The 144,179-nt window shown below is 44.4% G+C and overlaps 1 protein-coding gene across 1 annotated transcript; it reads left to right on the plus strand.

Moving 5' to 3' along the window:
• The first annotated feature begins 16,272 nt into the window (after positions 1-16,272).
• On the plus strand, positions 16,273-112,824 carry LOC309568009 (cathepsin D-like). The gene is made up of 9 exons (XM_082273574.1): positions 16,273-16,572; positions 40,054-40,198; positions 53,539-53,662; positions 72,246-72,364; positions 90,182-90,381; positions 93,404-93,526; positions 103,635-103,779; positions 110,806-110,904; positions 112,506-112,824. The coding sequence occupies exons 1-9, from the start codon at positions 16,511-16,513 to the stop codon at positions 112,665-112,667; spliced, it is 1,179 nt and encodes a 392-aa protein (XP_082129700.1). The 5' UTR covers positions 16,273-16,510; the 3' UTR covers positions 112,668-112,824.
• Positions 112,825-144,179: the final 31,355 nt, after the last annotated feature.

Below are 144,179 nucleotides of genomic sequence, written 5' to 3' on the forward strand. Positions count from 1 at the left end.
TGCACTGTAGCCCCGCCTACACAATCACCCATGAGAATAAAAATGTAAATGATTGATAAGGCGATATTTATTGGTACAGCAGTGCTAGGCTAATGACAGCTTCCAAGTTGGGTGGCTGGGTCCAGTGAACACACACACGGACGGGAATCAGACTGGACTGTCCTGTGTGTGCCTGTTCCCGTGGAGGTGGACAGGCATTCCTGCAGTTGTGGGCTTCCCCTTCATGGCTCAAGTAGCCTGACAGCAGCGCAGGGCCTACAGGCACTTGCCACCTGCTAAGTTCGGCGGCGGGATACACAGGGGAATTGGGACTAATGCTTGGCTGGGGCTGGGTCGCTGGGCAGGTGGGGCCCCCTGGCAACTGCCCAGCTTGCCCATTCGGTAAGATGGCCCTGCACACCCCCCACAGTTAGAATCACTCCCCTAGGCTCACATTTTATTCCCTTGATCACCCATAGTGTTAACCCCTTCCCTGCCAGTGTAATTATTACAGTAACACTGCATATTTTTAGCACTGATTACTGTAGTAATGTCACTGGTCCCCCCCAAAAGTGTCAAAAATGTTGCAGTCCCGCAAAAAATTGAAGATTGCCGCCATTACTAGTAAAAAAAAAAAACACAATAAAAATGACCTAAATCTTTCCTGTAGTTAGTAGACGCGATAACTTTTGCGCAAACCAATCAAAATACGCTTATTGCGATTGCAGAAAACAAATTGGCCTGAAATGTTAAAAAATTTAGATTTTTAATTTTTTTTTTTGAGAATTTCATATAGCAGAATGTGAAAAATATTGTTTTTTTTTTTAAATTGTTGCTATTTTTTTGTTTATAGCACAAAAAATAAAATAAGATCAAATACCACCAAAATAAAGCTCTATTTGTGGGGAAAAAAGGACGTAAATTTCCTTTGGGTATAGCGTCGCCTGACCGCGCAACTGTCTGTAGCGGGCATCCTCCCATTTACAATTGTTCATTAGTAGACTGTATAACATTTTGAAGGAACTCGGCTCCATCTAGTGGCCAAACTGCCACACTGCAGCTTGGTGGTTTTCATCAGAAGTTTCTAGTGGCCAAACTGCCACACTGCAGCTTGGTGATGTTCATCAGATACTACGATACCCACAATTCAGTTGGAACACCAGGGTGCATTGCTTCACCGCACAGCCTTTTGGGGGAAGCTTTATAAAGGAAGGGAGGAGCCAGGCTCTCTCTCTTGTCTCCTGACACAACAGCTAGAAGGAAGCAAGTGCTGTGGGCTGATGCTGCGGACTAGGCCTGAAGCCTGGGCCTGAAGTGACGGAGTGGAAGCATTTCATCTTCAGTAAAGGAGCCTTCCCAGAGAACCCATTGATGCTCTGCAGAGACTGGTGTTGCCCACATCTAACCACAAGCGCGGCTGGTGACAGAAATCGGAGGTGGAGAGCTCGGGAAGAAAGAGGCCGTTTGGTGAGCAGGGCACATGCCCAAATCTGTTTCTCGCTTGGAAGAAAGTAACTTTAGCCGGTGCTAACTACACTTCAGATAGTACGCAGTACACTCAGCGGCCGAGTGCACCTTCCAGGAGACTAAGCATTTAAACACAAGTACATAAGGTGTCAGGGGCCTATATATGCACCACTAAGAAGATTAATACGCCCAATTACACAGTAACATTGCGGGTGATTGTAACTTTTTTTTCTCACCCCTTTTGACTATATATCCTTACTTTTGGATTACAAATAGCTTGTGCACCAACGATTGCTAGCGAAGATTCCAAACCAAAAGGAAGGAACTGTGTATGGGATTCAAATAGGTTCTGCCTACCTGATACAAGAGACTAGATGTGTGTAAAGTATAGCCTGAATTGGGTAAAAGAAAGCCTATGAGTTATCTTTTAGTTGCATAAGTATACAAAAATAGCTATCTTAATTATATTGTTTATTATTGTGTCAATAACTTTATCTTTCTTAGTTGACTCTTGTGATGTCTTTTGAAGTCAACTTGTACTTTAACTCTCAGTAAAGCTACTTTGGTTAAGCAAAAGTCTGTGTGTTGCACCTTGTGTCACCCAGAGGGACTGCGGCTGGAGAAAGGTAACAAGTTATTATTACTTATTGGGGTGATATATCCTGAACTGTGTTCTCCTGTAGCCATTTGGTATTATAGTCCCATTTCGTGTCAGTTGTGCCTAGGGAGGGTTCGAGCCAATTTCAGGGGTTGGAAGGCAGGACGTAGACCCAATAATCTAATCAGCAGCTCCTGCGGGGGTGGTGCTACACGTGGGGGCTCGTCCGGGATATCTACGGTCCTGCAACAGTTCCCTCTCAGTGACAAAATCGCTGATCGCACAGAAATGGACCCTGCCGCTGCAGCCCGGTGGTGCAGAGAAGAAAATGTCCTTATCGGCCATGGTCTGGTGATTGGAATCAAGGGAGAGAACTGGACAGAGGAACAACTACTCTCAGTTCTGAGAACATATTCCAAGGACAGGAAACTTTGGGTGATGGACATGAGGACAGATACCACCAATCAACACACCTACGCATTGTGTGAATGGAAGAAGGGGGTCCCAGATCACTTCAAGGGCACCAGCATAAAAACTATAGATCAAGTAGAGTTATTCCTGATACACCCAGAAGGTGAAGAGGAAGACCCTATACCCACTACTACAGGGGGACTGAGCACAGAAGAAAGTGCCAAAAAGGAGGGATTCAGTGCACCACCTTTGACTACCCTTAGCTCAGAACTATGCGCTGTCCTGGGGGAAATAGTAGCCAAATGTAACAAGGATCCTCCAAACTATCTGATGGCTGGATACAGGAAGCTCAGGACTTTTTCTGGGAAGCAACCTGTACCCTCAGTGGAAGATGGATTCGAGGAGTGGCTAGATAACGCTACTCAGGCCTTGGAGGAGTGGGAGATACCAGAACAGCATAAGAAGCAGCGAATCACAGAGAGTTTGAAGGGGCCTGCATTGGAGGCCGTACGCAACCTCAAGCTAAGCAAGAAGGATTGTACTGCACAAGACTATCTGGATATTCTACAAGATGTGTTTGGCCGGACAGAAAAGGTTACTGAACTTCTTTACCAACTGGAGCACTGTTACCAGAAGGAAGGAGAAAAACTGTCTGAATTCATCGGGCGTCTGGATAGGATCATACATCAGATTCTGTTAAAAAAAGGGTTGGATCCCCGGAAGGTGGATGAGACTCGAGCACAACAGGTGCTGAGGGGAGCTCAACCTCTAGACCCTATTGCTATACTGTTGCGAACTCGCCAGGACGGTGGCATCCTGGAGTACCCTGATCTGATCAGGATGGTCCGGGAAGAAGAGGTCATGTTGGATAACAAAAGGAAGAGCCAAGAACGGGAAACAACCGCCCGAGTTAGAGTGATAAGTGCGGAAGAAGGCGACTCACAAGTTGAGCTCTTAAAGACTCAGGTGTCACAGCTAATAGAAATGGTATCCATCCTGAACAGTCAGGCATCTGCTCTATCTAATAGAAACACAGAAGAGAAGCCTGCTAAACACCCTAGTTCCAGTGTTGAACCAGAACAGAAACCTAGGAGGCCGATAACCTGTTTCAATTGTGGAGGGGTAGGGCATGTCAGAGGAGTATGTCCCAGTCCAGAGGAGGCTGCCTTCAAACACCGCAAGCCGGCGGAAAACTTCAGAGGGCTCCGGTGAAGGAGTCAACCGGGCGCCCAACAGTTTTAATGGACTCCAAGAGATCCCTTAAATTTAAGAGCCACAGTCAGGGAGTAAGGCCCTCTTTAAATGCCTCTCATTCCACGACTTGGGCCGATAAGAGGCGGGAAATCAATGCACACCAGGCCCAGGAGGAGATGAGGCCCGGTAGAAACTCAAAAAGGAAAGGAGTACGGGTGCAGGTAGCTGAGCCCGGCAGAAGGGCTACTCCAAAAGAATTTCCTGTCAAGCTAGTGGGGCCTTCCCCTGTAGTCTCAATCCAAGTGGAAGGAATTTATACAAAGGCTTTACTGGACACAGGAGCCCAGGTGACTCTCCTGTATAGGGATTTCTACGATAGACACCTCAAACATCTGCCCCTGCAGAGGCTGGAAGACCTGGAGATATGGGGTATTGGAACACAAAGTTTTCCCTATGACGGGTATTTGCCAATCAAATTAACTTTTGACCCCTCCTTGGCCGGCAAAGCTGAAACCTTCGATACTTTAGCAGTGGTATGCCCTCGCCCACCAGGGGCCAATAAGAGTTCCCTCATTATAGGGACCAACACTGACCTAGTCAGGCGATTGCTGACACAACTAGTCCAGGGACAGGATGCCCCAACTCTGAAAGTTCATCCCATGTTAAGGCAGGCCTATCAACGTCTAGGTCTGGAACAGAAGGCCCCTGCCGAAGGAGTTGGAAAGATCTGGAAGCTGGATAAAACAGAGAAGGTGTTGCAGCCGGGAGAGGTGACCTGCTTGAGGGCTTCTGTCAAGCTCACTTGGAAGCAGCCAGGCCCTTTCATGGTTCTTGAATCAGGCCCATCGGAGGCACAGAAAGGGATAGAAGTGATCCCCGAAGTGATCCCATTGAAGGCATTACAGAAAAGTCATGGGAAGGTTTTGGTGAGTGTCAGAAATACTGCTACTACTCCGGTGAAGGTGCCGGCCAGGGTGCTGTTGGGCCAGGTGAACCCGGCCACCCCAGTTGCCCCATCAGATTTGAAGAGGGAAGACGGGGGCGAAATCACCATAGAGGAGCTCTGCTCTGGAAATACGGCCCTCCCACCGGAATGGAAGAAGAGAGCCAGGGCCCAACTGATTCGATGGAAAGAAATATTCTCTAGAGATGAATTCGATGTGGGGTGTGCAAAGAGTGCCACCCATAATATCCGCCTACATGAAGATAAACCCTTTCGGGAGAGAGTCCGACGGGTTCCCTTGGGTGACTTAGAAGATCTACGGGAGCAGTTGGGGGAACTCAAGAGAACAGGGATTATTCGAGAATCCAGGAGCCCGTACGCTTCTCCAATAGTGGTAGTCCGGAAGAAAACTGGGTCCCTGAGGCTCTGTATCGACTACCGAACACTGAACAGAAGGACTATTCCAGACCAGTATACCACCCCCCGGATTGAAGACGCTTTACAAAGTTTGTCAGGGGCCAAGTGGTTCAGTGTGATGGACTTGAAGAGCGGATACTACCAGATCCCCATGAACCCTGAGGATAGGGAGAAGACAGCCTTCATCACCCCCGTGGGGTTCTTTGAGTTTAACCGCATGCCTCAAGGGTTGTCAGGAGCCCCAGCCACCTTCCAAAGACTGATGGAGAGAACTGTTGGAGATATGAACCTGATAGAGGTACTGGTATACTTGGATGATATTATTGTGTTCGGCAGAACCCTAGAAGAGCATGAAGAGAGGTTGGAAAAGGTCCTAAAGAGGTTATATGAAGAAGGCCTGAAACTTTCTCCGGAGAAGTGCCAGTTTTACCAGTCCTCGGTCCATTACCTGGGTCACATTGTGTCTGCAGAAGGAGTGTCCACCGACCCAGAGAAGCTGGATGCTGTTACTTCCTGGCCGAGGCCCACAAATGTGACTGAGCTCCGATCATTCCTGGGTTTCTGCTCCTATTACAGGAGATTTGTGGAAGGGTTTGCCAAAATTGCCCGACCCCTCAATGAATTACTCAGAACCGAAGGGGAAGATGATGTTCCAGAACTAGTCAAACCAGTGAAACCCGCCATGGGGCCTAGAAAGCCCAAGGAATCTATTCAGGATCAGTGGACCTCGAAATGTGAGGAAGCCTTCATTCAGTTGAAGAAGAGCCTGACCACTGCCCCTGTGTTGGCCTACGCAGACCCCTCAAAACCCTACGAACTACATGTCGATGCCAGCAGAGATGGGCTAGGTGGGGTGTTGTACCAGGAGCATGACGGTCACCTGCGGCCCGTTGCTTATGTGAGCAGAAGTCTGATACCTTCCGAGAGGAATTACCCCACACACAAGCTGGAATTCCTGGCCTTGAAGTGGGCTGTAGTAGACAAACTGAAAGATTACTTATATGGAGCAGAATTCATAGTCAAAACGGATAATAATCCACTTACCTACCTGCTGACCACTGCCAAACTGGACGCTACAGGACATAGGTGGTTAGCTGCTCTCTCTAGCTTTATGTTCAGTTTAAAATACCGACCAGGTGTTGGGAATAGGGATGCAGACGCCCTCTCCAGAAGGTCTCATGCCCCCAACGATCCTACTGAAGAATGGGCCCACTTGACCTCAGAGGGAGTGCGCGCCCTATGTCAGGGAACGGAATTTCGATCCAGTGGAGGAGCAAGAGCCGAAGAGATTGGGGTCTCAGCTGCTGGAGTACCCAGGTGTTATTGCAGGGTGACCCAGGTTGAAGAAGAAGGTTTGCCTAGGCTATCGAAAGGGGACTTGAGGAAGGAGCAGTTAAAAGACCCTTTGGGGAAACTTTTGCTGAAGGCCATAGAGACTCAGCGCCCTGAGCTGCTTCTAACAGACTCCCCTCGGGAAGCCCGATTGTTGCATAAAGAATGGGACCGGCTACAGATACGCCAAGGGGTGGTCTACCGAAGGGGCCCCTCTGATGATCTGGAAGAGAAGTGGCAACTGTTCCTACCAGCTAAATTCAGGGAAGGAGTCTTGGCTGCTCTCCATGACAATCATGGTCATCTGGGGCCTGAAAGGACTTTCCAACTTGTGAGAGACAGGTTTTACTGGCCCTGTATGCGGGGTGAAGTTGAAGGATACTGTCGTTCTTGTGCTCGCTGCATCCAGAGGAAAACTTTGCCACGTCAAGCAGCCCCAATGGGCCATCTGCAAAGTCAGGGGCCTATGGAACTGGTGTGCATTGATTTCCTTTGCCTGGAGCCTGACTTGAGTGGTCAAGGGAATGTCCTTGTGGTAACAGATCATTTCACCAGATACGCCCAGGCGTTTCCAACAAAAGACCAGAAAGCCACAACAGTGGCCAAAGTATTAGTGGAAAAGTTCTTTGTGCACTATGGTTTACCGCAACGCCTCCATTCAGATCAGGGAAGAGACTTTGAAAGCCGGCTGATTAAGAAGTTGCTAGACTTGTTAGGCATCCAAAAGACTAGGACTACTCCCTACCACCCACAAGGGGATGCTCAGCCTGAACGGTTTAACCGGACTCTTTTGAACATGTTGGGGACCCTGAGCTCAGAAAAGAAACAGCACTGGAGTAAACATGTAGCTGCCATCGTACATGCCTACAATAGTACTGTCAGTGATGTTACAGGATACTCCCCATACCGATTAATGTTCGGGCGGGAGGCTCGGCTGCCAGTGGACTTGGCTTTCGGCATATCACCTGATCACACCGCAGCAGCATCTCACAAGGGGTATGTGGACCGGTTGAGGAAGAGCCTAAAAACGGCCTACGAAAAAGCCCAAGTCTCATCTGATCAACGGGGGCTGAGAAATAAAAGAAACTTTGACCTGAAAGTTAGGATCCAGGATTTGCAGCCAGGGGATAAAGTGTTGTTGAGGAACTTGGGTATCCCTGGGAAACACAAGTTGGCTGACCGTTGGAAATCCCAGCCCTATGTCATCTGTAAGCAGCTGCCAAACCTTCCTGTGTATCAGATTAGGCCGGAAGGGAGAGTGGGCCCACTGAAGACTTGGCATAGGAACCACCTATTACCTCTCTCAGAAGCAGTTCGCCTATCTCCTGACCCAGTCTCACATGAAGTCCCTTCAACGTCTCAAGGGCACAGGCCAGTTACCAGATCTCAAACAGCATTTCCAGATGTGAGGGATGGAGATTCTCCAATTGAAGATCTGGAAGATGAAGAGGAGGTACCTGATTGGATGTGGTCATCTCAGTTACCAGAACCCACGACTGCGTACCTGTCTTCATCCGAACTGGTTGAAAGAGGAACCCTTCGGGCAGAAGCTCCTGAATTTGTGCCTTTCCACATGCTTACAGAAGAAGTAGCTGATGGTGAAGATCCTGAGGAGGAGGTTGCACCTTTCTCTGAAGAAGAATTAACTGCTTCTGAAACCCCAGAGTCCAATGCGTTGGGACTAGAGGAGGAAGCTCTTGAAGAATCCCCAAGAGCGGCTGGTTCCAGCACTTCTAAGATTGTGACTCCCAAAGAACAGAGGGAAAGAAGAGTCATTCACCCACCCAAAAGACTAACTTACGACCAATTGGGGAAATGCTCGGAAGAAGCTGTCCTTACTTCTAAGAGAACTCTTGATCAGCCTAGTTCTTCCACTGCAGATTTAGTGGAGGACAACCCTAGCTCACCCCCAGGCACATCTGTACAAGCCACTCAAGTGTCGGGGGTTTGTGAACAGAACCACCTTCCCTCCCCCAACAATTGGTGGGAGGTTCCGCTGTCGGCCCTGTGTTTTAATGTGCAGTTGTTGGGTTTGAACTCTGCTTCTGATAAGGGACATGGTTTACCGTTGTGCATGAGTTAATTGTTTTTTTTTCCAACGTATGTGACAGGATACATGCTGTCGTTATCTTTGGGGACCAAAGTTTCTAAAGTGGGGGGAGTGTGTAGCGGGCATCCTCCCATTTACAATTGTTCATTAGTAGACTGTATAACATTTTGAAGGAACTCGGCTCCATCTAGTGGCCAAACTGCCACACTGCAGCTTGGTGGTTTTCATCAGAAGTTTCTAGTGGCCAAACTGCCACACTGCAGCTTGGTGATGTTCATCAGATACTACGATACCCACAATTCAGTTGGAACACCAGGGTGCATTGCTTCACCGCACAGCCTTTTGGGGGAAGCTTTATAAAGGAAGGGAGGAGCCAGGCTCTCTCTCTTGTCTCCTGACACAACAGCTAGAAGGAAGCAAGTGCTGTGGGCTGATGCTGCGGACTAGGCCTGAAGCCTGGGCCTGAAGTGACGGAGTGGAAGCATTTCATCTTCAGTAAAGGAGCCTTCCCAGAGAACCCATTGATGCTCTGCAGAGACTGGTGTTGCCCACATCTAACCACAAGCGCGGCTGGTGACAGAAATCGGAGGTGGAGAGCTCGGGAAGAAAGAGGCCGTTTGGTGAGCAGGGCACATGCCCAAATCTGTTTCTCGCTTGGAAGAAAGTAACTTTAGCCGGTGCTAACTACACTTCAGATAGTACGCAGTACACTCAGCGGCCGAGTGCACCTTCCAGGAGACTAAGCATTTAAACACAAGTACATAAGGTGTCAGGGGCCTATATATGCACCACTAAGAAGATTAATACGCCCAATTACGCAGTAACATTGCGGGTGATTGTAACTTTTTTTTCTCACCCCTTTTGACTATATATCCTTACTTTTGGATTACAAATAGCTTGTGCACCAACGATTGCTAGCGAAGATTCCAAACCAAAAGGAAGGAACTGTGTATGGGATTCAAATAGGTTCTGCCTACCTGATACAAGAGACTAGATGTGTGTAAAGTATAGCCTGAATTGGGTAAAAGAAAGCCTATGAGTTATCTTTTAGTTGCATAAGTATACAAAAATAGCTATCTTAATTATATTGTTTATTATTGTGTCAATAACTTTATCTTTCTTAGTTGACTCTTGTGATGTCTTTTGAAGTCAACTTGTACTTTAACTCTCAGTAAAGCTACTTTGGTTAAGCAAAAGTCTGTGTGTTGCACCTTGTGTCACCCAGAGGGACTGCGGCTGGAGAAAGGTAACAAGTTATTATTACTTATTGGGGTGATATATCCTGAACTGTGTTCTCCTGTAGCCATTTGGTATTATAGTCCCATTTCGTGTCAGTTGTGCCTAGGGAGGGTTCGAGCCAATTTCAGGGGTTGGAAGGCAGGACGTAGACCCAATAATCTAATCAGCAGCTCCTGCGGGGGTGGTGCTACATGTCCGTTAAAGTAACGCAGTGCCGAATCGCAAAATAGGACCTGGTCATTAAGGGGGCAAATCCTTCGGGTCTTAAAGTGGTTAAACCGAAAAACAAAAATTAATGACATTGCAGCTTACAAATCTTTAGATGTGGTGGTTGCATTAGTTTTCTTTTCCTTGGCTTTTTTTCTTGTTTTTACCTGGTACTTTGGCCAGTAACATACCTTCTGTATTATTGGGACACAACTCTGGGTTGAGTACAAGAGGCACAGCGGACATCATTATTGTCAGTCTGGGGGGGGGGGGGGGGGTAGTGGTAAATGTATTAGCATATAAAGCCCGGGTTCACACTGATGTGGTGCGATGTTGCACAATTTTACATGCGATTTACAGTGCCACTGCAGTGCAATGTTGCGGTGCAATTTGTGCCAATCAGACGCGATCCTCACATGCTCTAAAACTTACAGTCGCACCGCTCCGTACTAAACTCATACAGGACCCTTTTTTTAACCACTCCAGAATCACAATGCATCTATGTGAACAGCCTTCGTAGGAAGCAATGTTTTTTTCACTTGACATGCAAATCTATGCGTTCTGGAAGGCATCATGTTAAGCACCCCTGCCAGTGTTATGTGGTGTGTCTAGTCATGTAAACTGATACATTCTGCTGGAGAGCTTGTGCTACGAAAAACAACAGGCTTTCTGGCTGGATCACCAGATAAAAATACAGTAAAACCTTGGTTTGAGAGAAACTTAGTTTAAGAGCGCTTTGCAAGACAAGCAAAATTTTCAAATAAATTTTGACTTGATATACAAGCGATGTCTTGATATACAAGTAGCCTCAAGTCACAGCTGAGTATAAAAGAGAAGAGAGGAGCCTCTAAGTGTAGCAATATGGTTAAATTTAATGAAGGTACAAAATTTAGCAACTCACATGGTTGATGATTGGAACAGGCACATCTAAGGATGCAGGCATCCAGGCTAAAGCTGTTCACATAGATCATCCTCCGCACCGTCATCTACGTCATCCCTTCCATGCTGCCCCTCGCTTTCAGATCGCTTTACTGCAAGGTGGTCTTCCCGGTCAGGATTACAGACTGGCAGCCGGCGGTGCAGAGGACGGTCTATGTGGACAGCTTTACCCCGGATGCCTGCATACTTAGATGTGCCTGTTTTATTCATCAACCTTATGAGTTGTTAAATGTTGTACCTTCATTAAATTGAACCATATTGCTACACTCAGAGGCGCCTTTCTTCTCTTTTATACTCTGTAGTTCCTGCCGGATTTTGCTTCTAATCCCCTTGTGGAAGCGGCTATTTGTGGATGGACATTTTATGGTTATATAACCTATCGCAATGCTATAATCTTTTTATATGGACTATAAACTGATTGATTTATGAATAAATGGTTGTGGAACGAATCATCTGAGTTTCCATGATTTCTTATGGGGAAATTTGCTTTGATATACGAGTGCTTTGGATTACAAGCATGTTTCCGGAACGAATTATGCTCGCAATCCAAGGTTTTACTGTACAAGAAAGAAAGCTTATGTAGCACCCTCCTAGGTAGGTGCTAGGTAAAACATATCTGTGACCCTGTTCTGCTTATCAGGAGGGTCTGATCTGTTAGTTTAGCCTGTCACTTGTTTCCAAGTGTGATTCACTGGGTCTGAGGGAGTGTCCCCATTGCAGCGAATGAGGGAGCTCATTGGACAGTGGAGGAAACCTAGCCAGTGACACACTTTGTTTCATGTCAGTTCCAGTGGGAGGGCATTCCTGCAATGCATCCTGGGATTGCACATAAATAGGAGGGGAGCATGTGACAGGGTGTCTTTGGGTGGGAAGCCAGGTCCCAGGAGGAGGTGGATGGCTGTCTCTCCTCCTGTTGCTGAGGCAGGTGGTCCAGGCAGTCGGCCTAGGGACCAGGGATTAAGCTGTGCTGCAGAGGATCCAGAGTTCTGACCAAGTGGAGCTGCTGGGCAGAATACTTCTGGAAAAACAGAGTACTCAAGCATCTGCCCATGGGTCTGCCTAAGAGAGGGGACCACTCCAGAGAGGTCAAGGAGCTAACCCGGAGTGTTACAGTAAAGGGGGTGCCAAGTTGTAAAGCCCTGAAGATTAGGGGTTAAAGGGGGCGCCAGGAAGGGCCCTGAAGTTGCTCAGCAGTGCAGTCTATTATTAACCACTTAGCAACCGCCCACCGCAGATATACTGCCCCGCGCAAGTGACCGGCGGCTACGATATCCGCCGGCCACTCACGATCTCCTGCTGGAGAGGGAGAAAGGCAGGCAGCTGATGTAAACAAAGCCGCCTGTCATTCTCCCCTGTGTAACTGCAGAGACTATACGATCCTGCTATGTAGGAGCATATGTGTCTCTGCGGTTACATCACAAGCCACGCCCCCCCCACAGTTAGAATCACGCCCCTAGGGATACATTTAACCCACTGTTTAACAATAAAGTTAACCCCTTCCCTGCCAGTGTCATTTTTACAGTAACAGTGCATATGTATAGCACTGATTACTGTAGTAATGTCACTGGTACCCCAAAAGTGTCAAAAATGTCAGTCAAGGGTCCGATCTGTCCACCGCAATGTCGCAGTCCCGCAGAACAAAAATTGCAGATCGCTGCCATTACTAGTTAAAAAAAAAAAAAATAATAATGACATAAATCTTTCCCTTAGTTAGTAAACGCAATAACTTTTGCGCAAACCAATCAAAATAGGCTTATTGCGATTTTTCTTACCAAAAATATGTAGCAGAAAACAAATTGGCCTATAACGTTAAAAAATTTAGATTTTTACATTTTTTTTGGTGGGGGGGGGGGGGGTTTCTAAAAAATGTGAAAAATATTGTTTTATTGTTTATAGCGCAAAAAGTAAAAATCGCACAGGTGATCAAATACCACCAAAAGAAAGCTCTGTTTGTGGGGAAAAAAAAGGACATCAATTTTATTTGGGTACAGCATCGCACGTGCAATTGTCCGTTAAAATCACGCAGTGCCGAATCGCAAAATAGGCCCTGGTCTTTGAGCAGCCAAATCCTCCGGGGCTTAAGTGGTTAAAGTCGGCTACCTCAGGAAAGGAGTGCCTTGGGAAGCTAATAGGACTCTTTCACAATCAAAGGTGAAATACAGTAAGCGGCCTAGCCGTGACTAGCTCAATCAGCGTTAACCAGCGTCAGTCAGCATTTTTTGTACAGTCTCTGCCTTTTTGTGCATAGTTCAGTTATTGGAGTATCCCACTCATCCCTTCTCCAAGTTACAAATAAAAACACAAAAACCAAAGAAACTGGACTGGTCCTTGTCTGAGGTAAAATCACTTGGAAACATGTCTGAATGTTCTACTGTTGCTAATGGTAACCCAGGGGAACCCTCACACAGCAGCTCCCATGGAAGTAGTGCTACACTTAAAGCGGAGTTCCACCCTCGGAAAGTTTTTTTTAATAAAAATACCCCCGGGACAGTCAGGGCTAGTGCATTCCACAATGGATAGCCTCTGAACTGTCCCAGGTCGCACTTACCTTTAACCACTTGCCGACCGCCGCACGACTATCTACGTCGGCGGTCAGCCCCTCACAGGCAAACTAACGTAGGGCTACGTTGCTTGCTTGTGAGGGTCTAGGGAGCGAGCGCGCGCCCCCGGAGGCGCGCTCCCGCTCCCGTGTGGTCACGGACCCCCCCGCGCGTGTGACCAGCGGACCCGATGTCCGCCGGCCACTTGGCGATCGGCGGGGGAGAGGGAGAATGTCAGGCAGCTTGTGTAAACAAGCCACCTGTCATTCTCCTCGCTGTAAAGACACTGATCACATGGATCTACTATGTAGATCCGTTGATCAGTTTCCTTACAGCTCAAGCCACAGCCAATCACAGTAGAAAGCACGCCCCTAGGGACACACACAGCCCCTCCCTCCCAAATAAAGTTAACCCCTTCACTACCAGTGTATTTTTACAGTAACAGTGCATATATATATAGCACTGATTACTGTAGAAATGTCACTGGTAACCCCAAAAGTGTCAAAAATGTCAGTCAAGGGTCCGATCTGTCCGCCGCAATGTCGCAGTACCGCAAAAAAAATCGCAGATCGCCGCCATTACGCGTTAAAAAAAACAACAAAAATGACAAAAATCTTTCCCTTTGTTAGTAAACGCGATAACTTTTGCGCAAACCAATCAAAATACGCTTTTTGCGATTTTTTTTACCAAACATAGGTAGCATAAAACAAATTGGCCGAAAATGTTAAAAAATTTTGATTTTTACATTTTTTTTGGGGGGAATTTCATATAAAAAATGTGAAAAATATTGCTATTTTTGCAAAATTGACGCTCTTTTTTTGTTTATAGCGCGTGATCAAAAAATCGCACAGGTGATCAAATACCACCAAAAGAAAGCTCTGTTTGTGAGAAAAAAAGGATGCCAAATTCGTTTAGGTACAGCGTCGCACGACCAATTGTCCGTTAAAGTCACGCAGTGCCGAATCGCAAAATACCCCTTGGTCGGAATGGGGGTAAAATCTTCCGGGGCTTAAGTGGATAAGAAGAAATACTTACCTTGAAAATGTCTTGTCCAGTGCTGCCATCTCAGGTGTGGGCAGCTCAAGCCAGCGCGTCCTCTTCGGCGTCCTCTTCTGTGTCCTCTTCGTCCCAGAATGCCCTGCACCGACCCCGCTCGTCATATCCGTGGCAGGCACGTCATTCCTGCACAGCTTCTGGGCTGTCCGGTGCAGGCGCATTGATTCCTGGGAGCGATGACGCTCAGCTCCCAGGAATCAATGCAAGCAGGAAGTGACGAAGCGGGCCGTGGCCGAAGAGAGAGGAACAGCAAGTAAGGTGAGTATATTTTCTTCTAAAACAAGGTAAGAAAAAAAAATGTTCGAATATTCAATTGTTTTACAGGTGACAGAGAAGAAGAAGACGGCGAAAAGTTGTATTTTAGGGTGGAACTCCACTTTAACTGCTTCCGGTCCGCGCTATAGCCTATAAACAGCTGCAGCGCGGACTCGAATTTTCGGGAGGCCGTTTTTAGAGAGCGCGCATCGGGGAAAATCTGTGTCGGCCGTGTCCCTTGGACACAGCCGATCACAGATCGTGGTGAATGGCCAATCACAGCGGCCATTCACCATGTGATCGGACCGTCCAATGAGTGATGATCTCATATGTAAACATATGAGATCATCTCTCATCGCCGGCGCTCCTTCCTCACACGGAGCCTGCAGTGTGAGGAAGGAGGGGGAGCCTCACAGCGCCGGGGACACAGAAGAAATGTAATCAGGGCACCGATCACCAGTGCCCTGATTACAAGAGGTAAAACACATACACAAATTGCCCACAGTGCCCACCTACAGTGCCCCCCCCATCAGTGCCCACAATCAGTGCCCATAGTACTGCCAGTCAGTGCCCATCAGTGCCTGCTCATCTAGGCACTGATGAGCACTGACTGGCAGCACTATGGGCACTGAGTGTGGGCACTGATGGTGCTGCCCATCAGTGCTCATCAGTGCCATCCGTCAGTTTCCATCAGTGCCATCCGCCAGTGCCCATCAGTGCCGCCTATCAGTGCCCATCAGTGCCGCCTCTCAGTGCCCAGCAGTGCCACCTCTCAGTGCCACCTCTCAGTGCCCAGCAGTGCCGCCTATCAGTGCTCATCATTGCCGCCTATCAGTGCTCATCAGTGCGGCATATTAGTACCTCCTCATAAGTGCCCATAAGTGTCACCTCATCAGTGCCCATAAGTGCCACCTCATCAGTGCCTATCAGTGCAGCCTATCAGTGCCCATCAGTGCCGCCTCATCAGCGCACATCAGTGAAGGAGAAAAATTTATTTATTTTCAAAATTTACTCGCAGAAAATAAGAAAAACTTTTTTCTTTCAAAATTTTCTGTCTTTTTTCTTTTGTTTTGTAAAAAAAAAAAAAAAACCCAGAGGTGATTACATACCACCAAAAGAAAGCTCTATTTGTGTGAAAAAAAGGATAAAAATTTTATATGGGTACAGTGTAGCATGACCGCGCAATTGTCAGTCAAAGTGTGAGAGCGCTGAAAGCTAAAAATTGGTCTGGAAAGGGAAGGGGGTTTAAGTGCACAGAAGGCAAGTGGTTAAAAAAAGAAAAGAAGACAACCATCACAATATGTAAGCTGAGATATAATAAATTAATAAATGTAATATATACTTTTATATAAATATAATAAATGCTTTTGAGTTTAATATTGCTATAAAAAAAAAAAACTTAGCAGTGCCTTTTCATACAAAATGTATTATATAACAAATAGATATATAAAAAAAAGGAAAGCACTACAAGCAGAATCTTAGTATAGCTTATCTAACAATCTCCATGTTAAACTTTGCAGTAAACATTTTGTATGACGTTCCCCTCTGTTCTAGCAATGGTTAAATAGAACTGACCCCCTTTTCCGTTTTAGCTCATTATAACTGACTGTCAGCCGCCTAATCTCATGATTAGTCATGTGTCGTGCGCTCACCAATTATCTCCTACATGCTTGGACCACAGACTAACAAGTGACAAGGCCAGTTCTGTGACACAAAGGCACGTTACAGGCTGCCTGCCCACTGGCTTGCGAAAACCACTTAGCAAACACTTATCAAAATGTAAAAGTCGACTGTGTAACCCACAGAAGAGGAAGAGTATATAGACTTCAGCTCCTGGCCCAACCTATCGTCCCGGGATCGGAACAAGAGGGAATACAAGCACAATGAAGGTTCAGATCTTCACAAGTTTTCTACTTCTGTTATTGGGGGTTAAAGCAGTGATGCGGTAAGTGATGAATACACTTATACAGTATATCCCACTGTTATGTTATGAACACAATAAGACAAATTTGCTAGCATAATTAAAAAATCACTTTTTCTAATAAGGCATTCTTTCTAAAGCTGACCACGCTAGTCAGCTTGTAGAGCAACTTTACAAGAAAATCTTGTTAACCACTTAAGCCCCGGAAGATTTTACCCCCTTCCTGACCAGGGCCTATTTTGCGATTCGGCACTGCGTGACTTTAACGGACAATTGCGCTGTCGTGCGACGCTGTACCCAAAGAAATTGACGTTCTTTTTTTTCCCACAAACAGAGCTTTCTTTTGGTGGTATTTGATCACCTGTACGATTTTTTTTTTTTTTTGATCATGCGCTATAAACAAAAAAAGAGCGACAATTTTGCAAAAATAACAATATTTTTCACATTTTTTATATGAAATTCCCCCCCATAAAAATGTAGAAATCAAAATGTTTTAACATTTTAGGCCACTTTGTTTTCTGCTACATATGTTTGGTATAAAAAAAAAAAAAATCACAAAAAGCGTATTTTGATTGGTTTGTGCAAAATTTATTGCGTTTACTAACTAAGGGAAAGATTTTTGTCATTTTTATTGTTTTTTTTTTTTAACGAGTAATGGCGGCGATCTGCGATTTTTTTTTTTTGCGGGACTGTGACATTGCGGCGGACAGATCGGATCCTTGACTGACATTTTTGACACTTTTGGGGTTACCAGTGACATTACTACAGTAATCAGTGCTATACATATGCACTGTTACTGTAAAAATGACACTGGCAGGACAGGGGTTAACTTTATTGGAGAGGGAGGGGTTAAGTGTGTCCCTAGGAGCGTGTTTCTAACTGTGATTGGATGTGGCTGTCACAGCTATCTAGGAGCGGTCCTACATAGCAGGACCGAGTGATCTGTGCTTTTACACAGGGGAGAATGACAGGCGGCTTTGTTTACATAATCCGCATGCCTTTCTCCCTCTCCACCCGACTATCGCGAGTGACCGGCGGACATTGGGTCCGCCGGTCACACGCGCGGGCTTCTTAGGGTACAAGCGGGGGCGGCTCCCAATTGGCTCCCAGGCTAGTGACATACCGGTACGTCACTTTGCCTGGGAGGGGCTGACCGCCGCCGTATATAGTCTGGCGGCGGTCGGCAAGTGGTTAAAATAGAGGGGAGGACAGGTATATAGCAGATGAGGCTCAATGTAGGAAAATGTAAAGTAATGCACTTGGGAGCTAAACTCTGCTCTATTTCTCTTTGCCAGCAGGGAGAGTAATGTATCGGGGCCATGTACATGTAGGCAAACACATGCATGTGTATTTAAACTTTGGGGTGCACACCCTAATGCAATAGGCTGCGCACACCTATGGGCGGTGTAGGTGGAAGCGGCGGTGGAGGAGGACCAGGGCCGGATTAAGAGTATCATGGGCTTGGTGCTGAGGATTTTGAAGGGCCTTAAGGGCCGTGCCTTGGCATGCACCCAGAGGAGGAAGGGTGCAGCCATGCATGCCTAATTCAACATGGGATGCTGTCTCTGAAGCCCATAAACACATCCATGCATCGGCAACTGTCCCTCCTTGTCCGGCCTTCGTGCTGTGTGGGGAGGTTCTGAGGGAGCTGCCTGGGGAAGCGAGCATAGAAGCCAGACTTCTGTGTTTACAAGTGACAGAAGAGCGGTAACAGTGAATATGGCCAACCCGGGGCCTGGATCTGCAGCTCCAATAGCCCCTACGTTAATCTGGCCCTGAGGAGGACGAGGTAGCCAACACTGCTTCTTTTCAGAAATTTTAAATGAGGGTACACCCCAAAAGAGTGAGAAAGAGCAAAAATAGAACAATGGCTGGGTAAGGTCGGTATCCATCGCTATTCTGCACAAGGTACGGAAAAGTCCCGTGGGATCCATGCCTGGTTCATTTTAATGAACGTGAGCTTGTCCACATTGTCTCTGGACAGGGGGCTGCGCTTGTCTGTGATAACGCCCCCAGCCGTGCTAAATACCCGTTCAGATAATACACTGGCTGCAGGGCACGCCAGCACCTCCAAGGCGTAAAGGGCAAGCTCAGGCCATGTGCCCAACTTGGAGACCCAGAAGTTGAAGGGGGCAGACCCCTCATTCAGTACGTCTAGGCGTGTGCACACATACTGCTCCACCATGTTCGTGAAATGCTGCCTCCTGCTAAGACGTTCCATATGAGCTGCTGGTGCTGCGGTTTGTTGTGGCGTGCTGACAAAGCTTTTCCACATTTCGGCCATGCTAACCCTGCCTTCTGAGGTGCTGGCGGTGCCCTGGTTGCGTTGGCGACCTCTTCCTCCTCCTCCTCTGCCTTATGCTTCCACTGTGGCCCCGCTGTCAGGTGGGAATGCCAGCAGCATCGCGTCTACCAGCGTGCGCTTGTACTCGCGCATCTTGCGATCGCGCTCCAGTGAGTGAATTAAGGACGGTACGTTGTCCTTGTAACGGGGATCCAGCAGCGTGGCCACCCAGTAATCAGCACAAGTTAGAATGTGGGCAACTCGGCGGCCGTTGTGGAGACACTGCAGCATGTAATCGCTCATGTGTGCCAGGCTGCCCAGAGGCAACGAAAGGCTGTCCTCTGTGTGAGGTGTATCGTCCGTGTCCTCTGTATCCCCCCAGCCACGCACCAGTGATGGCCATGAGCTGGCCTGGGTGCCACCCTGCTGTGAACATGGTTCCATCTCCTCCTCCAGCTCCTCCTCCTCATCCTCCAGAACTAAGCCCCTGCTGGGAAATTGTGTCCCTGGCGTTTGTGTGTGCAGGAACCCACCCTCGGAGCCCCTTGTGAATGACTGCCCTGAAAGCCTTGGAAATGTTACCTCTTCATCCTCCTCCTCCTCCTCCTCATCCTGTGCCACATCCTCTTCCATCATCGCCCGAATTGTTTTTTGAAGGAGGCATAGAAGTGGGATAGTTAAGCTGACAACTGCGTCGTCGGCACTGGCCATGTTGGTGGAATACTCAAAACAGCGCCACAAGGCACACAGGTCTCGCATGGAGGCCCAGTTATTGGTGGTGAAGTGGTGCTGTTCCGCAGAGCGACTCACGCGTGCGTGCTGCAGCTGATACTCCACTATGGACTATGGAGTTCCACCTTGTGGGCACGTCACATATGAGGCGGTGAGCGGGAAGGCCGAAGTTACGCTGCAGCGCTGACAGGCGAGCAGCAGCAGGGTGAGAACGCCGAAAGTGTGCGCACAGACGGCCCGCACTTTCTGAAGCAGCTCTGACATATCGGGGTAGTTTTTAAGGAACCTCTGCTCCACCAAATTCAGCACGTGCGCCAGGCAAGGGATGTGCGTCAAACCGGCTAGGCCCAGAGCTGCTATGAGATTTCGCCCGTTATCACACACCACCAGGCCGGGCTTGAGGCTCGCTGGCAGCAACCACTCATTTGTCTGCTGTTCCATGCTCCTCCACAACTCCTGCGCGGTGTGTGGTTTTTCCCCCAAACAGGCAAGTTTTAAAACTGCCTGCTGTCGTTTACCCCTGGCCGTGCTGAAGTTGGTGGTGAAGGTGTTACGCTGTCCGGATGAGGAGGCGGTAGAGGATGAGGAAGCAGAGTAGGAGGAGTTAGGAACAGGAGGCAAACTGAAGCGCCCTGCAATCCTCGGTGGTGGAAGGACATGCGCCAAATTGCTATCCGCCTCAGGCCCATCCGCCACTGCATTTACCCAGTGTGCCGTTAGGGAGATATAACGCCCCTGACCGTGCTTACTGGTCCACTTGGAAAGCGGAAAAAAAACTTGGAAAGGTGTATCTCACACGTACCAACACAGACTATCCCACAATTTAATTGATACCCAAAGGTTTTTATTGAATAGCGGAATAGAAAATATGATCAAAAAAAGTGTATGTATCTCATACGTACAGAACCACACTAGGCCCCAATTACTATTGTTTGTACCCCTAAAGGCAGGATGAGGAGTAGGAGGAGTTTGGAACAGGCAGCACCCTCAAATCTTCAGAAGTATGAGATGAACCCCAAAAACTTGGAAAGGTATATCTCACACGTACCAACACAGACTATCCTGCAATTTAATTGATACCCAAAGGTTTTTATTGAATAGCGGAATAGAAAATATGATCAAAAAAAGTGTATGTATCTCACACATACACAACCAGACTAGGCCCCAATTACTATTGTTTCTACCCCTAAAAGGCTGGATGAGGAGTAGGAGGAGTTTGGAACAGGCAGCACCCTCAAATCTTCAGAAGTATGAGATGAACCCCAAAAACTTGGAAAGGTGGATCTCACACGTACCAACACAGACTATCCCGCAATTTAACTGTTCCCCAAAGGTTTTTATTGAATAGCGGAATAGAAAATATGATCAAAAAAAGTGTATGTATCTCACACGTACAAAACCACACTAGGCCCCAATTACTATTGTTTGTACCCCTAAAAGGCTGGATGAGGAGTAGGAGGAGTTTGGAACAGGCAGCACCCTCAAATCTTCAGAAGTATGAGATGAACCCCAAAAACTTGGAAAGGTGGATCTCACACGTACCAACACAGACTATCCCGCAATTTAACTGTTCCCCAAAGGTTTTTATTGAATAGCGGAATAGAAAATATGATCAAAAAAAGTGTATGTATCTCACACGTACAAAACCACACTAGGCCCCAATTACTATTGTTTGTACCCCTAAAAGGCTGGATGAGGAGTAGGAGGAGTTTGGAACAGGCAGCACCCTCAAATCTTCAGAAGTATGAGATGAACCCCAAAAACTTGGAAAGGTGGATCTCACACGTACCAACACAGACTATCCCGCAATTTAACTGTTCCCCAAAGGTTTTTATTGAATAGCGGAATAGAAAATATGATCAAAAAAAGTGTATGTATCTCACACATACAAAACCACACTAGGCCCCAATTACTATTGTTTGTACCCCTAAAAGGCTGGATGAGGAGTAGGAGGAGTTTGGAACAGGCAGCACCCTCAAATCTTCAGAAGTTTGAGATGAACCCCAAAAACTTGGAAAGGTGGATCTCACACGTACCAACACAGACTATCCCGCAATTTAACTGTTCCCCAAAGGTTTTTATTGAATAGCGGAATAGAAAATATGATCAAAAAAAGTGTATGTATCTCACACGTACAAAACCACACTAGGCCCCAATTACTATTGTTTGTACCCCTAAAAGGCTGGATGAGGAGTAGGAGGAGTTTGGAACAGGCAGCACCCTCAAATCTTCAGAAGTATGAGATGAACCCCAAATATCATTCAGCTCTGCTGCAGGCCACAATTTAATTTTTTTTAACCCAAGGCTGTATATTGAATAGTGGAATAGAAAAAAGTGTATGATTTTTGAAATCACTCAATAATAGCACATGTGAACTGAACACAGCAGTGTATGATCAGTCAGCACAGCACAGCTGAAGGAAAAACGCTGCACACAGTGACTGATAGAAAAATACTTTTCTCCCTCCTCCGCAGTGGGCAAAAAAAATTGTGTTCACTGCACCCCACACAGAGCAAAATCGATGTGGACCACTGACACCTGCCTATCTCCAGCCTCTCCCTAAATGGATTGATAAGATCGTAGATCGGTCACTGAAAACCCCTCCCACACAGCAAAATCCATCGTAGAAAACTGACCCTAAAAATCAGCAGCAGCCTCTCCCTAAAAGGATTGATAAGATCGTAGATCGGTCACTGAAAACCCCTCCCACACAGCAAAATCGATCGTAGAAAACTGACCCTAAAAATCAGCAGCAGCCTCTCCCTAAAAGGATTGATAAGATCGTAGATCGGTCACTGAAAACCCCTCCCACACAGCAAAATCGATCGTAGAAAACTGACCCTAAAAATCAGCAGCCTCGCCCTAAAATGCCTACAACTCGCCCTGCCTAACACACTCCGACCTGTCCCTCAATTCTATCCGGACACAAATTTTTTTTTTGTCTGTCTGTCCCTAATCAGCAGCCAGCACGTATGATGTGTGCTCTGTTCCTGAACTAACACAGCAGAATGACGCAGCGGCGCTGCCTCGGACTTATAAAGACTTGGTCACATGCTTCAGATGGCCAGTCACAGCTACTAATACATTTGTAGGCATGGCTGGGATGGCTTAAGGCACACCAGTTAAACGCTTGTTGATTGGCTGTTGAAAGCCCGCCATGAAAAGCGCGCCAATGCATGCAAAACCCGGAAATAAAACGACCGAACACGGATTTTTACTTAAATATACAGTAAAGTTTTCGGGTCCGTGTTCGGGTAACAAAAAAACAATTATTCGGTACGAACACAAATAATACAGTCCGTGTTCGCTCAACCCTAGTGCTGAATCCTTGACTATTAGTCCAGAATATTCAGGACTGAGAACTGTAGAACTCCTGAGTCCTGACACTGTTGTGCTGTATAAATCACTGAATACTGCCCCCCCGCTTTGGCCAGCTTGAGGTAGAATGAAGTAGAACTCTGTATAGCTGTACTTGCAACTGACACACTGTACAGTTCAGGGTCCAACCGCAGGTGCCCCCTTTCACTTGAACTCTTCAGGGTCCACTGACTATGTACCCCCTTTCTAACTTCAGGGTCCTCAACCTAGGTACCCCCTTTCCAACTACCTGGCACTGGATCCCAAAACCTCTTCTGGAGTGGTCCGCTCTAACTTCAGGCAGACCCCCAGGGGCAATCCTCAGTACTCATGACCTGTGTAGGCTTTCCTGGGACTGGACCCCTCTCTCTCTCCGCTGGTTCTCGGCACACCGGATCCCCTCAGCTCAACTCAGCACTCTCTGGACACTCAGGCGACACCCTGAGACATCCACCTTCCTCAGACAGGAGGAGAGACAGCTGCACTCTCCTTCCTGGGACTCTGCTCCCACCACAGACACCGTGCCACGCATTTCCCCCCCAAACTTATACCCACTCCCAGAATCCTTTGCAGCACAATCTGCCTTCTGGGGTAGTTACAAGTCTGGATGTGTCCCCTGATTGGGTTTCCTCCACTGCCCTATGAGAAGCCTCTCACAGGAGCCAGTGGGGATACTTCTCCCCCTTCAGCAGGCACACCTGGAAACCATGACACCCTGACTATTAAATCACAGCCCTGCTGTTAGGCAGACAAGGCCCATTATATCATTACCTAGCACCTACCTGTAGAGTGCTACACAAGTTTGGGGGGTCAAGGATGGAAAAGGTCCTGGGGATAATAGTCTCAGCAATAGCATGCATTGCCAAGTTACAGTAAGCAAGGCTAGCAGACTAAGAACATGTACTAACCACTTAAAGACCAGCCGCCGCAGATATACTGCGGCAGGCTGGCTCTCCTGCGAAAACCGCCGTACCCGTACGGCAGCTCGCGGGAGCTGGTCTCGGGCGCACACGATCACTAGCCCTGCAGCTAATTAATGGGAACGCGGCGATCGCTGCAGGGACTGACAGAAGGCGGTGTGCCATTGTAAACACCGCTCACCTGTCACTGATTGAAACAGGGCTCCTGTGTTCCTGTTATTTCGTAACACAGGAGCCCTGTTTCCATCCCCCAAGTCTGGCCCCACACAGTTAGAATCACCCCCTAGGTACATATGTAACCCTTTGATCGCCCCTGGTGTTAACCCCTTCCCTGCCAGTGTCATTATTACAGTAACAGTGCATATTTGTAGCACTGATTACTGTAGTAATGTCACTGGTCCCCCCGCCCCCCCAAAACTGTCAAAAATGTCAGTTAGGGGTCCGATCTGTCTGCAGCAATGGAGCAGTCCTGCTAAAAATCGCAGATCGCCGCCATTACTACATAAAAAAATAATAATTTAATAAAAATGGCAAAAGTCTTTCCCGTAGTTTGTAGACGCGATAACTTTTGCGCAAACCAATCAAAAAAAGGTTATTGGGATTTTTTTTACCAAAAATATGTAGCAGAATACAAATTGGCCTAGAAGGATGAAAAAAATTGATTTTTAATTTTTTTTTGTGGCAATATTATATAGCAGAAAGTGAAAAGTATTATTATTATTTTTTTTTTCAGAAATGTCGCTCTTTTTTTGTTGATCACACAAAAAATAAAAATCACAGAGGTGATCAAATACCACCAAAATAAAGTTCTTATTTGTGGGGAAAAAAGGGACATCAATTTTATTTAGGTACATCATCGCACGACCGCGCAATTGTCCGCTAAAAAAACGCAGTGCCGAATTGTAAAAAATGGTCATTAACCGGTTGCCGACCGCCGCAAGTACATATACTGCCCCGGCCAGGCAAAGTGACGTACCGGTACGTCACTAGCCTGTCACTTGCTTGTGAGCCAATAGCGGGCGCCCGCCCCGGCTTGTTCCCTGGGAAGTCCGTGCGTGTGACCGGCGGACTCGATGTCCGCCGGTCACTCGTGATCATCCGCCGTGAAGGGAGAAAGGCAGGCGGCTGATGTAAACAAGCCGCCTGTCATTCTCCCCTGTGTAGGAATGGTGATCATACGGTTCTACTATGTAGGACCGTTGATCACTGTTCCTACACCAGTAGCCATGTCCAATCACAGTAAGAAGCACGCCCCTAGGGACACACTTAACACCTCCTTCCCCAATAAAGTTAACCCCTTCACTGCCAGTGTCAATTTGCAGTAACAGTGCATATGTATAGCACTGATTACTGCAGTAATGTCACTGGTAACCCCAAAAGTGTCATAAATGTCAGTCAAGGGTCCAATCTGTCCGCCGCAATGTCGCAGTCCCGCAAATAAAAAATCTCAGATCGCCGCCATTACGCGTTAAAAAAAACCCACCAAAAATGACAGAAATCTTTCCCTTAGTTAGTAAACGCAATAACTTTTGCGCAAGCCAATCAAAATACGCTTTTTGCTATTTTTTTTTTACCAAACATAGGTAGCAGAAAACAAATTGGCCAAAAATGTTAAAAAAATTTTGATTTTTACATTTTTTTGGGGGGGGGGGGGGATTTCATAAAAAAATTTGAAAAATATTGTTATTTTTGCAAAATTGTCGCTCTTTTTTTGTTTATAGCGCAAAAAGTCAAAAAGTTAAAATCGCACAGGTGATCAAATACCACCGAAAGAAAGCTCTGTTTGTGGGAAAAAAAGGACGTTAAATTAGTTTAGGTACAGCGTCGCACGACCGCGCAATTGTCCGTTAAAGTCACGCAGTGCCGAATCACAAAAAAGGCCCTGGTCAGGAAGGGGGTAAAATCTTCCGGGGCTTAAGTGGTTAAGGGGGCAAATGCTTCTGGTCCAGAAGTGATTAAGAAGACATGCAGCCACACAATGAAGTTGGAAAACAAATGGGCTTATTCTTGAACTGTGTAAGGGTTCTTTACTGTTAGGGCGGTGAGGATGTCCGTGGAGAGTGTGGATACGTTCAAAAAACTTTTAAATGTGTTTCTTAGCAAGCAGAATGTACAAGCACATGGAAAACAGTAGTCACACACACATTCTTGGGTTGAACTGGATGGAACGGTGTCTTTATTCAATCTTACCAGCTACGTCTAGGTCTCGCTATGTGCTATTAGGAAATACTAACAGATTCCTCCATCTGATAGGTGACTCCCCCTGGTGGACAATTCTTTTCTGATAGCAGCTGGCGGCAGCTATCAACATACCTGAGCAGTAGCTGTATCTGATTGGATGATGCTGCAGTTCGGCCGACAATTTTCCACCCTGCTCTTTTCATTTTTCAATTGAATTAGCTTTGAGGTTACATGATCGCTTGGAAAAAGTACAACATAAATGTATTTTCATTGAGATTTATTACTAATTATCTACTTCCCACCCAAGGAAATGACCGTACGTCCTTGGGTTTGAGTGGTTATACCGGGATGATGCCTGCACCTACAGGTATCATCCCAATACCATTATTTGCAGCCGGCGATTCTCTGCAAATTAGAAGTGATCTGAGTAGCTAATTAGCCACTCGATCACTTCTGCCGGTGGCGGAAGGGGGTCACACCCCCCTCAGGCCGCTGCCTCTCCCGGGCTCTCTGGTCCCATCGCGGCGGTCAGAAGTGATGCGGCCGGCAGTGATGGCTGCCTGGGACAGAGAGAGGAACTGACTTCATTCCCCTCTCTCTGTAACCATGGAAACCGGGAGTGACGAGTAGTCACCACTTCCAGTTCCACCCCTTTGTTTAATAATCATGTTCGGATCGGCTGCACGGGGAGGCCAGAGGAGAGATTTGGGGTCTAATAGACCCCAATTTACCCATAAAGAGGACCTGTCATGGCCCACTATCACAAGAGATGTTGTTCATCCCTTGTGATAGCAATAAAATTTGTACAGAAAAAAAAAAAGTGTAAAAAAAAGTTTTTTTGTATAAAATAAATAAATAATAATAAAGAAAATTTAAAGCGCCCATTGGCTCCTGCTGCTCTCACTGAATCCAATGAGAAGAGAAAGAACAGTGCCACTAATCTCAGACATAGTGGTGGACCGAGATCAGGCTTAGGTAAGTATTTCAGGGGGGCGGAAGGAAGCTCCACCCAAATGGTTTTTCCACCTAAAAAAGCTTTAGCCTTTACAACCACTTCAAGTACAGTGTTGGTAACAGACACTCAGGCCTCATTTACATGGACGTGCCAATGTGTAAGCCACACTGGATGCACAAATGTTCTGTGCAGGGGCTTGCAGGCAGCCAGTTGTAGGGCAGGAAATGTGTTACTTGCCAAATCACAAGGTGGAAATAAAAGGAAAAAATCCTAAAAAAGAAAACTAATGCAACCACCAGATTTAAGGATTGGTAAACTGCAATATTTAAAGTTTTGGGTTTTGCCTTAAAGTAGAATTCCACCTGAATACTAAAATCCCTGCATCTACAGACATCCAAGATTTAACACTGACCTATCTGGCCTTGTTATGAAGAAATTAGTATACATACCTTTTCTGAAGCCTATCCGACCCGATCCCACGCTGAGCTGTCAGCGGTGGCTTCGCTGTGTAGGTGGGTGCAGAGGACACATCCGACAACGGAAGGCCCATAGTAAGTCTATGGGTGACGTCACTTCCCATGCATTTTGCAGCCATTGTCCGCTGTGTCCTCTGCTGTAGAGCTTCCACCACTGGAAACAAGATCGGATCGGCTTCAAAAAAGGTATGTAAACCAGTGGCGGCTGGTGCTCCATGGGCCAGGGGGGGCGGCAGACGGACCACACCATACCTCCCCCCCCGGGCCACACCAGCTCGCACACCATACCACCACTCACCCTGGACTGACGTGGAGGGCAGACAGGTGGGGGCGGCTTCCCCCGGCGCTGAAGGCGGCTTCCCCTGCGTCTACTCCCTCCTCCTTGGCCAATAGCATGGCCTCTCCTTTCGACCAATCAAGAAACGGGTCTCCGGACCCGCTTCCTGATTGGCTGGGAGGAGAATTCGTGTGATAATAGTGAATATTCATTCGCTATTGTCACACAACTGGGTGGGCTCAGGGCGCAGTGCTCTGCGCCCTGAGCCTACCCTTTTTTGAAGCCTATTAGAGCCTCTGGCTCTAATCACGTGCTTCAAAAAAAAAAATTCCCCATTGGAATACATGCGTCCGGCGCCCTGCATGTAGATTAGGGGGCCGGATGCATGGATGGGGGGCGGCACCCCTGCGCCCCCAATGGACGGGCCGCCACTGATGTATACTCATTTCTTCTTTACAGGGCTAGATAGGTTAGTGTTTGATCGTAGACATCTATAGATGCAGGGATTTTAGTTTTAGGGTGGACTTACACTTTAAGCTTATAGCATCACATTCCTCTGTTTTCACAGCAACAAAATCTTGTTATCCATGTAATGATTATGAATATCAGACAAGGTGTCTCCTATTATGCAACACTTGTTTTAGAATTCTCTACAAAAGCATAACATGTTCTGCTTGTACAGGGGTGTAATACAAATAAGTAATCACCATAACAACTGAAAGTTGTGCATAGTGATGGTGACGGTGCTGTTATGATAGACATTTTGTAGTTGCTTCTAAAAAATTATTTTAGCACTCATGGCCTGCAGTTAACACCTTGGCATGTGCCTTTCTGGGAAGCTTCTTTACCACCTACATGTGTAATATGTGATTTTATCTCAACTTCCTTCCTCTGTACAGCCCAGTAGTTCATTATCAGATATATCATCCTGAAACTGACAGCTCAGGCTAGAAGAACAGAGCAATCTGGGTAGCCAGCCTGACAATAGGAAGATTACGTACTTCGCAATACTAGAATGGTATATTTCAATTATTTAGGAGTAAAGAAAAAATGAAACTAAAAACAAAATTTGGTGAAATCTCAGTTGCCTACGTGTTCATTATTTTATTCTTTTCTGTAAAAGATATACCCTATCAAGGTTTGTGTGAACAGAAGGGATCAATTTCCAGATGATCAATTCAAAAGTCAATACTATGTGGGTGGGGTCTGGATGCGCCCATGCACATGGGGTAACACCTCGCCGGAAGGTGTGCTCACCTATGCCCGGGAGCAGGCTGAGACTGCGGTCATGTGAAGAATCAAACATTAAGGCGCTCTCCCAACTCCGAGATGAGCCACTTGGGTGCAGCGATAATGTATGGAGTTCCTCCTTAAGATGTTTTCCCCCATGTCGCTAGACACTTACATAGCTCCCATCTGTCCCTGATTTTAAGGGACCGTCTCTGATTTGGAACAAAGTCCCTCTGTCCTTCTTTCCTCCTCATTTGTCTCTCATTTTGGCTTGATCCAGACCATTTTATTTTTCGCAGTGTTTTCCAGTACTAAACCTATCATCCAAATTCCACATTGCTACATTTGTATATTTCAAAAGCCAGTATAAAGGAATAGTAGTGGTTTAACTAATCATTTTTTTTGTATAATTCTCCTTTAAGGGGGCGTGGCAGAGGGTGTGTCCTATGCAAAACATACTTTTGTTAATAGGTGTCCCTCATTCCCATCTTAAAAATTTGGGAGGTATGCACTTGTACTCAGAGTTGTATAAAGTATTCGAAACCCATACTTGAGTAAAAGTACAAGTGCTCGATCAAAAAGTGACTTGAGTAGAAGAGGAAGTGCTCGATCAAAAAGTGACTTGAGTAGAAGTACTAAAGTATTCAACATTTTTTGTACTTAAGTATTGCAAGTAGTTTTTTTTTTAAATTTTGCTACTCAAGTACTGAAAGTAAAAGTACCAGTAGTTTTGAAAAAAAAATTGCTACTCAAGTACTGAAAGTAAAAGTACAAGTACTGTGTTATGTAGTTATTAAAGAAAGAAGTCAAAAGTTTGAACATCATATTGTTTTTTATTATTTCAAATGCAGCTTTTATTTATACATACAGTAGTATTTATTTCTGTATGCGCTGATAATACACATGTTTTGAGCTTCATGAAACTTGCCATCTACTGTTCTGGCAGTGGTAATTTTTATAATAGTAACGAGTAACTATGCAGCACAAAAAAAAAAATATCGGAGTAGAAGTATTGAAATCATTGAAAAAATGTAGTGAAGTAAAAGTGGAAGTTGGAGAAAAAAATTCTACTCTAGGAAAGTACAGATACCGCCTTTCGGTACTTAAGTACAGTAGTGAAGTAGTTCTACTTAGTTACTTTACATCTCTGCTTGTACTAATATATGTGTTACATTCAGAGAGACTTGCAGAGCCATTACCGACTCCACCGGTCCAGTGTACCTCTGTTGCCTCACTCCCAGTAACAGAATGGAGTCTTGCTGAGCATATAGCGGGCCATTACCTCTTCCCTTCCCATACCTAGTGATCAGGCCTTGGATCTCTGTAACGGTAGTCTGCTCCTGATGATCAAAGACAAACAGCTATAAAGGGAGGCAGAAGACAAACTCCCTCAATACTGGAGGACCCATCACCTAACCAAGTACCAAGCCAAACAACTGGTTGCTGTAGATGTTCTTCCTTGACTTGCAATGCAAATTAACTTTTTGTAGCGGTGTTACACATACCCGATAGTGTTGTTACAGACCCAGGTTCTTTAGAAATATGCCAAGACCCAACATACATCTCTTTGAATAACTTCAGACAAGGCCAAATGCAGTTGTTTTTCAGCAGAACATGTATAACATGCAATAGGATTCGTGACCTAACTACACCTATCGGAGGCTGCCCCAGGTTACCTGGACAGGTGATGTAATATTGGGAATAGCCCATTATTGGAAAGATTTGAACGTAGAATTCCATATACTTGGGGTATCCCAATGGATCGGGGTCCTAACCTGGACCACATCTCTCAGAAAGCCCTTGCATGTGTCCCATCTTCTTGTAAGTCCTGAGCCTCCAGGGATCCAGGCCTCTTCCCTTTTATATCACACGGGAGGGAGGCTGGACTCCAGGAAAAGCTCACAAACACACACAGGGATGGTGGAAAATGTAAATCCCTTCCCCCTACCTGGGCAGCCAAGCTAACTAAACATACTAAGTAGGCCACCTGCCTAAAACTATAGTTGAGTTTTGGACACCAAAAGATATTGGTAACTGGAGAAAGGGCAGTGAAGGACAACCAAACTGATAAGAGGCATGAAGGAGCTCAGCTATGAGGAAAGATTAACTAAATTGAATTTATTCTCTCTTGAGAAGAGGCAATAAGGGGGGATATAATAACCATGTATAAATACACGTGGTCCATGTAGTGAACTTGGTGTAGAGTTATTCACATTCAGGTAATTACAGAGCACAAGGGAGCACTTTTTATGTCTGGAGGAAAAGAGATTTAACGTTCACATATGGAAAGGCTAGTTTGTTTTAAAAAAAGAACTGGATGTGCTCCTAAATACACAAAATATAACTGAATTTTAACATGTATATGTAAAAACAAAAGGGGTAGTGGATTCAGGGACAATCTGCTTGCCTCCTGGGGTATCAGGAAGGATTTTTTTCCCCTTATGGAGCAAATTTGATTGCTTTATTGTTTTTTTTTTGCCTTCCTCTGGATCAACTGTGGGTATCGGAGGTTGTGTATGTAGACGTTTTCTATATTTTTTTTTAACTAGATGGAGTTCTGTCTTTTTTCAAGTTGACTATGTATGTAACTATGTAAAAGTCTATATATCCTTTATTTCTGACAGTAAAGTCACAACTAGTGGAAAGAAAGTAGCCAATGCTCTTTGGTGGCCAAAAAATCCGCCTTCATCAGAGCCCACACTTGGTTGTTAGAGTTCCAAAATGACTTTGGTATAACCTCCCGGACAGATATTTCAAGGTAACATAAGCAGGCATGCAGAGCTCAATGGCTTTGAAGTGGTTGTGGATGGTAAAATAGAGGGTTTAATCCTTTAACCAGTTCTGGACCGGAAGATTTTCCCCCTAATGACCAGGCCCTATTTTGCGATTTGGCACTGCATTACTTTAACGGACAATTGCCCAGTCATGCGATGCTGTACCCAAATAAAATCAACGTCCTTTTTTTTTCCACAAATAGAGCTTTCTTTTGGGGGTATTTGATCACCTGTGCGATTTTTTTTTTTTTGCGCTATAAACAAAAAAAGAGCGACAATTTTTTTTAAAAAAAAAACAATATTTTTCACATTCTGCTATATGACATTCTCAAAAAAAAAAAATTAAAAATCAAAATTTTTTAACATTTTAGGCCAATTTGTTTTCTGCTACATATTTTTGGTTAAAAAAATTGCAATAAGCGTATTTTGATTGGTTTGCGCAAAAGTTATTGCGTCTACTAACTACAGGAAGGATTTATGTCATTTTTATTGTTTTTTTGTTTTTTTTACTAGTAATGGCGGCGATCTGCGATTTTTAGCGGGACTGTGACATTGCGGTGGACAGATCGGACCCCCTAACTGACATTTTTGACACTTTTGGGGGTACCAGTGACATTACTACAGTAATCAGTGCTTAAAATATGCACTGTTACTGTAATAATGACTCTGGCAGGGAAGGGATTAATACTGTTGGTGATCAAGGGGTTGAATGTGACCCTAGGGGAGTGATTCTAACTGTGGGGGGGTTGGGCTTGTGAGATGATCACAGAGACATGCGATCCTATATAGCAGGATCACATAGTCTCTGTGATCATTGCAGGGAGAGACAGACGGCTGCACTTACATCAGCCGACCGCCCTTCTCTCTCAGCGGGGAGAGATGGCCAGTGTCAGGTGGCAATCGGAGCCGCCTGACACACGCGCCGACTTCCCCACTGACGATTGGGGCGGGAGTGCGCCGCCGGCGGCACACTCTTTGCATAGAAATCTGCAGCAAGAACATTCATAGAACTTGCACAGAACAGATCTTTAACTTACCTGGTGTGGTATGATCCTGGAGGTGCCTGTCATAAGTTCTACTACCACTTTTTGTCCCCAGTTACTCAGTACATTATGGTGGTGAGGCTGTGTTCACACTTGTTGCTTTGCAGGGACACGTGCAAAGTTGCGCACTTTCCCAAAACACGCAAAAACGTGCTGCTCTTTTATAGATGCACAGCGGTAATGTTAATTCCTAATGGCACCCCGCTCCTTTTGCTAATGCGCACATGCTTGCATATGCCAAAACTCATGGTACCACAGTAGTATGCGCTTTGGTGCGGCATGATTTTTAACCACTTAAAGACCAGCCGCCGCAGATAAACTGCAGCGGCCTAGCTCTCCTGTGCAAACCGACTTATGGGTACGTCGGCTCGTGGGAGCAGGTCTCTGGTGCACACGCTTGCCACCGGCGACGCAATCGCTCGCCCGCTCTCTAGCCCTGCAGCTAAGCAACGGGTCCGACAGCCGTCATGGCGATCGCTGCAGGAACTGACGGAAGGCGGTGTGCCATTGTAAACACGGCACACCACTCATCTGTCACTGATTGAAACAGGGCTCCTGTGTTCCTGTTATTTTGGAACACAGCAGCCCTGTTTCCATCCACTAAGTCTGGCCCCCACACAGTTAGAATCACCCCCTAGGTACACATTTAACCCTTTAATCGCCCCTGGTGTTAACCCCTTCCCTGCCAGTGTCATTATTACAGTAGCAGTGCATATTTTTAGCACTGATAACTGTAGTATGTCACTGGTTCTCCCAAAAGTGTAAAAAATTTCAGTTAGGGGTCCGATCTGTCCGGCGCAATGTCGCAGTCCTGCTAAAAATCACAGATCGCCGCCATTACTAGTAAAAATAAATACATTATTAAAAATTACATAAATCTTTCCCCTAGTTTGTAGACGCAAACAATCAAAATACACTTATTGGGATTTTTTTTTTCTAATTTGTCGCTTTTTTTTTGTTTATAGCCCATAATCAAAAAAATGCAGAGGTGATCAAATACCACCAAAAGAAAACCCTGTTTGTGGGAACAAAATACATACATTTTTTTTGGGTACAGCGTCGCACGACCGTGCAGTTTTCATTTAAAGTACCGCAATGCTGAATAGCAAAGAACGGCCTGGTCATTAACCACTTCAATACAGGGCACTTTCACCCCCTTCCTGCCCAGGCCAATTTTCAGCAGTCATGCAACACTGTACCTAAACAAAATTTATGTCATTTTTTTCCCACAAACAGAGCTTTCTTTTGGTGGTATTTGATCACCGCAAGGTTTTCTTTTTTGCTACACAAATAAAAAAAAGACCGAAAAGTTTAAAAATTTTGTAAATAGATATGTTTTTTCTTGCACTGATGAGGCACTGATAGGCGTGGGCGACACTGATAGATTGTAATGATGGGCACTGGTGGGTGGCACTGATAGATGGCAATCATGGGCAGCTCTGATGGGGAGGGCACTGAAAGGGTCCCTGAGCCCTGATTGCCATCCCTGGTGGCCATGGGTGGGCATCCCCGGTGGTCATGGGTGGGCATCCCTGGTGGCCATGGGTGGGCAATCCCTGGTGGCTCTAGTGGCACCCCCCAAGGGTCTGCACTGGTAATCAATGCTCTAATTACCAGCACCCCCCCCCCCTCTACTCGTGCGAAAGCCGATCAACGGCACTTCCTATTTACTATGTTACTATGTGACCAGCTATGATTGGGCACAGCTGGTCACATGGCAAAGAGCCTAAATCATTAGGCTCTTTACCAAGATCAGAGATGTGGTGAGTCACAGTGACACACCGCACCACCGATCGCTGCTCTTCGTGCCCCCCGGGCGCAGCTCGCTTTATCCTGCTGGACGTCATATGATGGCCAGTCAGGATAGTGCAACCACTTTGCCGCCGTCAATCTGCTATAGGGCGGACGGCAAGTGGTTAAGGAGGCAAATCCTTCTGGTCCAGAAGTGGTTAAAATGGTGCAGGCATTTTTGCATGTTTCTCTAGCTTTGGCCAATCCACTGAAATGAATGAGCTGCCCTAAACGCACTGCGCGGGAACGCAGCCAGCTAATAAAAAAAAAATGAAACAATTTCCCCAATAACACATTTGGAACGGATGTGAGAATCATCCCCACTGTGTCATTGTATTCTGATAGCCGGGAAACTCCCCCGCCTGCCCGTCATCAGAATACACAGATCAGCTCTGCAGCCAATAGAAAATTGACCAACTAAAGATTTCCAGTAGTCCCATTCTGAGAAGTCAATCAATAGATCAATTTTTCATGAATGAGAACTGCCATACATGAATCAAAATTTGAACAGTTTCTACTGAACCGGCTGAATTTCAGTCAATGTATGGGCAGTTTTAGAGGTTTTCTGTATTGTTGTAAAGCAACAATATGAGCTAAACATTCATCCAAAAAACACAGAGGTTTCATTGTTTCCAAGCACTGACTTCTTACTCAGCTAAATGTGGGAAAGTGTCTTTTGTTTTGTCCACTGTTCAGGAGGTGTGTGACAAATTGCTTTTTAACTTGACCAAATGAAAGTACAATAAGGACACTCAGTAACTTTCCATTTATCAGATACATTAGTTATGCATTTTTTATTATTTATAATTGCAAGCGTTTTAAAATATGCACTTTGTATGGAGAGAAGTCTGGTTCTCTTGCAAATATTTGACAAAAGACAAGAGTATGATGACCTTAATTGGCCATGTGACCCTATTTCAGTAATATAAAATAGTGAAATGGTCTGAAATTGTATATGCAACCCTTTTTTTCTGTTATTTTTATACATTCTGTGCAACGTACATCAGAAAACCCTACCTAAAACAAAGCTTTATGCCTTAGGTTTTTAAACTTTTTAAAGAGTTTTTTTACCCTAGAAACAAAAAATTTACAGACAATAAATGGAACAAGTGGCGCAAGCTGTTAGCACTACATAAAAACGGTAGTCCATATAATAGCACATCAAGGCTATGATAAAGTCTTAACCACCTTGGCGGTAATCCCGAGCGTGACTCTGGGTTGATTTTTTCTATCAGGAGCGGTAACCCCGAGTCACGCTCAGGGTGGATGTGCAGAGAGCGCAGCGGTGTCTCTTACCTTATCCTGGTGATCCAGCGATGATCTCTCATTGCTGTGACCGCCAGCCGAGAGTCCCGCCGCTCCTCCGTCCTCCGTCGGTGTGATCACTTCCTAGTTCCGTTCCCTGCAGCAGCAATGCTGCATGGGAGCGGAACTAGGGAGGGAAATTCAAAAAAAAAAAAAAAAAACGTTGCACAAAACACATAACACATTTTGTATTATATATATATATATATATACATATATATATATATACATATATATATATATATATATATATATATGCATATATATATATATATATATATATATATGCATATATATATATATATATACAGTGGGTACGGAAAGTATTCAGACCCCCTTAAATTTTTCACTCTTTGTTATAATGCAGCCATTTGCTAAAATCATTTAAGTTCATTCTTCTTCCTCATGAATGTACACATAGCACCCCATACTGACAGAAAAACACAGAATTGTTGACATTGTTGCAGATTTATTAAAAAAGAAAAACTGAGATATCACATGGTCCTAAGTATTCAGACCCTTTGCTGTGACACTCATATATTTAACTCAGGTGCTTTCCATTTCTTCTGATCATCCTTGAGATGGTTCTACACCTTCATTTGAGTCCAGCTGTGTTTGATTATACTGATTGGACTTGATTAGGAAAGCCACACACCTGTCTATATAAGACCTTCCAGATCACAATGCATGTCAGAGAATCATGAGGTCAAAGGAACTGCCTGAAGAGCTCAGAGACAGAATTGTGGCAAGGCACAGATCTGGCCAAGGTTACAAAAAGATTTCTGCTGCACTTAAGGTTCCTAAGAGCACAGTGGCCTCCATAATCCTCAAATGGAAGACGTTTGGGACGACCAGAACCCTTCCTAGAGCTGGCCGTCCGGCCAAACTGAGCTATCGGGGGAGAAGAGCCTTGGTGAGAGAGGTAAAGAAGAACCCAAAGATCACTGTGGCTGAGCTCCAGAGATGCAGTCAGGAGATGGGAGAAAGTTGTAGAAAGTCAACCATCACTGCAGCCCTCCACCAGTCGGGGCTTTATGGCAGAGTGGCCCGACGGAAGCCTCTCCTCAGTGTAAGACACATGAAAGCCCGCATGGAGTTTGCTAAAAAACAACTGAAGGACTCCAAGATGGTGAGAAATAAGATTCTCTGGTCTGATGAGACCAAAATAGAACTTTTTGGCCTTAATTCTAAGCGGTATGTGTGGAGAAAATCAGGCACTGCTCATCACCTGTCCAATACAGTCCCAACAGTGAAGCATGGTGGTGGCAGCATCATGCTGTGGGGGTGTTTTTCAGCTGCAGGGACAGGACGACTGGTTGTAATCGAGGGAAAGATGAATGCGGCCAAGTACAGGGATATCCTGGACAAAAACCTTCTCCAGAGTGCTCTGGACCTCAGACTGGGCCGAAGGTTTACCTTCCAACAAGACAATGACCCTAAGCACACAGCTAAAATAACGAAGGAGTGGCTTCACAACAACTCTGTGACTGTTCTTGAATGGCCCAGCCAGAGCCCTGACTTAAACCCAATTGAGCATCTCTGGAGAGACCTAAAAATAGCTGTCCACCAACGTTTACCATCCAACCTGACAGAACTGGAGAGGATCTGCAAGGAGGAATGGCAGAGGATCCCCAAATCCAGGTGTGAAAGACTTGTTGCATCTTTCCCTAAAAGACTCCTGGCTGTATTAGATCAAAAGGGGGCTTCTACTAAATACTGAGCAAAGGGTCTGAATACTTAGGAGTTAGGACCATGTGATATTTCAGTTTTTTCTTTTTTAATAAATCTGCAACAATGTCAACAATTCTGTGTTTTTCTGTCAGTATGGGGTGCTATGTGTACATTCATGAGGAAGAAGAATGAACTTAAATGATTTTAGCAAATGGCTGCAATATAACAAAGAGTGAAAACTTTAAGGGGGTCTGAATACTTTCCGTACCCACTGTATATATATATATATATATATATATATATATATATATATATATATATATATATATATATATATATATATATATATATATATATATATATATATATATGCATATATATATATATATATATATATATATATATATATATATATACACACCGGTATATATATGCACACACACACACATATATATATATATATATATATATATATATATATATATATATATATATATATAAAATTATATTATTGATTCAATTATAATTCATGTGTTATATATTATATATATATATATATATATATATATATATGTGTGTGTATATATATATATATATATATATATATATACACACACACATATATCTATATATAATATATAATGCATTATAATCTAATCAATAATATAATTTTATTATATATATTATATATTAAATAATAAAATAATATTATTGATTCGATTATAATTCACGCGTTAGTGTTTCAAATTTATCACATCTGGGATGTCTACTAGAGTCAGGTTTAAGTCAGTAATTACTAAGAATTGTAGGCCTATAATACATAACGCCAAATTTCCATGAAAACAATTGTACCCCTTTTGGTATGTAATTCCTGACATAATCATACCGCCAGGGAGGTTAAGGTGAGATGAGGAAATAGTCTGAATTCTCAGGGCCAGCCTGTTGGGGAGAAGAAGCAATCTCCAAACATGCAACAAACAAAAGAGAAAACAGGCGCCTCTGAGTTAAGACTGCGATTTAATATGGCAAACAAGTAATAAAAACTTACATCAAGGTAAGTATAGGCAAACAAGATGGGTCCATGTGGAGGCTGGGGCTTGGAGTCATCACTGTGGGTCTGTAATCATCTCCTCTCTTCCTCTTCCTGTCCAGCAGGAAGTGGAGGGTGTCACAGCAGTGAGATGGAGGCTTGGACAGCAGGGTGAAACCACACTGAGGTGGAGGCTTGGGCCGCACGGTGGCCGAGATGCTCGTCCACAGGATCTTCCGGCGTAATGACTGACGCGTTTCGGAGCATGCGCACTGTGGGGAAACCAGCGCGCGCTCCTTTTTCAAAGTCAGATGTAAAAGGGAAAGAGAAGGACCAATTTATGTGTTCCGGGACAATGCCCTCTGGTGGTGAAGTTATAAAATTACTATCAAAGTAAACATGACTCTACGTTATGGCTGTATGAGGATCAATGCCCTCTGTGTGATGACTCCAAGCCCCAGCCTCCACATGGACACCGGAAGGACCCATCTTGTCTGCTTATACTTACCTTGATGTACGTTTTTTTATTACTTGTTTGCCATATTAAATAGCAGTCTTAACTCAGAGGCGCCTGTTTTCTCTTTTGTTTGTTACAAAAAATTTACAGTCAGCTGCTGACATTTAATAATTGGACACTTGCCTGTCCAGGGATCCAGCACGTTCCTCACCTGAGCCAGCTCTTTAGCCGTCTTCGGTTCCAGGTGCTGACATGTTTACTTTCTGAAGCCAGCTGTGACTGCTTGCATCTTCACAGTTGGCCTCCCCTTGCGCATGTGCAAGCCGCGCTGCACTTTATGAATGGCCCCGCAGCTTTATGGGACCTCTGACATGTCCCCGAAGACTGCGGGGGGATGGGGGGGAGTGCTGAATGTTGGCTCGGATCTTTGCGGCACACTGACCGGAAGTAGGAGTCGGTACCTGTCAAAAACATGTACCCGCTCCCCCGAAAAAAAAAATGAAGCACCAAAACTTAAAGAGGAGAGGTGGAGGAGCTTTAGAGAACAGAGGCCACAAAAGAAATTATTAGCTATGGAATAAAAGCTTAAACTAAAAAGAAAACGCACGCCTTGAAAAAAAAAAAGACCAGTAAGTGTTATTTATTTGTAGCATAGACAAATCAGGTCTCTTATCCTGTCAAACAAGGCTGTGCTGCACAGTAGAATAGTATAAATCTCAGAGCTAAATGGACAGAAAGACAAATTATTTTGCAGATAGAATAACAAACTGTTTCTCAGTGTCCCACAGGACTGCCTTCCTACTAAGGGAAAAGTTGTGGGACCAAAAATGAGAGAGACGAACCCCATAGAAGAAGCTACCTGAAACAAGTTTCTCTCCTCCCCTCCTTCATTTCAGAAATAGTCCTGAATCATGCACTCAAGTATAATAAGCTCTGCCAGTAATTCTCTTCATGGAATCTGTTGACTTTAAAATTCAAGCTCATGAATTAACAATATCACTCTGAACTACTCTTCCTTTCAGGATCCCCCTAAAGAAGTTCCAGTCAATCAGACATACACTGAGTGAACACATGACCATAGATGAACTCCGAAGCAGATCATTGGAAAATGAAGTCCCAAACCAAATGCTGAAACAGGTTCCTGAAAAGCTCATCAACTACTTGGATGTGAGTAAGACTAAAAAGGCATACGACAAAATGTTATTTCATAGTATTTACTTTTTTCTTTTGCAAAGTATTAAATTATATAGCTGTTCACAGAGAATCATATCATGTCAGTCCCTGTCCCCAAGGAGCTTGACCATTTTAAATTCTTTTTACAGATACACTATGGCCTGTCTGGGTGGAAACTAGATATCTATTATAAGATTGTTGGGGGAAGCTGGAGCACCCAGAGTAAAAAAACATTCACGCACAGAGAGAACATTGAAGCTGGATTTACACTATTCCGTGTGCATGCAGTGCACTTGGTAACGCACACATGTAGGTGTTGATTGGCCCACAGAGTTTCCCTTTGTTTGTCATTAGGGATGGGCGAATGGTTTGGCCTGAGCGTGAATTCAGGCCAAACATTGGCTGTTCATCCGTTTGACAAACACCCAAATTATTGGGGTGTTTGACCATTTTGACCGCTGAATGACCACAATGCACTGCCCTGCACACAGGGCATTGGAAGCCCTGATTGGCTGAAGCAATGAAAGCTTTGCCGAATCAGGCCACAGAGCACTGTCAGAGCACATTTAACGCAGTATATTTCTGTTTGTTAGTGCACGTTTAACACAGTATACTTCTGCTCATTAGTGCACATTTAACGCAGTATATTTCAGTGTGTTAGGTGCATTTTAGCACAGTATAGTTCTATGCGTTAGTGCACGTTCAATGCAGTATGTTTCGGTGCATTACGTGCAGTATAACTGTTTTTTGTGCATTACTGCACATTTAACGCAGTATATTCCTGTGTGTTAGTTTAATTTTCATTTTTACTTTATTGTTACTTTAGTGTGAATCTAGTGATAGTTCAGTCAGTGTGAGTATAGTAAACGTTAATTTTTACTTTAGTGTGAATCTAGTTAAAGTTTAGTCAGTGTGAGTGTAGTGACCTGACCATTAATTTTTACTTTAGTGTCAGTTTGTTTTTTCAGGGCAGGTTTACTGCATTATAGTTCAGTGCGTTAGTGTACGTTTAACGCAGTATATTTCAGTGCGTTACGTGCTGTTTAATGCAGTATATTTCTGTGCGTTAGTGCACATTTAACACAGTATATTTCAGTGCATTGCTGCATGTTTAATGCAGTATATTTATGTGCGTTAGTGCACGTTTAACGCAGAAAATTACAGTGCATTACGTGCCATTTAACGCAGTATATTTCTGTATGTTACTGCACATTTAACGCAGTAATATTTCAGTGTGTTACATGCCGTTTAGTGCAGTATATTTAAGTGCGTTAGTGCACGGTTAACACAGTATATTTGAGTGCATTACATGCCGTTTAACGCAGTATATTTCTGTGCATTACTGCACGTTTAACGCAGTACATTTCTGTGCATTAGTGCACGTTTAACGCAGTATATTTTAGTGCGTTACGTGCTGTTTAGCGCAGTATATTCCAGTGCATTAGTGCACATTTAACGCAGTATATTTCAGTCCGTTATGTGCCGTTTAGCGCAGTATATTTCTCTGCGTTACTGCACATTTAATGCAGTATATTTCTATGCGTTAGTGCACGTATAATGCAGTATATTTCTATGCATTAATGCATGTTTAACGCAGTATATTTCTGTGCGTTGCTGCCTGTTTAACACAGTATATTTCTGTGCATTATTGCTGTTTAGCGCAATATATTCCAGTGCATTAGTGCACATTTAACTCAGTGTATTTCAGTCTGTTATGTGCCGTTTAGCGCAGTATATTTCTCTGCTTTAATGCATATTTAATGCAGTATATTTCTGTGCGTTAGTGCACGTATAACGCAGTATAGTTCTATGCATTAGTGCATGTTTAACGCAGTATATTTCAGTGCATTACGTGCCGTATAGCGCAGTTTATATCACTGTGTTAGTGCACGTGTAACACAGTGTATTTCAGTGGGTTACTGCATGTTTAACGCAGTATATTCCTGTGCGTTGCTGCCTGTTTAACGCAGTATATTTCTGTGCGTTACTGCACATTTAACGCAGTATATTTCTGTGAGTTAGTGCACGTTTAATGCAGTATATTTCTGTGCGTTAGTGCATGTTTATCGCAGTATATTTCTGTGCGTTAGTGCAGTTTTACTGCAGTATATTGTAGTGAGTCGTTGGAGTGTGTCTGTGTAGTGAGTACTCAGGTTAAAGTGCACCAAGCAACACATTCCATTGATTAAAGTGCATTCACAAACATATTTCTACATCTTTACTACATTTTGTTAATGCGCACCTTCCCATCATGTCTGGGAGGCCAACAAAGAGAGACAGACGTTCCCATGGCACTTTGATTATCACCAAAAGTCACAAAATTTTCATTTTTTTGCGATAGTTTATTGGATTGATATTTTTAACACAATAAGATATCATAATTCATTTAAGGTCTACTTTTATTAATACATTGGTCATAATTTACTGGTAATGACATTATACATATTAGACCTTTTCTCACATTGAATATATATTTTATCCACTGTCACAATATATATCTTACAAGCCCACACCACTACCAGCGCCCATTTTTCATTGTTTCAACTACTTAAGCCCCGGAGGATTTGGCTGCTCAAAGACCAACCCCTATTTTGCAATTCAGCACTGCATGATATTAATGACCAATTGCGCGGTCATGCGACGCTGTACCCAAATTAAATTTACGTCCTTTTTTTCCCCCACAAACAGAGCTTTCTTTTGGTGGTATTTGATCACCTGTGCGATTTTTATTTTTTGCGCTATAAACAAAAAAAGAGCGACAATTTTGAAAAAATAACAATATTTTTCACATTTTTTATATGAAATTCTCAAAAAAAAATGTAAAAATCAAAATTTGTTAATATTTTAGGCCAATTTGTTTTCTGCTACATATTTTTGGTGAAAAAAAAATGCAATAAGCATATTTTGATTGGTTTGCGCAAAAGTTATTGCGTTTACTAACTACGGAAAAGATTTATGTCATTTTTATTGTTTTTTTTTTTAACTAGTAATGGCAGTGATCTGCGATTTTTTTTTGCGGGACTGCGACATTGCGGCGGACAAATCGGACCCCTGACTGACATTTTTGACTCTTTTGGGAGTACCAGTGAACTTACTAGAGTAATCAGTGCTATAAATATGCACTGTTACTGTCAAAATGACATGGGTAGGGAAGGGGTTAACTTTATTGGTGATCAAGGGGTTAAGTGTGTCCCTAGGGGTGTGATTCTAACTGTGGGGGGGCGTGGCTTGTGATGTAACCACAGAGACATACGATCCTACATAGCAGAATCGCATACCCTCTGTACTTACATCAGGGAGAATGACAGACAGCTGTGTTTACATCAGCTGTCTATCCTTCTCCCTCTCCTGCGGGAGATCGTGAGTGGCCGGCAGACATCGGAGCCTCCGGTCACACGCGCTGGGATCTCAGTGAATGAGCGGGCTACAGGCTCCTGGGCGAGCGACGTAGATCTACGTCGCTTTGCCCAGGAGGGGCTGACTGACGCAGTAAATAGTCGTGCGGCGGTGAGCAAGTGGTTAATATGTAACAGAATATATATTGACCTAAATTTATGAAGAAATGGGATTTTTTTACATTTTTTTTTATTGGATATGTTTTATAGCAGAAAGTTAAAAAAATGGATTTTTAATTCATACTTACCTGTAAAATCAATTTCTTGAAGTACATCACGGGGCACAGAGACATAAATCATAACATATGGGTTATATAGCCACCTATAGGTGAAGGACACTGGCAACAAATCAGAATTGATGACCCCTATATAACCCCTCCACACAGGAAGTACCTCAGTTTTGTAGCAAGCAATTAAGACCCCATAGATCAGGGGAGGGAACTCTGTGTCCTGTGATGTTCTTCAAGAAATGAATTTTACAGGTAAGTATGAATTAAAAATCCATTTTTCTTTTCGTACATCACAGGACACAGAGCCATGAATCATAAAATATGGGATGTCCCAAAGCAATGCATCTGAGGGGAGGGGGGACACCAAAAAATACCGCCATCTAAACCCAAAAGAAGGATTACACCGATGCCTGCAGAACACTGCGGCCAAATGCAGATTCCTCCTGGGTGCCAACATCCACTCTGTAGAAACAAGTGAATGTATGTACCGACGACCAGGTCGAGGCCTTGCAAATCTGAGCCATAGAGGCTTGATGGCGATGTGCCGAAGAGGCTTCTACTCCTCTGATAGAATTTGCCTTTACAGGAAAAGGTGGAACCTCTCCTACTAAACCATATGCCTGGGTAATAACTTGCGAATCCAACAAGAAGTCGTAGATTTAGATGCTGCCAACCCCTTTCTTGGCCCTTCTGGCAGCACAAACAAGCTCTCGGTCTTACGAATCTGAGCGGTCTCCTTTAAGTAAAACTTAAGTGCACGCACTACATCAAGAGAATGTAATAACTTTTCCTCCTCTGAGTGAGGATATGGAAAAAAATAAGGTAGTATAATGTCCTGATTCAAATGAAGGCGGACACTACCTTGGGCAAAAAATCTGGGTGTGGACGTAAAATCACTCTATCTTGATAAAATATCAAGAATGGCTCTTTACAGAAAAGAGCTGCTAGTTCCTATACCCTTTGAGCTTAAGTTATTGCAATCAAAAAGACCAGTTTTCTGGTCAAAAGAACCAGGGGTGCCTGCCCCAGAGGATCAAAAGGCTGTTTTTGCAACACTGCCAGCACCAAATTTAAGTCCCAAGGACACAATGGTGGCTTCACAGGTGGAAGCAAACGCAGTATTCCCCAGACAAAGGTTTGAACCAACGAATGGGAAGCGATCGGTTCCTGGAAAAAAAAAACGATGAAGTTGAAATCTTCCCTTTAATCATGCTCAAAGCTAATTTCATATCCACCCCCGCTTGCAGGTAAGCTAGAATTCTCCCTATAATATATGAGCGGGGGTGCCATTTCCTGGCTTCACATCAGGCAATGTAGGATTTCCAGACCCTGTAAAAAATATTTCTAGACACCGGTTTCTTAGCATTTATCAGTGTATGAACTGCAGGGCCAGATAAGGCTTCAATAGCCAAACCTTCAAACTTAGAGACTGTACAGCAGGGTGGAATATCGGACCTTGAGAGAGCAGGTCCGGACGCAGTGGAAGAACCCAAGGCCTCGTCACTGCCAACCTCTGGATTTGTGCATAGCAAATCCTCCTCGGCTACCAGAATTACTGGTTTCCCCTCTAGCTGGATCTTGTGCAACAGACGCGGTACCGAACCTGATCCTTCAGGTCTGAGACCCTTCTTGCTGGTAAGAATATCTTTGCCTGCACTGTGTCCACAAGAAGACCCAGGCATTCCAGATGCTGGACCAGCTGTAATGCTGACTTTGCTAAGTTCAGTATCCATTCCAGACGTTCTAGAAATTGTACCGTCTTAAGGACGTTTCGGCTCAGAGCCAACGCTGATCAACCTATTAGTAATAGATCAGCCAGATATCCTATTACAGATATCCCTTGGAAACTTAGAACAGCCAATACAGGAGCTATGATCTTTGTGAACACTCTTGGACCTGTGGCTAACCTGAAGGGCAGGGCCACAAACTGAAAATTATGGTTTCCTATCGCAAAACGAAGAGACCTTTAAAGGGCCTGAAATATAGGCACATGAAGATATGCATCCTTAATGTCTATGGATGCTAGAAATTTCTTTCCCTGTAGGGAGGCTATGACTGAATGAATTGACTCCATGCGGAAAGAACGAAACTGGTTTAAAGCTTTGAGATCCAGAATAGGTCTCACATCCCTGCTTGGTTTGGGGATTATGAACCGGTTTGAGTAAAAATCCTTGAACCTTTCATTCTCTGGAACCTTGGTTATCACCCTTTGAGCTCTCAGCTGGTCCAGTGCCTGAAAGAGAGACTTTCTTTTTAGGGGATCTGTCGGTATACTTGACCCTACAAACTGAGGATGCGGGAACACCCAAAATTCCAGCTTGTATCCCTGTGAAAGAGTGTTGTGGAGACAACCCAGTTGTCATGAATTGACTCCACCCATACCCCTGAGAACTGCAGAAGCCTTCCCCCCCACCCAGGTGAGTGGGGGCGCCCCCTCACAGAGAGAGCTTAGAGGAAGACTTGGCTGATCTCTGGGCCCAGGGCTTTTTCTGACCCTGCCCTGAAGGCTTGGGTCCGGATGCAGATGGCTGAGGCCATCGCCACTGCCTGGATTTAGAAGCACTGATATTATTAGTGCTGGGGATTTTAAAGGAAGGACGCCTGCTCTTCCTCTTTACAGGGAGCAATGCACCCCCCCCCCCCCCCCAGATCTTTTGGATATACTTATCCAGATCATCACCAAAAAGGCATTCTCCCTGAAAGTGGAAGCTAGCCAATAATTTTTACATGGTAATTGTGCAGACCAGCTCTTCAACCAAAGGATTCAGTGCCTATGCACTGTCATCAGAGCAAACCGTGACATTTGCCTTATGGAGTCCATAAGAGCATCTACTGAGAAACACAAAGTGCAAGGCAGCTCTGACAGATCTTCCACAGACTCTCCTTGAGAAGGAACTCTCTTGGATCGCTTTATGCGGTCTTTCAAAGATTTACACATTCCTATGGCTGCTACTGCTGGTTGTACTGCAGAACCTGCAACCACAAAGGAGGCATTAAATAAAGACTCCAACCTTCTACCAGCTGGATCTTTAAAAACATGGGCATTATCCACAGGGCAGGTTAAACTCTTGTTAACCGAAGAAATGGCCGCATCCACAGAGGGAATTTTCCATCTCTTAATAAACGTTTCCTCCATAGGATATGACAGTGAAAACCTTTTAGGAGGAACAAAAATCCTATCAGGATGATCCCAATAATTATATACTTCTTGCTCCAAGAGCGGATGTATGGGAAATGTCCGAGGACTCTGAGGAGAGCGCAATGAGCCTAGAGAGGAAAAAGAGGCTTTAGGTGTCTCTAGGCGAGGAAACTTGTATCCAGACCAGACCATCTCAGTAAGAGACTGAATAAACAATCTCTGGGATTGAGAGGCTGATAGAGATTGCTGTGACTCTGACTCCCGGAAGTGGAACTTCAGCTTGACCTTCCATAGGGTCACCATCAGCTACATCTTCAACATCCTCTGCACAATCCTGAACGGATTTAGGGGGTGGCTCAGGAGAGGGGGATCTATCCCGTTTCTTTCCTCCATGTGGTGCTGCAATCATGTCAGCAATCTTACCCTCCTTGTCCTTAGTGACATAGGCTGTGGCAGAAGTACACAGAGTAACTACTATGCCTGACAACCGTAATGGCTCAGATTGGCTAGATGCCTCTGGCTTCTCAGGAGGAGTAGACACAGTGGAAGCATGACTAGGACCTTCCAGGCCTGACAGTGGCATCATAGTGCCTTTTCCAACGGTGCTCCCTCCAGCCTTTTTTCAGGCAGGCATTGCTTTATAGCAATACAAACTTGAGGTACTAACTTTTAAGTGTACTCAGGGCTTGTGCCAAAACGTATACAGCCTAATGCACACAGCACTGATAATGCTAAGATTACAGGACCTGTTTGTGCCAGTAGCATACGCCCACAGTGACTCATGCAACCCAGCTGCTGCTGCTCTGTGTCCTCTTCAGCCTCTGACAGTGGCTAGCGCGTTGGAAAATGTTCCTTTAAAATCACGCCTCTTTATGCTGAATAGCGCATGTGCGGCATGGTACGTGGCGTCCATGGCATGCCATTGCATTCTAACCCGCCCTCCATACAGCATACGCCTGTTATAAAAAACAAAGATTTCCGCGCGCGCGCGAACGAACCCTCTCCACAGACACGCCAGGAAGCAGGAGACGAACATGCGGACAAGGCGAAAACAGCAAACGCATAGTGTGAGAGCAGCTTAGGCTGAATCTTGTTTGCTACAGCTGATACCCCTTCAGGTGATCAACACAGGGTAAGGAACAGTGTAATAACAACATGCTTTAAACATACTTTTGCATAAACCTGCTACAATAGATGTAATTATAAGCAGAAACACACTTGGCACAAGTCTCTGTAATCTTATTAAAGGGAACAGTGCATAAAATTTTTACAATTTGCAATTTTTACCTTTTTAAGGTTTGTTTGCTGAGTAAATATTTAAAAAGGACTCACCAGTCCCGCCGCAGGAATCTGCTATAAGCAAGAATCCATTCTTCACCATCACGGCAAGCTTTGTCTTGGAGACTTTCCAAAACTGGGTTCTCTATATAGGAGGGGCCACAGCCTTGGACCAGTAGAGCACCCTGCATGGAGAGCCTTTGGTGTTTGGTATTCCAAGGGTCTGGATCCCAGGGTCCAGTGCCTAAAAAGGACAGTGTTACAGGCAAAACCTTGTATCTGCTCCCCGAGGCTCAGGTACCATCTTTTTAGTCCATTCACTGTTTTAGATGGATCTGATAGCTAACCCCTTAGATCCAGTGATCTTTGATCGAGTATGTAGCATAATCTTCTTTCTTCTTCTTTAAAACATAACAAACATGTGGAGCGACTCTCCACAGCGACCTTCACCTTTAGACACTGGCAAAAAAACTGAGATACTTCCTGTGTGGGAGGGGTTATATAGTGGGTCATCAATTCTGACTGGTCGCCAGTGTACTTCACCTTTAGGTGGCTATATAACCCATACGTTATGATTTATGGCCCTGTGTCCCGTGATGTACAAAAATAATATTGTTTTTTTTTTATTGTCTGTCTTTTTTTGTTAATAGTGCAAAAAAAAAAAAAAAAAAAGAAACCCAGAGGTAATCAAATAACACCAAAAGAAAGCTCTATTTGTGGGGAAAAATATATTATGTTTGGATACAGTGTTGCATGACCGCGCAATTGCCAGTTAAAGTAACGCAGTGCCTAATTGCAAAAAATGGCCTGGTCATGAAGGTGGGTAAATCTTTTGGAGGGCAAGTGAGTGTATATATTTGAAAATAATCAATCCTTATGTAATGACTGCCTATCTAATTTTTCTGAAGCCTTAAAATGCCAGGTCAGTACAAATACCCCTAAGATTACCCCTTTTTGGAGTGGACAGTCCAAGGTTTTTAGTAGGAGGCATGGTGTGTTTATTGAAGTTGTAATTTTTTTGTCACAGTTTTTTGGAAAATTAAGAAGTTAAATAACATTTAAAAAGCTATATCTCACACACATCATAGGCATATTTTTTTCAATTGCACCCCAAAACACATTCTGCTAATCCCCAACATAGAGGGACCCAAATTTCAAGGAGTACCTTTAGGCGTTCTAGGGGCATAAACTATACATCTAATTTCCTATCACATTTTTGGAGGCCCTAGAGCACCAAGACAGGGGAAACACCCACATAATTACCCCATTTTGAAAAGCAAGCACCCAAGGTATGTTATAAGATGTATAGTGAGTCTTTTGAAGACTTCATTTTTTTAACACAAATTTTAGGAAAATGCTGACTAAAAATGAAAATTTTTTTACACAAAGTTGTCAAGTAATAAGGTATTTCTAAAACAAATCATAAACAACAAAAAAATCACTGACCTAGATCAGTGAGTCAGTGCTCACTGTCACAACATGGATAGAAATAGCCATACTCACAGGCAATTCAAAAGTAAATAGATGTAACTTTGAAAAGGAGGAAGCACAAAGATATATAAAAAACCTCATCCATGAGCCATCAATCTTCACTGTGTAATGTCCATAAAAAGGAAGGAAAACAACAAACAACTTCTGGTTGGAAAGTCTTGAACATCCAAATAACTGGGATGCTGTTAGGACCGGCAGCTCCTAAAGAGGTAGGGAATTCCTCCAGACATGCAGGAAAAAGAGAAGAAAGCAAGGGCGCCAGCTCACAAGGGATAAGTGAACAGAAATGACTTTATTGTAGCAACTTACATGTATAAAATCCAACATCAGCCTGCGTGGTGTCCAGGAAGGATTCTCGCAGTGAAGCCAGGTGGTGTATGGTCAATTGGGGACCCCGGCGGTGGTCCTATGCTGTATAAAAGAACTGCCCGAGCCCTGGGCTGTAGCTGAGCATAGCAGAGGCTCCCTGGATGGGCAGCCTCGCTAATGCCCATGGCCGGAAGTGACGCAATAGCACACTGCCGGTTCCTCCACGTAATCCGAGAGGGGTCAAAGCGGCCAGCCATTGTACATGATTGCTACCACAGCAGTACAATGTCACCATGGTGACACTGTTCTTGCTCTGGTGAAAGTATATAGAAAATATCCACCTGCACCAGCCTTGCTTTTGGCTTGCCATATTTATACATGGGCCAGAGAGGAGGTGGTTAAAGTGTATGTGTAGCCAGAACTCTCTCATCCATTAGGGGCACAGATTAAAACTTAAGTTTCACTGTCGTCTACAAAAGAAATGGACCCTAGGCACATAGAAACTAAGGGCTAGTACATTTGAGGCTATCATCCCCCCCCCCCCTCCACCTAACTCCTCCCCGGTTACACTTAATAAATACAATCCAGTGAGAGTGCCAAACAAACGTAGAAGACACAACACATTTTAGGGCCAAATACACTCCCCCTTCATCAGGGCTTAACAATTCTGAATGTGCCTAAATGGACTGAGGTGCACAGATGCCAAATAGATCTGCATTGTGATTTACTGCTTGGAAAGTTTCATGAGGGCAGGTTATGCCAGTGCTAGTGAATGCAGCAAAGGACTTAGCCAAGGCTTCTTTAAGGTTGATGGAATACTTGTTCTTCAGCTTCTATTTTCAAGTGGATTAGACAACTTGTTGTAAAGGCCTATAAGTTGCATGATCAAGTGCTTCTTTCCCATTAAAGCCCACTCCACAAGACCAGTGTGTACCTCTTGGGGCTTTTGTCATCAGGTCTCTGTGACTCAGATTTTTAAGGCTGAGACTTGGTCTATTGTTCATACATTTTCCAAGTTTTAAAGGTCAAAGTATCTGCCTCTGCAGATAATAGTTTCGGCCAAATACTTCTGCATGTGGCTGTTTAATTCCTTATGTGGGCTGGTTCAGCTGTGTTGTTTTGGCATCCCCTCCCTCTGAACTATTTCTGGATGTCCCAACTTTGCCTAATTATCTCCAAGCTGTATCCCTCAATGGACAAGACAGTAAATAGGATTTTTAAATTCACTGTAAAATACTTTTCTCTGAGTCCATTTAGAGATCCCTTTCTGCATTTACTATGTTTCCTCTTTGGACAGCTTTAGGGGTTATAGCCTCTAGGGGGCTGCCTTTCATTTTCTATGTGCTTAGTGTTTATTTCTTCTGCATGGGGCAGTAAACACGAAATAGCCTATTTATAACCCCACTATTTTCCTCAGTAGACTCCAAAAAAGGAATTTATTGTGAGTACAAAAATCCAATTTTTTTTTTTTTTTTTTTTGTAGAGCATGGATGGGTAAAACCCTTACCAGTTTATTTTTTGCCGTCTAAGCTCAATACGCTATAATAGGAAGGCTTATTTTATAATGCTATATGGTGCCAAGCTGTACAACCAGTTGGCTTTTCTTAAAGATACTGCTAGATAACTAGATAATTGCTAGATACTGGCCAAAGTCAGAAATGTCATGTTCTGATAGCACTTTTTCATTTACTTGTAGATATTATGGTGGCAGCCCTAAGTCACAGAAATAGACAGTCGCATAGACATTGTACTAATAACTTCAATTTTCATAGTATTACCTTCACTTTCTTTTTACAGCTGTGCAGAGTATTTCAAGTGATTGTAAGGGCAAATATTATATTTTTTAAAATAATAAACTCTGGTCCGACCACATCTGGAGTATTCTGTCCAGTTCTGGTCGCCAGTCCTCAGGAGGGATGTGTTGGAGCTGGAGAGAGTCCAGAGAAGGGCAACTAAACTGATTAGGGGATTGGAGGACCTTAATTATGAAGAGCGTCTGCAATCGCTTGATTTATTCTCCCTGGAGAAGAGACGCCTGAGGGGGGACATGATAGCAACTTACAAATATCTCAATGGGGATCTCAGCTTAGAAAAAAAGCTGTTCAATCGAAGGGATTGCACGAGGACTCGAGGGCATACAATGTGATTAGAGGAGAAGCGTTTTAACCTCAGGCAACGTGGGGGGTTCTTTACTGTGAGGGCTACAAGATTGTGGAATTCTCTACCACAAGAGGTGGTTTCTGCGGGAAGTATGGTGGCTTTCAAAAGAGTCTTAGACGTACATCTCAAGGATCAGAACATTCAGGGCTATGTGAGATGATTACAGCCACACACACCTACACAGGTTGAACTGGATGGACTATTGTCTTTATTCAACCTCATCTACTATGTAACTATGTAACTATGTCATACGTACCTGCTTTGTGCAATGGTTTTGCACAGAGCAGCCCTGATCTTTCTCTTCTTGGTTCCCCCGCCTGTGCTCTGGGCCTCTACCCCCTGCCGAGTGCCCTCATAGCAAGCCGCTTGCTATGGGGGCACTTTTGCATGCTTGCTCCCGAGCCCCGCTCTCTGTGTTCATAAGAGGGAGACACAGCTCTCATGCACATTGCTAAATCAACATTGGGCTTAGGTAAGTATTAGGGGGGTTGAGGGGGTAGCTGCACAAGCCTTTAGAATCCCTAAAGGCTTGTGCAGCTACTTGAAAGCCTTTAGAATCACTTTAAATTTGACTGTGCAGTCCAGTAGGCACCACACCTGGGGCTCTTGGTAGTCAACGCTCAGTTACAAAACTGGTCTGAGGCACCGCTTCTCTTCCCTGCAAAACAAGTCTGTATGAGATCAAAGAACAAGAACTCACTGCTCAAGGTGGTGTAATTGCCTGGTGACACACACCGGTGCATGCCCCGGCTCGCCTCTGTGGAAACTTGGTAAAAGAAAAAGGAATTGGCAGAACTCCAGGTGAGGTCAAAATCCATTTTTTTGACTGGACATCCAAATATGACAATTGTGACAAGGTAGACGTGTTTCACACACCAACTGTGTGCTTAATCATTATTGTAATCAGTAATAATTAAGCACACAGTTGGTGTGTGAAACGCGTCTACCTTGTCACGATTGTCATATTTGGATGTCCAGTCAATAAAACTGGATTTTGACCTCACCTGGAGTGCTGCCAATTCCTTTTTCTTTTACCAAGTCTGTATGAGGACACTTGTAAGGAGGGGTGTTGTTTCTCAGGGTTGCCAGCATAGAGCACTGGAGTGGGAGCACAGAACACGCATCCTCATTGAGAAAAAAAAATTATTTAAGGTATTTCTAAACAAAAATCAATTACTGATCATAAGTACACACAGGCCTTTATTTCATTTCATTTCTTCATTTTTTAAAGAAATTCAAATAATTTTTTTTTTTTAAATATCCAGTTTTCTGAAAGAATGTTCACTACAAACTGACAGCCTGGTTGAAGATGTATATTTTTTCCCCTTGCAGGCCCAGTATTATGGCGAAGTCTCCGTTGGAACCCCTCCACAGAATTTTACTGTAATTTTTGACACAGGTTCCTCCAACCTCTGGGTGCCATCCATCCACTGCTCCTTCTTTGACATTGCCTGCTGTGAGTACCAGAACAAACATTCTCTGGCACCTTTGGGTCATGTTTAGTATTGTAATTCTCTCCTAAGCAAACTCCTCTGATGCCTTCATTTATTAATGAATTATCTATTTACTGAGCTTAATCAGTGCCATCAATTGTTCTTAGGAATGTCTGCGATCTCCAGGGGCCAATTAAACCTGATCTTGCTGTAGAAATACTTAGGAGGTATTCACCTTCATATTAGTTACTCTGCATATTATTATGATCTTACAAGTCTGCAGGGGAATAGATCATCTGTAAGAGCCACAGGGGCCACTTCACAGAGCTAGCGCAGGCTTCAGTCAGGAACTTGGCCTTGCATCTCTCCCTGTCTGATCTATGATTGTTTAGATATATTAATCAGATACTATCCAGAGGTTCATTTAAATTCCATTTCAATGGTGCAGCCTCTGCAAAAAAAAAAAAAAATTGAAGGAAACTCAGGATATCAAAGCATGTATAATCCTTTAGCACTTCGTTTTAAATTCTCCGTAGTAAACTCTATAATAAAAATTCCATTAGGAGTCAGAAACTATATTGCTTCTTTAAGGGGAAACTTGAAGGTTTAACTAATCGGTTTTTTACCTGGCCTTAACCAACTGCGGCAAAGTGGCTCGATAACATCTGACGACGTAGACCTACATCGCCAGACATTCCCCTTTCTCGACGGCGTGCGCGCCGCCAGAGGCTCCCTCCCGCTGTGTTCAGTCACAGCGGGAGTCGGGCCAGGGGAGGAGCAGCGGCGATCGCCGCTGCTCTTCCCCGATCGTCGGGGAATCGAGTCTGGAGATCCGCCCGCTTGTGTAAACACAAGCGGGCGGATCTCCTAAGTGACAGGCAGGGTCAGATTGCAGGGTTCAGCATAGCTGAACCTGCGATCTGTCCTTGTGTCACACAGTCACCTCCCCCCACACACGTTAGTAAGCACCAGGCATACATTAACCCCTCCCTCTCCAATAAAATTAACCCCTTCCCTGCCAGTGTCATTTTTACAGTAACAGTGCATATGTATAGCACTGATTACTGCAGTAATGTCACTGGTACCCCCAAAAATGTCAATCAAGGGTCCGATCTGTCCGCCGCAATGTCGCAGTCCCGCAAAAAAAATCGCAGATCTCCGCCATTACTCGTTAAAAAAAAAACACCAAAAATGACAGAAATCTTTCCCTTAGTTAGTAAACGCAATAACTTTTGCGCAAACCAATCAAAATATGCTTATTGTGATTTTTTTTTTTTACCAAACATAGGTAGCAGAAAATAAATTGGCCAAAATTTTAAAAAAAATTTAGATTTTTACATTTTTTTGGGGGGGGAATTTCATATAAAAAAGTGAAAAATATTGTTATTTTTTTCAAAATTTATGCTCTTTTTTTGTTTATAGCACAAAAAGTAAAAATCGCATAGGTGATCAAATACCACCAAAAGAAAGCTCTGTTTGTGGGAAAAAAAGGACGTAAATTTTGTTTGGGTACGGCGCTGCACGACCGCGCAATTGTCAGTTAAAGTTGCACAGTGCCGAATCGCAAAAAGTGTCCCAGACGTAAGACAGCAAAATCCTCCGGTGGTAAAGTGGTTAAAGTGTTACTACTAAACCCACAACAGTAAAATCAGTCTGTATATGCAGTAAAGCATGCTTGTTGTACTCACTGTGCAACCTAAGGGGTTAATCCTCTGCATTTTGTAAAAAGGCTGCTTGATCCTGTATGCACAGAGCCTTCTCTTCTTCCACTGACTCCAGAACATGTCTGGATGAGACAGAGCCTTTGGAGTCAGGCTGCACATGCTCAGTTTGGTGTGTATTGCTAGAGAATTTTTATTTTTTTTTTCTTGGGAGAGTGCACAGGGCCAATCAGCACTGTCCAGAACGAGGGTCAGGGGTACTGCATGCTGATAGGACAACCAGTCAGTATGAAAACTCCTCCTAGTCCTACAAGCTTTACCAGACACTGATAGAAGTCACAAGATGGCTATATACTGCTGATGAAAAAAGTTATTTAGCTAGCAGTTTATATTTACTAAAATAATTGCATTTCCATGTTCTGTGTACTGTGGAAGACCAGATATAGTGAATGCAGGGTCCTGGGTTTAGTAGCACTTTAAGGACAGGTGTATTATAAAGGACTCAAAACAATAGAAACATAACAGGGATTCTAAACTCCCCATCTCAGCTCTCCATCCCAAATTAAAAAAGAGTTTTGAATTTACTGTACATGCACTTTAACTGTTGTATACAGCATTGGATCAGGGACAGAAACGGACCAGTGGCGGAACTACTAGGGTTGCAGCAGTCACTTTTGCGACTGGGCCTTGGAGTTCCACCACTGTTGGGGGGGCGCTGCCCGCCTGCCAGTCTCGGCCACCACTTCTAGTCAGTGATCGGGCTACCGCCGTTAATTGCAGGCATCCTGTCAGTCAGCACATTATACACTCACTGTGCCACAGTGCTCACTGCTACTGGCACATCTCTCTGCCCATTCCTCCAAGCAGATCAATGTCGGGTGGAAGAAAAAGTCAGCTGATGGGCCAGTAGAGTGAAGGGGGAGGAGAGCTCCACCTCGTGAGCCAATGTGAAGACAGAATCCCCATTTAGAGAGAACTGCTATTGGAGGAACTGTGAAGCCAGGCTAAGAGTGCCTTGCAAGGAGGGGGATCGGCTCACATTGAGAACAGGTGAGTGCCAGTGTCACCATCCCATCCCCTTCACCATTCCCCTGCCACCGATCCTATCCCTCCACCACCATCCCATCCCTCCTAAAATCCCTCTGCCACTGATCTCATCTCTCCATTACACCCCGCCCCCCCACCATCCCTCTGCCACTGATCCAATCCCTCCACCATCACCATCCCATCCCCCCACCATCCCTCTGCCCCTGATCCCATCCCTCCACCACCATCCCTCTGCCACTGATCCCATCCCTAACACTATCCCTCTGCCACTGATCCCATCCCTCCACCACCATCCTATCCCCCACCATCCCATCCCCTACCATCCCTCTGCCACTGATCCCATCCCTGATCCCACCCCTCCATCACCATCCCATCCCCTCCTCCCCTCCACCGTCCCTCTGCCACTGATCCCACCCCCCCATACCTCTGCCATTGATCCCATCCCTCCACCACCCTCCTATCCCCCCCACCATCCCTCTACCACTTATTCCATCCCTCCCACCATCCCTCTGCCACTGATCCCATCCCTCCACCACCATCCCACCCCCATCCCTCTGCCACTGATCCCATTCCTCCCACCATCCCTCTGCCACTAATTCCCATCCCTCTCACCATCCCTCTGCCACTGATCCCATCCCTCCCATCATCCCTGTGCACTGATCCTATCCCTCTACCACCATTCTATCCCCACCACCATCCCTGTACCACTGATCCCATCCCTCCCACCATCCCTCTGCCACTGATCCTATCCCTCCACCACCATCCCATCCCCCCCACCATCCCTCTGCCACTGATCCCATCCCTCCACCACATCCCTCTGCCACTTATCCCCTCCCCCCCACCATCCCTCTACCATAGATCTCACCCCCCCCTGATTATCCCTCTGCACCTGATCCCATTTCTATACCACCATCCCTCTGCCATTGATCCCATCCCTCTTCCACAATCCCTCTGCCACTGATCCCATCCCTCCCCCACCATCCCACTACCACTGATCACCATCCCTCTGCCACTGACCTCCATCCCCCCACCATCCCTCTGCTACTAATCCTATCCCTCCACCACCATCCCTCTGCCACTGATCCCACCCCTCCCCAACTAGCGGGAGTCGGGCCAGGGGAGGAGCAGCGGCGATCGCCGCTGCTCTTCCCCGATCGTCGGGGAATCGAGTGTGGAGATCCGCCCACTTGTGTAAACACAAGCGGGCGGATCTCCTAAGTGACAGGCAGGGTCAGATTGCAGGGTTCAGCATAGCTGAACCTGCGATCTGTCCTTGTGTCACACAGTCACCTCCCCCCACACACGTTAGTAAGCACCAGGCATAAATTAACCCCTCCCTCTCCAATAAAATTAACCCCTTCCCTGCCAGTGTCATTTTTACAGTAACAGTGCATATATATAGCACTGATTACTGCAGTAATGTCACTGGTACCCCCAAAAATGTCAATCAAGGGTCCGATCTGTCCGCCGCAATGTCGCAGTCCCGCAAAAAAAATCGCAGATCGCCGCCATTACTCGTTAAAAAAAGAACACCAAAAATGACAGAAATCTTTCCCTTAGTTAGTAAACGCAATAACATTTGCGCAAACCAATCAAAATACGCTTATTGTGATTTTTTTTTTTACCAAACATAGGTAGCAGAAAATAAATTGGCCAAAAATTTAAAAAAATTTAGATTTTTACATTTTTTTGGGGGGGGGGGGGGGATTTCATATAAAAAAAGTGAAAAATATTGTTATTTTTTCAAAATTTATGCTCTTTTTTTGTTTATAGCACAAAAAGTAAAAATCGCATAGGTGATCAAATACCACCAAAAGAAAGCTCTGTTTGTGGGAAAAAAAGGACGTAAATTTTGTTTGGGTACGGCGTTGCACGACCGCGCAATTGTCAGTTAAAGTTGCACAGTGCCGAATCGCAAAAAGTGTCCCAGACGTAAGACAGCAAAATCCTCCGGTGGTAAAGTGGTTAAAGTGTTACTACTAAACCCACAACAGTAAAATCAGTCTGTATATGCAGTAAAGCATGCTTGTTGTACTCACTGTGCAACCTAAGGTGTTAATCCTCTGCATTTTGTAAAAAGGCTGCTTGATCCTGTATGCACAGAGCCTTCTCTTCTTCCACTGACTCCAGAACATGTCTGGATGAGACAGAGCCTTTGGAGTCAGGCTGCACATGCTCAGTTTGGTGTGTATTGCTAGAGAATTTTTATTTTTTTTTTCTTGGGAGAGTGCACAGGGCCAATCAGCACTGTCCAGAACGAGGGTCAGGGGTACTGCATGCTGATAGGACAACCAGTCAGTATGAAAACTCCTCCTAGTCCTACAAGCTTTACCAGACACTGATAGAAGTCACAAGATGGCTATATACTGCTGATGAAAAAAGTTATTTAGCTAGCAGTTTATATTTACTAAAATAATTGCATTTCCATGTTCTGTGTACTGTGGAAGACCAGATATAGTGAATGCAGGGTCCTGGGTTTAGTAGCACTTTAAGGACAGGTGTATTATAAAGGACTCAAAACAATAGAAACATAACAGGGATTCTAAACTCCCCATCTCAGCTCTCCATCCCAAATTAAAAAAGAGTTTTGAATTTACTGTACATGCACTTTAACTGTTGTATACAGCATTGGATCAGGGACAGAAACGGACCAGTGGCGGAACTACTAGGGTTGCAGCAGTCACTTTTGCGACTGGGCCTTGGAGTTCCACCACTGTTGGGGGGGCGCTGCCCGCCTGCCAGTCTCGGCCACCACTTCTAGTCAGTGATCGGGCTACCGCCGTTAATTGCAGGCATCCTGTCAGTCAGCACATTATACACTCACTGTGCCACAGTGCTCACTGCTACTGGCACATCTCTCCGCCCATTCCTCCAAGCAGATCAATGTCGGGTGGAAGAAAAAGTCAGCTGATGGGCCAGTAGAGTGAAGGGGGAGGAGAGCTCCACCTCGTGAGCCAATGTGAAGACAGAATCCCCATTTAGAGAGAACTGCTATTGGAGGAACTGTGAAGCCAGGCTAAGAGTGCCTTGCAAGGAGGGGGATCGGCTCACATTGAGAACAGGTGAGTGCCAGTGTCACCATCCCATCCCCTTCACCATTCCCCTGCCACCGATCCTATCCCTCCACCACCATCCCATCCCTCCTAAAATCCCTCTGCCACTGATCTCATCTCTCCATTACACCCCGCCCCCCCACCATCCCTCTGCCACTGATCCAATCCCTCCACCATCACCATCCCATCCCCCCACCATCCCTCTGCCCCTGATCCCATCCCTCCACCACCATCCCTCTGCCACAGATCCCATCCCTAACACCATCCCTCTGCCACTGATCCCATCCCTCCACCACCATCCTATCCCCCACCATCCCATCCCCTACCATCCCTCTGCCACTGATCCCATCCCTGATCCCACCCCTCCATCACCATCCCATCCCCTCCTCCCCTCCACCGTCCCTCTGCCACTGATCCCACCCCCCATACCTCTGCCATTGATCCCATCCCTCCACCACCCTCCTATCCCCCCCACCATCCCTCTACCACTTATTCCATCCCTCCCACCATCCCTCTGCCACTGATCCCATCCCTCCACCACCATCCCACCCCCATCCCTCTGCCACTGATCCCATTCCTCCCACCATCCCTCTGCCACTAATTCCCATCCCTCTCACCATCCCTCTGCCACTAATCCCATCCCTCCCATCATCCCTGTGCACTGATCCTATCCCTCTACCACCATTCTATCCCCACCACCATCCCTGTACCACTGATCCCATCCCTCCCACCATCCCTCTGCCACTGATCCTATCCCTCCACCACCATCCCATCCCCCCCACCATCCCTCTGCCACTGATCCCATCCCTCCACCACATCCCTCTGCCACTTATCCCCTCCCCCCCACCATCCCTCTACCATAGATCTCACCCCCCCCCCCTGATTATCCCTCTGCACCTGATCCCATTTCTATACCACCATCCCTCTGCCATTGATCCCATCCCTCTTCCACAATCCCTCTGCCACTGATCCCATCCCTCCCCCACCATCCCACTACCACTGATCACCATCCCTCTGCCACTGACCTCCATCCCCCCACCATCCCTCTGCTACTAATCCTATCCCTCCACCACCATCCCTCTGCCACTGATCCCACCCCTCCCCAACTAGCTTCTGCCACTGATCCCATCCCTCCCACCATCCCTCTGCCACTGACCCCATCCCCCACCACCATCCCTCTGCCACTGTTCCCATCCCCCACCAACATCCCTCTGCCACTCACCCCATCCTTCTACCACCATCCCTCTGCCACTGATCCCATCCCTCCACCACCACCATCCCTCTGCCACTGATCCCATCCCCCCCACCATCCCTTTGCCATTGATCCCATTCCTCCACCACCATCCTACCCCCCCCACCCCCCACCATCCCTCTACCACTTATTCCATCCCCCCCCACCATCCCTCTGCCACTGATCCCATCCCTCCACCACCATCCCACCCCCCATCCCTCTGCCACTGATCCCATTCCTCCCACTATCCCTCTGCCACTGATCCCCATCCCTCTGCCAATGATCCCATCTCTCCCACCATCCCACTGCCACTGATCCTATCTCTCCACCACCATTCCATCCCCCCCACCATCCCTCTACCACTGATCCCATCCCTCCCACCATCCCTCTGCCACTGATCCTATCCCTCCACCACCATCCAACCTCCCCCCCACCATCCCTCTGCCACTAATTCCATCCCTCCCACCATCCCTCTGCCACTTATCCCATCCCTCCCACCATCTCTGTACCACTGATCCCATCCCTCCACCACATCCCTCTGCCACTGATCCCCATCCCTCTGCCAATGATCCAATCTCTCCCACCATCCCACTGCCACTGATTCCATCCCTCCACCACCATCCCATCCCACCCAACATCCCTCTGCCACTAATTCCATCCCTCCCACCATCCCTCTGCCACTTATCCCATCCCTCCCACCATCTCTGTACCAATGATCCCATCCCTCCACCACCATCCCTCTACCACTGATCTCACCCCCCCCCACCATCCCTCTGCACCTGATCTTATTTCTCCACCACCATCCCTCTGCCACTGATCCCATCCCTCCACCACCATCCCTCTGCCACTGATCCCATCCCTCCCCCACCATCCCACTACCACTGATCACCATCCCTCTGCCACTGATCTGCATCCCCCCACCATCCCTCTGCTCCACCATCCCTCTGCTACTAATCCTATCCCTGCACCACCATCCCTCTGCCACTGATCCCACCCCTCTCCAACCAGCTTCTGCCACTGATCCCATCCCTCCCACCATCCCTCTGCCACTGACCCCAATCCCCCACCACCATCCCTCTGCCACTCACCCCATCCTTCTACCACCATCCCTCTGCCACTGTCTCCATCCTTCTACCACCATCCCTCTGCCACTGATCCTATCCCCCGCCACCATCTCTCTGCCACTGATTCCATCCCCCACCACCAACCCTCTGCCACTGATTCCATCCCCCACCACCAACCCTCTGCCACTGATCCCATCTCCCACCACCAACCCTCTGCCACTGATACCGTCCCTCTGCCTTTGAACCCATCCCTTACCACCATCCCTCTGCCACTGATCCCATCCCCCCCCCACAATCCCTTTGCCATTAATCCCATTCCTCCACCACCATCCTAACCCCCCCACCCCCCACCATCCCTCTACCACTTATTCCATCCCTCCCACCATCCCTCTGCCACTGATCCCATTCCTCCCACTATCCCTCTGCCACTGATCCCCATCCCTCTGCCAATGATCCCATCTCTCCCACCATCCCACTGCGACTGATTCTATCCCTCCACCACCATTCCATCCCCCCCACCATCCCTCAACCACTGATCCCATCCCTCCCACCATCCCTCTGCCACTGATCCTATCCCTCCACCACCATCCAACCTCCCCCCCACCATCCCTCTACCACTGATACCATGCCTCGCACCATCCATCTGCCACTGATTCCATCCCTCCACCACCATCCCATCCCACCCAACATCCCTCTGCCACTAATTCCATCCCTCCCACCATCCCTCTGCCACTTATCCCATCCCTCCCACCATCTCTGTACCACTGATCCCATCCCTCCACCACCATCCCTCTACCACTGATCTCACCCCCCCCACCATCCCTCTGCACCTGATCCCATTTCTCCACCACCATCCCTCTGCCACTGATCCCATCCCTCCACCACCATCCCTCTGCCACTGATCCCATCCCTCCACCACCATCCCTCTGCCACTGATCCCATCCCTCCCCCACCATCCCACTACCACTGATCACCATCCCTCTGCCACTGATCTGCATCCCCCCCACCATCCCTCTGCTCCACCATCCCTCTGCTACTAATCCTATCCCTGCACAACCATCCCTCTGCCACTGATCCCACCCCTCTCCAACCAGCTTCTGCCACTGATCCCATCCCTCCCACCATTACTCTGCCACTGACCCCAATCCCCCACCACCATCCCTCTGCCACTCACCCCATCCTTCTACCACCATCCCTCTGCCACTGTCTCCATCCTTCTACCACCATCCCTCTGCCACTGATCCTATCCCCCGCCACCATCTCTCTGCGACTGATTCCATCCCCCACCACCAACCCTCTGCCACTGATTCCATCCCCCACCACCAACCCTCTGCCACTGATCCCATCTCCCACCACCAACCCTCTGCCACTGATACCATCCCTCTGCCATTGAACCCATCCCTTACCACCATCCCTCTGCCACTGACCCCCCCTCCCCACACTGATGCCACAACCGCCACTGATACTATTCCCCCTCTACTGCCACTGATCCCATCCCTCCCGCCACCACCACCACCACTGATTCTATTCCCCCAACAACCACTACTGCCACTGATCCCAAGGGGGCACTCAGGAGGATGTAAGGGGGCACTCTTCAGGTTACATAGTTACATAGTGTAATAGTTAATGTTGAAAAAGACACAAGTTCATCTGGCTAAACTAATAAAAAAAAACAAAAAAAAACAGTAAAGAAAACTCAACCATACAATCCCATATACACAATCCTATACCCGCAGTTGATCCAGAGGAATTCGAAAGACCCCTGCAAAGCATGATCCAATTTGCTACATCAGGGGAAAAATTTCCTTCCTGATTCCCTGAGAGGCAATCAGTTATTCCCTGAACCAATTTTCCCTTTAAATATTCGTACCCATTTATATTATGTACACCTAGGAAAGAATCCAAACCTTTCCATTTTTGGAGATGAAATATCTTTTCCTCTAGACGTAAAGTTTCCCCTCTTGTCCTCTGTGTTGACCCAAAAGTGAATAACTCAACACCAAGTTCACTATATGGACCCTTTATGTATTCATACATGTTGAACAAATCCCCCTTAATCGCCTCTTCTCAAGAGAGAATAAATTCAGTTCCTCTAATTTTTTCTCAAAGCTGAGCTCCTCTGTGCCTCTTATCAGTTTGGTTGCCCTTCTCTGCACTTTCTCCAATTCCCCGATATCCTTTTTGAGAACTGGTGCCCAAAACTGAACTGCATATTCCAGATGAGGTATTACTAATGATTTGTACAAGGGCAAAATGATATCTCTCTCTGGAGTCCATGCCTCTGTTAATACAAAAAAGGACTTTGCTTGCTTTGGAAACCGCAGCTTGGCATTGCATGCTATTATTAAGCTTAGGATCTACCAGAACACCCAGATCCTTCTCTGCTATGGATTCCCCCAGTTCTACTTCCTCTAGTATGTATGATGCATGCATATTCTTAGCCCCAAAGTGCGTAACTTTACATTTATCAACATTAAACCTCATTTGCCACATAGTTGCCCAATGAAACAGTGCATTGAGGTTGGCTTGTAAGTTGGAGACATCCTTGTAAGGAAGTTATTCCACTGCATAGCTTGGTGTCATCTGCAAAGACTGAAATGATACTTTTAATCCCAGAATCCCAGACCCTATATCATAGGTACTGTTTTAGTACCTCCAGCGTGCCCCCCTTATATCTTCCTTCCCTTATATTCTCCAAAATGCCCGCTAGTAATAGTAAGGTCAGTGGCAGAACTACCAGGGTCTTGCGACTGGGCCCTGGCATTTCACTACCATGTGGAGGCCTAGAGACGGCAGGAGGGGACCCGCTGCAAAACATGAGAAAGGGCCCCGGGATGGGCAGACCCTTCATGGTTTCTTGCACTGGGGCCCTTAAGGTTGTAGTTATGCCTTTGAAATGGACCATTTAGCAACAACTTTAGACAAAGAAAGAATTTCAAATTGATTTATATTGTAACTTAATCCATTAAGACAAAATTTTCTCTTTTTGTTCCTCCCTCCCCCTGGGGAAGAGTTTCACAATTATCTCCATAGTCACCTTTTTGTGATGCAAGACAGCGCTTTCTGCTTCCAAGCATAGACCAGGCCCCGCTGCCACCTGGGATTTCCACATCACACCTATTCCAGGAGGCAGTGTAATACAGAAAGCACAATTCGGCACATACACATGACCATATTGGTTTGTCTGCACACACGTGGGGGATTTGCAGTCTCCCACAATGCCCATATGCTATAAATTAGCAACATCTGGACACATGTGCAGAGATCCCCACATGTTCACAAATGTGCCACAGGTCCCTGCTAGGTCCCAAATACTTGGTAGAGACCTGTAAACAGGTGCTGAATTTTTCAAGATGGCAGTGGGAGGGGAGTAATGCCAGTGTGAAGTTCCACTTTAAATTCTTTTAATCACAACCTTCTGTATTTTACACCCCTATCCTTTTCCTGTTGCTTTTAAATCTAATCTGATAAAAATAACCTGTAACCAAATATAGATTTCATACTAATACCATCACCCCAACACTGTGACAGCAACATGTCAGGTACTCTCTGTCAAAGGACAGGGTCTGTGATCAATCACCTGACTCTTTCTGTACCCCAGCCTTGGGAGAGACCAATTATCCCACCACTATAGGATGGGATCTGGAGTTCCTGACTGATAGGAATAATACAGATTTTGTTATCACATTAGGTTGTAGAAGAGCAGGTAAGGTAGGCTGACCAGATGTCTCCAGACTAAGGACAGTGTCCCCGAATGAAGTCTGTCCCCCGGTTTTGTCCCCAGATTGGATTTAAATAGTGGCCCGGGCAATTTCAAAGACAGTCAGTGCAGAATAAAAAAAAAATATTCTGAATTACACACCCCCGCTCCACCACCCCCAGCTTAAGGGGGGGGGGGGTATATTTTTTCATTATCTGTGCCCCTTTCTGATGATCATGTGCTGGGCAGAGTGGAGGGACTATTTCTTCATTTTCGGTCGCATGCCAACTCTGCTCCCGCTCGCATGTTTTTTGCCTTGGCTCAAGTCCCGGCCAGCCACCTGCCTGCCTGCCTATCTCCTTGCCTTCCCAGGCGGAGTGATCTTCCTGCGCTCTCTACCCAGTAGTAGCCGGGACCCGGAGAGTAAGGCTTGAGGGGTTGTGAGGCAGGCAGCGGTGGCGACAGGCAGAGAGAGGCAGCTGGGCTCAGCTGATAGTGTCCAGCAGCAGGAACAGAGGGGAATGCGATCTGATCATGGGACTGCCAGTGCCTTCAACAAGGCTTTAACACAGGTGTGCATTGGGGGTGTCTGTGAATAGACTACATTGCACTGTGTCTGTCTCTCTGGCATCATGGATGGTATCATAAATCACAGGCAGCGGGCACTCTAGCATGCCTCTGGCTGGATTTGCACTGTCACATTGGGTTACATAACATGGCTGCTGGGTGCTGATTTTGTTAACTTATGCCCAATAAGTTAACAAAATCAGCACCCAGCAGCCATGTTATGTGACACACTGTGACAAAGCCATAATAGAGTGCCTGCTGCCTGTGAGTTATCATAATGCTGATGATCTTAACCTGTTGCCAACCGCCCCATAGTAGATTTACTGCTACAGGGTGGTCGCGCTGCGCAGGATCATGCATATACATTATATGTGATCCTGCATTTCTGGGTATCAGAGCCAATCAGCAGGTCTGGCAGACTCAATGTCCGCCTGTATCCGCTGATCATTTTGAAAACAGGTAGAATGGCGGTCTGTCAGTATGGAAGACATTGATCCTGTGTTCCTGCAAAACAGGGACAGGGATATATGCCTTCCCTTAGTAAAAGCACCTCCCCCACAGTGAGAAAACACTTGTTAGGCACACATTTAACCCTTCGATTTCCCTAGATGTTAACCCCTCCCAGCCAGTGTCATTAGTACAATGACAGTACATATTTTTAGCACTGATCACTGTATTAGTGTCACTGGTTCCCACAAAGTGTAAAAAGTGTCACTGGGTGTCCGATTTCTCTGCTGCAATATTGCAGTCCCGCTATAAGTCGCTGATTGCTGCCATTACTAGTAAAAAAAAAAAATATGTCCCTGGATTTCATTTTTAAAAACTGGTCACCTTAAAGTGGAGTTCCACCCAAAAGTGGAACTTCCGCTTTAGGGAGTCCTGACCCCCCGACATGCCACATTTGGCATGTCATTTTTTTTGGGGGGGAGCGGGTACCTAGTTTTGACAGGTACCTGCTCCCACTTCCGCTCGGAGCGCCCCGGCGCCCTGAACGGAAGTTCTCCTCTCCCCCTCCCTCCCTGCAATCTTCTGGGACACGTCAGAGGTCCCAGAAGATTGCCGGCCAATCACGGCGCGCAGCGCGACTCGCGCATGCGCAGTGGGTACCCGGTTGTGAAGCCGCAAACTGTCACAGCCGGGTGCCCACAGCAGTGATGCCGAGGGAGAGGATCGAGGCTTCGGGCGGCCGCATCGCTGGACCTTTGGACAGGTGCGTGAATGGCTGGAACTCCGCTTTAAGGTAAGGGCCAGTGGTGTCACTAGGATTGGTGTCACCTGGTGCAGTAAAACATAGTGTCACTGAACAATCCAGGGCACTGAGCAGGCTAGCGCATCGGCACAGCACCCCTAGCCTGTAAAGGATGCGGTCAGTGCCAGCACAGTAATCTGCACGCTGTCACAGAGAGGGGTGACACCATCACAGTGGGATATCACTTCCTACCTAATGGTGTCACCCAGGGTAAAATAGGCCCAGGCATTTTAGACTGAGCAGCACAGGTTAATCTCCCAAGTGTAAATCCCCTGCACTGTAATCTTCCCAGAGTAATACTCCAAGTGTAAATCCTCCCAGTGTAACAGTGTAATGCCCCCCCCCCCCCGTAAATCCCCCTGTACTCTCCTAGTTGAATCACCCATAGTGTAATCCCCCAGCGTAATCCCACCATTGTACTCCCCAGTGTAAACCCCCCTAGTGCAGTGATGGCAAACCTTGGCACCCCAGATGTTTTGGAACTACATTTCCCATGATGCTCATGCACTTTGCGGTCTAGCTGAGCATCATGGGACATGTAGTTCCAAAACATCTGGGGTGCCAAGGTTTGCCATCACTGCCCTAGTGTAATGCCCCTACAGTGTATCTCCCCCCCCCCCCCCCAGTTCAAATAACCTCAAGTATGTTGCCCTCAGTGTAACAGTGTAATCCCCTCCAGTGTAAAATCCCTCAGTGTATTCCCCCTCCAGTGTAAACTCTCCCAGCATAATCTCCCCATTGTACTACCCTGTGTAAATCTCCCCAGTGTAATCCCCCTGGTGTAAATCCCTGCAGTGTAATCCCCCAGTGTAAATTCCAGCCCCCGTGTAATCCCCCTATGTAATCCTGATGTAGCACCCTCCTAGGTAGGTGCTAGGAAAACAAATATATTTGCTCCTTCTGCTTATCTGGGGAGCCTGTTGCATGTCTCCAGGTGTGATTCACTGGGTCTGAGGGAGTGTCCCCACTGTATCCAATGAGGGAGCTTGTTGGACAGTGGAGGAAACCTAGCCAGTGACACATCATGTTTTATGGCAGTCCCAGTGGGAGGGCATTCCTGCAATGCATCCTGGGATTGACCATAAATACTGAGGGGACATGTGACAGGGCGTCTTTTGCATGAAGCAGAGTCCCAGGAGGAGGTGTACAGCTGTCTCTCCTCCTGCAGTGTGTGAGGAAGTTGGTCTTAGGTGGTCGGCTTGGTGAACCAGGTGTGGAGCTGAGCTGCAGAAGATCCAGTGGAGCTGACAGTGGAGCTGCTGGCAGAGTCTCTCGGGAAAAACAGTGTCCGCGAGTACCAGGAGATTTGCCTAAGGGTCTGACCAGGAAGGGGGACCAATCCAATGAAGTCAGGGGGGATCAAGGAGCCAGCTCACACAGAGAGTGTTATAGTAAAGGGGGTGCCGTGTAGAAAGCCCTGACGAAAAGAAACAAAGGGAGTGCGAGGAAGGGCCCTGAAGAGTGTTCTGCAGTACAGTACAGCTTATCTAAAGTGGTTCATTAATTACTTCTTCATCGCTACTGACAAGATGAAGCAGCGGCCTTGCCGCAATCAGCAATGTCTAGTTGTCCCAGAAAACTGTGCATAGTTTATACAAGGTGGTGTATCCCACTCATTCCCTTCTCCTATCCAAGTTCTCAATTAAAACTACAAAAAACCAAAACTCCTAGACTGTTTCCTGAGCCAAAGCACTTTAAAAATGCTGAACTGTCATGTCGTTGCTAAGGGTAACCCAGGGGAACCTGTAACCAGCAGCTCCCAAGGGAGTAGTGCTACACTTACAATGTAATCCCACCAGTGTAAAATCCAACCCCCTCCATGTAATCTCCCCAGTTTAATCCCCCCCCCATTGTAAATCCCCCCAGTTTAAATTCCACCCCCCCATGTAATCCCCCAGTGTTATTCTTACAATGTAACCCCCCCTGTGTAATCCCCCCAGTGTAATTCCCTCAGTGTAATCTGTCTAATGTAACCCCCCCCCCCCCAGTGTAATCCTCCCAATGTAGACCCCCCTGTGTAATGCCCCCAATGTAAACCCCCCCCCCCAGTGTAATTCCCACAATGGTAACCCTCCCTGTGTAATCCTCCCAATGTAATTCCCCCCCCCCCCCGTTTAATGCCTCTAATGTAACCCTCCCCCCCACCCAATGTAATGCCCCCAATAAAACCCCCTTGTGTAACCCCCCACCTGTGTAAATCTGCCCAGTGTGACTATGCTCAGTGTGTGTAAATCTCCCTCCCTACATTTACAGACCTCAGATCAGCGCAGCTCTGTCCACACAGATGTTCCTCCTCCTGTACTATATACCTGTGATATACTGCCAGAGTGGAGGAGGAGCCTAGGCTCTGTCAGCTCTGCCTGAGGGTTGTAATTGTGCCCCTTTCCCACCTGCATGTCACAACAATAGAGCTGGTGATTGTGCTGCCGGTTCCCGGAGGACACATGGGCACTGGGCTCTGGGACTCCAGAGCTGAATGGAGCGCAATTTCTTCTCTTCCCCCTCCCTTCCCGCACATCATGGGGAGCTAAAAGATACAGCAACAGCAGAGATCTCAGAGGAAGAGGAGGGAGCCACGGCGCCCCTCTCTCTATCCAGTGCCGGTGGCCAGTCTGTGCCTGGAGCCACCCCTCTGGCGGGGTCACCTGGGTGTGGGCAGCCCTCCCCGCTCCCCCCATAGTGATGCGACTGGTTAAGTTTAGAATTAGAATTGCCAGACTATGGCATATGGAAAACCAAACAGAGATGCAAATGGAAAAGTGGGGATGCGTCTTGGCCTAATTTGGCTTGGTCAATAGACATCAGTATGAACGTCAATCCATAGTGTTTCAAAAAACTGAGCTTATAGTAATAATATCAACAACAACTTCCAAAGCCATTTACAACTCTGCCCTCAGATATATGACCAACCTCCTCTCAGAATTACCAACCAAACAATCCACTTTGCTCCTCCCAAGACACTCAGCTCTCTAGCTCCCTTGCCACCTCCTCCCATGCACACATCCAGGACTTTTCCAGAGACTTCTGGAACAACCTACCACAGGTTTTTACGGTAAATCCACTGTAACTTTAGAGATAACTGAATCAGAGACATAAACTCTGCATCCTGATTTACCAGGTAATTCTGCCTTGATCATTTGATACACCATGACAGCGTTTCTTAATCTTTCTTCTGTCATGGCATCCTTTAAAAGTGTAGAACAAACAGAGAGAGAGCCGCTCAGGAGTATGTTCAGAACCTGGTGCAGGTCAGATCCCTCATCCAAGAGTAGAAGAAATCCAAGTTTGAGACCGCACTCAAGGTAATATGATGAAATCAATAAGTTCTTTTATTCCTCATAAATGAAGCAAACAGACAGTGTACAAACAGACGTGTCGGGTTGACGCGTTTCACGATGCTGTAGATCGGTTACTCATAACCACAATGGTGTGGTTATGAGTAAGCGACACATCTGTTTGTACACTGTCTGTTTGCTTCATTTATGAGGAATAAAAGAACTTATTGATTTCATCATATTACCTTGAGTGCGGTCTCAAACTTGGATTTCTTCTATCCTTTAAAAGTGTCCCTGAGCATGAGAGAATGCACACAGTCACCCTGATGAAATAACCGTAACATCAGAAGCCCCCCATCGCATCAGAGGCTCCCCCATCACATCAGAGGCCCCCCTATACATCAAAGCCCCCCTATTCATGAGAGTCCCCCATTACATCAGAGGCCACCAATCACACAGTCCCCCATCAAAGAGCCCTCTTTATATCAGAGCATCCCAAGCCATAGCAACAAATGTCACCATACAGCATGTTCTGGCCCCAGAGCATCGTTAGTTGTTATGGTTTATTACTGGTAGTTATGGTGCTGGTGGCCAGCCTGCCTGCACTTTAGCAACTCATGAAGCTGATCCAAGGCAAACTGTGTCCTGGGCTTGCAGCACCTAATGGCAACACAGACAGTACCCTAATTGAGAACACTGCTCCAAGAAATGGTTAAGAGTGGCATGTTAATTGTCATCAGGAGTCTGCTAATAAATGAAACAAATTTGATCTGAGAGTAAATTCATAAATTCCTTTAGAATGAGTTCTGCTTACCAACATCTATTACTCATATGCCTATTTTCTTTTGCCAGTTCCATTTGTTTGGTTTTTCTGTTGGTTGAACTAGAAGAGCGTACGTCTTTTTTCAACCTGACTAACTATGTGAAGGTGGCATTGATGAAGACTTATGGGCCATACACACTATAAGATTTTCTGAAGACTTTTTCCTTCAGATTTACCTTTTCTATGTAGTGCAAGGGCCTGCCAGATTGCATACAAATTGAAAGTGTTTAGGTTTGACCTCATATTATATGGTTTTGGTAAATCTAAAGGAAAAAGTCTTCAGAAAATCTAAAGCCTAGTACACACGCAACGATTATCGGCCGACCGATCGTCCGTCTTTTGTCCAGAGTTGTGTTTTGTTGGTTGGAATGTGCCTAGACTGCACATGAATTTTCTCGCCCGACAAAATTCTTCTTCAGAAGTGATGACATGTGTTGGTTTGCTTTCTTTGTGTTCTTTCTTCTCTGAGCATGCCCAGACTTGCTCATTAGATTTTTCCCTGTCGAAATCTGTACTGACTGCACGAAAATCTGCCGTGTATTGACGGCGGGCAAAAATTTTATAGCCTGCACACCAGAATTTTTTTCGGCCGAAAAGTCGGAGTCGGTTGTCGGAAGCATCATACTAACAAGCCGAAAATCGGCCGATCGGTAGTCGGACGAAAATTCCCTGCCAATTTTCGACGCGTGTGTACGAGGCTTTATAGTGTGTATGGCCCATTAGAATTTGCATACCTGGAAAATTGTTAGACTTCAGTAAGTTAGTAAAAGAGTAATAATAATATGGAGCATGCAATAGCCCATAACAACCAACCAACCAGCTATTACCTTTATTTATGTGGAATGCAGATGGGTTATAACGAGTTACTTTTATGCTGAAAAAGCCAGTTAAAATTGTCATGTTTGAATGTTGGTGTCTTTCTGTTGCGTATTTTAGGGTTTCACAAAAAATACAATTCTGGGACATCCAGCACCTTTAAAAAGAATGGGACCGCGTTCTCAATTCACTATGGAACAGGGAGTCTTGAAGGATACTTAAGCCAAGATACAGTCACTGTAAGTTCACACTCATGCCTATAAAATAGATTGTGCAATGAATTCTTTTTATTTTGTACCAAACTGTAATGGAATTTCTATGTAAAAGCCCTACCCATTCTAATAGAAGCCAAGATACACAAATAATGTCAGGTTTTAGGTTCAGTATGTCTGGGAACGTCCCACAATCATGCTTCTGAGCTGGTGGTTCACCTCAAATAACGCCCACCATACACCCACAAACGCCTTCTGTGCAATAGAAACGTAAATGGCTTAACTATTGCTATGAATTCTCAAGTAAACCTGCCACAATAGAAAGATTTAAATGATGTCATGGTGATTCCCTAGCTTTAGTAGTTTGGGTCACTGTCCTAGAACCTGAAGATCAGGAGACCTGATTTCTCTCTATCTTCACTGGCTGTATTGTTAGTCCAGGGCAGTAACTCAGCATGTATTAAAGCCCGAGGGATTAGCATGCCAGCCTGGCATCTGTATTTTATAAAACAGGGCAGCACTGTCAGTAATGCCTCGTTTCCACTGAGTGGTACGGTACGGTACGGTTCGGTTCAGTACGGTACGGTTCGGAAAGGTACACCTTGCGTTTCCACTGCCAATAGTACCCTTTCGTGATAGGCGTGGTGTAGCAGGAAAGCTGTGATAGGCGATTGTCTGTCAACCAATCAAAGTTCTGCAGAGTGTAGCTCCACCCTGTTGGTACGGTATTAATGTGCTTGGTACCCCAACGAAAGGGTACCAAAAAGTGGTACGGTACGGTTCGGAATTAGGGTACCATTCATAATGGAAACGGCATAAATAGCGTACCGTACCGAACCGAACCGTACCAGACAGCTCAGTGGAAACGAGCCATAAGTAATTCTCTCTTGACAGATTTCTTTAACCCCTTCATGTTTCCAGGTCATTGAAGCTTAGATCCCCAGACTAAATTTAACAGTTTCAGTATACATTGCTTAACTTGACCATAACCCATGGACTTGCATACCTAAATAAGTTTTACATTGTTGTTTAAAAACATATACGGCTATTACTTTGTGAACTATGATTAAACAATTTCAACTCTACACATGTCTTTAATTATAAGAGACAAATGGACAAACATGTGAAAATGCATTTTAGTTATTTTACAATTATCAGTTTTTCTTTTTTTTTTTTAAAGATTTTTTAGGCCTCATGCACATGTCATACAGGCAGATGGTGTGTGTTTGGAGCATATGTCAGTGCACATGTGGGTGCATTATGCACATAACCACATGCAGCCATTTGTTCTTATTCTTAACCACTTTACCACCGGAGGATTTTGCTGTCTTACGTCCAGGTCACTTTTTGTGATTCAGCACTGTGCGACTTTAACTGACAATTGCGCGGTCGTGCGACGCTGTACCCAAACAAAATTTACGTCCTTTTTTTGCCACAAACAGAGCTTTTTTTTGATCACCTGTGTGATTTTTACTTTTTGTGCTATAAACAAAAAAAGAGAGTAAATTTTGAAAAAATAACAATATTTTTCACATTTTTTTTTATATGAAATTCCCTCACCAAAAAATGTAAAAATCAAATTTTTTTTACATTTTTGGCCAATTTGTTTTCTGCTACCCATGTTTGGTAAAAAAAATTACAATAAGCGTATTTTGATTGGTTTGCGCAAAAGTTATTGCGTTTACTAACTAAGGGAAAGATTTCTGGTGTTTTTTTTTTAACGAGTAATGACGGCGATTTGTGATTTTTTTTTGCGGGACTGCGACATTGCAGTGCACAGATCGGACCCTTGACTGACACTTTTGGGGGTACCAGTGACATTACTACAGTAATCAGTGCTATACATATGCACTGTTACTGTAAAAATGACACTGGCAGGGAAGGGGTTAATTTTATTGGAGAGGGAGGGGTTAATGTATGCCTGGTGCTTACTTGTGGGGGGAGGTAACTGAGTGACACAGGGACAGATCGCAGGTTCAGCTATGCTGAACCCTGCAATCTGACCCTGCCTGTCACTTAGGAGATCCGCCCGCTTTGTTTACACAAGCGGGCGGATCTCCAGACTCGATTCCCTGACGATCGCCACCGCTCCTCCCTTGGCCCGACTCCCGCTGTGACTGAAAACAGCGGGAGCGAGCCTCTGGCGGCGCGCGTGCGCCGCCCACAAGGGGAGGAGTCCAGCGATGTAGGTCTACGTCGCTGGACGGGAACGAGCCACTTTGCCGCAGTACAGTCAACGCGACTGGTCGGCAAGTGGTTAATATATATATATATAATTACATATAGTTTGTGAGGTTGAAAAAAGACATCAGTCCATCCAGTTCAACCTATAATGTACTGTATGTGTGTGTTTGCTGTTAACCATACATTGTATACCCCTGTATGTTGTGGTCTTTAAGGTGCCCATCTAATAGTTTTTTTAAACTATCGATGCTCCCTGCTGATACCACTGCTTGTGGAAGAGAATTCCACATCCTTACTGCTCTGACAGTAAAGAACCCCTTACATATTTTAAGGTTGAACCGTTTTTCCTCTAGTTTTAGTGAGTGGCCCCGTGTCTCATTTTATTCCCTTTCTCTGAAAAGTTTGTTCCTTATGCTAGGGTCACCACTACAGTATTTGTACATTGATATCATATCCCCCCTCAAGCATCTCTTCTCCAGAGAGAATAAGTTCAGTGCTTGTAGTCTTTCCTCATAGCTGATGTCCTCCATTCCCCTAATTATTTTTGTTCCCCTTTTCTTATAGTACTGTATCCATTCATCTTAATGGGTGATCGTTTGTGCCAGCAGCGCACCCTGGGAGAGTCATCAAAAAGGGTCTGCATGCTGTGTGGCCCCTGTTCAGAAGTGTGCATGCATTTTAAAGTGGGACTTTGGCCACTATAAAAAAAAAAATAACATAAAATGTGATGCAAGCTGCCACAAAGTAAGACCACTGACCACCAAAAGTTGTCTGTTGGTTGTGGACACTGCAGTCTGTGTCCTTAGTAAAAGTGATCCCAAGTGTCTTCTGTGCACGCAGGCTTCAGGTTTAAACTATGGCCCTTCACTTCCCTCATCCAGAGGGCTAGTTTTGGATACAGTACTGTAAGAGATACTAGATCTCCTGTTAATAATATCCAGTGTTGTAATGACTGTTTTAGTGATTAAGGTGCCTAGTCTCGATGAGGGTGCTCAAATGTACTACAGCGTCCCCAACAAAAGGGGGGTCCTGAGAGAAGTCTAGATAGGTAAAAAAAAAAAAAACAGTCAAGACACCATGCCAATGGTCATAGGGTCCAGAATAATTTTTTATAAATTAACATTAGAATGGAGTAAAACATTAGGGGTTCAGGCATGGCCACTTTATTAGAGCTTACATACTGTGTGACTCAGTGCTTTAAGTGGGCCGGTATGCACTGGTTCTCAGTACCGCCACTTCCAAATATGGCTCTTAAGCATACCGCCACCTCTCCGTGCGCCTTAGTGTACCAGTACGCTCATTTTGGACATCTGCGCCCTCAATTGCCCCCACACAAGAATATTTTCCACTCCAGAGCCAGACCTGTCACCACCAGTGACTCCCCCTGCTCAGGAGTCCCAGCCCGGGGGGGGGGGGGGGGTGCTCTGTGGGGACCCTAATGTGGGGTGGGGGGGGACATTTATAGGCTATAATAGAGTACCATTACCTCTTTTGGGCCACTTAAAGCACTGGTGTGACTCAAACTAATAGTAAGCATCGATATTGGCCTTACTTGGGATACATCACACAGCTCTGCGCTTGTCTTCCTGTTTTTTGTACATTTTTTTTATTGCTGTCTGTGCCCCAGCTGTAAAGATTTACCCTCTCTCTCTGTTTGTCCTGTTCATTGTTGTAACCAGGACAGAAAAACATTTGAAAAATCCCAACTTTTACAATTGTCACCAAAAACCGCTACTTGTGTAAGAATTTTTTTTAAGAGGGTACTTTCAATCCTATCTTTTGTGAATTAAAGGGAAATCCCAATAGGGCTTCCACTTTTTATTGAGAAATAAAACAATCCCCTCTGGGTTATCAATTTACAGTGCAGGGATTTTACCAAACTTTGTAGCAGATTCCTACTTTTTTGTGGTTCTGAAGAAATAGCTCTTTGTTTGACTATGTTCTTTGTGTGCTGATTCTGAATGGGAGGATACAGTGCTCGTCATCTCCTCAACAAGAGGTCCAGAAAAGTTCAATCATAGGCACTTTCATTAAAGAGAATGTGTCAGCAAAGTATGAAAGCACTCTAGAAAGATTACTAAATATTAATGTTGTGGTGAGAGCTACGATTTTTCACAGTTCTATTTTGTAAATCATTGTGTACAATCCTGACAGTCAATGGGTTTACGGACTTCTCACTACCAAACTTTAAGATTTTTTCAGAATACAAATATTTGAACTTGATTGGTGCCAGATAAGGACATACTACACATAGGCGCTGCAGTTTAGGGGTCTCTAAATCATACCCCGTGGGCCAAAAGATATGACGCACAGCTGATGTGCACATTGCCCGCTCTGATGGGGACCATAATGTAATGTGGAATCCTAATGTGGACTCCAATGTAAAGGGAAAACAGTGAATAAAAATAAATATAAATAAATAGTGCACATATAAAATTAAATAATCCTTTTGTGAACAAGGATATTTCTTTGTGACCACTGTGAGAAGGTGCTCATGTGCAAGTTTCAAATAAATAAATGAGTTGAAAAGATGAAATTTTTATTCCAATCAATAAATAGATTAAATGAATTCAGTGCAATAAATAAACAAATTAAATCAATTCAGTGCAATAAAAGACAAATAAATAGTGCCACTGGATAGTGTGCCAGTGTAAAATTATAATATTGCTTGTAGAAGGTGCCAGTGAGGCAAGTGAAAGGAAGAAAATCCCACTGTGAGAGAAATCAATGAATGAAGGTTGCATACACTAGCGTGGCCACTAGATGTCGCAACTACAATACGACCTGTTTGGTAGTATTTGCTGGATTAGGTGAGCACAGTCATGAGGGTTCCTTCTCCACGGCGAACAAGTATTGCCAGTTGATGTCATGTAACATAAGAAAAAGGGGACCCCATTTGTGCAGTAAAATAAGCGGCAATTTGAAAAGAGTATAGACACACTCACGGTGTAGGTTGATAGCGATCAGTTGCAGTCTCCCGGGAAGCTTCCGCGTTCCACGGTCAGATGCTGTTGAAACCGGAAGTGACATATGACGCAATGGACCCGCCTTACGCGTTTCGTCAGAGGACGTCTGCTGAAACGGCCGCTTCAGCAGACGTCCTCTGACGAAACGCGTAAGGCGGGTCCATTGCGTCATACGTCACTTCCGGGTTCAACAGCATCTGACCGTGGAACGCGGAAGCTTCCCGGGAGACCGCAACTGATCGCTATCAGCCTACACCGTGAGTGTGTCTATACTCTTTTCAAATTGCCGCTTATTTTACTGCACAAATGGGGTCCCCTTTTTCTTATGTTACATGACATCAACTGGCAATACTTGTTCGCCGTGGAGAAGGAACCCTCATGACTGTGCTCACCTAATCCAGCAAATACTACCAAACAGGTCGTATTGTAGTTGCGACATCTAGTGGCCACGCTAGTGTATGCAACCTTCATTCATTGATTTCTCTCACAGTGGGATTTTCTTCCTTTCACTTGCCTCACTGGCACCTTCTACAAGCAATATTATAATTTTACACTGGCACACTATCCAGTGGCACTATTTATTTGTCTTTTATTGCACTGAATTGATTTAATTTGTTTATTTATTGCACTGAATTCATTTAATCTATTTATTGATTGGAATAAAAATTTCATCTTTTCAACTCATTTATTTATTTGAAACTTGCACATGAGCACCTTCTCACAGTGGTCACAAAGAAATATCCTTGTTCACAAAAGGATTATTTAATTTTATATGTGCACTATTTATTTATATTTATTTTTATTCACTGTTTTTCCAATCATTCACACTATGGCACATATATTTTAAAGTGACAAGGTGTCACTTAGAGGTAGCGCTGGGGCAACTTCTTTTGCACTTTCTATTATCTTAACCCCTCGGGGTTTTGTTGCTGGCAGCTTACACCTGTCTGTTACATATTATCTATACACTTCCATAGCGCTGGTCACCCTTGTCTTTCTATTATCCAATGTAAAGGGGACTCTGATGGAGACCTTGAGGTAAGGAGAGACTCTTCATGTGAACTCTGATGTAAGGAGGGCTCTGATGGAGACCCTGATTAAAAGGAGAATTCTATCAGAAAGATGCTGCCTGATTGTATCATTGTTCAACTTGGAATTCCTTTGCTTTGTTTTAGGCCTCATTGACAGGGCTGGTGCTAGACTATTTTATGCCCTAGGCAAGACCAGCTACTTGCGCCCCCCCCCCCCCCCAAAAAAAAATAAATAAAAAGGGAAAGGGTTAAAAACTCCTCTATGTAATACCCAGTGACCCTGATCTGATGGTTCCTCCATGTTATGCTGTCATACCCAGTGACCCCCATATTCCTTCATGTCCTTATGTCCCTCTATGTCACACCCAGGGACCCTGATGTTTTTCCATGTCACATCCTGGGACCCCAATATTCCTCAATGTCATACTGTCATACCCAGTGACCTCAAAGTTCCTCTATGTCACACCAGTGGCCCCTGATGTTCCTCCATGTCGTACTCGGAGAGACCCTGATGTTTTTACATGTCACACCTGGGGACATCAATCCCCCATGGCACACAAAGGGACCCCAATTCCTCAGGGCACACATGGTGACCCCGAACCTCTGTTACACCCAGTGACCCCTATCCCCCATGTCACACCTGGTGACTCCGATTCACCATGGCAAACCTGGTGATCTTGATTCCCTTTTACACCAGGGATCCTCCATGTCACACCCCGGGACCCCGATCCCCTGTTCTGGACCACAGTGCTCATTATGGCTCCAACCAGCTCGTGGTGGATGGAGAAGCAGCAGTCAGTGCCGAGCTCCGGCTCAGGTTCAGCTCTCCTCCGCTCCTTTCTTAATATCGACCCAGGGACGTGAATGGCTGCCCACCAGCTAAGTGCAGAGTATCACTTGCTGCTCTGGGTTTAGGCCACTCAGCTCCAGCCGAAGAGGATCATCATGCAGGCAGCACTCCGGTGGGCTCCCTTCCTGCCTATTGGGGCCCCCCCAAACAGCGGTGGAAAGCCAAGGCCTGGTAGTTCTGCCACTGCCCCAGACACCTATCATCTTCCTCTGTCCCTTCTTCCTCGCCCACTGCCACCTCTCCCCTCAGCTCACAAGGATCATTAATGATGGAGAGAGAGTGCCGACTCATGGCTGCGCCCCTAGGTGGCAATGCGCCCTAGGCGGCTGCCTAGTTTGCCTAGTGGTAGCACCGGCCCTGTGTTTCAACCCGTTCCCTGTGCATGGCCATTTTTGTGTGCATCCCCATTCCGGCAGTTCCATTGTCTTACCTCTTGCCAACGTGGGTTTCTCCACCAATTCATATTTTGCTTGGGGATCAAATAATTATTTTTCCCACAGTATATCATTTTTGTGTTTACTTAATGTTTTTTTTTTTTTAATGACCTTACTCCCACTAATTTTGCATCAGTGTTGATGACCCGCTCCTCCACACTGGCAGCTGTAGTCTGCTTGTGGACTCCCCTTCTTTTCACCTGCACACCTGCAGGAAAATACATATCCCAGTTTCACTCAAGCATGCTAAAGCAGGCCAATAGTCCAGAGATAGTCAGGGGGCAGACAACTTATGCCAGGCAACTGGTCCTACGGGGCAATGCTGTGGCCCAATCAGGCAGCTGTCAAGGTCTTACCTTGCCTTCCTGTTGGCAGCCATCTTGGACATGTGCAGACTGCTGTCTCTTATAAACTCTGTTTGCATCATCACTTGCCTGCTGCCTACTGCCGCTCAGTGATGATGTTACGCACCTGACTATATTTATCACCTCAGGGCTTGCAGTCCTTGCCCTTGTGTTTGTGCTCCAAGGTGCATCACTGCTAGCAGTCTTCTGTTCTCCGTGTTCCTCCATGCATGACCTGGCTTGGCTGACTACTTTTCTGGCTCTCGATTCCGCATTGGCAGACAACCCCACATCGGCAGACTATCCGTAATTGGTAGACTACCCTCTACTGGACTCAACCCCGGCTTGGATGACCCCCCGCCTCTAGACTCGATCCTGGCTTGGATGACTACCCGCTTCTGGACTCCCCAACCCCCCCCCCGCTGTTCCTGATTTCGCTCCTCACTCTTGCTGTGCATTTCTTGTTGTTGCCTTAATAAACCACTTTATTTTACTTGTATCTTCATGTGATCTGGTTTCCTGGCACCCTGACTGTATACAAGGGCAATGAATCCTGATGATGCAGGTGCTCTTACGCTCCCCATGCTCCCCCACAGCACACCTTGCTCCTGGGGCTGCTAGGCCAGTTGTTCTTCCTGCTGCTTCTCCTGTTGCTGCTAGCGCCCCTGCAGCTGCAGCTGGAGTCGCTGTTACCAGAGGGATGACTGGTTCAGCCCCCCTCCCGCAGCGCTATGGGGGTGAACCAATTCAGTGTCGTGGCTTCCTAAACCAAGTGTGCATTTATTTTAAGATGAATCCTCAGGTGTTTCCCTCTGACAGGTCCAAGATGGGCTTTCTAATCTCGTGGCTCTCGGACAAGGTCTTAGCCTGGGCGAATCCATTATGGGAAAATTATAATTCTGAGATACTTGATTACGTGAGTTTTGTTGCCTCCTTTCGTAGGGTATTCGATGTGCCTGCTCACTCTGCCCAGAGGTGGGCTGGAATAATGAAGACCTGGTGGCTATCTTCTCTCATGGTCTCTCCGATGCATTGTAGGATGAGATGGTGGCCAAGGATCTCCCTGACAAGCTCGAGCCTCTCATATCTTTCCTGATTTTGATTGATACCAGGCTCAGGGAGAGACCATCGTTTAAGAAGCACCTGCAGAGGTCTTCTACCAGATTGGCTCCTACGTTTTCTTCCCCATCCATTCCTCCCTCACCTCCCACGCCTCCTGGGGATGATGCATCTGTCTGTGAATCTATGCAGCGGGGGTTCACTCACCTTTCCAAGGTTGAGCAGGCCTTTAGGAGGAGGTAGTGCTGGTGCCTGTATTGTGGCCTTGGTGGGCATTTCCTGAAATCTTGTCCTACCCTTCCGGGAAACGCTCGCACCTAAGGTCCTGTCAGGGGCAGATCTTAGGTGGAAGTTCCTAATCCCCAGGTTCCCGTAAAGATAAACCGCTAATCATAGTTGTCCTCTCCTGGGCAGCAGTTTTGGTGGGTACTCAGGCGTTGGTAGACTCTGGTGCTGGCGGTTACTTTATTGACAGTACCTTTACTGCTGTGAATCCTATCCCCCTGCAGCCCCACGTTTTTCCACTAGTCATCGAGGCGATTGATGGCAACCGGCACAGGTTAGACTGTTCTGCTTCACATGGCGATGGGACTGTTCACAGGGAGTGGACCTGTTTCCAGGTTATATCGTCCCCACACTACTCTGTTGTTTTGGGGTACCCTTGGCTTCAGAAACATAATCTGACCTTTGATTGGCAGTTGGTATCCACAGTGTGGCACTATTTGTATCCATGGGCCTGTTAAGGTACTTTGTACCTCCTCGGATTCATAGTCGACTACTGAGTATCATAAGTATTAAGATGTATTTGACAAGGGGAACGCTGGTACTCTTCCTCCTCATCGTCCACACGATTGTGCTAAAAACGTACCACCTGGTGCCATTCCCCCTTGTGGCAGGGTGTATCCTCTCTCAGTTTTGGAGAATAAGGCCATGGATGTGTACGTGACAGATGCGCTTTCCCGGGGCACATTCGCAAGTCCACTTCTCCAGTTGGTGCTGTTTTTTTCTTCATAAAGAAGGGGGGGGGTGAGTTGAGACCTTGCATTGATTGTAGGGGCCTCAATCGCATCACGGTTAAGAATGCATACCCGATTCCATTGATTACTGAATTGTTCGACTGCCTAAAGGGAGCAACGGTTTTGACCTAAGGGCCACGCCTAACCTCGTAAGGATCAAGGAGGGCGATATGTGGAAGACCACGTTTTATATCAGAACCGGTCATTACAAATATCTAGTGCCCTTTGGCTTGTGCAATGCGCTATCTTCCAGGAGTTCATCAATGATGTCTTTCGTGATATGTTGCAGAAATGCGTGGTAGTCTATTTGGACGACATCTTGATTTACTCGGACTCCATTGAATCACACTACCTGGATGTCAGACGAGTGCTGCAATGGTTGAGTGAGAATGGGCTTTTCTGAAAGCTTGAGAAATGTGAATTCCACCTGTTTCAGGTTGCCTTCTTCGGCTACATCATTTCTGCTGAAGGATTCTCCTTGAACCCCTCAGAAGGTTTTGGCTGTTCTACAATGGTCTCCCCCCAGTTGTCTCCATTCCATTCAGCATTTCCTTGGGTTTGCCAACTACTATCTGAAATTTATCAGGAACTTTTCCTCTTTGGCCAAACCTATCTCAGATCTGACTAAGAAGGGCAACGATCCCAACAATTGGACACCTGCTGCCATCCAAACTTTCGAGGCCCTCAAATTTGCTTTCACTTTGGCTCTCATTCTGTCTCATCCCAATCCTAGTTTGCCCTTTGTCCTATAGGTGGATGAATCTGAGTTGGGAGTATGTGCCCTCCGGTCTCAGCAATGGACACCTGATGGACCTTTACTTCCTTGTGGGTTCTACTCCAAGAAGCTGTCACAGCTGAATGCAATTACGAGACTGGAGACAGAGAGCTCTTGGCCATTATCCTGGCTCTCAAGGAGTGGAGACACTTGCTTGAGGGTTCTGTGGTTCCAGTTCTCATTCTCGCCGATCATAAGAATCTAACGTATCTCTTGGAGGCCAAGAGGCTCACACCCCTTAAGGCCAGATGGGCCTTATCCTTGTCTCGTTTTAACTATGTGGTGCCCTATTTGCCTGGCTCCAAGAATGTTAAAGCTGTTGCCTTGTCTCATCAGTATTCTGAGTTGTCCAGGGAGGACTCTATGCCGACACCAGTCATACCTTTGGGATCATATCCTGGCTGCCACCCGCACCAACTTAACCTCTCCCCTTGGGGAACAGATCTTGGTTGCCCAACCTGATGCTCCCACAGAGAGACCTGCTGGCAAATATTTTGTACCTGAGGGGTTGCGCATCAGACTGTTGCGCACATTCTACAATTCCAAGACTGCCGTTCATCCTGGTAAGAAACAGTTGTCTTGGACTATTTACCATCAGTCCTGGTGGCCATCTCTCCGCACTGATGTTGCTGCGTATGTGGATGCTTGTTCAGTCTGTGCCCAGAACAAATCTTCCCTTGGGCCTACTGCATCCCGTTCCCAATGGGGAGCGTCCCTGGTCTCACCTGCCCATGGATTTTATTGTGGAACTTCTCTGCGTCTCGAGGTTACACAGTTATCCTCATGGTTGTTGACTGGTTCTCCAAAATGTGGCACTGTGTTTCGTTTAAGCGGCTGCCTATCGCTCAGGAGCTTGCCTCTGTGTTTGCCAGGGAGGGTTGCCTAAGGAGATTGTCTCAGAGCGTGGGAGCCAGTTTGTTTCCAGGTTCTGGCTCGCCTTTTGCTCTTAGTTGGGTGTTCAACTCTCCATCTCCTTGGCCTACCATCCGCAGGCTAGTGGAGCCGCTGAGCGTTCCAACCAAGCTCTGGATCAATTTCTCTGCTGCTATATCTCTGACTATCAGGATAATTGGGTTGATCTGCTACACTGGGCAGAGTTTGCCAGGAACTCTGCCATCAACTCGTCTTCTAGAATTTCTCTATTAATGGCCAATTATGGGTTCCAACCCATTGTGTTGCCTGGGTCATTCGCACCACAGGACATCCCGGCTGTAGAGAATCATCTTCATGCCCTCCATCCATCTTGGGTGCAGATTCAAGTCTGTACGGGCCTCTGCACAGCGTCGGAAGCTCCAGGCAGAACTGAGACATTTATGTGCTCCTTCGTACCAGGTCGGAGAGAGGGTGTGGTTGTCGACCCGTAATCTCGACCTTAGGGTGCTCTCTCCTAAACTGGGCCTTTACGCATCCTCCATAAGGTGAACCTGGTGGCCTATGCCCTTGACCTTCCTCCTGACATGCATATCTCCAATGTCTTTCACGTGTCACTTTTAAAGCCACTGGTTAGCAATCGCTATACTTCCTCGTCCTTGTCCCATTCCTATGGGCATTCATGAGGAGTATGAGGCTAGCAGCATCTTGGATTCTCATCTGTTCCAGGATCAGGTTCAACACCTGGTGCGCTGGAAGGGTTATGGTCCTGAGGAGCGCTCCTGGGTTCCCTCCACTGGTGTTCATGCTCCCGCCCTTTTCTGTGCTTTCCATGCTCGCTTTCCTCAGAAACCATTTTTTGCTCCGTGGAGGAGGGGTGTTGAGGGGAGAGTACTGTCAAGGTCTTACTTTGCCTTCCTGTTGGCAGCCATCTTGAACATGTGCAGACTGCTGTCTCTTATAAAGATGTTTGCATCAACACTTGCTTGCTGCCTGGGCGTCGCTCAGTGATGATGTTGTGCACCTGATTATATATATCATCTGAGGGCTTGCAGTCCTTGCCTTTGTGTTTGTGCTCCAAGGTGCATCACTGCTAGCAGTCTTCTGTTCTCCTTGTTCTTCCGTGCATGACCTGGCATGGCTGACGACTTTCCTGGCTCTCGATTCCGCATCGGCAGACGACCCTGCATCGGTAGACTACCCACTACTTGACTCGATCCCGACTTGGATGACTACCCACCTCTAGACTCAATCCCAAATTGGATGACTACCACTTCTTGAGTTGACCCGGCTGTTCCTGATTTCGCTCCTCACTCTTGCTGTGCGTTTATTGTTGTTGCCCTAATAAACTGCTTTATTTTACTTGCATCTTCGTGTGGTCTGGTTTTCTGGCACCCTGACATCAGCGGTCTATCCCACAGAGGATTTTGCTGCCAGGGTATTGGAAATATAGCAAGAAAACAGAGGTGAAACCTCTCACCTCTTCCTTCATTTACCCTGGACTAATTGCAAGTGTTTTCCAAGAGTGTGCTATTGATTTTTAAAACAAATTCAGCCACAAGGACAGATTACTCACTATAAAGCATGCATTGAGTAGAACCATTCAGTACAATTAGTTATCAGACACCGTCACCATTTCCGTAGGTTTTAGACAACATACTGACCATGACACAAACTACTTCTATCAGGAACTGAGCCTTTGCACTACCAGTAATCAGAAAAAAAAACAAATTAATACAATTCAGTGTACAGGTAGCACTGCAGCTTCCAAAAACCAGTAAACATACCATGATACTTTGTGAGATAACTGATGTATTTTATCCAAACCGGGGCTTCATCTGCAGCACTGAAGACCTCTGTGGCACAGCACTGGTCTCTGTGGCCAATGCTAGCTTTCCATAATTAAATAAAGATGGTTATTTTCTTCCAAGGCCGAGGTGGTGAAAATTACAATGGTTGGCTGCCTGTCATGCATTATTAATGTAATTCATTATGCTACATGATATGTTTAAGCAGGTTCAGAATAAAGTACGGTTTGAAACCTTGATTTGTAGCCAAGAAGCTATTTAGAATAAACACCGGTGAAGACATTTTGCATAATTTACTAGAAAGATTAGCTAGATTAGCCAGGATTGCAGAGTTTTTTTGGAGGTAGATATGTCACCTTCTCACCACGTGTTTTAATCCTGAAAAGCCTGCAACACTTGAATGGTCATATTTGAGTCAGACCTGCCCACCGAATCCATAGTTGCCAACATTTGAAAAACATTTCCAGGGACACTTTTCAGCACAGCTATCAATTACTTACCACACCCACTTCCACAAAGCTCCACCCACTCCGCATAATCTCCACCTACTTATCAGATTATAGGGTCTACTCAATAAAGAGAGAATAACAGGAATTTGAAAGGGGAATTTTAAACTTAAGGCTGTTATTTGATCCAATCCTGTCCGTGAAATCCGGACAGATGGAAACTCTATTTTCCATCCATCTGGCGGATGGGATCGGATGAGAATGGACATCCAATCTCCCCATAGAGGACAGCGGGGATCTGACAGCTCCGTCTGTGTACACAGAGCGGAGACGGAGCTGTCATCCGCCTGCTCAGCAGGGATTAGCGGATCGAGCAGAACGGACTCCGTCGGACGGTACACCGTGTGAAAGGACCCTTACAGAAGTGACTACTAGAAGAAAAGAGCAGGGTGCTGTTTATTAGAGAAGAGTGGGGAACAAAAGACAGATATTGGAGAAAATGAGGGGATGCCTGGGATGCTAGAGGGAGTATAGTCTCAGCAGTGCCATAAAACTAAAATTCTGTCTGGAAGAGAAAGATAGGGAACAGGGAGAGATTACAGAGACGGCAAAAGACAGGACAAAAAGAGAATAGAGGCAGCCTCTGTATTCTTTCCCTGTTCCCTATCTTTCTCTTCCAGACAGAATTTTTGTTTGGCACTGCTGAGACTTTGCTCCCTAGCATCCCAGGCATCTCCTCATTTTTGCCAGTATAATCCTGTTCCCCACTCTAGAGGAGGAGGAGCAGTTTCTCCCAGTACAGGTGGTAGAGGAAGAGGAGGAGGAGGAGGGGGTGGAGTTTCCCCCAGTACAGGTGGTATAGGAAGAGGAGGGGGTGGAGTTGCTCCCAGTACAGGTGGTAGAGGAGGAGGGGGTGGAGTTGCTCCCAGTACAGGTGGTAGAGGAGGAGGGGGTGGAGTTTCTCCCAGTACAGGTGGTAGAGGAGGGGGTGGAGTTGCTCCCAGTACAGATGATAGAGGAGGAGGAGGGGGTGTCTCTCTCAGTCCTGGGCTGGCCCCTCTGTCTCTCTCTCTTTCTCCAGCTGTCAGCCACTGCTGAGACTATCTGCCCCCTCTCTAGCATCCCAGGAGGCATCCCCTCATTTTCTCCAGTATAATCTGTCTTTTTTTTCACCACTGACTCTACAAATAGTACTGACAGTGAGTCTGACTCTCTCTGCTCTCACCTTGTCCCCATTACATCATCTGTAAATAAATCTGCCGGCAGGCACTGCACACTGACTCACTTGAGGAGGAATGTTCTTGTTCAGAGGACGTCCCGTAGCCTTGTGTTTTCAGTCTGAGCGTGCAGAGTGTGAGGGCGGGGCATGCGGGCGGGGCGTACCCGAAGTTACGCTATTCATTGGACAGGCACAGTCAGTGGCCAGCCCCCGCCACAGTTCGCCCAATCACAGGGCACCCGCCGGCCATCCTGAGCACGAAGGGAACATAATAATGACGGCTGGACTCACTGAGAGCATGGAGACAAGAATAAAGGTCAGACGGCCCCTCCTGCCTCCCCCACGCTCCCCCACTGGCGGGACAAGTCCCGGGAGTATAAATTTGCCGGGACAAGGTCCTATTTGGCAGGACTGTCCCGCCAAAAACGGGACAGTTGGCAACTATGCAAATCCAACATGGGGGAAGAAGCAAGGTATCACGGCTACAGCATGTGTACAACCCCATCCAGCTGCCATAGCAGCTTGAGAGGGAGGGTGTTCAGGAGGCGGTAATGAGGCTCAACCACTTTTTTGACCACCCCCCCAGCCACCCGTGTGAACAAGCCCTAAGTTGTTTTGTGTAGGTAAAAGGCCAGCTCTCTGAAAATCAATAATTCTGTTTGTTAGATTTTGGAGAGTCAAAACACCTGACAATTTTATATAGCTCTAAGGGACTCTTGGTGAAATTTCTGTGCTTGCTTTCCTGGGTCGGCACACCTGCTGAGGCTATGAGGGTTTCTGCTGTACCTGTTGAACCTAAATTAATTTTATTTTATGATAAATGCAGGAGGAGGAGCTGAAGCAAACAAAGTTGAGTAGAAACACCAAAAACTATTTACAGGTGGACTAGAAAACTGTCAGGAATAAGAAGGATGCTGTTCTTCCCGGCTCCTTAGACAAAAATCAATTAAACAGTTAAACTTTGTTGAGGCTGGTGGTGCCAACAGAGGCACCTACAGCTCGAATTTCACCAGAAATTGGACATAATTTAAATTAAAAATGGCAGCCTTTATTAAGGGCACTATGTTTGTTTGCCTATAAGCAATTTGGTATCTGGTCCTAAGTTCAAATAAAAAAAATATATATATCCAAAAAGCTACACTTATTAAACCCTTTATATGTGAAACCATATTCTCTGAGGTTCATATACAGTAAACCCCCGCTCCATCGCGGTTCAGTTTTTGCGGTCCCGGTATATTGCGTTTTTTTTGTAATGTTATTTTACTATGTAAATCATTAACCACCCCCCGTCCGCGCTACAGCCTATATACGGCTGCAGCGCGGACTCGAATTTTCGGGAGGCCGTTTTTAAACGGCCTCCCAGTGACACGCCCCCAGCGCGCTCCCGCTCCCACAGATAGTGGTGAATGGCCAATCACAGCGGCCATTCACCACGTGATCTGGCCGTCCAATGAGCGATGATCTCATATGTAAACATATGAGATCATCTCTCATCGCCGGCGCTCCTTCCTCACACAGAGCCTGCAGTGTGAGGAAGGAGGGGGAGCCTCACAGCGCCGGGGACACACAGCAATGTAATCAGGGCACCGATCACCAGTGCCCTGATTAATAAAAGGTAAAAACATACACACAGTGCCCCCCCATCAGTGCCCACAGTGCCCGCCATCAGTGCCCCCCATCAATGCCCACAATCAGTGCCCATAGTGCTGCTAGTCAGTGCCCATCAGTGCCTGCTCATCTAGGCACTGATGAGCACTGACTGGCAGCACTATGGGCACTGAGTGTGGGCACTGATGGTGCTGCCCATCAGTGCTGCTCATCAGTGCCACCCGTCAGTGTCCAGTGCCATCCACCAGTGCCCATCAGTGCCGCCTCTCAGTGCCCATCAGTGCCGCCTCTCAGTGCCGCCTCTCAGTGCCCAGCAGTGCCACCTGTCAGTGCCCAGCAGTGCCACCTCTCAGTGCCCAGCAGTGCCTCCTCTCAGTGCCCAGCAGTGCCACCTCTCAGTGCCCAGCAGTGCCGCCTATCAGTGCCCATCAGTGCCACCTCTCAGTGCCGCCTATCAGTGCTCATCAGTGCGGCATATTAGTACCTCCTCATCAGTGCCCATAAGTGCCACCTCATCAGTGCCCATAAGTGCCACCTCATCAGTGTCCATCAGTGCAGCCTATCAGTGCCCATCAGTGCCGCCTCATCAGCGCACATCAGTGAAGGAGAAAAATTTATTTTCAAAATTTACTCGCAGAAAATAAGAAAAACTTTTTTTTTTTTTCAAAATTTTTTGTCTTTATTCTTTTTTTTTGTAAAAAATAAAAAACCCAGAGATGATTACATACCACCAAAAGAAAGCTCTATTTGTGTGAAAAAAATGATAAAAATTTCAAATGGGTACAGTGTAGCATGACCGCGCAATTGTCATTCAAAGTGTGACAGCGCTGAAAGCTGAAAATTGGCCTAGATGGGAAGGGTGTTTAAGTGCACAGAAGGCAAGTGGTTAAAAATGAAATATTTTTGTGTTTTCCATAGCTTTTGCTATGTCTCTCAGTATCTTTTATGTGTTTAAATGAGTTTCTATTGTTTTAAAAGTGTGTTTAAAGACCTTAAAATGCTTTTACACGTACAGTGACAGTAAAAAAAACATGCCTACAATGCATTTTAATAGGGTTTTTCTATTTCGTGGATTTTCACTTTTCGCGGCTGGATCCGGAACGTAACCCCCGCAATGGAGGGGGGTTTACTGTATTCTAAAATATATAGCTGTCAGTGACCTCTACACTACACGGTGAGTTTGTGGTCTAGTTTTCTGTTATCAATGTCACATTGTCGTGCTGTATTCCCACAGATTGGTGGTCTGCGTATCCAGAACCAAACATTCGCAGAGGCAGTGAAGCAGCCTGGGATTGTGTTTCTCGCTGCCCGATTTGATGGCATTCTCGGACTGGGGTATCCCAGTATATCTGTGGATGGGGTCCTTCCCTTGTTTGACAATATGATGGAGCAGAAACTACTGGAAAAGAATGTCTTCTCATTTTACTTGAATAGGTCAGTCTATCTATCTATCTATCTATCTATCTATCTATCTATCTATCTATCTATCTATCTATCTATCTATCTATCTATCTATCTATCTATCTATCTATCTATCTATCTATTCTACTGGAAATCACTATAGGTCTGATACATGTATTATAAGTAAATATAAGCTGCTTTGTATTTTAAATAATGGTTTGCCAGAAATTTGACATTGATCAATTAAACATTAAGTAATAGACAGCCATAGACATGAGACTCTTCCTGACCTGGCTATTTTTGGCCAGCAAAAATGTCTGAGGTTAGTCAGACTGCACCTCCACATCTAGGTTCTCCTTAGGCAGGCCATATACTGTACGCTGCAAATTTCTTTCCTGCAACCACGGGTTGCAGGAACAAAATGTGCACAATTCAAAACAGACAGTGCTGACAGGGGAATCTCTCCTGCGGCATAGACTTTGTGTTCTCCCAGCGGGAGAAGCCGTGCCCGCCGCGATAAGACAGTGACCGCTAGCAATAATTGCAAGTAAATGCAGCAGTCTGGTTGTACCCAAGTTGATTGGTCGATCAACTTGGTACATTCAGCCTTGCCATACACAGTTCGAATCTCAGTCATTCCTGCCGAACCAGACAAGATTCCAATGGTTTGTGGCCAGCCCTAATGTTTATGGTGCTTAAGCACCCAACTGGCCTGTCTCAAGGGAAATGATTGAGTGGACAGTGCTAAAAACTGTATTAAATCCCTATTGTTCCCCTTGAGATTAGCTGTTTAAAGTGGTTGTGAAGACTGATGTTTTTTTTACCATAATTCATTCTATTCATGAAGGTAAAAAAAAGTTCAGTGTGCTGCTCCTCCTACAGCCCCCCCCCCCCCCAATACTTGCCAAAATCAAATCCAGCGCTGTGCATGGGAGCCTCAGCTCTCTTGGGTCTCGCTCTACTAATTGGCTGAGACATTGGCTCCTGCTGTTGTCAATCACAACCAGTGAGAAGGGAGCGAGGAGGGAGTGAGGGGGGGGGGCGGCCCGGATTTCAGAACCCCATTGAAATCAATGGGACCCGAACTTCGGTAATCAAAAAGCACCATTTTGAAGCCCTAAAACCAAATAAATGCCCCTAAAAAGTGCCTAGGGTTCTGGTTCATACCCCAGGGACTATTAATCACACAAAAAAAAAGTTCTTAAAAATTGTCATTTTTGATAGAGAGCCAATTATTGAAAAATAAGATTTCTTTGGATTTAGTGTCTGGGTGTTTAGTGTCTAAAAAGTGTACCTGTGAAGTTTTAGCTCTGTAGCATGTCCAGAACCAGATTATTAGTATTAGAATTAATATAGAACAGGTTAGTAGCTTCACTACTTTTACACCCGGCTTTTTGTTGCAGGCGTTTTATTGGGCTTTTTTGAGGACATGTTTGGAGTCAGGCATGACATCAGAACTTCTGTGTAGCGGTATATATACACACACACATGTATGTATATATACACATACACATATATAGGTGTGAAAGTAGCAGAAACCTATGCTTGCGCTAATGAAATAATTAACAGGCATATGTCTCCGCTCCTATCACACCTATATATGTGTATGTGTATAAATACATATAAGTGTGTGTGTATATATACCCCTATACAGAATTTCAGATGTTTTGCCTGCCTCCAAAGACCCCCAAAAAATGCCCAAAAAAACGCCTGCTGCAAAAACACACCTGGGCGTTTTTGTAGCTAGCGTTTTTTGGGGCATTTTTTGGGCGTCTTTGGAGGAAGGCAAAACATTTGTACTTCTGTGTAGGGGTATATATACACACACACATGTATGTATATATACACATACACATATATAGGTGTGAAAGTAGCAGAAACCTATGCTTGCGCTAATGAAATAATTAACAGGCATATGGCTTCTCTGCTATAACACCTATATATGTGTATGTGTATGTGTATAAATACATATAAGTGTGTGTGTATATATACCCCTATACAGAAGTTCAGATGTTATGCCTGCCTCCAAAGACCCTCTAAAAAATGCCCCCAAAAAAACGCCTGCAACGACTTACATCTCAAGGATCAGGACATTAAGGGCTATGTGAGATGATTACAGCCACACACACCTACACAGGTTGAACTGGATGGACTATTGTCTTTATTCAACCTCAGCTACTATGTAACTATGTAACACACCTGGGTGTTTTTTTTTGGCGCAGGCGTTTTTTTGGGCATTTTTTGGGCGTCTTTGGAGGCAGGCATAACATCTGAACTTTTGTATAGGGGTATAGGGGTCAACCCGAACCGTTCGATCATCCCTAATGACTACAAACATTAAACTTATTCTCCCTCAAGAAGAGGCGCTTAAGAGGGGATATGATCACAATATACAAATCTTTTAATAATGACTAAAGTATTGGGAGAAAATTGTCTATGGAAAAAACATGCAGCCTCAAAATGAAGTTGGACAATGAGCATTTTTTTCTTAAAATACATAAACAGTTCTTTACTGTTAGAGTAGAAAAGATGTGGAACTCTCTTCCACAGTTAGTGGTATAAGCTGAAAAGGCAGATATATAAAAATACTATTAGATGCAATTCCCAGTAAACACAGTATACAGAGATATGGAAATTTGTAGCATTATATACACATGTATAGGTTGAGCTACATGGACCTTTGTCTTTATTCAACCTTACCAGACATATACCTATGTATGCCAAAAGACAGTCGGATTGGGCTAACATGTTCAGCTGTCCTCTTATATTTACTGTATCGACACACACATTGAAGAAGTAAATTTGCAGAGTAGTTAGTCCTAAAAAATGAAGGGACAAGAATTTCACAAATCTTTAAAGTCATTAGGTGTTCATGGAAACTAAAACATGAAGTTAACAATACACATTACGAGAAGGAAGTCTTGGAATAAAATTACCAGTGGAATTAATAGTAGCCTACCAGATGTTCTTTTAGCGTTTCTTTGAAGCCTTCATTGACAGAATGCCACCACAAATAATCTAATTTCTATATGTATGTCATGTGTTACACTTGAAGAGATCCTGCTGCAGCAGTTGGAGGAGAACTTCTCTTGGGAGGCACAGACCCTAAGTACTTCACGGGAGATTTTCACTATCTAAATGTAACTCGTATGGCTTACTGGCAAATCAAGACTGATGAGTAAGTATTTCACTAATTATTCCTTAATCCTTTAGAAGATACATGGTGCGGAAAAATGTAAAAAATGAAAGGGGGAGGGACACAACTGCCATTCATTGCTCTTGCTACTCTGGGAACCCCAGGACAGTGTCTGTGCCACTGGGAAATATGCAGGTGCCAGTTGACAGTTACTCCTTACCCTTTGTGAACAGCAGATTCATGTAATCCAGTCATACATTATTTTGGTTGTATGACCCAGAGATAACCACATAATTACTTACAGGTCGTGTGGCCCAAAGGCCCAAAAAAAAAAAGTATTATATTAAAGTGATCATAAAGGCAGAAGGTTTTTTTTATCTTAATGCATTTTACGAGCAAATTACCGACTTCTGACGGTTCACAACCTTGAACCTGATCCTGATTCTGCACCTGTCTGCCTGGCTGCCACTGAACAAGGCTTGTGACCAGATTCCCTAACACCACTGGAAGAACTCCTGTGTCTCCAAACTACAGCTCACTAATACAGCTTCCTGGCTCCTATGCCCTTCCACTACTCCAGCAGCCCCTGTCTCCACTACCAGGAATGCTTAGATGGGAATTGCACAAAAGGCCACTCTCATCATCTAGGGCTTCACACAGTGGCGGTTTTAGGCATGGGCGAATGGGGAAGCCGCCCGGGGCGGCATTTTTTCATGACACGTGGGGGGTGGCACACGAACTTGGAGGAAAAAAAATCATCTGTGCTGCTAAGCGGTTTTCTATTATCTATGATACCTGCGCTGCCCCTGCTGCTGAAGGAGCCGCACAGAAGCTGAGCGAGCGGAGAGGGGAGGGACTTTCTTACAAATAACGCACATTTCATTCAAAATATTTTAAACACAGACCAATAATTTGCACATTTTTTTTATTTATTTAATTGTGTGAAATGGCTAATAAAAATAGGTAATAAAAAATGATTATGATATGGAGGTGAATTGGTTTAGTCTTGACTTCTGGTCGTGAGTGACAGCGTTGGGGGATGGGAAATCTGTTGATTGCCGATTACTTAGTAAACGCAGCGATGGAAAGAAAAAGGCCAAAGCTGTCAGGTGCCCAATTTAGGAAAAAAAGAAAAGAAGATGAGGAGAAACGGGCAAAAGATAAATGTATGCAACAATATTCTCTCTGTATGATTAAGGTATTCATGTCATTTTGTTAATTAGTGGTCTAACGTTAACTCTTAGGTTTGTTGTTAGCCTTCTTGCTTATGATGCATGCTATGCTTACCTTGCTAAGAAAAAAAAAAAAAAACACAGTAAAAGCCTAATATACAAACCATCACAGAAATTCTAATGGTTCCTATTAAATACCATTGTGAACCATTAACTTTTTTCCAGTGAAACTATTACAAAATTCCTTATTGTAGTGTGTTTTGGGCACTTTTCCAATAGGATTTACGATCCCACCCACCAATAGAATCCATCATATACCAGCAGACACTGTTATACTTACCATGGTTGAGCCCATGAGGTACCACGGAGCTGCCGTGAGAGAGGCTTTAATTGAGGTGAGAGACAACACCAAAGACCCTGCTATAAAGGCTGAGGCCCAGTCTTTGTCTGAGGAGGTGGGGGTCGTACCGCTTCAGCATCTGCACGGTTGTTTGGTATGACATGCTATCTGCAATACAGCATGTCCGCAAACTCATGCAGTCTCCAAATATGCATGTCGACCTAGCTGGGAGTCTCGCCCAGGGAGCAATTTAATGTAGAACCGCCCCTGGCTTTACAGTCAGGTAAGCGACACTTACCTTTAAGAGAGAGAAAATTTTCCAATGATGAGGGCTGCTCTCCAAGACTTAGACTTGGAGGAAATATTGGCATCGATGACTACAGAACAGAAATGGGAATTCTTTAAAACGACTGTATGTGAACACCCTGCAAAATTTATTCCCATTGGCAGGAAATTTAAAAGACTTAAGATAAAACCTATGTGGCTCACAGCCAAAGTTAAAACTATAAATTATAAAAAAGGGCTTTTAAAAAATATACAAATGAAGCAACATTATTATAATTTAAATTTTACAAAGAATATAACCGAATATGTAAAAAGGAAATGAAGACCACAAACGTTCAAAACGAATGACAGATTGCAAAAGATAGTAAGACAAAGCCAAAGAAATTCTTCAAATATATTAATAGTAAAAAGGTCAGGTCTGAGCATGTAGGCGCTTTACAAAATATTATAGAGTGGGTGACTGGGGACAAAGAGAAGGCAAATCTATTAAATACGTTCTTCAGCTGTGTATACAAATGAGCATGGGGGAGCTCATGTCAATAATGGGGATGATATAGATACAGCCCTAAATTATCCACAATGGCTTAAAACTGATATGGTCCGGAAATATTTAGACAGAATAAAGGTGAATAAAGCACCTGGACCAATGAGTACTGTTCCTAAAAGGATTGAGCTTTGTCATTTCATAGCCATTGTTTCTAATTTTTAGGGACTCTTTAAGGACTGGAATAGTACCACTAGATTGTCGTAAGGCCAACGTGGTGCCAATATTTAAAAAGGGGTCAAAGTCTTTCCCAAGTAACTATAGACCTGTTAGTTTAACTTCTATAACTGAGAAGATACTGGAGAGTTTAATAAAAGACCACGTGAGTTTTTGCCAGAAAAAATAATTTTCAGCAAAACTCAACATGGATTCATAAAAGACAGAAGTTGCCAGACAAATCAGATTTTTTTTTTATGAGGAGGTGAGCAAAACCTTGAACAGAGGGGTGACTGTTGACATGGTATACCAAGCTGGGACATGGGACAACAAGCTTTGCAGTGAAATATCATCCTTAAATGATGTCTCCAACTTCCAAGCCAACCTCAATGCACTGTTTAATTGGGCAATTGTGGAAAATGAGGTTTATTGTTGATAAATGTAAAGTTATGCACATGGGGGCTAAGAATATGCATGCATCATACATACTAGTGGGAGTGCAACTGGAGGAATCAATGGTGGAGAAGGATCTGGGTGTTCTGGTAGATCATCAGCTTAATAACAGCATGCAATGCCAAGCTATGGTTTCCAAAATGAACAAAGTCCTTCCTTTTATTAAGAGAGGTATAGAATCCAGATAGAAGGAGAGATATAATTTTGCCACTGTACAAATCATTAGTAAGATCTCATCTGTAATATGTAGTTAGGTTTTGGGCACCAGTTCACAAAAAGGATATCAGGGAACTGGAGAAAGTACAGGGAAGGACAAGCAAACTGATAAGAAGCATGGAGGAGCTCAGCTACAGTGGAGAAAATAATTATTGGATCCCCTGCATATTTTGTAAGTTTTCTCACTTTGTCAAAGAAATGAGGGGTCTATAATTTTAATCATAGGTGTATTTTAAATGAAAGACAAAATATTAACCAAAAACACATGATGCAAATGCTATAAATTAAGTTGCAGTTCAGTGAGTAAGATAAGTATTTGATCCCCAAACAAAACATGACTTAGTACTTGGTGGAGAAACCCTTGTTGGCAAGCACAGAGGTAAGGCATTTGTAGTTAGTTACCAGGTTTGCAGGAGGGATTTTGGTCTACCCTTTACAGATCTTCTCTAAATCCTTAAGGTTTCTTGGCTGTGTCTTGGCAACTCAAAGTTTCCGCTCCCTCCATACATTTTCTATAGGATTGAAGTCTGGAGACTGGCTAGGCCATTCCATGACCTCAATGTGCTTCTTCTTGAAAATTCTGACTAAGACCCTACGATCACCATCCCTACAGTCAAGCACAGAGGTGGAAACATTATGCTTTGGGGCTGTTTCTCTGCAAAAGGAAAAGACCAACTTTGCTGCAATGAGGGGCCAATAGATGGGGCCATGTATTGTGAAATATTGGCCCTCAGTCAGAACACTGAAGATGGGTCGTGGATGGGTCTTTCAGCATTAATTACTACCCGACCACCTGCCGCAGTTTTACTGCGGCAGGCAGCCCCTCCTGCGCGAATCGACGTAGCTCTACGTCAGTCCCGCACCTGCAGTTAGGGAGCGAGCGCTCGCCGTCTGCAGTGCGCTTTTGCCCGCATTTGGCAGCGGGGACTCTGATGCATGTGGCTCCCATTGCCGCCAGCCACCCACGATCGCTCTCCGTTGAGAGAGAAGGACGGACAGCTTTTGTAAACATCTCTCTGGAATGATCACAGAGCACCTGTGATCCTTCTATATAGGATCAAAGGTCTCTGTTATCATTTCAAAAGCCCAACCCCCATACAGCTAGGAACACTCCCCTAGGTACACATTTAACCCCTTGATCACCCACCATGTTAACCCCTTTCCCGCCAGTGTCATTATTACAGTAGCAGTGCATATTTTTAGCACTGATTATTGTAGTAATGTCACTGATCCCCCCCAAAAGTGTCAAAAATGTCAGTTAAGGGTCCGATATGTCCGCTGCATTGTAGCAGTCCCGCTAAAAATCGTAGATTGCCGCCATTACTAGTAAAAAAAAAAAAAAAACAATAAAAATGACCTAAATCTTTCTCGTAGTTAGTAGACACAATAACTTTTGCGCAAACCGATCAAAATACGCTTATTGCGATTTTTTTTAACCAAAATTATGTAGCAGACAACAAATTGGCCTAAAATGTTAAAAAATACCAAATACCAAAATACCAAATACCAAAATACCAAATACCAAAGTGATCAAATACCACCAAAAAAATTTTTTTTTAGGTACATCATCGAACAACCACGCAATTGTCCTTTAAAATAATGCAGTGCAAATTGCAAAAAAATGGCCTGGTCATTAGGGGGGCAAAGTTTGCACCTAAAATCAGATGGCCCCCAAGTACCTGGCCCTGATATCTGGATTGGAGGGGGCTACTTTACCCCCAAAACGCACAGGCACTAAGCATAAAGTGGCAAGTCACTCTGCTGTTTCTTCTTTCTCCAAGATACGTAGTTTTATTGGAGACTGCACTGTCCCCTTTGATGTTGTACTTGATGCAGGAAGTTCAGGGAAGAAGCACTAAGAAAACTGGAGCTGGCACATTGTAAATGCAGAGATACAAAACTATAAAAATATTTTGTTGGGAATTAGTGTGTTGCCCTTACTGCAATCTACTGTATTTGCCATAAATTCTCTTGTGGGGTAGTGACTAGGCCAACCATGTTAAAGGGATCAGCAGCAAGCTTTAAAAGCTAGAAGTTGGCTTCTTGTACTTTTATTTTTTGTATTTTTTAAAAAAATAAAAAATTGTGATAACTTTTTTCCTTATTTTACCCACCTATGGACATTTGTGGCTAAATTCAATAAGAAAGCTGTATGTTAAAGTTGATGTGAAGAGGAAGTCATAAAGCTCTTTAGCCCTCAGAAAACAGGAACCATCTTTCCTTTCTCCTTTGGTAGTGTGCCAGCTTGTTACCTCAAATAATGCATTTTATCAGTAGTTTTTACTAAACAAATTAATTCCTGCATGTTGTGGAGCTTTTACAAAAAAGCATCATAATTCAGGTGTGCCAAGAGAAGCTTGATATCTAAAGACAACCCTGTCCACCATGGTTGTGAGCACTTCCCAGCTTGGAATCTTAATGCACAACTTAGAGGTGTAACTAGAAGCTTCAGGGCCCCGTTGCAAGAAACCATTAAGGGCCCCCCTGACCCCATCCCTGGGCCATTGCCACTGACCCAGGGCCCTTTACTCCCATCACAGGGCCCTTTATTGGGGTCCCACAGCAGGACCCTTTCATGTGTTCTGCAGTGGGACTCCTTCCTGCATAGTTGCCAACCTTTCCAAAAAAATTTCAGGGGCACTTTTTTTTCTATTTGTTCAGCCCTCCATTGTAGGTGGAGAACGTATCTTAATTAGGGGTGGGCCATTTTAAATCATAGTGGTTCTACAAGAACCATCTAATGCCATATCCCTTTGCAGCATTCTACATTCCCCAGAATACATGTCCATTACACCCGCTGCTCCATAAAGGACAATGGATGGACAGATCGGGTCCGCCTGAAAAATGGACAGGCGGACCTGATCGGTCTGCCAGTTACATAGTTACATAGTTAGTGAGGTTGAAAAAAGACATCAGTCAATCCAGTTCAACCTATGATGTGTGTGTGTGTTTGCTTTTAACCGTACATTGTATACCCCTGTATGTTGTGGTCTCTAAGGTGCCCATCTAATAGTTTTTTGAAACTATCAATGCTCCCAGCTGATACGACTGCTTGTGGAAGAGAATTCCACATCCCTACCGCTCTTACAGTGAAGAACCCCTTGCGCATTTTAAGGTTAAATCGCCTTTCCTCTAGTTTTAGTGAGTGGCCACGTGTCTTATTGTATCTCCTCTCTCTGAATAGTTTGTTCCTTATGCTAGGGTCGCCAGTACAGTATTTGTACATTGATATCATACCCCCCCTCAATCGTCTCTTCTCCAGAGAGAATAAGTTCAGTGCTTGTAGTCTTTCCTCATAGCTGATGTCCTCCATTCCCCTAATTATTTTTGTTGCCCTTCTCTGGACTCTTTCCAGTTCCAGCACATCCTTCCTGAGGACCGGTGCCCAGAACTGGACAGCATACTCCAAATGTGGCCGGACCAGAGTCTTGTAGAGTGGGAGAATAATCTCTCTATTTCTGGAGTGAATCCCCTTTTTTATACATCCCAGTATTCTGTTGGCTTTGCTTGCAGCGGCTTGGCATTGCATGCCACTGCCAAGCCTGTTGTCTACCAGTACCCCCAAGTCCTTTTCCATCCTAGACTCACCCAGAGGTTCCCCCCTAGTGAGTAGCTTGCTTTCTGGTTTCTGGCACCCAAGTGCATTCCTTTACATTTTTCAACATTAAACCTCATCTGCCATGTAGTTTCCCACCCCGTTATTTTGTTCAGGTCCGCTTGTAAGGTTTCCACATCCTGCATAGAAGATATTGGCATGCTTAGTTTAGTATCATCCGCAAATACTGAGATTGTACTCGATATCCCCTCCTCTAGATCATTTATGAATAAATTAAACAGGATTGGTCCCAGGACAGAACCCTGGGGGACCCCACTTTCCACACCCGCCCAATCCGAGTACTCCCCATTAATCACCACCCTCTGGACTCTGCCCTGGAGCCAGTTCTCTATCCAGGTACTCACCTTATGGTCCATACATACCTTCCTTAGTTTGTACAGTAAGCGTTTGTGGGGAACGGTGTCAAAGGCCTTTGCAAAGTCCAGATACACCACATCCACAGGCTTCCCTTTATCTAGGTGGCAGCTCACTTCATCGTAGAAGGTTAATAGATTGGTTTGGCAAGAACGATTTTTCATGAATCCATGCTGATTACTACTTATAATACCGTTTTCATTACTAAAGTCTTGTATGTGGTCCCTTAACATCCGCTCCAAAATCTTGCAGACTACAGATGTTAGGCTGACCGGCCTATAGTTACCCGGGATACATCTCGGCCCCTTTTTAAATATTGGTACCACGTTGGCTTTTTTCCAATCAGCTGGCACCATACCCGTCTGTAAACTATCCTTAAAGATCAAGAATAATGGTCTGGCAATCACCTGGCTGAGCTCTTTCAGAACCCTCGGGTGCAAGCCATCCGGTCCCGGTGATTTATTTATGTTAAGTTTCTCTAGTTTAGTTTTAAGTCTATCTTCTGTTAGCCATGGCGGTATTTCCTGAGGTGTGTTGTTTAGTTTGGCCTTACAAGCTGGGTTAGTGTAGCCCCCCGATTCTTTTGTGAAGACTGAAGAGAAGAAAATATTTAACAGTTCCGCCTTTTCTCTGTCCTCAGTGGCCATATTTCCTTTGTCATCTTTTATGGGGCCAATGTGTTCTGGCCTCGCTTTCTTACTGTTTATATACTTAAAGAACTTCTTGGGGTTCTTTTTACTCTCCTCCGCTATATGTCTCTCGTGTTCTATTTTAGCCGCCCTGATTTCATCTTTACATTTCTTATTACACTCTTTGTAGTGCTTAAATGCAGCCAATGACCCCTCAGTCTTGTATTTTTTGAAGGCCTTTTCTTTAGCACTAATATGCATTTTTATGTTGGAGTGTGAAAGGGGCCTTACTCATCTCTGCTCTGTACCCACTTGATGTGCACCTACAGCCCCCAGCACCTCTCTGTACCCAACACACACACACAGTCTATGCACCCTCCCCTGCAGTCTATGGCACCCAGCCAGTATGAGCTCCATAATCTGTTGTATCAGCATCTATGAATTTTGAAGATAGTAGCACTCAGTTAGGATAGTCCTGTACTGTGTGACCCCCCCGCCAACACACACACATATACATGCAGACACACATATACAGTATGTACACACATGCATATACACACACATATATACTCACATGCACATGCATGCACACACACATATATATTATATATATATATATATATATATATATATATATATATATATATATATATATATATATTGTATAAATGCCAAGGGCACATGTGCTCAGGGGTTTTCAGCTGGAGAGCGGGATCCCAGAGGGAGGGGGTGGCTGCCCCTCCTCTGTATAAGTTGCCATGCGGCCTCAGGTGGTTGACCTGAGGGCCTAAGAGTTAGAGAGGAACTTATCCCGGAGGTCCTGCAGAACTGACTGGAAGGGAGATACTGGAAAGGATCTGATTCTGCATACAGTGAATACAGATCTGTGTCAAGGGGCCTGTTCTGAGGAGGCCATCCCTTTAGCTAGAAGATTCGGTGGACAGGTGTCAGTAAACTGGATGCTAGAGAGTGTCCCGAAGATAATGTAGTTCATCAAGTCTGTTGCTGGAGAGAGAGCAAGAAGACTTAACCCTTTCCATACCCGTGGCAGTATGGTTAAAGCAGTGTGACTGCTTCCACAAGTAACCTGGTGAGGCCAAGAGAGAGTTGTCCTTATCAACTGTAAATAGTTCAAGTTGGAGTATACCACTATTCTCTTCTCATATCCAAGTTCCATAATAAATATCAAAAACCAAAACCCTTGGACTGTTTATTGAGTAACGAGCCATTGGGAATAAGGATGGATATGGGAACTGTTCCTAAGTGACTGTCTGCAGAGAAGGCCCAACAAGTCATCACACAGCAAGCCCTACGGGGACAGTGCTACACCTGTATACAGTGGAGAGGGCAGTGAAGAGTGGAGGGGCTACTGACCTGGGCAGGTATTGGCTTCAGTGTACAAGCAAGACTTGTACACTGAAGCTGATACTTGCCCATGTCAGTGGCCCCTCCCTCTCCACTACCCTCTCCACTGTATACAGGGAGGTGATTTGCTAGCTGGAGGGAGATCCCGTGGGCACCACAGAGGTGCTCATCACCCCCCCCCCTCCACTGCATAGTGAACTGACAGCCAGGGGTGCAGGGGGAGACAGGTCTAGGCCCCCCCCAGACAGTGGTGGAACGCAAGTGCGACTGTTTCAACCCTGGTAGTTCTGCCACTGGCACAACTACACCGCATCTGAATACCACAAACCAAAAATACTGTTTAATTTATTTTTATTTGTAATATTTAAAGCAAACTCACCCATCCTCCACGTATCCATGCTTTTTTTTGTTGATGAATCGCTTTTAAAAACACCCTTTAGCATTTCTGACTGTGGCCATCTTGAGTAAAGCATGTAGCATTTACTTCCTAAAAATCCATCTGCCCTTAGCTCAGGCAAGCAGGCAGGAGGTTGAGCTAAGCTGGAAAAACCCCTCCTACCATCCTGAAGACTCCTGGGTTGTTTGACATCATTTACCTAGGCCTGGGAATCAGCAGTTTAAGCAAGTAAATACCATATACTTTCTTATATATTTAATAATGCTAGCAGCATAAGGATTGTAATCATTGTTGATTGAGAGAGTGAAGTTCCACTTTAATTCTCCTGCAGCAGTAGGGGGTAGAGGTTGTCCTTCTGCCTACTCCATAAAACTTCTGCAGAAAGAATGAGAACCTCTTATAATGACCATGGTGGGTGAGCAGACCTTGAAACTTAATTACAGTGTTTTTCACCAAAGTTACTAAGACATATAAACTGTTAATAAGTGATTCAGATTTGAACCTTCTTCCAGAAAATGAAATGTTAATTTCGGATTTACTTTTTCTTTAGCTTCTGCTTTTTACTGACCTGTAAAAATGATATGAGAATTGCAAGGTTTAGGATTTCTCTTTCCTCTCCACAGAGTAAGAGTCGGTAGTCAACTCACTCTCTGCAAAGGTGGTTGTCAAGCCATAGTAGACACTGGGACTTCTCTGATCACAGGACCAACTGCAGAAATAAGTGCTCTCCACAGAGCAATGGGCGCTCTTCCGCTTTTGGGTGGTGAGGTAAGAACTATATGTAATTCATGGGTGAACTATACACGTATATTTTAAGGATTACACATATTTTAGCAAACATTAATGCATATTTGTTATCTTTCTCAGTTCTTTAGCAAATGATGTAGGCATTACCATACCCTCTTTGAAATGGACTGCTAAGTGGGAAAAGGGTGAGCAAGGAGGAAAGCTCCAAAGATCTATCATCATTTTTTAAAAGTTCTGTCCCCTATGAAACAAAATACATGTAATTTGTCCCACGTTTTTCTAATCCTAGTCATGTGGTTCGACCTGCACCCCTCCCTTCCTGCGCACCCGATCCGTCAACAGCTATGAAGGAGATGGCTGATTCATAGCTTTGACTTGACTCGGCTGTGGGCACTTTCCCAAGACAAGCAAGAGCAAGAGGAGTGCAGAGGGAGGGAAGATGTTTCAGTCTCTGCATTACTCTTGCCATTGCTTATCTGAGGAAAGTGGTCACAGCTGAGACAAGCTGAACCTATAAATCATCCGTCTCCTTCATAGTTATTTTTGGGTCGTCCTTGGCAGGAGGGGAGAGGGTGCAGGTTGGATCTCATAACTAGAGTTAGAAAGCACTTAGAAACATTGGACAAAGTACCACATGTACCTTGTCCCATAGGGGACAGAACTGTAAAAAATATGATGATAGTTTTTCTTCTTTAAAAGCACCAGCAATCATACTAATTACCCTTCAGGATCCTTCTAATTTAATCAGTCCAATACCAAGTCCCAACACAGAGTGACCCTTTGAACCTTAAAACATGTTGGCTTTTTTTTACATAAAATTCTGAATAAAATTGAATCTGGGCTTTATATGTCCTGCTTTTGGTGCTTTCCTCATTTTACTCCTAGTCCCTACCCTTTGGCCACCACTTCTGGAAGAGCTGAATAAGGAGATATATTCCCTATTCACTGCGTATGACTTAAATGAGGAAAAGTCTGCCTTTATTATAACCACCTTTGCAGTCTGAGAAAAACAGCCTTGGAATCCTTTCCGGTGCCATGTGTTTAGGTGCTGGTAGATTTCTTGTATTTCAAGCATTCATCCCTGTGTGCATACTGCTCTAAACGTTACTACTGCTAGGTGCACTATCCATCGACAACAGCGACAAGCCTTAGCGGGGCTGAATGATGCACTTGTGCCCTACCCACCTAAACGATGAAGCCTCATCCACTGAGGCTAAACACCCAGTGTGCATGAGGCCTGTTGCATTGGATGTCTGCAGTTTTACCTAAAGCTCTGTGCAGACACCTGTAAACAGTATTGTACAACATACAAAATGCCCTAAGGTTCCATAGTTAAAGGAAACAACATTTGACTTCTAGCTGGCCATGCAATATACAATTGTCTTGTTCAATTTCCTTTAGATTTAACTTCAACTATGTAGTGCAAGGGCCTGACTGATTGCATACAAACTAAAAGTGTAGATTTGACCTCATATTGTATGGTTTTGGTAAATCTAAAGGAAAATGGTACAGCTTTAGAAAGGTATAGCTGGCTGTAGACTGAAATGAAAATGGAGTTTATAGTAACATAAAACAAAGCCTCATCCCATACATAGTTCTGTACCACTTATAAAGAATATACTGTATAACCGCAACAATTTATATTCCTTATATGTGTCTGTTGTACTATGTATCCTGTTCTCTTTGTATTTCTCCCTTTGTGTGAAATACCTGATGATCCTGCCAGCCCCTCTGCTGTCCTATTTCAAACTGACCATGATAGGCATGAGACTTCATCTATCAAAATGTGGTCAGTTTTCAGGCTCTGCTGGGAGCACAGCCACCTGACCTCCAATGGCCAAGACTTGTGCTGACACACCCTCCTGCACAGTCTTCAACTGGGAAGATCAATGAACTTCTGTTTCTCCACCCCTAGCTCTAAGCCCCTTATGCAGCTGAGAAAAGGGATTATTTGATGATTTATGAAAAAATAAAAACTGTATTTTTAATGTGTGTGTGTGTGTGTGTGTATATATATATATATATATATATATATATATATATACACAGTATATATACTGCTCAAAATTAAAGGAACACTTTGAAAACACATCAGAGCTCAATGGGGAAAAAGTATAATGCTGGATTTCAATACTGAACAAAAAGATGCCACATCGTTTGATGGAAATAAAAATTATCAACCTACAGAAAAGGTTGAATTCAAAGACACCCCGAAAATCAAAGTAAAAAAAAAAGATGCAACGGGCTCTTCCATTTTGCTTAAATTTCATTGCAGCAACCCAAAATGATACTCAGTAGTTTGTATAGCCCCCACGTGCATGTATGCATGCCTGACAACGTCGGGGCATGCTTCTAATAGGACAATGGATGGTGCACTGGGTATTTCCTCTCAGATCTGGACCAGGACATCACTGAGCTCCTGAACAAACTGGTGTGCAACCTGGCAGCGTCAGATGGTCTGAAACATAATATCCCAGAGGTGTTCTATTGGATTTAGGTTAGGTGAACTTGGGGGCCATTCAATGGTATCAATTCCTTTATCCTCCAGGAACTGCCTGCATTCTCCCGCCACATGGGGCCGGGCATTGTTGTGCATCAGAAGGAACCCAGGACCCACTGCACTAGCGTAGCGTCTGACAATGGGTCCAAGGATTTCATCCCTATACCTAATGGCAGTCAGGGTTCCATTGTCTAGCCTGTAGAGGTCTGTGCGTCCCTCCATTAATATGCCTTCCTAGACCATCACTAACCCAACACCAAACTGGTCATGCTAAATGATGTTACAAGCAGCATAAAGTTCTCAATGGCTTCTCCAGGACCCTTTCACATCTGTCACATGTGCTCAGGGTCAACCTGCTCTTATCTGTGAAAAGCACAGGGCACCAGTGGCAGACCTGCCAATTCCTGGTGTTCAATGGTAAGTGCCAATCGAGCTCCATGGTGCTGGGCAGTGAGCACAGGGCCTAGTAGAGGACACCAGGCTCTAAGGCCACCCTCATGAAGTCTGTTTCTGCTTGTTTGGTCAGAGACCTTCACACCAATGGCTTGCTGGAGGTCATTTTGTGGGGCTCTTGCAGTGCTCATCCTCCTCCTTGCACAAAGGAGAAGATACCTGCTGATGGGTTAAGGACTTTCTACGGCCCTGTCCAGCTCTCCTAAAGTAACTGCCTGTCTCCTGGATTCTCCTCCATGCTCTTGAGACTGTGCTGGGAGACACAGTAAACCTTCTGACAATGGCACATATCAATATGTGCCACCCTGGAGGAGTTGGACTGCCTGTGCAACCTCTATAGGGTCCAGGTATCGCCTCATGCTACCAGTTGTGACACTGACCCCAGCCAAATGCAACACTAGTAAATATATATTCATTACTGGTAAAAACAGTAAAACCGAATGATCAAACCCAGTACACATTAGCTCCAAAACAGTAACCACAAATAAAATGCATATAGCAACTACTATAAAATAGAATAAAAAACAACATAGATGCTGAAAGAACTGCAAATGATCTGTCAAGCACTAGCAGCACTTATTCTTTGTGCGTCAAAATAAAGTGTCCATACAGTTCAAGCAAAATCTACCCAGTGAATGGTGATAATATCTCTATGTTGTCTGGAGGTAACCAGGGTGACGAAACCAAATGTCCCAGTCACCACACCTCGTGAAGAGCTCCCCTTCAGATAACAGACTCACCACATTTTACATGGATTGACCTTAGGAGGGTAACCCAATGGTTGGGCCTCAATCCATAGATTGATCCTCATAGATAATAAGATATGAGGCACATAGTGTAATCCTGTCAAGATTATTAATTACCCCAGATTTTCCCCCTTAAAATGACACTCACAAGGTATAAAAATAAACACAGCAAAATAATATCACTCAAGGGATTCAGCACATTCGGTATCTCTCACCGCTATCTTGTAAACACTCAAGTTTGGTGATTCCCGGGTAGATCCGAACTGTCTGTCACTCACAGAGGCCGCATGGTCACACCCCAAATGCGTTTCGTCATTACGTCTTCATCCGCTGGCGTGGCCACACGTCCTGACTTTAATACTTACAGTCCAAGGGACAGGAGTGTAAACCCCCTCCGTCGGATAATGCAAGCAACAATAATAGCATGCCGCGCATTGCATACAGTATATATCAGCGTCCCTTCATAATTAAGTGCATGTCACATTAAACCACCACCATGGAAGTCGGGGGAGCCGGGGAGGCGGCCTAGGAGTGCAAGTGTCAGGAGAAACCCTTCCATCACTGCAAGTACAGGGAGAAAGGAATGATTTAAAACACCCTTCATTCCTTTATATCCAGTAAGAGGCTACCTGTTTTACTTGGTGAAGGTACAACTGATTCACCCTTAGTTTTTGAGGTGTCATCAGAGGTTTCTTTGGAATGATCATCACATATATGCCTTTTCATCTTTCACTCTGGTAAGAAGTATATTCAAGAGGTGGTGGGAAACTGTTACAACCTTGCTGAAAATCACTTCATCACCAGTTTAACTCTTCAGATTTTTCTACACCTGAATTTTTCTTTGGAGAAAATCTGAATTAGTTCAGCACCTGTTTTGGACACTAATAGGGCTCTTTCACATGGGCTTTCCGTATGTCCGCAAATCATCCTACTTTTTTGCGGATGATTTGCGGACATAATGAAAGTCTATGGCATTGCGGATGTCAGCGGAATACCATCCGCTGACATCCGATTTTCTTCCTTTCAGTTCTGTTCCGTTTTTTCGAACGGAACAGAACTCTATTTTTCCTCCGTTCAAAAAACGGAAAGGAAGGAAAATCGGATGTCAGCGGTGTCATCCGCTGACATCCGCAATCCCCATAGACTTACATTAGGTCCGCATATCATCCGCAAACGGATGGGATGATATGCGGACCTACGGAGCGGGTGACAGAAATGTCATCCGCTCCGTGAAAAAAAAAAAAAAAAAGGACCGCAGCGGAGCTCTCACACGGAAAGCCCGTGTGAAAGAGCCCATACTCTTTTGTTCAGCACTTGCTTGGACATTAATTATCTGTTCTTTTTGTTCAGCACTTGTTTTGAATTTAAGCCTTTGTGGACTTTTCATCAATTACTTTGTTTATATGTAAATGTTCATTATCAGTTTATTGTTTATTTAAACAACACACCACATTGTAGCGCACCAAACTATTTTCACTACATCTTTATGTAGAGCAACCGTTCTTTTTTCAGATCCTCAGAGTTCTTTGCCATGAGGTGCCATGTTGAACTTTGAGTGACCGGTATTTGAGAGTGAGAGTGATAACACCAAATTTAACACACCTGCTTCCCATTCACACCTGAGACCTTGTAACACTAATGAGTCACATGACACTGGGGAGGGAAAATGGCTAATTGGGCCCAATTTGGACATTTTCACAGTGTATAAAAAAAAGGGTATAATAAAATATTTACAAAAATGTGAGGGGTGTACTCACTTTTGTGAGATACTATATTTGACAGATACATTGAGTCCCAATGGAATGAATGTGGAATTCGATCTTAATTGTTTTATAAGTGACTTTTAGAATATGCTTATATATCCATAGGGTAAGTTAGGCCTAATATGAATTAAATTTTGGTTGATGGGATTTTTGACTTCGATCCAATTTGGCTTCATCCTTGCATAAATGGCCAAAGTTTGTATGTTTTATGTATTTGTTATTATTATCATTTATTTGGTTGTAAACTGTATCCATATGTAAAAAAATATGTGGTTTAACAAGGAGGGGTTGGATTTGGACATCCAGGGGCCGCCTAAAGAAGTGTGTGTGTGTGTACCGGTTTGCTCAAATTGGATGCTCCCTTCAATGTATGCTATACACACAGCTTTAGAATTAATGTGACATGTTCTTAATTATGAAGGGATGCTGAACACTTTGATCAGTCCCCACTGACATATGTAATGCGCGGCATGCTATCATTATTGTTGCTTGCAGTATCCGACGGAGGGGGTAACACTTCTGTCCATTAGACTATAAGTATGTGAGGTCAGGACGTGTGGCCAAGACGTCTGACAAAGGTGTAATGGTGAAACGCATTCGGGGTGTGACCACGTGGGCTCTGTGAGTGACAGACAGTTCGGATCTACCTGGGAATCACCAAACTTGAGTGTTTACAAGAGGGCAGTGAGAGATACCGAATGCGCTGAATCACTTGAGTGATGTTATTTTGCTGAGTTTATTTTTATACCTTGTGAGTGTAATTTTAATGGGGGATCTCCGGGGAAATAAATAATCTTGACAGGATTACGCTATGTGCCTCATATCATTTTATCTATGAGCATCAATCTATGGATTGAGAATTAACCATTGGGTTACCGTCCTAAGGTCATTACAAGGTAATCAATCCATGTAGAAACTGGTGAGTCTGTTATCTGAAGGGGAGCTCTTCACGAGGTGTGGTGACTGGGTCATTTGGTTTGATTACCCTGATTACCTCCTGACAACATAAAAAATATATTATCACTATTCACTGGGTGGATTTTGCTTGGACTGTGTGGACACTTTATTTTGATGCACAAAGCAAAACTAGTGAAACACAGTCAGAAAAGATGAGTAGGGCAAAGAAATATCTGGAGCCTCCACCCGTAAAACCATTCCTGTTTTGGAGGTGTTGCCCATCTAGTGCACCTGTTGTTAATTTAATTAGCACCAAGGCAGCTGAAACTGAATAACAACCCCCTCTGCTATTTAACTGACCAGATCAATATCCCAGCAGTTTAATTGACTTGATGCTATACTCTGATTAAAAAGTGTTCCTTTAATTTTTTTGAGCGGTGTATACATATCTATATATATATATATATATATATATATATATATATATATATATATATATATACCTACACAAATGTTTTGCCTTTTTATTTTCATGTTAAACTGAATGAGTTGTTTTACAAGGTAAGGGTTCCCATATGCTTAGGATGGGGAGAGAGTGGCTGAGCACTTTCTGCTTCTGCTGAATATTTAGATTATTTCTGTTACCAATCTTTGTTGATTAACGATGTTGTGTGTTTTTTTTGCTTAGTATATGGTAAACTGCAGTAAAATACCATCGCTTCCTGTTATTTCCTTCATTCTGGGAGGAGTGCAGTACAACCTTACAGGAGAAGAGTATGTCCTAAAGGTATATTTCCTGCATGTTTTATACCTCTCACCTCATTATCGTCATGCAAGAGCATCTAGGGTTGGATATATAGCGTATGCCATAGATGTGCACCACTGGACCATTAATAAAGAATCTGCATCCCAGTCATATGAGTCTATGAGAAGAACATGCATACAGGAAAAAAATTAGAAATGTGGCAGGGTGAAATAGGGATGGTTAGACCAATTATCCAAAAAACAACAAACTGAAGTTGCACCGCTTAATTATTGGTGGTATCCCATATATTGAAATTAGATTGACAGCTTCATATTATGACACACCAGGTTGGAACTTGGTATACCACATCTTCAGGCTTATACTACAAGGGAGGACTTACTACCATGAGATTATTATTATTATTCAGGATTTCTATAGCGCCAGCAGTTAATGCAGCACTTTACAATGTTAGAGGGAGACAATACAGTTACAATACAATAAAATACAAGAGGATTAAGAGGGCCCTGCTCAGAAGAGCTTACAATCTAATGGGGTGGGGCAGGTGGTACAAGAGGTTGTAACAGTAGGGAATGAGCTGATGGAAGATTAGTTGGCGGTGTGATAGGCTTCCCTGAAAAGATGAGTTTTCAGGGATCGCCTGAAAGCAGCTAGAGTAGGAGATCGCCGTACAGGTTGAGGTAGAACGTTCCAGAGGATGGGAGAGGCCCTGGGGAAATCCTGGAGACGAGCATGAGAGGAGGAGACAAGGGAGCTTGAGAGTAGGATGTCTTGAGAGGAGCGGAGAGGACAGTTTGGGTGATATTTGGAGACAAGTTTGATGATGTAGCTCGGGGCAGAGTTGTGAATGGCTTTGTATGTTATGGTTAGTATTTTGAATTTAATTCGCTGGGCAATCGGGAGCCAGTGTAGGGATTGGCAGAGAGGGGAGGCAGACACTAAGCGGTTGGTAAGGTGGATAAGCCTGGCAGCAGCATTAATGATGGACTGAAGAGGGGGTAGCCTATGAAGTGGTAGGCCTATGAGAAGAGAGTTGCAGTAGTCGAGGCGAGAAATAACAAGGGAGTGAATGAGTAGCTTGGTGTTTTCAGTTGTTAAAAAGGGGCAAATTTTTGAGATGTTGCGGAGGTGAAGTCTACAAGTTTTTGACAATGATTGGATTTGGGGCTGAAAGGACAGGACTCTTTGCTGTTAGAGTTGTGAACCCAAACATCAATAAACTTCATAAAAACTGTACCTGGCAATTCAGATGGACCATTCAGTGTGTTTTTGACTTCCAAAAGAATTGACAAGAACATTTTGGGACAGGAATCTTGAGCACAAATAACATTTACTTTTCATGTTAAATATTTAACACACAATCAATTAATGTATCACCCCTGATAAACTCCTTGATTTCACCTCAAGATGAAGAGGTTTTTTTTTAGCTTTGTTGTGTTTTTATTATTTTTCCAAAATGTTTCTGTAGACAGAAGATTTTTTTACAGATTTAGCATTTAAAAACCCTACATTTTTATTAACAGAATAGTCACCTCACCTTCTAGCTTAGTCCATACATTGTGCATCTCTATTTGATCTTGATCTGTGATTATTTTATTACTTCTAATGATTCTTTTTGCACATAGATATCGAAGATGGGTAGAAATTTGTGCCTCAGCGGATTCATGGGTTTGGACATCCCCCCACCTGCAGGACCATTTTGGATTATTGGGGATGTCTTTATTGGGCGATACTACACCGTATTTGACCGAGACACCAATCGTGTTGGCTTTGCAAGATCAATTTAGATAACTAGCTTGGGTGGAAATATGAAAGCTTAATGCCTGCTGTGCTGGAAATGAACAGATTGAAAAACAGCTGTAATTGTCTTATTTTTTTGTATTTTTAACGGCATTTTAACAAGGGAGAAAATATTCCGTTTCAAAATGTGGCTTTCTCTTCCCAACCCACATGTCTTTAGCTATTTACTTGGGTTCTTATTTTGTGTTTTATTTTTTATTTTTTTGCCCCTTATTCCATGTTTTGGCGGCTCTGTCCATAGATATGGTAATATTTCAGTCTATTCCCATGAAAACCTTCATAATGTTATGAGTACCTCCATTGGTACAGTAGTTCAGACCCTAATGAAAAATGATGGTGCAGGACCTTCTTTAGTTACCATTTTACATCAGAACTTCTGGAAAGTGATCAATCCTTAGCTGACAGAGTCCTAGAAACTCCATGTCAGTATCAAGATCCCAAAGATTCATACCTGTAGACAACCATGGCACATAATCTGAATATGCTATTTTTGTTCTGGCTTCTTGAAAGGAAACTGCATCTATCCCTATGTTGTTTTGCATACCCTTGTATTCTAGGTGCAGGCTATACACAGGTCCTAGTCTTGTCTACTAGGACTCCATAAATGCGCCCCTCTGAATGCTAAGCCTCATCTTCTGTTATTACGCTGTCAAATGCCAGAGCCTCTGCTGCCTTTAATGCTTTAACAGAAGTTGGAATTGGTTCCAGGAGGGGAGGCTTAATCTTAATTTGGAGAGAATTCCAACCCAGTTCAGGTTCACTTTATTTGATGTCACAGGTCATGCTGCTTCTGCCTTGTTAAAGTTTTTTCTATTTGCTTCTCCTAAAATGCGTTGCTTCAAGAGTTTTGTGTACCAGCTAAGGGAAAAATGTATATACAGTTGTCCTTGAGAAAAGAATTATAGGGATGTGGTTATATGCTTTACAAACAAAAAAAAAACGTTGGTGGAAAAATTGTATAATAAACAAATAAAAACTTAAGGCAAGATGAAATAAGAGAGCAATATAGAGGCAAAGATAACAAAAAATTTGCTTATGTTGCATTTGTCATTGACAACTGATTCAAATCAAATTAAATAAAATAATGACTGCTGCAGACTCTTTGCATCCATTTATTGAAATAACCAGGCTGCTTTCATGTAACATTTTACAAATATGAATAGATGCTAGACAATAAAAATAGATTGTGAGCTCTGGGGAGCAAGTCATAACATAAGTCTAATAGTATCAAAGGAGGCTTCCTCTAGTTCAAGCTTTGCATGCATTTAAATAAAATCTCCTTTCATAAAGCATTCTCTGTTTTATCATCCAACCACCACACATATATACAGGTAACAGGACATCATAACCATTGGCTTAAGGTAGCCATGGAGAAAGTGTATACTGCTCCCAGTCAGACTGCATTGTGTTTGCATTGCATTTGTGTTTGTTCCTTAAGGGTCCATTCACACTAGCGCGACTTGTCAGGCGACTTGGTCGCCTGACAAGTCGCGGTCGGTCGCCTGCCATTGATTAGCACAGGACCCATTCTAATAGGAGCGACACAAGTCGCTCCGACTTAGAAAAAGGGTCCTGTACTACTTTGGGGCGACCTGGAGGCGACTTGCATTGACTTCAATTACAGCCCATTCAGACTATGGCGACACGACTTCCAGGGGCGACCTTGCACAGACTTCATATAATTGAAGTCAATGCAAGTCGCCTCCAGGTCGCCCCAAAGTAGTACAGGACCCTTTTTCTAAGTCGGAGCGACTTGTGTCGCTCCTATTAGAACGGCTCCTGTACTATTCAATGGCGAGCGAGCGACCGCGACTTGTCAGGCGACCAAGTCGCCTGACAAGTCGCGATAGTCTGAATGGACCCTTATATGAAGTCTGTGCAAGTCGCGCCGAGGTCGCGGTGCACGCTGTGCACCGTGACTTCACAGGTCGCCCCAGCAAGTTGTGTCGCCCCTGTCTGAATGGGCTCTAAGCGCTGTTTTGGACATTGTTTTTATTTTTTGTGAATACAGATGCAGAAAAAACTACCATATAAATCTTCTGATAAATTTCCCTGAATGGGACATGAGTATGCTTGGATCAAGTTAAACACAATAGTAAGCATTATTGTAGAGGTTATGTAAAACAAATTCCCATTGCACGCAGTGCATACAATTTAGCTGTGGATCAGAGATGCGGCAGCTTTTCAATATATGGGCCACCAGAAAGGTAAGCATACAAAGGCTTCTTTTATAGGTGACCTCTTTTGTAAAAGTGACCCTGTCGTGACAGGGTCAAGTTAACATCTTTTTTTTTTTTTACAATAAAACACAAATGTAATGGAAGGTAATGCAGTTCTCCACAGGAGGATGAGCCAATCTGTGCTATTCCACCCACTCAGCAAACACTAGTATTGCAATGGCAGCAATAAACCCCTAGTGTTATTGACAGCCAACAAAGATCTTCATTATGGAAGTTTTAGTCTAGATAGCCTTATTAGAGCCTAGCCAATGGGTAGGGATTAAATGATGTAGGGCTTCACTGGATTTTGGCCTAAGACAGTCAGTATAGTCACCTTTAGTTAAGGCAGCTCAGGCTCATGCTACACAGTTAAAGTGGAATTTTAGCAAAAACCTTTGATGTACTGTACTTTTGGAACATAAACTGGGGAGCAGTGCCATCTTAAGAGCCTTATAGGCCCCCGGGCAATGCAGTGCGGAGAGGGAGAGAGAGAGAGGGAGAGAGAGGGAGACAGAGAGAGAGGGGGAGAGAGAGAGAGGGAGGGAGAGGGAGAGAGAGAGAGGGGGAGAGAGAGAGAGAATAGGATGGCACACACAGCACACAGAGGATATATAGGGCAGGAAAAGGATGGCACAGACAGTCGATGGAGAGAGAGTGAGAAAAAAGAAATCAAGCAGCTGCAGCAGTCTGCTTACCTTCCACAACGGCTGCACAGCACATGAAGGGAGGAGGTGGGTGGAGCCCATCTTCTAGGCGCGGAGAGAGGAGGACGAGCTGACAAGGAGGATCCTCCTCCGCTGTGCATGATGGGTCCTCTAAGAACGTCACTGGTTGCTAGATGGCAATCGGCTGGCCTTCCTAGCAACCAGTGTGCAGGGAGACTCAGATCCACCGGCGGACAGTGGGGGGGCCCGGCGGAAAACGGGGGGGGGGGGCCTAGACCACCAGGTAAACTAATCTGGAGACTGGCCTGGGGGGGACAGTGTAATTGCCACCCTGTGTGTGGGGCCCCTTGGCAAGTGGGGCCCCCGGGCAACCGCCGGACATGCCCAATGGAAAAGACGGCCCTGCTGGGGAGGAGCCCATGTAAGGATTTTATTGGTACTGACTGAACACTTGCACTGGCTGTTGGTTATAACAACAGCCTGCAGATCAGTCTTCTTAGAAGTACTTTTGAGTCCATTTAACGTTCTGCCATTTTACTCAGCCCTGATGAAAGGAGATTTTATGGGCCCTGAATTGCATTGGATATCTTTTTCTCTGCTTGTTGTAGCCAGTAGAATAATAAAGACTCCTACAGAGTTTTAACTTGGTGCTCTATTTGACATATTACTCTTGGATTTCTCAACCCGGGTGAATGTCCTCTCTTGGGGAAATCCCTTTTTTTGTGGTGAGCTTCCAAATATAGGCCAATTGGGCTCAAGTAATGACTTGATAATCTGTGAAAATCCATGTCCAGCACCCCTCTACCACTACCTCTTAGCTTTTTATTGCTGTCAGTGTCCATGTTTAGGAGATTTTTTATCATTTTCTATCCTGGTGACCTTTATCACCAGAGTTGAAAGTGATAAATTGAAAATCTTAAAGTTGTTACTCCCCCCCCCCCCCCCCCCCAACCATGTTTTTTTTCCCTCCCTCTTACCTATATTTATATGTTATTTTCTTCAAAACACATACTTACACAGTGATTCCAGCATTGTCCCACTGCTTGGTCATTTAATTTGGCTGCTTCTTCTCAATGCAGACAGCCGTGCTGGGCCCACCCCCAGCTGGTCTGTAGCCTCTTGGGAGATGTAATGTAAATATCCCAGGAGGCTGCAGGACCGGTAACCCATCATTCTGGCCTAGACCAGAATAGTGGTGGGGGATGTGGCCAAAAATAAAAAAGTAAAAGAAAAATAAAGTTTTCCACACTTCTGCTTGGGGAGGGGGGGGGGGTTGTTAAATCAGAACTTCCTTTTGGGACTTAAGCTTTAATAAGAATAAAAAGGGGACATGTTTCCAGATGACTGCAGTCAAAATCTCTGAGAGAAAGCAGTGGGAAATTTTCTAGACTTACAGACAGAAGTGAAAGATGACAGAGGTCCTAACTCTTCCTTAACCTGACCTAAACGGAAAATGTTGAGGCTGAATTCTACTTTGACAACTAGTAGACAAAGAGTTCTGTCATACAAAAACATTGAAGATAAATGATGTATAGCTGTTGAAGGGTAAGTATTATATTCTGATTTATGAAATACATATGGCTGACATGGGCAAGGGACCAGAACTCAATAGACATCTAATATACAATATAGTTTCCTAGTCCCAGAGCATTAAAGATTCATTTTTAAATTAATTAATAAAGCATGTTTATTTGACATTACAGTCGCTTAAAAATGTGATTGCGAGTTGCATTATGTCTCTTAAGTGGTACATGTATTGATCATGCCTGGAATACAGTTTAGCAAAGACCTAACATGTTTACATTGATAGATGCCTATTAATACTAGTGTGACAGACAACCCCAGCTGGCCAAAGGCATGGTCCGGGATGAATTGTACTGTATGTGTCACCCAGACTTCTGCATTTTTAGGCAGACTGGATGACTTCCTATGTTCTGGCTGTTTAGCAGTAGACTTTGGGGTTGATTTACTAAAACTGAAGAGTGCAAAAACAGGTGCAGCTGTGCATGGTGGACAATCAGCTTCTAACATCAGCTTGTTCAATTAGGCTTTGACAAAAAACCTGGAAGCTGATTGGTTTCTATGCAGAGCTAAACCAGATTTTGTACTCTCCAGTTTTAGTAAATCAATCCCAAAGTCTACTGCTAGACAGCCAAAAAGATAGGAAGTCAGCCAGTCGACCTGATAAAATGCAGAAGTCTGGTTGACACATACAGTACACATCATTGTGGAACATGCCCTTGGTCAGCTGGTATAGTAGTGAGAGGCTAGAGAGAGAGAGAGAGAGAGAGACTCAAGCTACTTGTACAGTAGTAGATGTTTGAACAAACCTGTATGAAAATACTTGGTAATACTTGACAAATGTCATGTACTTCAATATATTGTTTGCTCTTAACATTCAATTTTGGAATGTTTTTATGTAGCATTGTCCCCATAGGGCTTGCTGTGTGATGACTTCTTGGGTTTCCCTCTGATTACCTGCAGACAGTCGCTAGGGGATTTTTCACACATCCATCCTTACTCCCAGTTGCTCGTTACTCAGTAAACAGTCCAGGGGATTTGGTTTTATATTTATTGTGGAACTTAGATGGGAGAAGGTAATAGTGGGATACTCCAACTTGAACTATTCACAGTAGATAAGGACAACTCTCACTTGGCCTGACCAGGTTATTCGTGGAAGCAGACACACTGCTTTGACCATACTGCCACTTGTATGGAAGAATTAAGTCCTCCTACTCTCTAAGCAGAAGGGGTGGCAGAAGGGATGGCCCTCGCAAGACAGGCCCCACAACACAGATCTGTACTCACTATAGGCAGAATCAGATCCTTTCCAGTGTCTCCCTTCCAGTAACTTCTGCAGGACCTCTGGGTTCAGCTCCTCTCTGACTCTCAGGTCCTCAGGCAGCTTCTACACCCCAGGAACACACGGGAAGCCACCCCCTCCCTCCAGGACCCCACTCTCCAGCTTAAAGACCCCGAGCACATGCCCTTGGCATTTATACAGTATCCCAGCGTGCACTGAGGCACTTTCCTCTGCCAATCACCAGGGCTGTAGTATATGCCTGTGCACTCATTTGTCAGGTTTCCTCCCACTGTCCAATATGCCTCCCTATTGGACCAGTGTGAAACCCTTCAGACAAGATGTGCTGCACCTTAACACCATGAGCAGACCTTACCACCAGATCCTGCTCTCTGGTAGGCAGAGAGCAATATAAATTTACCTGGCAATCTCTCTGGTAATCAGAAAGACCCAAAACTATACTCTAGCACCTACCTAGGAGGGTGCTACATCCACCCCAAACCAAACTGAGCCATGTCCCTACTGGCTCTGGTCCTCCACCCCTACAAAATACCTGTACAAAAATGTACAAGGAGTATCCCACAAACTTGGAAAGGGAGAAAAAGGGAAATAACATATGTAAAGGGCCATTCCCCATATGTGGCCAGTGAATACAATAATTTACGTTAAAAAATATAGACATCTGCTGTACAAAATTTACAAATTTACACAGGGGTTTCCACCACATGCATTATATCAATGCTCCCCCTGCATTTGTACATATATATATCATCTGATGCATCCGGCCCCCTAAGGGCACGCTTGACTCGGCGTTCTGTTGTGTTCCTGTAATAGACAAACAGAGCAACCTGCCAATCTAACTAACTGAACATTTCTGTACTTGTTCCATTAGGAAACCATTGGACTAACAATAGGCACAGTCCCTCTCAATCACCAGGGCCCTGACTCTTTCCTATCCTAGTCAGACCCACAAGTTAGGAGAAAGAAGTGCGGAGTTCACCCAACTGGCGTTCACGGTGTCCTTCTCTCTGCAACATCGAGGCAACACATCTTCTCCTGGTGGCAGGCTATTATTGCTGGAGCCTTAGCAAAGCTTACCTACTTGTGAGTGTCTGTAAGAACTCAAGGGATCCTTCACTCTTGCACCCCTCTCTCTGAAGAGACAATGAGCTGCCACTTTTTTTCTTACAAGGTAGCAATCCGTGCAAATTTTCCTTCAACATTACTCTGGCTCACTGGCACAACAGAATCTTTGTTAAGTGTCCTTTAAATAAAGTATTTTTGCAAAGTGTCCTTTCCCAGTATTTCTTTTAGCGACAGAAGTGGCCCATGGCCCAAAAAGTCTCTACAAATTGTGCTCCAGCAAGGTGCTTCAGTGAACTATGGGTTTACCCTCTCCAAGTAGCAGCCCCTGGCTTTAACAGGAGAAGTCCTTTGTGGCAGAAGTTATTTTCTCCTAGGTGACAAAACTATGGCAGTTTCGATGATCTCCATCGTCTTTTGCAAGGATAGAAAGAAAAGGGGTTTTGGGAAGAGGGCTCCTAGCCCTAACAACAACATTGTAACAATATAACTCTTTGGGCTCACTAGCCCCTTTGTAACTCAAACTCTTCCAGTTGAACCAAGAACTCGGACAATCTTGCCTTCAGGACTCAGGATACTGATGGCCTAGGCTTGGTCTTTTCCATCTGGGCGATTGACCTCCACTCAATCAATGTATATTGACCACCCCAGATTCCATTTCTCCTTTATAGACAGGAAGGTGTCCCACAGCGGAGGCCTGGACGGGTTTTGATGTGACTTTGGGACAAATAGGAAGTCCCAAACAGCTTCTTTGCACCAAGCCCCCGTCTTGCTCTCAATTTTCTCCATTACCTCCCGGAGAGCATATGGATAATCGTGTCCATATTCCATGGCCACCTTCCTCTGGATGAGTCGTTGAAACCGAGAGAACCTGGGAAGTTTCTGCCTGTCTCATCTCCCAGGTGGGGAGTAAGGGGTCTCCACTTTTGCGATCAGTTTAGAGTAGGCATCTTTCTGTGCTTGAGCCTGAGCATAAGTGCGGGGTGGGGGTCGGTCTGGGACCCTTGTAGCATAGACCTCACAAAACCCAAGATTCCTTGCACACCTCATCCGAACGACCGATGCTTCAGTTTCTTCACTGAGTGAAATCGACTTGCAGGACTGTTTCCTTTCCCATTCGTTTTCCAGTCCCACTCAGCATCTACTTCTGATCCCCAGTCATCGATTCCCTTTTCCACGGATCCATATCGATACTTCAAGCTGGGTGAACCCATGTAAGTGGCCCCTGCCTCCCCCTCACTGGACGAACTGGGGGACTTCAATTTCTGGGCCCACTGACTTCCTTCTGCCTCTTTAAGAGCTGGACTTTTTGTTGCTGCGACCGCAACCAATGCACCCTGTGACCGCTGCTCGGCCCTCATGACTTGTGTGCATTGCACCTCTGAAATATAAGTCTCTCTGGTTTGGCAGATGGTTGTGCGGGTCTGTACCACTGGTCCCGCGGGCCCAGCAGTGTTCTCATCATCCTCTCCCAAAGGGAATAGCCACTACTGGTCTCAGTAGTTCAGAAGTGATTCCTGCCTCCCAGTTCACATAGAGTCTTCTGGGCTGGCAATCACTCCAACTTCAGAAACATATCACCGCAGTGCCCACACTGGCCCCACACCGACAGGGATACATTCAGGCATCTGCCATATGCCAGTCCAAGATGCTCCGTGTCCCCTACACTGCAAAATGAAAGACTTCCCTTAGACATCAATCTAACTCCCTGTAACGGATCAATCGGCATGCCGACCTGGTACCTCCATTGACAGATGCTCCTAGTGCTTCCCGAGGGCTCCAAGCACTCCACCAGACACCATGACCACCTCAGACCCCACGAACCGCCGCAGCTTGGTTGGGGTCTCGCCGTCATCTACCCACCCTGGACCTACGACAAGGCTCCAGGTTCCCGTGGGTGACCCTCTCTTTCCCCAGAGAGTGAAGCAAGAACAAGCTCTTACACAAGCTCTTACAAGAGCTTAGGGATTATCCAAGGGAGTATGAAGAGCATAGCAATCCCTTGTAGAAGGTTCCCCCAATGAGAGACATGACTCTAGATTGAGGGTGAAATAGAACTCAAAACTTTAATGGTGCAGCTGCTCTTTTATACAATTTTCACCCACAAGGTTACTGCCCAGGTGGACCTTGTTGGGGACAGGCCATGACATTCACAATCCAATGAAAACAGAGTTTTACACTCCCATACAGTGTATACAATCCCTCCCTTCTGGCTGATTACAGTATTATATGCAGATGAAAGTGTATACAGGAACACAATTAACCTAAACTAATTATCTAGCCATCTGGACAGAACAATGTTAGGTCATTAACATTTAACAATGGGACAGGCTCAATCCACATTCAATTTCAATTTACAAACAATAGGGAAGTCTGCCAATGACAGTCTGTGTGTCTCTCTCACAGACAAGCACACAGAATATACATTATCTAGGAGGCAGACTTCATGGCAATGGTCTATAACAGTCTAAGTCTCCCAGTGTAAAGTGGGATTAAATCTTCATATTTTTATATGAAGATATTGCTGACAAATATATTACTGTCCCATCTGAAGCAATTTAAACCATTAAGTATCTGTTTTTTCACTTCCAGTGACGGTGAATACCGTCACACTCCCGTGTCCATCAGGGTAGGATTCTGTGATTCAGTCTGCTCTGCAGTTTCTCCGCCAACATGCGGGATAGCCCCTGCACTTCAGATCACTCTGGCATCCGCCATCCTGCTCCTCCCACATGTGTCTGCCCCTCAGCTCCACCGATGGCAGAAATTAAGTCGCAGCTCCCTTCCTCCATTTGTATTGGCGACTCACAGATGGCTACTCCGCCCACGTCCCCAGACTAGCTGGCTCTCCAGTGGTGGCTCCTCCTACTAGGCAGATCTCTTTGGCATGCTCTCTCCTGCGTGGTGCAGCAATCCCTTTGCTACTGCCATAACGCTGGAATGGTACTGCAATGAATATTGTGTCCCTTGATACATCTGCCTTTTTCTATTTTGACTGGAGCTCCTTTTGCACTCTCTCATTAACAAGCTAACTGAACTCCCACACTGCTGTTGGAAATTGTCCTGCTGTTACCGACTGCATGGAAGACATTTTCTTCTACAGAACATGTACTGTCACAACCTGTGATGTGCCGATCCCCGTGTCCCGGGTCACTGCTTTCTTGACCATAACGTGAGAGCACACTTGCACTGATCACTGTAAAGCAGACATTACTTTCTTCCACAGTACAGCGCATCCTTTCTCTACTGAAACTCCAGCACTTTACTTCAGAAGACATGGCATTTCTTGGGTAAATGTCCGGTCATTGCCGGTAGCAACTACTGCTGTAATTTGGAGGAAATCCCGGACGACGCCCCCAAATTTGGCACCTTTCCAGTAGGGCTTGCTGTGTGATGACTTCTTGGTTCTCCCTCTAATTACATGCAGGCAGTGGCTAGGGGATTTTTCATACATCCGTCCTTACTCCCAATTGCTTATTAATAAACAGTCCAGGGAATTTGTTTTTATATTTATCGTGGAACTTGGATGGGAGAAGAGAATAGTGGGATACTCCAACTTGAACTATTCACAGTAGATAAGGACAACTCTCACTTGGCCTCACCAGGGTATTTGTGGAAGCAGACACACTGCTTTGACCATACTGCCACTTGTATGAAAGAATTAAGTCCTCTTGCTCTCTATAGCAGCAGACATAATGCAACTACATTATCTTCAGGACACTCTCTAGCATCCCCTTGACTGACACCCGTCCACTGACTCTTCTAGCAGAAGGGGTGGCCCTCGCAAGACAGGCCCCCCGACACAGATCTGTACTCACTGTAGACAGAATCATATCCTTTCTAGTGTCTCCCTTCCAGTCACTTCTGCAGGATCTCTGGGTTCAGCTTCTCTCTGACCCTCAGGTCGACCACCTGAGGCTGCATGGAAGATTCTACAGAGGAGGGACAGCCGCCCCCTCCCTCGGGACCCCGCTCTCCTGCTGAAAGACCCCGAGCACATGTGCCCTTGGCATTTATGCAGTATCCCAGCATGCACTGAGGCCCTTTCCTCTGCTAATCCCCAGGGCTGTACTAAACGTCTGTGCACTTGATTGTCAGGTTTCCTCCCACTGTCCAATATGCCTTCCTATTAAACCAGTGTGAAACACTTCAGACAAGTTGAACTGCATCTGGGCACCATGAGCAGACCTTCCTAACAGATCTTGCTCTCTGGTAGGCAGAGAGAAATATAAATTTACCTGGCAATCTCTCTGGTAAGCAGAAATACCCAAAACTATACTCTCTCTTCTAGCACCTACCTAGGAGGGTGCTTCATATAATTTCCCAAATAAAAACCACATTCACTGTTAGAAATTTGTTAATTCGAGAAAACATTTTTCTATCTGGCTCCTTCCAATTTTTTCATGACTTCAGTTGAAAATGTATGTGACCCCACTAATGATTAGAAAATCAAACAAACATTCCTAATGTAGCATCCTCCTAAATAGGTTTAGATAGATAGAATTTACAGTGTGTTTTGTAGTTTGTAGTCAGTGTGGCTGCGATTATTTGTTAGGTAAAAGCATAGTTTGCTCACTGTACTCAATGTAGCTGTGATCAATTAGTCAGGTCTGCTTAGTGTGCTCAGCTGCTGCTAGTCTGTCTGATAGCTTCCTCTGTATCCAGAGAACTTGAGAAGTTTCTGGATGATAGATGTGGATCAATGCAGATGGCAGCATGAATATTGATACAGCCCTGGCCTATTCCAGAGAGGCAGGCTCTGGTGGCATGTTGGGAGAATGCAGAGTATCTCACAAAAGTGAGTACATCCTTCACATTTTTGTAAATTTTTTATTATATTTTTTTTGTGACAACAATGAAGAAATTACACTTTGCCACAATGTAAAGTAGTGAGTGTAAAGCTTGTATAACAGTGTAAAATTGCTGTCCCCTCAAAATTACTCAACACACAGCCATTATTGTTTAAACCGCTGGCAACAAAAGTTAAAATGCCTGGTAATTTGAATGCTTAATTTCTATATATGTTTTTTCAAGGTTTACTAACTACACGGAACAAATGAAACCTAAGGTTTCTCATGAGAAAACATGGACAACTTTCTAAAGTTGTAATTTGAGTCCAATCTTCCTCCTCTATTCACATGTAGTAATCAATAGAAATATAAGGAATAAAGAGGTGGATTGAGGGGTGCCCCCCCTTCTCGACACAGTTTGTTCCCAGATGGAGTGTCAGGAGGTTGGAATGCACCCACTACTCCACAGTGTTCTCAAGGACTGTCTACATACTCTCTCCATGATGGCATTTAAGGTATGTTAAAGAAACAATCTCTGTAAGCCATGTTGTATTCTGAATAATATACCAATGGACGACAAATGATGGAAACCATGTAAATAAGATAGCTATTTTCTATTTGTTATTTTTTGATATAATCCAATAAAAAAGGATTGAAATAAAAAAAAAAGTTAAAATGCCCCCAAGTTATTATGTTCAAATTGGGCCCAATTAGCCATTTTCCCTCCCTGGTGTCATGTGACCCGCTAGTATTAAAAGGTCTCAGGTGTGAATGGGGAGCAGGTGTGTTAAATTTGGTGTTATCGCTCTCACTCTCTCATACTGGTCACTGGAAGTTCAACATGGCACCTCATCGCAAAGAATTCTCTGAGGATCTGAAAAAAAAGAATTGTTGCTCTATGTAAAGATGGCCTAGGCTATAAGAAGATTGCCAAGACCCTGAAACTGAGCTGCAGTGCGGTGGCTAAGACCATACAGCGATTTAACAGGACAGGTTCCACTCAGAACAGGCCTCGTCATGGTCGACCAAAGGAGTTGACTGCACATGCTCAGCATCATATTCAGAGGTTGTCTTTAGGAAATAGACGTATTAGTGCTGCCAGCATTGCTGCAGAGGTTAAAGGGGTGGGGGGAAGGGGGGGGAGGTCAGCCTGTCAGTGCTCAGACCATACGTCTCACACTGCATCAAATTGGTCTGCATGGCTATCATCCCAGAAGGAAGCCTATTCTAACAATGATGGACAAGAAAGCCAGCAAACAGTTTACTGAAGAGAAGCAGACTAAGGACATGGATTACTGGAACCATGTCCTGTGGTCTGATGAGACCAAGATAAACTTATTTGGTTCAGGTGGTGTCAAGCGTGTGTGGCGGCAACCAGGTGAGGAGTACAAAGACAAGTGTGTCTTGCCTACAGTCAAGCATGATGGTGGGAGTATCATGGTCTGAGGCTGCATGAGTGCTGCCAGCACTGGGGAGCTACAGTTTATTGAGGGAACCATGAATGCCAACATGTACTGTGACATACTGAAGCAGAAGCAGGCATGATCCCTTCCATTCGGAGACTGGGCCGCAGGGCAGTACAGCATGATAACGACCCCAAATACACCTCCAAGATGACCACTGCCTTGCTAAAGAAGCTGAGGGTAATGGTGATGAACTGGCCAAGCATGTCTTCAGACCTAAACCCAGTTGAGCATCTGTGGGGCATCCTCAAACAGAAGGTGGAGGAGCACAAGGTCTCTAATATCCACCAGCTCTGTTATGTCATCATGGAGGAGTGGAAGAGGACTCCAGTGGCAACCTGTGAAGCTCTGGTGAACTCCATGCCCAAGAGGGTTAAGGCAGTTCTGGAAAATAATTTATAGCGCAAAAAGTAAAAATCGCACAGGTGTTCAAATACCACCAAAAGAAAGCTCTGTTTGTGGGAAAAAAAGAACTTAAATTTCGTTTGGGTACGGCGTCGCACGACCGCGCAATTGTCAGTTAAAGTCGCACAGTGCCGAATCGCAAAAAGTGGCCTGGACGTAAGACAGCAAAATCCTCCGGTGTTTAAGTGGTTAAAGCATGATAGACAGCACAGTGCTTGTGATGTGTCATTTAACCCTCTCTATGTTCTAAAAAACCTGGAATAAAACAATAAAATGTTAAAAAAAAAAGTTATCACCCCCTCTCTCCTTGTCAGCTCAGGAGTCAGCATTATGGCATTCTGAAATCCCCAAAATAAACCTTGGATAAAGTCCTTGTAAAAATATGTAATTGATTTTGTAAAACGATTATGTAATGTGCAGTGTGTTTCCTTTTGTAACTTTATTGTTGAAAATATCTTATTTACAGCACTGCTGGGCACTCCCATGACCCTCCGGAGTTCTACTTTCCCTCTCTGAATACTGCAGAGGGAGGGGCTGAGATCAAGGATTTTAATGGGGCTTATTTTCGGGGTAGGGCTTATATTGCAGCCATCCCTGAAAATCATGCTAGGTCTTATTTTCGGGGTGGGTCTTATTTTCATGGAAACAGGGTATCTCCAACAGTTTGCTCAGCGCTTTACATCATAAACTGAGACAATACAGCGACAATACATTTCAATACAAGAGGGTTAGGAGGGCCCTGCTCCTGTGAGCTTACAATCTAATAGGGAGGGGTTGGTGGAACAAAAGGTAATAACTGTGAGGGATGAACTGATGGGAGAAAATTAAGATTCGGTTATTAGCACAAGGCAAGATAGGGTTTCCTGAAGTGATGGCTTTTCAGGGATCACCTAAAAGTGCACAGCATAGGAGATAACCAGACAGATTGGGGTAGTGAGTTCCAGAGGATGGGAGAGGCTCTGGAGAAGTCCTGGAGATGAGCATGGGAGGACAAGACAAATGGAACTAGAGAGAAGGAGGTGGAGTAGTGAGGAGGATGGTTTAGGTGATGTTTGGAGACAAGATTGGTGATGTAGCTCAGAGCAGAGTTGTAAATGGCTTTGTATGTTATTGTTAGTGTTTTGAATTTATTTTTTTATTCAAATATTTTATTGGCACCGAAAATAAAAAAGTAACATCTGAACATAGTAACTTTTACAGAATAACCCCAAAGGTGAAAAACCATGTGCACATTAGCTTACCAACTTTGTAGAGACACAACCCACAACAATACTGTAAGAAATGCAGCGAAAGCAAAGGTAATAAACATTTAGAGACTGTACTTTAACACTGTAAAGGGAGTTGTAGTTTACTACAAATGTTTAGCTAGGTTGTGCATGGAAGGGGGAAGAGGGAGAGGAACCGCCCCTCATGACAGTTAAACATGAGTGTAACATTATGCAGGTCAATAGTCTAGACAGCGGGTAACTTATGGGGAGTGCAAGTAGGGGTAATGAACTTGACAGTTTGGGGGAACCTGATAGGCTACTCTAGACCAAAAAAGTAATGTAGTTTGTGAGTGCCATTGGGCGCATCTGTCATCCTGTTCATTTTAGTATTTTGAATTTTATTCAAAATGATCAACATTTATCGAGCAAGGACATCTACACACTGGTCCAAATTCCGATCATGCCTGCTGACCTGGCCACATTTCAATCAACGTATAGCAATCTTTAGAGGGGGAGCTGACTAAACAGCCAGGAGACTTATGCCTGTTACACACAATGAGATTATTAGACGAATGATTGTCTGTTTTTTGTTTTTTTTTGCATGCTAAATCTCATATCGAAAATGAAGAGGTTACTAAAGTCACAAAAATTCTCATACGACAGAATAGAAATTTGGAAGTGATGTAATGTGTTATTGTGTATATACTGTATATTGCATTTTTGAACAACAACTGTACTGATTGAGCGAAAATCTGGTATCATACGAGAAATTTTTTTGTGCTTTTCCCATCGGCTATTTTTGGATGAACTGTCGTGATTGGTTCTACAAAGCTGTGTATTAACGATCATAGTTAGTCTGGTTAAAAAAAGTCCATCTACTTCAGCCAATAAAAGGGGAAAAAAAATATATATATATACTGTATATATTCTTAAAAAAAAATCATACAGTCCTATATACTCAATCCTATGCCCACAGTTGATCCAGAGTGAGGCAAAATACCCCAGTAAAGCATGATCCAATTTGCTCCAGCAGGGGAAAAAATTCCTTCCTGATCCCTCAGCAGGCAATCAGATATACCCTGGATCAGCGTTACCTATAAATGTTAGTGTCCAGTTATATTATGTACATTTTGGAAAGAATCCAGGCCTTTTTTAAAGGAATCTACTGGGCTTGCCAGAACCAACTCTAGAGGGAGTCTATTCCACATTTTCACAGCTCTTACTATGAAGAAACCTTTCTGTATTTGGAGATTTAATCTCTTTTCCTCTAGGCATAAAGAGTGTCCCCTTGTCCGCTGTGATGGACTAAATGTGAATAACTCAACACCAAGTTCACTATATGGACCACATATACATATATTATACATGTTGATCATATCCCCCCTTAATCTCCTCTTCACAAGAGAGAATACATTCAGTTCCTCTAATATTTCCCCATAGCTGAGCTCCTCCATGCCTCTTACCAGTTTGGTTGCCCTTCTCTGCACTTTCTCCAGTTCTCCAATATCCTTTTTAAGAACTGGTGCCCAGAATTGAACTGCATATTCCAGATGAGGTCTTACTAATATTTTGTACAGGGGCAAAATGATATCTCTCTCTCTGCTGTCCATACTTTTCTTAATACAAGAAAGGACTTTGTTTGCTTTGGAAACCGCAGCTTGGAATTGCCTGCTTTTATTAAGCTTAGGATCTACCAGAACACGCAGAGCATCCACTATCATTGATTCCCCCAGTTTTACTCCTCCTAGTATGTATGATGCATGCATATTCTTAGCCCCCAAATGCATAACTTTACATTTATCAACATTAAACCTCATTTGATACATAGTTGCCCAATGAAACAGTGCATTGAGGTCAGCTTGTAAGTTGGAGACATCCTGTAAGGAAGTTATTCCACTGCATAATTTAGTGTCACCTGCAAACACCACAATTATACTTTTATTCCTAGGCCCTATATGATTTATAAAGGTATTAAAAAGTAAGGGTCCCAACATTGAACCTTGGGGTACATCACTGATATCTTTAGACCATTCAGAGTAAGCATCATTAACCACTACTCTCTGAATTCTATCTTTTAGCCAGTTTTCTACCCATTTACAAACTGAATTTTCCGAGCCAGTAGACTTTACCTTACACATTAGCCGTGTGTGGGGAACGGTGTCAAACGTTTTTTAAAAATCTTATACTACATCCACAGCCACCCCTCTGTCCAAGGTTTTCCGTACCTCCTCATAAAAGGAAATCAGGTTTGTTAGACAACTTTTGTCTTTCACGAATCCATGCTGTCTGTTGCTTAAAATATTTTTTTCCAGCAAGAACTCATCTATGTGGTCTTTTATTAAAACGGAGTTCCGGCCACGAAAACATTTTTTCAATAAAAATACCCCTGGGACAGTCAGGGCTAGTACATTCCACAATGGATAGCCTCTGTACTGTCCTGGGTCGCACTTACCTGCAAGAAGAAATACTTACCTTTAAAATTTCTTCTCCAGCGTTGCCATCTCGGATGTGGGCAGCTGAAGCCAGCGCGATCCTCTTCTGCGTCCTCTTCCGTGTCCTCTTCTCCCAGAATGCGCCTGCACCGGCCCCGCTTGTCACTTCCGGTGCGGCGCCGCATTCCTCCACAGCTTCTGGGCATGCCCAGAAGCTGTTTAGCAGGGAATGCGGCGCAGCACCAGAAGTGACGAGTGGTGCCGGTGCAGGCGCATTGATTCCTGGGAGCGATGACGTTCAGCTCCCAGGAATCATTGCAAACCGGAAGTGACGGCGCGGGCCGTGGCCGCCGAGGGAGGAAGTGGAAGAAAGGTGAGTATATTTTTCTACAATAACAAGGTAAGTAAAAAAATAAATAAAATCGTAACTATCCATTTCTTTTTCAGGTGACAAATAGGAAGCGGATGGCCACAAATGTCGATTTTGTGGCCGGAACTCCGCTTTAAACACTCCAGTATCCTCCTGACTATAGAAGTTAAACTTATAGGTCTATAGTTACTTGGAAAATACTTTGATCCCTTTTTAATCACTTGCCTTCTGGGAATTTTAACCCCCTTCCTGACCAGGCCAATTTTCAGCTTTCCAAATGAGGATTGTACTTGGCACACAAAGGGGGAGAGACCTGGATAACAACAGCTAGCCACTACAGTATCTTGCATCCATAAATTAAAACAATGTCTGTATAAAAGAAATATGTACGGTCTATAAAAAGTCCATAAATCTACACTTGAAGCAACCAGATCTACTCATCCTAGAAGGGGACTTTGTGAACAGAAAAGTGGGAAGAAAGAGAACAGGGCTTCTAAGTGCAGTAAGTTAAATAACATTTTAATGGTAAAAGTCAGCAACAACAAAGTGCTGTTCTTATGTTCCCTTGTGAGTTGCTGACTTTTACCATTCAAGTGTTATTTACCCTACTGCACCTAAAAGCCTTGTTCTCTTTCTCCCCTTGAAATTTCGGCTTTTAGAGCTCTCACATTTTGAATGACAATTGCATGCTCATGCAATACTGTACCCATCTGAAATTTTTATAATTTTATTTTCACATAAATAGAGCTTTCTTTTGGTGGTATTTAACCCCCCTGGCGGTTTGATTATGTCAGGAATTATGTACCAAAAGCGGTACAATTTTTTGCATGGAAATTTGGCATTATGTATTATAGGCCTACAATTCTTAGTAATTACTGACTTAAACCTGACCAAAACAAGACTCTAGTAGACATCCCAGATGTGATAAATTTGAAACACAAACGCATGAATTATAATCTAATCAATAATATAATTTTATTATATAATATCATATATAATATATATATATATATATATATATATATATATATATTAAAAAAGAAAACATTTTTGCCTGTTTATTATGTATTCGGTCTGACCAGACTATTGAGGTTGAGCAGCCCTCCCCACCCCCCACATACACCTGTACTCAATCAGTGTCCACCATCAAGTGGATATAGGAGGAGTCCCCTGTAGTGCATTTGCACATTTTTCCCAGCAAGGAGTATTATCTCCAAGGGCTAGAAAGGCTGGATTCATCTCTTTTTCATGGATAGTGTAGGACCCACTGATAATGGGGTACTTTGACGCAGTAGTGGGCTTGAGCACGATATGGCCATATGGTGGGACCAAACCCCCATTTTTATTTATGGACTCTCTTCAGATTTGGTAGTAATTTCTTTTGCATTTGCGCGCTATTCTTTTTTAATATACATGTCTTTCGGTTCATAGCTGCAGCAGCTTTGGAAATACATGGGTATGCTCCCCCAAATTTTTTGCCTGTTTATTATGTATTCGGTCTGACCAGACTATCGAGGTTGAGCAGCCCTCCCCACCCCCCACATACACCTGTACTCAATCAGTGTCCACCATCAAGTGGATATAGGAGGAGTCCCCTGTAGTGCATTTGCACATTTTTCCCAGCAAGGAGTATTATCTCCAAGGGCTAGAAAGGCTGGATTCATCTCTTTTTCATGGATAGTGTAGGACCCACTGATAATGGGGTACTTTGACGCAGTAGTGGGCTTGAGCACGATATGGCCATATGGTGGGACCAAACCCCCATTTTTATTTATGGACTCTCTTCAGATTTGGTAGTAATTTCTTTTGCATTTGCGCGCTATTCTTTTTTAATATACATGTCTTTCGGTTCATAGCTGCAGCAGCTTTGGAAATACATGGGTATGCTCCCCCAAATTTTTTGCCTGTTTATTATATATATATATATATATATATATATATATATATAAAGGAGGTGATACAATGTAATCTGAAATTATATATAATAAATTTATATTATATATATAATATATATATATATATATATATATATTATATATAAATATATATATATATATATATAATATATAATTTCAGATTACATTTTATCACCTCCTTTTTATGTGTGCAACTTTTGAATTTCCCTCCTAGTTCCGCTCCCATGCACCATTGCTGCTGCAGGGAACGGAACCAAGAAGTCATCAGACCGACAGGACGAGCGGTGGGGATCTCGGCGGCGATCACAGCAATGGGAGATCATCGCTGGATCGCCGGGAGAAGGTAAGGAACCCAGCTGCACGCTCTGCACATCCACCATGAGCGTGACTCGGGGATACCAATAGTAGCATGGAAAATCCACCCGAGTCACGCTCGGGGATACTGCTAAGGGAGTTAATCACCACTGTTTTTTTTTTTTTTTTTGCAAAATAAAATAAAAACTACAGAAAATTTAAGAAAAAAAACACTTTTTTCATAGTTTGTTATGTTCTGATGAGGAGGCACTAAAGAGGCAGCACTGAAAGGTAGCACTGAGGGGCAATGGTAGTGGATGAAGACAAGGGCCCCCAAGTACCACCCCCCTTCCCCCACATGAATCAGCATGGTGTACATAGTACCCATACTCATTCATACCCAAAAAATAGAGTTCCTGCCTAAAAATAAAGACCCCCAAATGTTTGACAAGTCCTTTATTAAAAAATAAAACTCCCAGAAAAATGTCCCTAGTCCATAGTCAATCCCGATGTCCGCCGCCACCAACTCTCTGGAAAAAAAAAAACAATGACTGGGCAAGCAATTCAACTATTCCACCCACCAGTTTGGAATATTCTATTGAGAATGCAAAACTCTTGCTAGAAAGAAGTATTTCCACTGTACCTGTCACAGTCTTATTCTCATTAACATGACTTGCTTTGCTAAGCGTTCAGCTTAGTTCAAAGGCATCTCATTTGATCACAGAAAGAATTGCTACAGAATATTAGGAAGACGCTGTGTCTCTTGTGTAATCTAAAGCACTACAAATGTTCCTGACATCAAAGAAAAAAAGGAAGAAACAAATATTTGATTCCGTCTAGAAGATTTAAAAGTAGCCATAGATATCCGGTGGCAGAAAGACCTGAATTTATTTGACCATCATACAATGATTTTTATTAAGTGACTGAGGCATGGCAGACAAACCCAAGCGCTCCAAGAAAGTAAATCTCCAGCCAGTCCTGGAGAATTATAAGCGATCTCACAAAAAATAAAATTAGGTGAGTCAGCCATTTCCCCAGCAAGATTAACCACAGTTGAACAAAGACATGATAATCATCTCTTCATCTGGTCAAAATTAGTAAAACTGAAAAGCAATTATCTGTTGGATACTGTAAACAGTAAGCGCCAACTGTCGAGAAAATGTAAACATACACGGCGCCCTAAAATTTTTGTTTGGATCAGCTAACCATTTAAATCTACACATTAGTCAAATAGAGATTATTGCATGTAGAGCAAGTACTCTTATTGTCAGCAGACTATTAAATGGCACTGTGAATGAAATTGCACTTTTCCACTGCAAGTACCGGCTCAGCTCTACTCGGCCCTGCTTGGCCCGGTTTGCTTTTCCACTGCTGGTACCGCATGGTACGGTGTTGGAACGGTTCGGTACGGTACGGTATGGTTTGCTTTTCCACTAAAGTAGTACTAAAGTTAAGTGGGTGGGATAACAACGGGGAGGGTGGGATTCTCTGACCAATCAGTGGCTAGTAGTGACTGCATGCAAAGGATTGTGGGATATGGTACCGGTATGGTACCTGTTGGAACCACAATCGAGTAGGTACTGTTTTTGAGAGCCGTACCGTTCGGTTCCATGCAGTGGAAAAGCGCCGCTGTACCGTACCGTACCGAACCGTTCCTACACTATACCATGCGGTACCAGCAGTGGAAAAGCACAAAAGCGAGCCGAACCGTTCGGTTCCATGCAGTGGAAAAGCGACCAAAAGAGAGGTACCCCCAGTTGTCTACATGTGCCAACATTAGCTTCAAAAGTGCATCAGGATCCAGAGTGCAATAATAGGCAAATATTGACTTCCTTCAAAGGGCTCGTCAGCCTCTCCTGCCTGGTGGAACAACATTTCTTTCAACCTAATGGGCAGCATCAGTGTTCCATAAGGAGGCGCAAGCTAGATGTATTGCCTTTTGTTTTAGCTAAGAAATTTTAGATGTGTTTATTATAGTATCCTGAGCTTTAAGGGTCTTAGTGCACCCATTAAGGTAATGAAAAACTATATCCCTTAAAGCACTTAAGGAAAAATATCACATTCATAATATATTCCTCTTAAAATACCTGATGTTATGGCATGAAGACTCTGGAAACTTGTCTCTTGGGCATCCTAAACAAGTTTGTTCCATTTACTCATAGTTGCACTATGTTCAGAATTTTTTTCAAGCCGGGAAGTTTATTCTTCTAAATTGGAAACATGCTGCTTCCCCAACCATACAACAAGTGTATCGTAGGTGAACTCTGAACTACCAAAATAACATAATCCAAGATCATTTATACAGGTAGGACCCGCTCATAAAATGTTCTTAGATATGGAAGCCCTGGATGGATATGTCTACAATCCAATTGACAGACTCTATCTTCATGATTGTTACTGATGGTTTCCAAGATGTTTCCACATCTGATTTTACTGTGCATACCTTTCCTTTTGACATGGGGAGAGAGCATTGTGTGTATGTATTAGGGATCGACTGATTATCTGCAAAGCCGATATATCGAGGACCGATCTGCACTTTCCCCGATATATCGGAATCGGCCCCTGAGGTTACTGATATTACCGATATTTCGGGAAAGTGCTGTACCGGAGTGATGCTTGCAGCTAGAGGCATCACCCCGGTACCGGGGTCCATAGCCGACGGTCGGCTGTCATGTAATGACAACCAATGCGGCTGAGAAGCTGATCGGCTGTAATTACAAGGAGTGGGAGGGGGCGTTGCCCCCCTCCCGCCGCCTTCCGCGGCTTGCCCGGGTCTCCCGTCCCACCGGGAGACCCGGGCATCCTACCTGCACGGCCGCGAAAGACCCGATCAAAGCCGCCTTCGGCTCTGATCGGGTCTCCATGTAAAAATGCGTGATGACTTACGGGTACTCAGCGCCAAATTTAAAAAAATGGCAGCATTCAAAATAGCCAAATTTGGCGTTTTGAATGATTTCAAGTGCAGAGGAGGGGTTTGGGGTCTTTTAGACCCCCAGATCCCTCCACAACAGTACCTGTAAAAAAAAAAAAATGTTTTAAATGTCTGAAAATATCGACAGATATTGGCCCATACCGATATGCGATGACCAAAATATCGGTATCGGCAATAAAAAAACAATATCGGTCGATCACTAGTATGTATACATGCTTATGTGTGTATTATGTATGTCTCAAAGGGGATACTGAAGGTGCATTAGGGGTCAGTAGGTGGCATTAGAGTTCCCTAGTCCAAATCAAGGGAAGATCGCTCGAATCAGAACTCTCCATTGAAAGCAGTGTCTCCTCGTAAAATTCTGCTTCAGACGATCTGATGTCGACCAATTTTGATGACCCTTACCCTCTTGTATTACATGTGAGTTGTCCCTCATTAGTGTATGGATAAATTGTATGAAGATACTACACTTAGAGGTGCTTTTCTGCCTTTTATTTCCTTGGTGTTATGTATGTCTGCTAGTGCAACACTGTATTCTATTGTTCTAGGTTCTACCCAGCCTTGTTTATTTCTCGCCATGACCTTTGTCACTTCTGTGGTTGTATTTTGTACTCCTTCTGATTAAAAGGAATAAACACCTCTTAAAAAAAAAAAAGACAACAGAAGGTACATAAGGGGGGTTGTGTTTTATTCAGATTACCAAATAATGATCAGTGAAAAAGGTTATTATATGTTCTACTTACTAGTTCGAGACTAAAAAATGAGGTGTATGCACTCACAAACAATTATCCAAAAATATCAACTACCATCCTACAATACAGGTCTACAGTCCTTGGAATTGTCTTGATGATGTTAGAGGACTTTAGATGGCCAAAGCATGTAGTAGAAGAGGTTGAGGGGACTGGTCTAGCAATGTGGAGGAGACTGCAGGAGTGGTGGATCGGGTAAGAAATTTTCTTTGCCCAATCCTCTAGACCAGTGATGGCGAACCTTGTCACCCCAGATGTTTTAGGACTACATTTCCATTGATGCTTTAGGACTACATTTCCATTGATGCTCAACTACATTGCAGAGTGCATTAGGTTCATGGGAAATGTAGTTCCAAAACATCTGGGGTGCCAATTTTTGCCATCACTGCCCTAGACAGAAGCGAGCATGTAACCCTTGCAATGTTGACCTCGCCCCACTGCAAGGGAGAATTTTCTAGATTTCATAGAGTGGAAATTCAGGGTACCCTCAAATTAATCAAGGCATCATATCCTACCTACGAAATCAAACTAAAGGGCGAAAAGGCCTAGTGCATTCTCTACAGCAGTTTATTATAGGATAAAAAAGAGAGTACATACACACATGAGCATGTAATGTAACAGGGTTATACATAAACCAAGGAACCAGAGGATCTTTCAAATGATGGAACTCTCAAGGTTCAAATACATATAATCCCAGTTGAAATGTTTTGCAGAACATACCTCCTTCAGAGCAAAAAGACTGATCACATACTACCTGCTGACTATCTCCTAGAGAGTTCAGTCATAATTACTGCCTATGGTCTCCCTTTAGCTGATCTTTTTCCCATTACTGACCTACTATGCCTTGTTCTGCACTGTCTCTGTCTGGAGGTGGCCATGTTAGTAGAGGACCAGGGCTCTGCTTCTCCATGTCAGAGGTGCTCTTCTCTGATGACTAGTGATTTGATGCCTAGTAAGGCAAGAATGAAAAAGCAGCAGAAGTGGAAGAATTACCAATCCAGTGAATGAATGAAGAAGAGGCAGAGAAAACCTTGCACTGCAGGTCCTTAAGCCTAGTACACACGCAACGATTATCGGCCGACCGGTCGTCCGTCTTTTGTCCAGAGTGGTGTTTTGTTGGTTGGAATGTGCCTAGACTGCACACGAATTTTCTCGCCCGACAAAATTCTACTTCAGAAGTGATGTCATGTGTTGGTTTGCTTTCTTTGTGTTCTTTCTTCTCTGAGCATGCCCAGACTTGCTCATAAGATTTTTCCCTGTCGAAATCTGTACTGACTGCACGAAAATCAGCCGTGTTTTGACGGCAGACAAAAATTTTATAGCCTGCACACCAGATTTTTTTCGGCCGAAAAGCCGGAGTCGGTTGTCGGAAGCATCATACTAACAAGCCGAAAATCGGCAGATCGGTCGTCGGACGAAAATTCCCTGCCCATTTTCGACGCGTGTGTACGAGGCTTTAGTTACAGCTTCCTCTCAAGAAGGACCTCAGGGAGAACAGTGAGCAGTACAATAGTTGGTATCAACAAATCTCATTCCAAATCTCTTGAGGCTAGCAGTCAGACGCAGCAGCACCTTGCATGATCTCAAACTGCAGATAAACTGCTATTTGGCTAAAAAACAGGTGAGCCTAGGCACAGTCACATGTCTGGAAGCACGCTGTTTTTTTTCAGGTGGAATTTTATACAATGGGTACATTAAAGGGTACTGCTTAGGCAACATTAAATTGTCTATATATTCCCTATGAGATAGGAAAACTCCACTGTATGATTTCAGGTTTACTTAAAAATAATTAGAATGGATATTATCACTTTAGCAAAGCTGCAATATTTCTTGGGTAACAGCAGTTCACTGATTGACTTAACTGGACTTGCCCTAAAATATTTTTCCTCTATAGTTTTAAACACATCACAATTTTCCTATCGTGTCTTCCAAATGGTAGTTTTCAGTGTCTTCTATGTTTAAACCCCCCTACCTGACTTAACGGCATGGTATGGTGTGAAAAACCAAACATGGATCAAACAGAAACTCTCATGCATGAATACTGCATACATTTGCGTGAATGTGCTCTTTGATTTTGCATAGCCCTAGCTGGTTTAGTTGCTAAGCAGATCCAATTAGATTCCGGTGAGTAAGAAAGTGACAAAAACCCTATGTGACAGAATGAGGCAGCGGGGCTTGCCAGAACACGGAGCAGAGATCCTGTTGACCCTCTCTGACAAGACCTGACCTGCACTCAAGTTGCTATAAAGTCAAGTTATCACAGTAAAATTATTTACAGAATTATGTGTATTAACATGTATAGCAACTGTTTCCTGCAGAGTATATACAGAGAACATTGCACAACTCCCAGACCAATAAACCTATACATTATAATGTCTGCCAACTGTGAGCATTTTTTAATTTTTCATAACAAAAAATAAAAAATCTCTATTTTATTCCTGTATTTTTATACAATTTTTAAATTGTCAATATTTTAAATGTCAAATGTCAATGTTTGAAATATTTTGCTTGTAAGTTTTTTTATGTATAGCAGCCTTTCTCAGCTTTTTTTTTTAATTTTTTTTACCCCAGAGGAAATTATTTTAAACTCTCAGGGAACCTCAGCTGAAATAAATTAATCAGAGGTCATTGGGAAGAATGCTCCTTACATTGATTGTCAGAGGGAAGAATGTTCTTTACAGTGGTAGTCAGTTGTTAGAATGCTTTATAAACTAAAAAAGGCACGGTAACTTATTCTAAACCCCAATCTTATCAACCGAATAATGTAAACAATGCTTTACTCAGAGAACAAGAAATATATAAGAATAGAAATAATTCAAAAAATATTTTTAAAAATTGTGAGCTCTGGTTAAATTACCCTGCGGTGATTTAATCTTTTTCCTATTATCAGTTAGATAGGGCTAATTGAGATTTTTGGTAATGGAAAATTCTAATAAAGATTATTGTTAAAAAAAAAAAAAAAACGAATATTGTGATAATAAAAATATTCACAGTACCATATATTTAATTGATGCCAAAGAAATATATTGGGATAAATAATAAAAAAATACAATGTGTTTATACTGGCCGAGAAGGGGGAGGGAAATGGAGTACTATTACACTTTTGTTTTTTTGTTTTTTTTTGGGGGGGGGGGGGTGGTTTTGTGTGGGGTTGTTCTTATTGTTCTTTATTTGTATGTTTGTTATGAAAAATTCTAATAAAGATTATTGTTTATAAAAAAAAACGAATATTGTGATAGTAAAAATATTCACTGTACCATATATTTAATTGATGCCAAAGAAATATATTGGGATAAATAATAAAAAAAATACAATGTGTTTATACTGGCCGAGAAGGGGGAGGGAAATGGAGTACTATTACACTTTTTTTGGGGGGGGGGATGGTTTTGTGTGGGGTTATTATTGTTCTTATTGTTCTTTATTTGTATGTTTGTTATGAAAAATTCTAATAAAGATTATTGTTAAAAAAAACAAATATTGTGATAATTAAAATATTCACTGTACCATATATTTAAGTGGTGCCAAAGAAATATATTGGGATAAATAATAAAAAAATGTCCATCAATCCAAAATCATGATTTCTTATGTACAGTATGTCCATACACCACTAAACTTTGTTCTTCAATTCCATTCTCAGCATACTTAAAGCGGAGTTCCGGCCTCAGGGGTGAATTTTAGATAAAAATACCCCCGGGACAGTCAGGGCTAGTACATTCCATAATGCATAGCCTGTGAACTGTCCCGGTCGCACTTACCTTTTAGAAGAAATACTTACCTTGAAATTTTCTTCTCCAGTGCTGCCATCTCAGGTGTGGGCAGCTGAAGCCAGCACGTCCTCTTCTGCCTCCTCTTCGGTGATGTCGGAGTCCCAGAATGCCCTGCACCGGTCCCGCTCGTCACTTCTGGTGCAGGCGTGGCATCCCTGCACAGCTTCTGGGCATGCCCAGAAGCTGTTTAGCAGGGAATGAAGCGCCTGCACCGGAAGTGACGAGCGGGGCCGGTGCAGGCGCATTGACTCCTGGGAGCGATGACGTTCAGCTCCCAGGAGTCATCGCAAGCCGGAAGTGACGGCGCGGGCAGCGGCCATAGAGGGAGGAAGTGAAAGGAAGGTGAGTATATTTTCTTCTAAAACAAAGTAAGTGAACAAATAAAAATCGGGAGCATCCATTTCTTTTTCAGGTGACCCTCAGCAAGCGGATGTCCCAAAATCGATTTTTTCGATTTTGGGGCCGGAACTCTGCTTTAATCACCACAAATAAAGTGCAGTATCTTCCACCATCCAAAAGTCTCACTCACCAGATACCAACAAGTTTAAAGCATTATTTTTAAAAATTTCTTCCACTCTCTCCAATCAACTGGGGGTCCTCTAGCCAATGGAGTGATCCACCCCTCTTATACAGTCATGCAATCAGAAAAGGCCATCATTGCGCAACATATTTATTCAATTTTAAATAATACATCCATGTATAAAATGCTAACTCAGATTTATATATGCCCTTCGACCGGCACTCAGTCTTTCCAGCAATCCATGTCAAGTATCTTTCACGTCGATCCGTGTATTTAAGCCTGCATGCGTTCTGATCACCGGATGCTACATTAACCAGGGACAGGAAATTAACTTTGTGTCACTCCGCTATGCCCTAGTGGAGTCACCCAGCTGCTGCTGGCAATTTGATAATAGGAGGGTACACATTTACATTTTACTTTTGCGCCGCTGACACAATATTTACAGTTGTTGCAATGCTGTATACATGGGTAGGCAGTGGGAAGAATGCAACCCTTACAATGGTGGTCAATGGTAGGAATGTTCCTTACATTGGTAGTCAATGGCAAGAATGCCCAGCTGATGAAGTCCTGCCCAGGATGTGACGCATACAGAGGAGGTGGCATGTTACTGACGTCACCCATGGCTTTCTCCTCGGTTTGTAGTTTGTATGTAGATTTTCATTTGTTTGTTTTTTTTTTAATCTTTTAACAGAGAGCACTATTCTTTTTTCTGTTAATTTGTATGCACCCACCATATGGACTGATTTGAAGAAACTCCTTATTTGGATGTGTGTCTGGCTTTATTCTTAGTTACATTGGTAACACAAGTGATGTTTAACCATCCTGTTAGCTCAGGGGTCATTTTTATAAGGTGAGCTACTTGGAGTACCTGTAGTGACGGGAATTGCACTGTTCACATTTGATGTAATATATTGAACATGGCTACCTCCATACACTTGTGGTTTTATCTTCTTAAAATTATTTCATTAATTCAAGGACTTTTTATCTTTACTTATATTTACTTATAAGTGTGTACAATAATTATTGTGCTGCACTTTATGATCACTGAGATTATTTATTTGGGTTCTGTGAAATATACCTAAAAGTGTTCTGCTGGTATTCCATTTTAGGCATGTATTTTAGGCTGGGTTTACGCCTCCGTGCGAATTGGCTGACAGTGGGGGTCCGGGCGTCCCTGTTCACCATTTCAGGTATGATTTCTGTGTGAAAGGGCTGACAGGTGGGGGTACCCTTGTGGCTGGGAATACCTTAGTACCTATGAATACCTTAGTAACTGGGAGTGCTGAATCTAGGGAAGCAGCTGGCAACACTAAGAAGAATCTCCATACTTAAGAAGAGCTGGGAATGTACCCCACAGGTGCCGGCAGAGGCCAGCACAGAGGCGGGTGGAAAAAAAAGGGTGCAGGCACCAGAGCAGAGTAGTTGGGTGACAGTTAGGAAGGGTAGAAGGGAAAGAGTCAAGGAGGCCGGTCCTGGGCTGAAACATCCCAATAATAATGCCCTGTTGATGTTGGGGAAACCATTCAAGGACCAGCACTGCTGGAGCAGAGCGACGCCCCTAGCTGCCAGGGGACAAACTCCCCCAGTGAGGGCAGGAGCGAGGCTAAGGGTAAGGAAAGACAGGTTCTGGTGGTAGGGGACTCAATTATTAGGAGGAGAGAGAGGGCAATCTGTCAAAAAGACCATAACTGACAAACTGTTTGTTGTTTATCAGGCGCTCGGGTTTGGCACATAACGGATCTGGTGGATAGATTATTGGGTGGGGCTGGGGAGGACCAAGCTGTCATGGTACACGTGGGTACCAATGACAAAGTTAGAGGGAGATTGAGATTCCTAAAAAACGATTTCAGGGACTTAGGAGCTAAACGAAGGAGTAGGACCTCCAAGGCAGTGTTTTTAGAAATACCGGTACCTCGAGCCACACCAGAGAGGCAGTAGGAGATTAGGGAAGTTAACAAGTGGTTGAGGAGCTGGTGTAGTATGGAGGGGTTCGGGTTCCTGGAGAACTGGGCTGACTTGTCAGTTGGCTACCGGCTCTTTAGTAGGGATGGACTGCACCTAAATGGGGAGGGTGCAGCAGTACTGGGAGAGAAGATGGCTGAAAAATTAGAGGGGCTTTTAAACTAAGGGATGGGGGGGAGGGTCCAGATGTAGAATTGGCATGCTGGAAGCAAGTGTCAGCAGGCATTATTGGGGGCATTAGCGGTAGGGTGACCGGAGATCCAAAACCCAAGGTAGGTAGGCTGACAAATCGAAAGTGCATCCTCATAACCTCTAATGAGGGGATAGTATGCAACCGGACAAAATTATGAGGTTTGTATACCAATGCTAGAAGTCTGACCAACAAGATGGGAGAACTGGAGCTGCTAATGTTTGAGGAGGATTTCGACTTTGTGAGAATTTCAGAGACTTGGTTTGATAGCTCTCATGATTGGCTGGCAACCATTCAAGGGTAATCCCTTTATCGCAGAGATAGAGAGGTTAAAAAAGGAGGAGGGGTATGCCTGTATATCAAGAACAATGTGGAAGTGAATATGAGGGACGATAATACAAATGGAGCTAGGGAGGAGGTAGAATCCCTATGGGATTCTAAGGGAATTGAAGGTACTATGGGGAAGGTAATATTGGGCATATGCTATAGGCCCCCCTACCAGAGGCAGGAGGGGGAGGAGGGACCTCCTATCACAGCTTGGAATGGCAACAAGGATGGAAAATGTCATTATAATGGGGGATTTTAATTATCTGGATATAGACTGGGAAGAACGAACCGTACATTCATCTAAAGCTCTCCATTTCCTAAATGTTTTGCAGGACAATTTCATGGATCAGATGGTGAACGCACCAACAAGAAATAATGCATTACTAGACCAACTGATTACTAACAATACAGACCTGATCATGGTTGTAGAAATACAGGGCAACTTAGGAAACAGTGAACAGAGGTCAATTAGTTTTAGTATAAATCATAGAAATAGGAAACACAAGGGTAATACAAGGACACTGAATTTCAAAAGAGCAAACTTCCCTAAACTTCACTCTTTGTTAGATGATATAAAATGGGATAAAATCATAGGAACAAAGAACACAGAGGAAAAATGGGAGTGCTTTAAGAACATACTAGTAAAGGTATTGACCAGTCCATTCCAACGGGGAAAAAGTTTAAAAGAACTAAAATAAACCCTGGGTGGAAAAACTCCAAAGTAAAAATGCATATATAAAATAAAGAAAAGGCCTTCAAAAAATACAAGGCTGAGGGGTCATTGGCAGCATTCCAATATTACAAAGAATGCAAAAATAAATGTAAGAGCGCAATCAAGGCAGTTAAAATAGAACATGAAAGGCACATAGCGGAAGAGAGTAAAGAAGCCCCAAGAAATCCTTTAAGTATATAAATAGTAAGAAAGTGAGGCCAGAATACATTGGCCCCATAAAGGACGACAAAGAGAATCTGGCAGCAAAGGACAGAGAGAAGGCAAAGGTGCTAAATAAATTCTTCTCCGCAGTATTCACAAGAGAATTGGGGGACTACAGTTACCCAGCTTGTAATGTTAAAGTTAATAACACGTCACAGGAAGCACCCTCATGGTTAACAGAAGACAGACTCAGAACTAGACTTGAAAAACTTAACATAAATAAGTCACCGGGACCAGATGGCTTACACCCGAGGGTCCTTAAAGAACTCAGGCAGGTGATAGCCAGACCATTGTTCCGAATTTTTATGGATAGTCTGCTATTGGGAATGGTACCAGCTGATTGGAAAAAAGCCAACGTGGTACCAATATTTATAAAAGGGCAGAGATATATCCCTAGGAATTACAGGCCGGTTAGCCTAACATCAATAGTCTGTAAGATATTGGAGAGGATGATAAGGGTCTATATACAAGAC

This window comes from Pelophylax lessonae (assembly GCF_965119305.1).
Source record: "Pelophylax lessonae genome assembly, chromosome: 12".
NCBI lineage: Eukaryota > Metazoa > Chordata > Amphibia > Anura > Ranidae > Pelophylax > Pelophylax lessonae.

Excerpts from the sequence above, each read along its gene's own strand:
- LOC309568009 (XM_082273574.1), top strand. The coding sequence starts at position 16,511 with ATGAAGGTTCAGATCTTCACAAGTTTTCTACTTCTGTTATTGGGGGTT. Across the intron at positions 53,663-72,245 it reads CTTCTTTGACATTGCCTGCT|GGTTTCACAAAAAATACAAT; the intron begins GTGAGTACCAGA and ends TGCGTATTTTAG. Across the intron at positions 93,527-103,634 it reads TGGCAAATCAAGACTGATGA|AGTAAGAGTCGGTAGTCAAC; the intron begins GTAAGTATTTCA and ends TCCTCTCCACAG.